This window comes from Melanerpes formicivorus, unplaced genomic scaffold, assembly GCF_026170545.1.
Source record: "Melanerpes formicivorus ecotype bairdi unplaced genomic scaffold, bMelFor1.0.p_v2 SCAF_12, whole genome shotgun sequence".
NCBI classification, from domain to species: Eukaryota; Metazoa; Chordata; class Aves; order Piciformes; family Picidae; genus Melanerpes; species Melanerpes formicivorus.
In genome coordinates, this window is record NW_027142364.1 from 16,546,683 (window position 1) to 16,689,799 (window position 143,117).

General features: G+C 45.5%; 2 protein-coding genes across 4 annotated transcripts; both read left to right on the plus strand.

The window, feature by feature from the left end:
- Positions 1 to 4,118: 4,118 nt before the first annotated feature.
- Positions 4,119 to 62,655, plus strand: ACSL3 (acyl-CoA synthetase long chain family member 3). 3 transcript variants are annotated; one of them, XM_068145491.1, is made up of 16 exons: positions 4,119 to 4,284; positions 19,589 to 19,692; positions 20,702 to 21,119; positions 27,822 to 27,999; positions 35,692 to 35,801; positions 38,124 to 38,262; positions 41,664 to 41,814; positions 42,377 to 42,500; positions 43,511 to 43,582; positions 44,895 to 45,034; positions 46,594 to 46,766; positions 48,512 to 48,586; positions 50,391 to 50,582; positions 51,863 to 51,977; positions 56,546 to 56,660; positions 58,231 to 58,316. In XM_068145491.1, the coding sequence occupies exons 3-15, from the start codon at positions 20,769 to 20,771 to the stop codon at positions 56,631 to 56,633; spliced, it is 1,908 nt and encodes a 635-aa protein (XP_068001592.1). In that variant the 5' UTR covers positions 4,119 to 4,284; positions 19,589 to 19,692; positions 20,702 to 20,768; the 3' UTR covers positions 56,634 to 56,660; positions 58,231 to 58,316. The 3 variants fall into 3 exon arrangements, with proteins under 3 accessions (XP_068001592.1, XP_068001591.1, XP_068001590.1); XM_068145490.1 differs by having other exon boundaries at positions 4,121 to 4,300; positions 56,503 to 56,660; positions 58,231 to 62,655; XM_068145489.1 differs by having other exon boundaries at positions 4,121 to 4,284; positions 56,503 to 56,660; positions 58,231 to 62,655.
- Positions 62,656 to 79,285: 16,630 nt separating this feature from the next.
- KCNE4 (potassium voltage-gated channel subfamily E regulatory subunit 4) lies at positions 79,286 to 82,539 on the plus strand. The gene is made up of 2 exons (XM_068145492.1): positions 79,286 to 79,503; positions 79,931 to 82,539. The coding sequence occupies exon 2, from the start codon at positions 79,955 to 79,957 to the stop codon at positions 80,444 to 80,446; it is 492 nt and encodes a 163-aa protein (XP_068001593.1). The 5' UTR covers positions 79,286 to 79,503; positions 79,931 to 79,954; the 3' UTR covers positions 80,447 to 82,539.
- The last annotated feature ends 60,578 nt before the right edge of the window (positions 82,540 to 143,117 follow it).

A 143,117-nucleotide genomic window follows, 5' to 3' on the forward strand; every position in this document is an offset into this window, starting at 1 on the left:
CCAGCCTTCCACGCATATTTACCCATTCACAGACTCTCCACTTTCAGTGCAGCTCGTGCTTTTGTTTTTATTAATAAGTTAGAATTGACCAAATATAACACTGGCTTTCTGTTCCCCCTCCTGATGAGTCAGCTGGCTGTACTTCATGAGCTCACTTGCCACCTTCCCTCCTACTTACTACTCGCTATTCATTTGCTGTTGCTGATCAAAACATACGGCAGTAGGGTTTTCCCCCACGACTGGGTGCCTGAACCTTTTTGGAAGGGAAAGTGAGAGCAGTTAATGAGCTTTTCCTTCTGGAAATGAAAAGAAAATACAAACCAAGCATTTGTGAACACATGAATGTGGTTAGTATCACAGAATCACAGCGTGGTGGGGGTTGGAAGGGACATATGGAGATCACCTAGTCCAACCCCCTCCTAAACAGCATCACACAGAGCAGGCTGCCCAGGGTCACAATGTCTAGGTGGGTTTGGAATCTCTCCAGAGTAGGAGACTCCACAACCTCTCTGGGCAGCATGGTCCAGTGCTCCAGCACATATAGTAGCTGATTTAGATTCTAAATTAAAAGGCTAAATTAGCACAATTAATGGCAGGAGTGAAAGCACGGTATCACCCTAGAGCATTCAGGCAGGGAAGCATTCAGGGCTCCATGCACCAGTACAGGTTAGGAAAACAGCTCTGCAAAGAAGGACCTGGGAGTGCTGGTGGGCAACAAGTTCACCAGGAGCCAGCAGAGCTGTTGGACTAGATGGTCTCCATACTGCAATTCTGTGATTGGCTTACTCCTGTCTACATTATCTTAAGATATAGAATGCTGAACAGCTTTTGGGGAGATAAACACTCTGTGATGAATACCTGATGTGCAGTCAGCACAGAGGAAAATCCTGGTGGACTTGGACAGTTTGTATTTACAGGGTAATGAAAGAAAGCCCTTCAGCTTTATTGCCTGTAAGAAGTTTGAAATAGGCATAGGGCATTAGCTTGGATAAGGAAGGTGATACCTCACTCCAGATACAGTCAGTGTAGACTAGGAGACATCACACCAAAATCTTTAAAATGTTTCAAAACCATATGCTGGAGTGGTGAGGTCATCATGAACTCCTCATTTATACTTGAAGACTATGAGTCAAGAGCTGTATCTGCTTGGAGTAAATAGAGCTAGTTATAGTTGCCTTTTGGATAGTGAATAACTCAGAAGCTTGAGGACCCTGCAAACATGCCCACTAACACACCCTGTAATAAAGTTAAGGGTGAAATACAAAGTCTACAACAAATCCCTCTTTGGAGTTAAAATTTCTTAGGAATCTTATGCTCATCAAATTTGGCAGTAGTCAGATCTAGCAGTTTCATAAAGGTCACATGTAATTTCAGGTTGTGTACTCCGTGCATTTCTCAAAGTGAGGCTTTTCCAGGGTGCTCTGCTCTGCTGCTCAGTTGCTGGTGATTATGTGGAGAACAAGGAGTTCAACACAAGATCTGGTTCAGAGCAGATGAGCTCTGCACTGCCTAGTGCTTTATCTCCCACCTTCCTCTATGAAAATGACTTTTGTGGGTTTATCCTGAATCTCCCTTGCCTTGAATGAGATGTGAAATTGCATGGCACAAATGTGGGGCTCCTTTCCTTATGCTAATGAATCCTGTGGCAGAAACACCCACTTCCCACCTTTGCAAAATTAGCTCTTCCTCTTCCCGAGTCTGCCTATCCTTTTTCACTTTTTCCTCTGTGTGTGAAGCTGCTTTAAATATAAACTCTTCCATCTCCTACCCATATTTTAGTTAGCATTGCTTTTGCTTGAGTAGCTCATGACCTTTATCACTCATTTAACTCTCCTAGGGATAATGTTTTCCTCCTTTTCAGAATTGTCACTTCCAGTTCTAAACACTCTGGAACCGCTTTGTCCAGTAGCTGAGGGACTGATTTAGCTGGTCTTTGAAATCTGTACCTTGTTAATTTTCTTTAGGTCAGGGTCTGTCTGTTCCCTGCCACCCGAGGACTCTGCAGATGACCACAGATGCACACAACACTCCTTCCTCTGAAACACCTGTAGCCGTGAGGGGAAAGGAGGAAGGACTGTGTGTGGGACACATGCCATGTATGGCAGCAGCTGTGTAGCTTAGAAATGGCACAGGGAAACTCTCTGCCTGATGATCTGTAGGTGGGATTGTGTCCAGGCTGCTGCCCTTAGCACTGCAGCCCTGCTCTCCCTGTCACCATGCTGTGCCACTCAGATGACTGAGTTGCTCAGCCCCAAGGGCTGTGTGACAGGAGAGCTGCACAAACTGAGGAAAACAAACCTAACCCTTGGGGCAACTGGCTGCCACCTCTACAGACAGAACCACACAGCCTGCTGTAATCAAATCCTTCTTCTGAGCTTTGAAACCTTCATCCCATTTGTTGCTTTTATTTTGCTTGTCTTTGGCAGGTACTTATTTATTTTGTCTTTCAGTATTGTATTACACTGGTTAAATTAAAACCTTTAGATCTGGAGGAACAGTTGCAGGATCTAGATGAGTCAACAGTGATAAAAGAGGTCTTCAGTGATTGTTAAATAGGAACCTCGCCTCAAATGGTATGAAGCAAAACTTGCTCCAAGTGATGCCAGCTGTGATGACAGTCAGTGTGTAATAAGTGGTCTTTATTCAGGTCTCCCAGCAGAAATCTACGTCACAAACATCTGCAGCAACTGCCACTAATGACACCTTCATTTAAAACCTCAAACTCAGTATCGTAACCTCAACCACTGAAGTTCTTCCAACAGCTATGGATTTTAAAATGAGGACCCAAGCAGCAAGACAGACAGAGGAGGACAGCTCTTCCAGTATGCAGGGAGAGGGACAAACTCTGTCTGGTTGCCTATGGCCTGTGTTCTCCAGCGCTGGCCACCACATGTAGTGAGAATGAGGTCCAGTTCAGGTGCACACCTCCAGCCAGCTGTGACCACTGCTATTATCATAAAATGCTTTGGATTGAATTTTGAGCATTTCAAGGTCATATGGTCCAACCCCAGGGACATCTGCAAGTAAATCAGGTTGTTCAGAGCCCAATCCAACCTAATCTGGAACATTTCCATGTATATGGCATCTACCACCTTTCTGGGCAATCTGGGCCAGTGTCTCACTGCTTTCAGTGCAGAAAATGTCGTGATTTCTTCTAGCATGAATCTCCCCTTTTAGTTTAAAACCATTACCTCATCTCCTGTCAGAAAAGACCCTGCCAAAAGTCTGTCCCTATCTTTCTTATAATCCCCTTTAAATACTGAAAGGTTGCAGGGTCTACTGGGAGCCTTCTCCAGGCTCAACAAGCTCAACTTTCTCAGTCTGCCCCCAGATCAAGAATTCCAGCCTCCAGTAATATTTGTGGCCTCCTCTGCACCCATTCCAAAGGGTCCATGTCTTCCTTGTGCTGAAATAAATGCGGACTTGGATTTGTGTGCCGTCCTGATCATCTCTGTATTGTTCCCGCTTTAGTGTATGTGCTCCCGAAGGCAAGGGCTCAGACTGACTCCTCAGGAGCTCCCAAGTTCAGCACTCTGCAAAAGCGACTTTGAGCTGAAGTCCTGTCAAAAGAATACCTTTACTATCGCGTATCAGGGCTCCTGCCAGAGGCAGGTAACAGCCGTATTCCTGCACCTAAGGCAAAATCAACACCACACTGACGCAGCTGCCCACCACAGCCGAAGCACCTGCCTATGCAATGAAATTAACTGTGCGCCAGCGCTAATTAACAGAGGTAAACAGACCCAGACTGAGGCAGGAAGAGACCGTGTGACGGCTAATTGCGGTGATCCTCGCAGCTCCCGCCCCAGCCCTCTCCGTGTCCAGCCCCGGAGACCACCCCACAGCCACGCCACGCACGCACGGCCGCCTATCACTGCGGCGAGAAACGGCCACAGAGTGAGTGCGCATGCGCGGGAAGGCTGAGGCGAAGGCGGTGACGCGTTAAAGCCGGCGACTGGCTCCGCCCTCCGCCCCGCCCCTCGCCGCAGCCCGGCCCCGCCTCCCACCGCTGTGACCTGTAGTAACCCCTCTCCGAGGCAGGCTCCGCCCCCCCGCCATTCCTCACGAGCCCGGCCCCGCGCGCCACCCTCCGCCGGCCAATCCGGAGGCGCCGGGGCGCATACGGAATGAGCGCGCCCGGCGGCGGGCTGCCGAGCCGCGGCTGAGCCCCAGCGAGTGGCGGCGGTGCGGTGGAAGGCGAGCGCTCGGGCCGCGGTGGCGGTAGCGGTAGTGGCCGCCCTGAGGAGAGTAGTGGTGGCGGCGGCTCACGGCGTGCGGAGCTCGGTGAGTGCGGAGCCCGGTGAGTTCGGAGCCGTGTGGCGGCTGGTGCGGGGGTGGCTGCGTAGCATTGTGCTGTTGAGGTGCAGGACCGCCGGAACGGGCCCCCCGGGGCGGGGCGGCGCGGCCTCCCCTTGCCTCTGCGGGAGGGAAAAAGCATGAGACCGTCAGCCGGGGGCCGATGGTGCTTAAGTATCTAGGCGGGGTGGGGAGGGGAGCGGTCCGGCTTTCGGTGAGGGGCAGTTCGGTTGCGGTCCGCCGGGTCCCGCCGTGGAGGCCTCCCCGGCGCTGTGAGAGGCTCGCCACCCGCGCAGAGAGCCTTAACCAGTAAAATAACAGGCAGCAGCGGCGCGGGTTTCTTCTGCTTTTCTTTGTGTTTTGCCTCTTAACGCATGAGGAGGTGGAGAAACATGCTGTGAGGCACCGGCGGCCGCCACGGCCCCTTCCGCCGGTGACCAGGGCAGTGAGGGCGATACGCGCCGCAAGGCTCCTGTGTGTGAATGTGCCAAACTTGGCGCTTTGGGATCGAAAATAGGGCTCTCTTCGGGCTCAGCGTGCAGCTTACGGTGTGCCTATGCGGGTAGTGTGAAAGTGCTGCCGAAATAGGTACTAATCCGGTTTGCTCGTCACATCTCTCTCTTCTCATTCGAATTTCTAGGGGTTTGGGGCTGGATTTGATGCTGAGCCACGTTCCCTTCGCGGGCTTGCTCGGGAGCGATGGAAAACATCTTCATTTGAAGTGAAGAGAGGAGCAAGCGTTACAGGATTATTTAAGATATTTCCGTAGCAGTGGGAGGTTCACTTTGGGGCCCATACAGAATCTTTGGGAAATAAGCAGGCATTAGCCATCAGAAACATGAAACAGTAGCTTGAATAAAAATAGTTATGAGAGAGTTCATGAGCGCTGCTAGGTATTTTTTTAACTTGATGAAGAAATAACCTCCACTAGATGCATATCTCAGTTGTTGGGCATGGTTATTATTTTATACCATATCAAATCTATATATATATAAAATGGGAAGTCCTGCCTTTTATTTAGAGGCACCAGATTCTGGAACGTGGGGGGATATTATTTTTTGCCTAATAATAAATGGATTTGTTAATGCCAAATGTGATACCCTTGTGTTTATAGAGTTCCTCTAACTTTAAAAGTGCTTATATGGAGACAGAATTTGTGTAAAAGAGCACAAACCAATGACAAAGAATTCTTAGTGCCTTTTAAAGGCCATTGAAAGACATGGCACTTATTTTTACTCAATAATATAGACTATTATGGATGTCTTACAGAATATTTGAGTTGACATGAAGCAGTTTTGATACATTTTTCTAAGCATCATGTAAGCAATAAGCACAAAGTGAAACCACAAAGGCTGCTCATGTCCTGTTGTAGAAATAGTTTTTCTCCAGACTGGACTTAGCAGCTCACTGTGTAAAAATTCACTCTGGCGTATGACTTTTTTCTTTCCTGGGGGTAAAGTCAGAGTCAGGAATGATAGATGCTTTATCAGGTCTTAATTATGTCCTAAGAGAAATATAAGCATCTGGGTGTACTCTTAAGGCTTTATACTGGTAACCATCTGCAGCAGTGGGAGAGGATGCATCTTGTGTTTGCTTGTCCCACGTGCTTTGAAACACTAGGGAAAGACATTGTTAAGCCTGGTAATTTTTCCCTTGTCCTGTGGATTTTTGTTTCAGGATTGGGTCAAGCTAAACAGTGTGATTGGAAAAAAATCATTTTTTTGGTAGCTTTTCAGCATGTTTGTCATTGGAAGTTCCTAGAAGCAGGAGGGTAGATCTGAACGTAGCATATAGAGTTCTGATGGCTGGCTGAAAAACATGAATGAATCTGATGGATCTGCTGAGCTATGTGGTCAAGACTTACAGAAGTGCATAGCGTGCTCAGCTGTGGATCCAGTCCCTGTGGCTGGTCAGGAAAGCAAGCTTCTTTCTAAAGGAAACAGAATCTCTGGGAGAGGAGCTAACCTACTGACTTCTAAAATGGCTTGTTGGATCCTCAGTAACCTCACTTGGTTCTGGAAGTGCCATCTCCAAGTGTGCCATTCTAACCAAAATAATCAGGAAGATGATAAACCTCAGCCTCAGTATTTTTCAGTGTACTTGTCAGATGTGTATCTACTGCACTGTGATGTTTGGAGAGAGATCTGGCTTAGAGCTGGGGCCAAATTTTGCCCATCCATACCTGTGCATCAGGAGTGCTTTGGGGTTTTGACAAAAGCGCTGTTGATGTCCTCAGGTGGGATGTCAGGGCTGTGGTGTGTTGACTCTGGTTCATCTTTTCAGAAGCATTGTGAGTGGTTCCCATCTCCCTGTTTAATCTCTCTTGCTTGGAGGAGCCTAATTATGTATGTGAAGAACTAGAGGAGATGTTTTCATGCTTGACTTGAAGCATGATGTGCTCTTGCTGAACCGGTGAGTGTTGAAGCCATGGCTTCCTTCAGCCCACATTTGGTTCTGGTGTAGGGCTTTTACTCCTGCTTTCAGTGAATGTTTTGAGCCACAATCACACTAAACCTAAGGTTTTTAGCAGATTCCTCAAGACACTGGGAATGATAGCAGCACATGAGAGAGAGCTATGGATCCAGCTGTGGATTACTTTCCCGGAAGGTTGCAGGAAGAACTGAATCCTGAATTGTTTAGAAATCCATGTTTTCTTTACAAATGTATACTCCAGCAAGAGACTAACTAAAACCTGTCCTGACAAACAAGCTGCTGCATACTGCCATGGTGACAAAACCTAAGGAACAGTGCTGCAGTATTCCCTGACCTTACAGACCAAGTTCAGGTAGTCTGCGTTCCATTCCAAGTCCCTTTTCTCAATCAATGCAGAAATCTAGGTGGGGTTGAGAGCAATTCAGAGAGTTTATGTAAGCCACTGGATGAGGAGCTGCCTGAAAGCCAGCTACTAAAGAAATAGGAGGCAGAAGGATTTGTGTGGAATTTAGGCCATCTGAATATGGCCCTAAGATGCGACTTAGTCCTGCTAAGTAAGGTGTATTAACACTAAGAAGACTTGGCTTTGATTTCTATCCATTTCATCTGCTGCTGATTACTAAGCAAATTTACCATTTGGACAGCTTGTTAAGGGTGGGGGCTTCCTGACTTTGCTTCCTGGTGTGAGTAGCTCCTTGGGACCAGCCTGGCTACAGAGCTGAGAAGGTCCTGAGGATCCTGGTGAGCATGGGGCAGCTGTGTGCTTTGTATTAACAGGAGCACAGCCAGTAGGTCAAGTGAAGTGATTATCCCCTTCCACTTGGCACTTGCTAGGCCACATCCAGAGTACAATATCCATTTGTATTCCAGGACAAGGGAAATGATGAGTTCAGTGGAGAGCTACCAAGGTTGTCTCCAGAGATTTTGCTTTGTGAGGAGAGGCAGAGGAACTGTGCCTGCTCTTCTCTGGTGAAGAGAGGACTTGGGGCAGCCCTTCCAGCACCTATAGGAAGACTCTCAAGAGGGTAAAAGCTAGGTTCTTCACAGTGGTGTGTGGTGGGAGCTCAAGAGGAGACAGCAGGTGTGAACTGAAGCCAGTGAGGTCTCTCTCTATGATGTTTTTCACCAGAAGGTCAGTCAAGCAGTTGGACCTGCTGCCTGGAGAGGATGTGCAGTCTCTGTCCATGGAGACTTTCAAAATCCAGCTGGATAAAGTCCTGAAGAAGCTGGTGCGATCTCATGGGTGACTCTGCTTTGTGCTGGAGGTTCCCTGAGGTCCTTTCTCACTTGAATTACTGTATTTTCTGCCCACAGAGCAGTTGTGGTGGAAGTTTCTGAGCCAGCTTACTTAGGACTGCATGTGGTCTGGCAGCATGGGTTTGCTTATTGTACTTGGAGGAACACAGCAAGCAGTCAAGCCAGGCTTAAGCAGCTCTCAAGTGGCAGAACTTTGTTTAATTATGCAGTTAAGATTGGAAGAAGTGCCCTTCATCCAGAGGTCCTGATCTGCATCAGGGTTTGCCATGTAGCAAGGACCAAGGGGCTCTCGCAGCTTTCAGTACTCTGCTTTGAGATGCACTGTAGGATCTAAGGGTCATGAAATGGTTAAGGTTGGAAGGGACCTCAAGGATCATCTAGTTCCAACCCCCTTGCCATGGGTGGGGACACCTCACACTAGATCAGGTTGCCCAGAGCCACATCCAGCCTGGCTTTAAAAACATTGAGGGGTGGGGCTTCCACCACCTCCCTGGGCACCTCCCAGGATGTTGAAGGAAATCACTTGGAGAAGGCTATGTCCTAATCACACCTTCTGAATGACCATCACTAAATCCAGGACTGGAAGGGGGGTGGAAAAAGTGCAGCTTTCTGGAGGAACCTGAAATCTTGCTCTCTCTTACCTTCTAAATCAGTTACCTATCTAAATGAATTCTGTATTACCTTCAAAATAGATTTAGGATGAGTCAGTTTCAAAACTGGTGGCAGTCTTTACCAGTCCTTGGCCACATGTGTGTTCCCTCATTTCTTGAAGGAGCCTGGAGCCCAAGGAAAGTCAGGGTGCTGACCTGGTGTCTGTGACCCTGTGGGAGGAGACTTTGGCAGTATGCCAGCACATGTGCATTGGGAAGTCATGTTTCCATGGGTCTCATTAATTATGAAGGTGTGCTAGTTAATTAAAATAGCTGAAATGGGCCAAGCTGGGCCAAGTTTCCTCAAGAGTGGGAAGGATGGGATTATTCCAAGTTACTGATTTACAGATGTTTTTTCACTGTTGATGGAGGAAAACAGCAAGAACAAGCTACAAGCCCTTTCCCATTTCACTTAACAATTGGAAACCTGCAGCTTTGGGGTTTTTTAGGTACTGGATAATATCATCCTCTATCCTGAATGCTTGTACTGAATAGATGAACCTAGTGTGAGATTTGGGAGGGGAAGACAGATAGATGAAGATTACAACTGACTTAGTGAAGATGAGGCAGCAGAGTAGCAGTAGCACTGCCAGATCCAGTTCACTGTTGATTTACTGTGTTATGTTACCCTCCATACAGAACATTCTCTCCTCTTCTGATAAGCATGTAAGGATACTGTGAGCTGGAAGCTAGGTAAAACCAGTTTTTCTGCCTGTAGAGGAAGGACTTTTTTGCTGTAGTGCTGTTCAGGCCAGGGTATGGAACATGCCTCATTCTGTACAGATTGATTCCTGAGACATGTGAGAAACCACCACCACCCCCAGGAGGATTTTGCATGTGGGTTCTTCACTTCATGACCAGAAGACTTCAGAGCAGTTAGAGGATGCAGTATGGGCTTGTTCTGTGAGAGTGGAGCATTTGTAGTTAGTTTTTAAGTTAGAGGTGTGTGTTATTTGCTTATTTTCTTCTAATATTCAACCTAAACCTCCTCTGGTGCAACTTGAGGCCATTTCCTCTTGTCCTATACCTTGGTACTATTTGCTTGGTAAAGAGAACATCTGTGTTTTAAGTATGTGAGTATGGGGGAGGGGAGAAGGAGGAGGATCGAAGTGGTTATTTAGAGATGAATCTGCTTTTACATACAGGCTTTGTCAGAATTTGTTTGGCAGGTGGCAAAGAGGAGAGAGGGGGTAAGGACACAGGTGTAGGAGGGAGGCAGTGGTCCTAGTGATGCTGGGGCAGGGAGCTTAGTTGTCTGTGTGGGAAAATGTGATCAGTCTGTTCCTCAGCAGTCAGTCCACAAGCTGCCTGGGCAATTCAGTCCCTAGGCTTGTCAGTCATTCACGTCTGCAATTTAATTGTTCTGATGGAGTTGCTGCACTCTGTTTTTCTAGGGAAGCTGTGAATAGAGAAATTATTTTCCTCATGGACAGCTTTGAGATACCTTCAGAATATTTTCCAGTTCTGCAGTGCTGGTAACTGTAGAGTCTATTTTTTTGTTCTCTGTCTTGATGGAGGCAAAGATCCTTGTGGAGATTTTTATTTAGTCCTCTTAGAATCTGCAGAGATGTCTTAACCTGATAATACCCAGTGTGCTCATGAAAGATACAAACCTGCATCCCCATCAAGCATAGCAGGACTGTGAGTATCCCAGCCACAAAGGCCTGACTGCCCCAGGGTGTTTGAAGGTGGTGCTGAGTGTTTTAGAATAGAATAGAATAAACCAGGTTGGAAGAGACCTTCAAGATCATCGCGTCCAACCCACCTAAACAACTAACCCATGGCACCAAGCACCCCATCAAGTCTCCTCCTGAACACCTCCAGTGATGGTGACTCCACCACCTCCACAGGCAGCCCATTCCAATGGGCAATCACTCTCTCTGTGTAGAACTTCCTAACCTCCAGCCTAAACCTCCCCTGGCACAGCCTGAGACTGTGTCCTCTTGTTCTGGTGCTGGCTGCCTTGGAGAAGAGACCAACATCTGCCTGTCTACAACCTCCCTTCAGGTAGTTGTAGAGAGCAATAAGGTCACCCCTGAGTCTCCTCTTCTCCAGGCTAAGCAGCCCCAGCTCCCTCAGCCTCTCCTCATAGGGCTTGTGTTCCAAACCCCTCACCAACTTTGTTGCCTTTCTCTGGACACCTTCCAGCAAGTCAACATCCTTCCTAAACTGAGGGGCCCAGAACTGGACACAGTACTCAAGGTGTGGCCTAACCAGTGCAGTGTACAGGGGCAGAATGACCTCCCTGCTCCTGCTGGCCACACTGTTCCTGATGCAGGCCAGGATGCCATTGGCCCTCCTGGCTGCCTGGGCACACTGCAGGCTCATGTTCAGCCTACCATCGACCAGCACCCCCAGGTCCCTCTGCCTGGCTGCTCTCCAGCCACTCTGACCCCAGCCTGTAGCACTGCATGGGGTTGTTGTGGCCAATGTGCAGAACCAACAGACATTGATTAATAAATTCTGACAGCTTTTGTTTTCAGAGATCTATCATTTACCAAGAAAATAAGTGTTATATTAAAAAAAATTCTCCTCATATTATGTGTTCTGCTTTCATGTACACAGTTATGGCAAGGCCCAGGGTGTGGAAGAACTGTGACCTGACTTTTCCTAGGTATTTGTAGGCGTGTATACATCTAAGACAACAGCCTGAGAGTGGTTGAAATGATATACCTTTCAATTAAGTGGTAGAATCCTAGAGTTGTTTCAGTTGGAGAAGACCTTTAGGATCATGAAGTCCAGCCATTACCTAATTACTAAGTCTAGTGCTAGACCATGTGCCTTAGCACCACATCTCTGGAGCTTTTAAACACCTCCAGGGATGGTGATTCAACTGTCTTCCCAGGGAGCTCTGCTGTAGTGCTTGATAACCCTTCCAGTGAAGAATTTTCTTCTAATGTTCAACCTAAACCTCCTCTGGTGCAACTTGAGGCCATTTCCTCTTGTCCTATAACTTGGTACTAGGGAGTAGAGACTACTTTCAGGTAGTTATAGAGAGTGAGGTGGTCTCCTTCAGCCTCCATTTCCCCAGGCTAAACAGCCCCAGTTACCTCAGCTATGCCTCAGAAGACTGCTCTCCAGATCTTCACCAGCGTTGTTCCCCTTCCCTGGACCCTCTCCAGCATCTCCATGTCTTCCTTGTAGTGAAAGCCCCAGAACTGAACTCAGCACTTAAGGTGTGGTCTCACCAGTGCTGAGTACAGGTGTGAAACCACCTCCCTGGTGCTGCTTGTAATGCTGTTGCCAATGGAGGCCAGGAAACTCATGGCCTTCTTGGTCACCTGGGCACATGCTGGCTTCTGTACTTTTAGCTTGTCAGCTTGCATTGATCTAATCTTACCATCTCTGTAACACAGGCAGAATGCTTCTGTGTGAGAATAGTTCCATAATTCCTGCAAGTGCTGTTGGTACTATGGCCTCTTTCCCTTTTACACAGTGTTTGTATACTGGTTTTGAGGTATGGGCTGGAATTGCTGCCTGCTATGACATAGTTGCCTCCTCAGTTTCATCCTGTCCCATCCGTACCTGTGGATGCTGGGTGTCGTACTCTGATTTCCAACATGTTTCTTTGTAAGTCTTATTTTAAAGTCCTGGGACCTGTCTTATTCAACATCTTTGTGGGTGACATGGACAGTGGCATTGAGTGCACCCTCAGCAAGTTTGCTGATGACACCAAGCTGTGTGGTGCAGCAGGCAGCTGGAGGGAAGGAAGGCCATCCAGGGGGACCTTGACAGGCTGGAGAGGTCGACACAAGCCAACCTCATGAAGTTCAATAAGAGCAAGTGCAGGGTCCTGCATCTGGGTCGAGGCAATCCCAGGCACAAATACAGGCTGGGCAGTGACTGGCTGGAAAGTAGCCCTGAGGAGAGAGACTTGGGGGTGCTGGTGGGCAAGAAGCTCAACATGAGTGCTCAGTGTGCACTTGCAGCCCGCAAAGCCAATCAGATCCTGGGCTGTGTCAGGAGAAGTGTGGCTAGCAGGGCAAGGGAGGTGATCCTCCCCCTCTACTCAGCTCTGGTGAGACCCCACCTGGAGTACTGTGTCCAGTTCTGGAGCCCCTATTACAAGAGGGATGTGGAGGTGCTGGACCATGTCCAGAGAAGGGCCACGAGGATGAACAGAGGGCTGGAGCACCTCTCCTATGAGGGCAGACTGAGGGAGTTGGGGCTGTTCAGTCTGTAGAAGAGAAGGCTCCGAGGTGACCTAATTGTGGCCTTCCAGTATCTGAAGGGGGCCTACAAGAAGGCTGGGGAAGGACTTCTCAGGATCTCAGGTAGTGATAGGAGTAGGAGGAATGGAATGAAGCTGGAGGTGGGGAGATTCAGGCTAGATGTGAGGAGGAAGTTCTTCACCATGAGAGTGGTGAAGCCCTGGAATGGGTTGTCCAGGGAGGTGGTCGAGGCCCCGGCCCTGGAGGTGTTTAAGCCCAGGCTGGATGAGGCTCTGGCCAGGCTGATCTAGTGTGGGGTGTCCCTGCCCATGGCAGGGGGGTTGGAACTAGATGATCCTTGTGGTCCCTTCCAACCCTGACTGATACTATGATACTATGATAAAGGATGACACATGAGGACTTGGAGCTGAGGACCACACTGCTTTACTGTTTCTTCAAATACAATCAAATGCTCTCTAACTTAATAAATCCTGTGTTTAACTGTTCTGCACTTGTTGGACATGTTCATGACTGCTTACAGTGTGGTGGAAGAGAGGGGTTGTCCTGATGCACTGGTACTTCTAAGGTTAGAAAATAGGGTGGTACCTCAAATGAGCAGGGTAGGAATCCTTATGCTGCACTTAAATAAATGCCAGTGGTGGATTTTGAACAAAGGAGTAATTTCCTCAGGCAGTATAGACATAAACCCTAGATCAAGTAGCTTTTTAGGAAAACAGTAAGTTTGATCTATTTTGTTTTGCCACAGAAGAACTTGCAAGGGCAGTGCTGTATAGCCATCCCTAGGATTTCAGAGGAGCCAAGAGAAATAACTGTATAAAGCTGTGTGCAGTAAACCAGCATGTTGGTCTTTCTGGAGCTTACGCTTTAGGATGACTCCCCCTTGCTCAGAGAAAGTGCCTTCTGCCCATGAAGGCATGGAGGAATGAGAGTGAAGCAGTACCAGCTGAAACCCCCTGTGGTAGCCTTCATAAAGGGCTTAGTTCTGAACCATTTTAGCCAGCTCTGACGTTGCAGAGGACAGGCCTGTGCATCTGGGTCATAGATGAACAGGTTCCTAAGTGAGTAGCTTCCAGGTGATGTTCCTCTTGGCATTTATCATAGGAAACAAATATTTGAGTCCTCTTTCTACTGTCTGTGTGTGGCCTATCCCTGAAAACATTCTAGGTCGGGCTGGACAGGGCTCTGAGCAATCTGCTCTGGCTGAAGATGTCCTTGCTCACTGTGGGGGGGGAGTTGAACTAGATGACCTTCCAAGGTTTCTTACAACCATTCTGAGATTCTATGAAGAGCAGGTATTATTGTGGGAACTTCCAAACTGTGTTGTGGGGTGGGTTTTGTTGGTTGAAAATCCCTGTAGATTACTGGAGACAATGGAGTCAAACCCTGAATCCAGTTCAGCCTTTCAGACAGGTGGTGAAACATCCAGCTTTATCCCTTTGGTAGCTTTGATCATGCTGTGGGTATCCATTTTCCCTTGGAATGCATTGCACAATTCCTTTTGAATATGTAGCAAGAGGACATCTATTTCTGTTCTGATTTTGAGAAATAAAGCAGACCTGCTCACTCCTGAGCGTTTGGGTTTCCCAGAAGTGAGAAAGCAGGTCGAATGCCATATTTTGTGGTAGAAAGTGCAACATCAGACCATTCTGGTCATTCCCTTGCATTCAGATGGAAAGCAGAGTCTGCCTCCCAGTGGAAGTACTTAGGAGGATTCTCTTAACAACTGGAGAATGATTGTAGGGATTTGCAGAGAGAAGCTGTCAGTGATGATAGCAAGGCTGTTACTCCTCTGGTAGCAACATTTGTCTCCCTATTCTCTGCCCTCACTAGATGTGATTATTTTCCCCTTGATGTAAATGGACCTCCTAGGAGGAAAAGAAAATGTTTTGCTAGCTTTTCTAGATAACCACAGAGTCACATAGAATTTCAGCCTATTGGGGATTGGAAGGGACCTCTGAAGATCATCTAGTACAACCTCCTACTAAAGCAGGGTCCCTCAGAGCAGGCTGCCCAAGGTGGCATTGTCCTGGGGGGTTTGGAATCTCTCCAGAGGAGGAGAAGATTGCACAACCTCTCTGAGCAGCCTGATGCAGTGCTCCAGTATGCTCACAGGAAGTTTTTCCTCATGTTCAGATGGCATCTCCTGGGTTCCAGTTTGTGCCTGTTGTGTTGCATTCTGTTGCTGGGCACTACTGAATAGAGTCTGTCCCCATCCTCTTGCTCTCCACCCTTTAGATATTGGTAAGCATCGATCGCCTCTCCTCTCAGCCATCTCTCCTCCAGGCTAAACAGTCCCAGGTCTCTCAGCCTCTCCTTGTGAGAGAGCTGTACCAGTCCTCTCAGCATCTTTGTAGCCTCCACTGCCAAAAAGAAATAAAACTTCCAGGTAAATAACAAATTTCCTTTGTTTCAAGATTTACAGTGGAAAGCCTCTCCTTAGGGTGGAGCATGGCTGCCTGGCTGCTTCTCTCTCCTCCTCCAGCCTGTGTTCTCTCTTTGTGGTGGCATTATGCCTGCCTATCCACGTTTACCCAGTTGGAGATAGCAGAAGAATAACTTGTTTTTGTAGTGCTAATTTTGTGTTGGTTTAGGTGCCTGCAGAGACATGCCCTGTGCTCAAGTAAATAACCAAAGTTGATACAAAGGGAAATCCACCCTTCTGCCCTGAGAAGGAGAGGGTTTAAACTGGATCAGCAAGCTAATCTGACTCATTCCTAGCCGTGCAGGCACTCGTGTGTTGGTACAGAGGAAGGAAAGAACAGGATTATGGTTTGGAGATGAACAGTCTGTTTCTATTAGCAGCCCAACTTTAAATCTGTTTGAACCAAACTGGAAAGGGACCTTCATGAGCAGCCTTGGCTGCTCCATGCTTACCTTGGAAACTGGTTTTTCCAGGTGAGGGTTCATCTTCAGTGATGGTCTTCTGGTACTTTACAGAAACACCCTTGTGCTCAGAAGCACCTCGGTTGTCAGGACTAGAGTTCAGTAGTGGATCTGTTTATGCCAAAACCTCCTGAGGGGAGTTGTGTGAACAGAAAGTGGGTATGTAGAGATGGCTCTGACAATCCACGCTTGTAATCCCCACCACAGTGACTGGAAGCATTTAAAGAGCCTCAGTACTCACCCAGGGTTGTGTAAGCGGTGGGTGACAGCTGGAGGCTCCAGGGCAATCTGAGCAAGGTAGTTCAAAATCAGCCTCAGAGGGCTTGCAAAGAGGAGTTGTTCTCCCTGCATCTAGAAAATCTGCATCCTTAATCAGTGGTGATTTTGGCCTCCCATTGTTCCTCACTCTGTGTAAACGAACAGCAGTTCACTGTGTGTAAGGGTGAAGAGGGCAAAGTCCAGGGAGAGGTGGATACTTCTTGTGCAGGGCTTGAGGTGAGAGATCAAGGACTGGAGATGATGTGGGAATTAAGTTCAGTGTGGGTCTGCCTGCTTGAAAAATCTTCATGGAGACCTTGAGCTCAGTAGTTCTGAGTGTTACAGCTATGCAGTCCTGTTCTCCTAGCGCTTTCTTTGGCAAAGGCTTTTTAATAACCATAGCAAGCCCTGCCTGGTCCAGTAGAGCTGTTGAGGAAGATCATACTGCTATGTTGGTTTCCAGTGGGGGGGTTGTAACCCAAGGATTGGTGCATGGAGCAGATATCTTTGTTGCATGCAGACACCCTTTTGGACAGAGCTGTGTATCTGCTCCCAGTCCCTTTTGGGACAGGGCTTCAGGTCTGCACGATTGAAGGGTTTTGTGGGTGTTTGAGAAGCATGTAAAAGATCTTTGCCCTGGAAGTGATCAGCCTGGTGGTGTGGAGGAGAGGAGAGCGAAGAGAGGACATGGACAGCATTTACACTTGTGTGGAAACCACTGAGCTTGGGTGAGAGGGGACCACCAGGGTGCCTGGGAGAGAGTTGGGCCCTAGGGAGGGACCATTCCTGGGGCAGCAGCTCTTTGGGGAAGTGTTGGGAGACTTGCTGCGGTGCAGCCTCGCGCTCACATTGCAGTGGCTTCAAATTCAGGAGAACTTGCTGAGCACCAGCTCTTCACTGGGGACCAAAGAACTGTTTCCACCATTCTCTAGGGCTTGTTGGAATCTCCATCCTCTCCACTTCAAGAAATGGGTGAAAACACTTCTGCTGTAACTGTGAGGAGCATCTGTTTTCAAATAGAGCTGCCTTAAATCCCCATTGTAGCTCTACCACTTTGCTGGCTGTGCAGTGAGGATTCTTTCCTTGACACTGTTCATTACCCCAGGCTCTGCTTGATGTGAAAGGGGATTTTCCTTGTGAAGCTGTTGCTTCTCTGTGTGTTTGGCTTCCATTTCTGTTTAAATAGAATAGAATAAACCAGGTTGGAAGAGACCTTCGAGATCATCGCGTCCAACCCACCTACTCAACTAAACCATGGCACCAAGCACTCCATCAAGCCTCCTCCTGAACACCTCCAGTGATGGTGACTCCACCACCTCCCTGGGCAGCCCATTCCAATGGCCAATCACTCTTTCTATGAAGAACTTTTTCCTAACACTGCACTGGTTAGGCCACACCTCGAGTACTGTGTCCAGGTCTGGGCCCCTCAGTTGAGGAAGGAGGTTGACTTGCTGGAACATGTCCAGAGAAGGGCAACAAAGTTGGTGAGGGGTTTGGAACACAGCCCTGTGAGGAGAGGCTGAGGGAGCTGGGCTTGCTTAGCCTGGAGAGGAGGAGACTCAGGGGTGACCTTATTGCTCTCTACAACTACCTGAAGGGGGGTTGTAGCCAGGCAGATGTTGGTCTCTTCTCCCAGGTAACCAGCACCAGAACAAGAGGACACAGTCTCAGGCTGCGCCAGGGGAAGTTTAGGCTGGAGGTCAGGAGGAAGTTTTACACAGAGAGAGTGATTGTCCATTGGAATGTGCTGCCCAGGGAGGTGGTGGTGTCACCATCACTGGAGGTGTTCAGGAGGAGACTTGACAGGGTGCTTGGTGCCATGGGTTAGTTGATTAGGTGGTGTTGGATGATAGGTTGGACATGATGATCTTGAAGATCTCTTCCAACCTGGTTTATTCTATTCTAACCTCCAGCCTAAACCTCCCTTGGTGCAGCTTGAGACTGTGTCCTCTTGTTCTGGTGCTGAAGATATTGGGCAGTACATAAAGTCACTCACTCTACATTGTCCAATAAATCCTAACCCCGTAACCCTTTTACCCTTCCTGTGGCTATTAATAAATTGGGGGTTTTTCAAGATTCTTTGGTAAGAGAAACTTAATGTGTGTTCCTGTGACTATAAGTGAAATGGGGTGGAGTTTTTTTGTTTGGATACCTTGTGATCTCTGGGTTTAAGTTTGATTGTAAGTAGTAGGTGTGAAATGCTGGAAGCCAGGAAACAGGGCAGTGCACACAGAGGGCACTTGACCTCCATCTGCAAACTGAAACTGTTCTCTGGAAAAGATTATCTGCCTGAGAGTTGAATAGCTGTGTAAATAATGGTGTTTGCAGACAGGTACTAGGTACAAAGTGTTTACATTTGCCACATTTTAAATGAGTTTCTGGGGGCAGGTTTTTAAGTGAGACCTATTTCCTGAAAGGGCAATAAATAGAGCCTTGCTACATAGTAAAGCCAAGTCAACACATGTAATGATAGCTGGGTTAAGTAGCCCTTTAAAAAAACACCATCCAGGAATATTGATTACTCAGGCTGAGAAGTGTTCTCACTGTAGACAGACACACAGAGACAGGTGTATTTTTCCACCCCATATGGTAGAACCAGTATTACACTGAAAGACACAGGGGAGTTGCTGACTTGTCAGGGAGCCAGGTGGTGGGAGCTGCAGGATTTAACTCATGCTATTCCACCCACCATGCTTATACTGCATTTCAGTATGACCTGTGACTGCTATGCTGTGTTATGCTGGGCTTTATCTAACTTGGATGTAGAGAGTCTAGACCCTCTGAGCTGATTCGCTGCTGGGGGTTGGAAGGCACCTCAGGAGATAACCTAGTCCCACCCTTCTGCTGAAGCAGGGTCACCCAGAACAGCTTGCTCAGGATGGAGCCCTGGTAGGTTTGGAATCTCCCCATAGAAGGAGTCTCCACAACCTCTCTGGGCAGCCTGCTCCAGTGTTCTCACAGGAAAGAGATTTCTCCTCATACTCACATGGGACCTCCTGGGTTGTATTTTGTGCCTGTTGCCCTTTGTACTGTGCCATCTGCTGTCACTGAACACCACTGAAAAGGGCTTGGCCCTATGGTCTTGCCTCCTGCCCTTCAGCTCTTGGTAAGCTCTCCTCTCAGTCATCTCTTTTCCAGGCTAAACAGCCCCAGGTCTCTCAGCCAAATTTCCTCCTCACAGAAATCTTCTGGTTCCCTCATCATCTTTGTAGCCTCTGCCAAACTGCCCAGTAGTTCCCTGCCTTTCTTGAATGGGAGAATCCAGAACTGGACACAATACTCCAGATATGGCCTCTCCCAGGTAGTGTAGAGGGGAAGGAGAACATCCCTCGACCTGCTGGTTGCACTCTTCTCAGTGTACAACATGAAACCATTGGCCACCTTGTCTGCAAAAGCATGTTGCTGGCTCATGGAGAACTTGTTGCTCTCCATAGCTCCCAGGTCCTTTTCCATGGAACTGCTTTCCAGCAGATCAACCTCTACCCTGTACTGGTACAGGGGGAGCTATTTCTGTCCGGGCACAGGACTCCTGTTGAACTTCATTAAGTCCTGAGGATGAGCAAATGGTTTATCCAGTTATGATAACAGACAAGTGAAAGAACAGATGATATTTCATAACTGCCATCTTTCCCTTTTCAGATCCCTTGCAGTGTCCTGTGAGAGCTCCTGTGGAGTGAACCAAGACAGGCACGTTGCGTGTCGGCTGCTGCTCCTCTACCCGCCGCCATGAGAAGCTGCATGAGGTGTCTTCTTGTTACTTATCATAGTATCATTCATAGTATCATAGTTTCATAGTTTCATTCAGGGTTGGAAGGGACCACAAGGATCATCTAGTTCCAACCCCCCTGCCATGGGCAGGGACACCCCACACTAGATCAGGCTGGACAGAGCCTCAGTCAGCCTGGGCTTAAACACCTCCAGGGCCGGGGCCTCGACCACCTCCCTGGACAACCCATTCCAGGGTTTCGCCACTCTCATGATGAAGAACCTCCTTCTCACATCTAGCCTGAATCTCCCCACCTCCAGCTTCATTCCATTCCCCCTAGTCCTATCACTACCTGAGATCCTGAGAAGTCCTTCCCCAGCCTTCCTGTAGGCCCCCTTCAGATACTGGAAGGCCACAATTAGGTCACCTCGGAGCCTCCTCTTCTGCAGACTTCCTGCTTCTGCTGTGGTGTAACTATTATAAGCAGGTCGATTGGTAAACACATTCCTTTAAGGATTTTCCTCCCCCCCACCTTTCTTACTTAACAGAAGTTTTTCTTCTGAAACTAAAGGGTACACAGTATTAGCATAAGTAGTACATCAGGCCAAAGCACTGATTATGTTCTAAGCAGGATCAGACCTGAAAACCTTTGGTTTACTTCTGCAACTCTTGAGTGAGTGTCCTGGGTGCTTCATCTCGTTGAAGAAGCATGTAACATTTCATCTTAGATTATGGTCCTTGGTGGCTGCTTCTGTAAACATAATCACATATAAACTGCAGAGCTATTATCTATGTATCCCTCAGGCAGTATCTTTGAGGTCTTTTCCAACCTTATTGATTCTATGGGTCTGTGTCAGGTTTTGTTATCATAGAATGGTCTAGGTTGACAGTGACCTCCAAAGGTCACCTAGTCCACCCTCCCTCTGCAGGTTAAGACTTTTATTCTCATTTCTGAATAAAAAGATCTCCTTTGATGTGAATTGTTGTAATATAATTGAATATAACCCTCTTGCCAAGCACTAACTTTTTCTCCTCTCTCTCTTCAGGTTGTTTTGGCTCCTCTACTGATCCATGCTTTCCAGCTCTCCCTTATAACCTTCACAGGCAGCCAAGATGAAGCTGAAGCATAACATCAACCCTGTCCTCCTACAGTTGATAAACTTAATAATCCTGGTGTACACCTTTGTAACCTACATTCCATGGTACATACTTTCAGGATCAAGGCAGGCTATAGAAAAAGCCAAGCAGGTTAAAGCCAGGCCTGTGAATAACAAGCCTGGGGGTGCATACAGATCTGTGAACAGCCTGCACTGCTTAGCTTCAGTTTTGTATCCTGGGTGTGATACACTCGACAAGGTTTTTAAATATGCTAAAACAAAATACAAGGACAAGAAACTCCTGGGAACACGTGAAATCCTGAAGGAGGAAGATGAAATCCAGCCATCAGGCAAGGTTTTTAAAAAGGTGAGTCTTTCTGCAGCCTGCCTTCAAGAATTCTTTCAAAGTACCTTTCTTGTGTGACACTTCCAGTCCCAGGAAAGCAAATCATAGGGGGAAAAAATAAGTTTCTCTACTTAGATCAAATAGTTGTCAAAAGAATTAAATTCTCTGCTTCCTATTCTTTCATTACTTGTCTTTTGAAACAAATCTACACCTTTTTCTTGTAGTCTTGAGTAGATACCTGTTTTCTCCCTTTATTGTTTTGGTTTCAGCTAGAGAAAACCCCCAAGTATGTTTCAGGTATTTGTAACATGTAGCTGATGCTGTCACTGAGCTCAGTGCTTCCCTTTTAAGTGAGTTTAAAAAGTCTTCCTTTGTGTTACTCTTAACTGTAATCAGATAAATAGAGGAAAAAATAGTAGATGCCTCTGCTCACATGTGGCTTTCTGGTAAACTAAAGTGTACATTAAGGACTTACAGTTCTGTGCTCTGAACTCAAGGTTGAAACAAACTCTTTGATAGGGAAAGGATTGCACAGACTTCAATTGGAAGACCTGTCTTTGTCTTGCAGTCTTCTTTAACATGAAGTAACTTCTCTGCTAAGCTGTAATCACAGTGTGGGGAGAGATGTGGTTTTAGTATAAAACTATTTCAGGGACTGATTTATTGTAGTCTTTTAAGTTCAGAATTAGGGTCAGTGTTGTCAGTTGCTGTTTTGTAATTGTTTAATGGCGTGATCCAAGGACTGGAGCATCTCTTCTATGAAGACATCCTGATAGAGTTGGGGTTGTTCATCCTGGAGAAGAGAAGACTCCAGGGAGACCTTATTGCAGCCTCCTAGTATTTGAAGGGGACCCTACAGGGTAGCTGGAGGGAGACTTGTTACACAGACATGCAGTGAGAGGACTAAGGGTAATGGCTTCAAACTGGAAGAGTAGACATTAGAAAGAAATTCTTCTCTGTGTGGGTGGTGAGGCACTGGAGCAGGTTCCCCAGAGAAGTGGAGGCTCCAAGCCTCGAAGTGTTCAAAGGCAGATTGGATGGGGCCTTGAGCAAGCTGGTCTAGTAGGAGGTGTCTCTGCCCATGGCAGAGGGTTTGGAACTACATGATCTTTAAGATCCTTCCAGCCCGAAGTGTTGTATGATACTGTGATTTGAAAATGTAGCTTTCTGGAAGAAGCATGTCAGGGATGTGCAAGTGCCTTAAAGATCTGTACTGCTCTATTAGTCATTAACTTCATGCTGTAGAGACAGTTTTTAGTACAGATTAGTTTTCCTACAGAAGAATGTATTCATACAATAAAAGATTCCTTGAATACTGCTAAGATTAGTTCTTATGTAGGAGTTTAAAGTAGAATTCAGTTAATATGGTGATACGTGAATTGCAGACTGCTTTGGGTTGGAAGTGTCCTTTGAAGGGTGGAGAGGGACTGCAAGGTGTTCAAGCAGGGATTGGACATGGCACTTGGTGCCATGGTTTAGTAGTCATGAGGTCTTGGGTGACAGGTTGGACTTGATGGTCCTTGAGGTCTCTGCCAACCTTATTGATTCTATGATAGGATGAGGTGCAGTGGCTTCAAACTAGAGAAGATTAGATGTAGATTGGATGTTAGGAACAAGTTCTTTACCTTGAGGGTAGTGGAGCGCTGGAACAGGTTGCCTGGGGAAGTAGTTGGTGCCCCATCCCTGGAGATACTGCAAGTGAGGCTCAGTGGGGATCTGGGCAACCTGATCTAGTTGAGGATGCCCCTGCTTACTGCAGGGGATGTTGGACTGGTTGACCTTTGGAAGTCCCTTCCAACCCAGACCATTCTATGATTCTCTGAGGTCATGCAGACCCTGCCGTGAGCATGGGTATCTTCAACTAGAGCAGAAGCATGCGGTGGCTCAGTTGGTAGTGTGTAAGACCCTTAATGGGAAGGTTGTGAGTTCAAGCCTGCAGTGGGCAGTAGTGTCCTCCCTACTCTAGTCATGAGGTCTGTGGTGACAGGTTGGACTCAATGATCTTTGAGGTCTCTTCCAACCTTGGTGATACTGAATACTGAAAACAAAAAAGCACCTGAAAAGAAAGGTTGCTCAGAGCTGTGTCCAACCTGACCTGGAACATTTCCAGGAATGGGCCTTCTACCACCTCTCTGGGCAACCTGGGGCAGTGTCTCACCACACTCAATGTGGGGAAAAAAAGAAATTCTTCCTTGTGTCTGGTCTAATGCTGCAAAGTTTAGTTCTGTTAAAATCTTCATAGCTGCTTTACATTTTAGAGAAACTTCCTCCCAGCTCTGGAGTTAATAGTTTGGTGTGAAGGAAATACAGGGTACATCTAATCTTGCTTGATACATGGTTTGGTTTTGTTTTGCTTTGGTTTTTTTTCCTCAGTACTCTATAAATAAGAAGTTCATGTTGTACAAAGTGAACTTCTGGGCACAGATCAGAATTTTGGCAGCTCATGATCTGTGCTCTGGTTTTCAAACGTCCTTAGTAGCATAAGGCTTAAGAATTTAGGAGTTTTAGTCTTTTTCTGTTGTGCAAGCAAAATGTTTTCAATGTTGGAAAGCTGAAGAGTGTTGGTGTTGACCCACTTAAGTTACTTGTTTCTAAGTATTTAGACTTAGAAATTACCTAACTAAGGTCATTTTGTGTAACTGTGACGCAACAGCTCGTTATGATCCGCTTCCATTCTATCCCTCAGAGTGTTTTGTTCCAAGTTGTGGCCTTATCATTTATATCTACTTCTAATTTATGGTTTGGTGGTTTTTTTCCACCTTCTTAAAGCTTTATGGCATGTTTTAACAAGTGGGTAAAATGGGAAGATTTCACGAGAGAACTTGTTGATTCCAGAGTTCTTTTCCCTTGATTTTTGTCTTTCACTTTCATCGCCTTGTTCCTTCCAAAGGCAACTTTTTGAGGTTTATTTGGTACACAGCAGTTTTAATTCTTAGCTGTAAGGTTTGTGATTCCTTTATCTTATAGGAGCTGTAAAACTCATTAATGATTTTTCTTCCTTTTAAGAATTAAGCATAATGAGAGCAAACGGTTAATGCATTTTTAGGAGGTTCTCAGCAAGCCAGGGGCAGATCTGAGTGGAAATCATGGGTCCGTGTACTGAATTGCATTACCTGTGCAAATTATGATGGGTGAGATTAACCTGATTAATTAATGGAGTTAAATATATACATATTTACTCAATAAGGCTAAATCAGAGTCAAATATTAAGCCTTTGATCCTTGGGAGAGCTAAGTGTCCCCATACTTCTAGCTAGTAGTTTTTTGAAGCTAGCTATTGATCACATTTAACATCAGATGGTATGCTCAGTTATTGAGAGCAATGCTATCACAGATAATCACAGTGTCACAGTATAACTAAAGGTTAGAAGAGACTTAGAGGATCATCAAGTCCAACCTATCAACACAGACCCCATGACTAGACCATGGCACCAAGTGCCACATCCAATCTCCTCTTGAATGCCTCCAGGGACGGTGACTCCACCACCTCCCTGGGCAGCACATTCCAATGACGAACGACTTGCTTGGTGAAGAGCTTCCTCCTCACCTCGAGTCTAAACCTCCCCTGGCGCAGTTTGAGACTGCATCCCCTTGTTCTGGTGCTGGTTGCCTGGGAGAAGAGACCAACCCCTTCCTGGCTACAACCACCTTTGAGGTAGTTGTAGAGGGCAATGAGGTCTCCCCTGAGCCTCCTCTTCTCCAGGCTAAACAATCCCAGCTCCCTCAGCCTCTCCTCATAGGGCTTGTGTTCAAGGCCTCTCCCCAGCCTTGTTGCCCTTCTCTGGACACGTTCAAGTGTTTCGATGTCCTTCTTAAACTGAGGGGCCCAGAACTGGACACAGTACTCAAAATGTGGCCTAACCAAAGCAGAGTACAGGGGCACAATGACCTCTCTGCTGCTGCTGGCCACACTATTCCTAATGCAGGCCAGGATGCCATTGGCCTTCTTGGCCTCCTGGGCACACTGCTGGCTCATATTCAGGTGGCTGTCGATCAGCACCCCCAGGTCCCTCTCTGTTTGGGAGCTCTCAGCCACTCCGACCCCAGCCTGTAGCTCTGCATGGGATTGCCGTAGCCAAAGTGCAGCACTCGGCACTTGGACTTGTTGAATGCCATCCCATTGGACTCTGCCCATCTGTCCAGTCGGTCAAGGTTCCTCTGCAGAGCCTTTCTACCTTTCTTGAATATTTATGATGCTGTGTTGTTCAGAAGATTGATTTATTCCTGTGTAGTGGCAAAGTAGCAGGAATTAAGAGATAATTAATAAAACACAAGCATTTGCTTCTACTTACTTTGCATTACATGACCTTTCATATGGAGTTAGTGCCCTTTAATACAGGGACTAGGGAAGATAATATGTGTAACTATATATTTGCATCAAGGTAAAAATACTGCTGCAGACAAAGATGTATTGGACAAAATAATTAATTAAGCAGAACTCAAATTTTGAGGCCCAAAAGATGGCCTTTATTTTGGTAGTGGTTTCCTTTTATGCCTTTTTATTGCACAGGGGCAAGCACTTGGAAATTCAGAGCTGATACCAAAACTTAGTGTAAAGTTATGGGAAGGTTCTAGGCATGAAAAGTCATGGGGCAGTAGAGAGTAGCTTATATGGTGGTAGCAAACATAGGGTGACAGTATTTTATGGTGGGGCTTCTCAGAAATGTTCAGCTGCAGTCCACATGTTCATGTAGAACACTGCCAAAAATAGACATCTCAAATAACCTCCTTTGCATTATTTTTAATGTACTTTCTACAAGGAAATGAATGTATTTAAATTGTGAGAACTGGTTTCCAAACTGTGGTCAAGGTTCTCTTAGATATCAGTGCTTATCAATATCTGAAAGGTGGGGGTCAAGAGGATGGGGCCAGACTCTTCTCTGTGGTGCTCAGTGACAGGACAAGGGGCAACAGGCACAAACTGGGACCCAGAACGTTTTACCTGAGCATGAGGAAAAATTTCTTTCCCATGAGGGTACCTGAGCCCTGGATCAGGCTGCCCAGAGAGGTTGTGGAGTCTCCTCTGGAGGTTCCAAACCCACCTGCCCATTGGGCAACTTGCTGTGGGTGACCCTGGGCAACTTGCTGTGGGTGACCCTGCTTTAGCAGAGGTGCTGGACATGATCCCCAGAGGTCCCTTCCATCCCCCACTATGCAGGGATTCAGGGATTCTTCAATCTTTAAAAGCAGCTTTTAGGAAGATTATGAAAGGTGACTGAGGTAGTTTGATGACTCTACATGTGCCTGCAGAGTTTGTGAGAACATTTTACACCACCTTCATACTGAAAATTTGAGTGTCCATGTGCACACTCTGCAGCAAGTAGTCCCTGTACTTTGCTGGATTCCCAGGTATTCATGCAGCACTGATACTTGATGTTCTACAATGCATTAAAACTGAGATCTTTGTCATCAGTTGCATTGGTCAAGTTTAAAAGTTGTTGCACTAGAGGGCAGCATTTTTCTATGGAACGTTGTATTTGGAAGTGAATGTTCTGAGGTGCTGCCTCCTGATTGAGGGTTTGGGTTTTGTGTGTCTAGTCAAATCTCTATAACTACCTTCTTGTGCCCGTCTCTTGCAAACTCTCAGACAGATAAGCTAGTTTCTACACATGTGTAAGTAGTTATCTAGCAGAAATAAGTTCTAAAAGTTGAAAAATCCTTAGAATTCTGTACTTTGAAAGAGACCTCTAAAGCTCATCTAGTCCAACCCCACCCCAGTGAGCAGGGTCATCTTCAGTAAGATCAGGTTGCTCAGAGTCCCATCCAACATGACTTGGAAAGGTTTCAGGCATGGGGCATCTACCACTTCCCTGGGCAACCTGGGCCAGTGTCTTACCACCCTCACTGTAAAAAATGTCAGGATAGATAGAAGGAAGAATCCTCCTTCTTTTAGTTTAAAACCATAACTCTGTGTTCTGTCACAACAGGCTGATGTTAATTAATCAGTGTTAATTAATAACTAGTACGGTGAGGGGGCAAGAGGATGAGGCCAGACCATTTTCAGTGGTGCCCAGCAACAGGATAAGGGGCTCAGACACAAAGCTGAACCTGAGAGGTTCTGTCTGAACACGAGGGGAAAATTACTTTCTGTGAGGGTGTGGGAGCCCCAGACCAGGCTCCCCCTCTCGAGAGGCTGTGGAGTCTCCTTCTCTGAAGAGATTCTGTGAGGGTGTGGGAGCCCCAGACCAGGCTCCCCCTCTAGAGAGGCTGTGGAGTCTCCTTCTCTGGAGAGATTCCAAATCCTTCTGGACATTGCAGTCCTAGACCACCTGCTGTGGGTGACCTTGCTTTAGCAGGGGTGTTGGACTGGGTGATCTCCAGAGTTCTCTTCCAACCCCAACCATGCTGGAATTCTGTACTAGGTAGTGCTTGAAACCTTTTGCTTAAAATAAAGCTTTGTGAAAACTGAAGGCCTGTGTCTCAGATAATCATGGCCTTTGGGAGGGCTGCTGAAGCCTTCTGAAACACAGAGGGAGTTGTGTGCTTCCATAATGTGAAAGCTGCTACAGAGGTGATAATGTGCATGGAGGAGTTGCAGTATTTGTTGGAACTTCCACAGTTCCTGTAGTCTTTTGGGCAGGAATATTATTCATTATCTTGAGCAAGCTGCTGTTATAATTCAAGCAAGTGTTAAACAACTGTGATTTCCTTGTGTGGATGAGGATGCAGTAGCCCATGTGTTAAGGATTTTAATTTCCTCACTAGAGCTCATTACTCTTCCTAGGTCATCCTTGGCAAGTACACCTGGCTGTCATATGAAGATGTGTACGTTAAAGCTGTTAACTTTGGAAATGGCTTAGCGGTGTTGGGTCAGCAGCCAAAGACCAACATTGCCATCTTCTGTGAGACCAGAGCAGAGTGGATGATTGCAGCACAGGCCTGCTTCATGTGCAACTACCAGCGTAAGTCTGCCTCTCCCCTGACATTTTTGTCCTGTGATTGTTGACAGGGCTTGGGGCTGGGCCAGTACTAGACAAGTGGCAAACTCTCGCTGTGAACCCCTCTGCCTTCCCAAAGGGGAAGAAGAAGGGAGTAAGGGTGAGAGACTGATGGGCTGGGAAAGAAACTCGACCAGCTTGAATGGAAGTAACATGGATACAAACTGATGTCAAACCCAACCACCTGGTGGCAATGGTGTCAACATCACCGTTAATGCTGTGGGTAAGCCCTGAGAAAGTCCCAGAGTGGACTCAGCAGCAGACAGGAACCTGGAGCTAAATTCAGGAGCAGTAGACAGGAACCTGGAGCTAAATTCAGGAGCTGAATTTTGGAACTGGATTCAGAGCATGCCATGAACTTCACACAGTGCTGTCACTGAGAAGAGCCTCAGCTGAGAAGTCAAACCCCTGGACAGAATTAGTCCTGTTCTAAATCAAACCAGGACAATCATGCAACAGAATCTGAAAACAAACATTTTTCTTACTTCACTTAATGCATAAAGAAAACTTCATAAAATGCAGAACACTTAAAATTACAAGTAAAAATTAATGTGTTAAGGTAGGGATGTGGGCTTTGCAGTGTTTTACTTTGAATAGAGAATCCGGAGTCTGTTGGCAGATGGTTTCTGTAAGCCGAGCTTGCTCAATGAATTTGCAGGAGGTTTATTTTCTTTCCATCTCAAATCAGTCCAGATTCCTGAGCTCCCAAAAGCAAACAAACAAAAGCCACACATGATATTCATTGACTCAGTTGCAGGAGCTGACGTCAGGACCTCATCTCTGTTTCTGAGTTCTAGCTGTGTGTTTTGTCAGTCCTTCAATTTTTGTTTTGTTGGAGTTTATTGTATTGTTATCTCTAGGTAAAAGGATTGAGCAAGTCCTGTCTTTATTTTGGCGAGCTCTGTTGAATTAAAAAGTTGCTTAGTGACTATTTTAGCAAACCAAACCATTCCCTCACTCAAACCTTAAGCAGAGCTAATGCATTTTTAAGAAAGATTTTTAATCTCTTCTTTCTTCTCTCCTCCTTTATTTTCTCATAGTCCATTGCCTGTCATTCCTTATGTCCTAACTTAACCTGCATGCTGATTTGTGAGTGTGCTCAAGAATAAGCTGGAGTCCATGTTACTGCTTCAGAAACCTTTAGGCTGTGCTTAGTCTTGGTGAGCTATCAGTCTCATTCGTAGGATCAGTTTTACTCATACACTAACTGGATCCTTAACCCTGGCAGTGGACTGGAATGGGGGTCTCTGGTGTCTTTGGGCCCTATTGTCCCATGATGCTTTTACTCCACCCTGTAACTCCTGGCTACTTATCCTTTAGTCTTCTGTTGTTTTATTGTGGAGAATGTGAACTGTTAGGGCAGAGCTGAATCTGCTTGAGGTGAAGAGGTTCTTGGCAGGATATGTATGCTGGGTAGTTGCAGGCTGTATTGGAGGTGCATTTGAGGAGTGATAGAGCAGAACAGGCTGGCTGGAGGTGTCCTTGCACAGCTTCACCCCACAGCTCAGGGCAGAGACAGAAGAGAAGCTGAGTCAGCTTCCCCCTTTCACTTCAGTCATGGAGATGGCCACGGGTACATCTCTGCCATGGCAAAACACCAGCTATATACCCTTGTCCTGTGCCTGGGCACAAGCATGTGTATAGGAGCTCCAGGCCTATTTTTCCTATTCAGAAACCTATGAATTGTGATCTAAACTTGGTATAGGAATTGTTTTCAAATGTCTTGTTTCATCATCAGTCTTTGTATGTGAGCCTAGCCTGGCTGGGTTCTGTGATTCTCAGTGCTGCTGTTCCTCACAGGCTTTGACCTCTTCTCTCCCATGACACATTTACTCTCCTTCGATACACAATGGGCTGTACAGAAACTCCTGATTCACTACCTGCCTATGCTAAAGATACATACCAGTTAGACTATTATTCAGATTTTGGAAGCAAGCTTGACAATAAAATTGTAACTCTCTGCTCTAAGCACAAGTCTGTTTCAGTTTGAGAAGCCACATGTTCATGACTATACAGCAGCTGTCAATGAAAGAAGCCTTTCCTGTAGGGTTATCTTGTGCATACCCTTACACTGTGGTTTTAAGGGTGATCAAAAGATGAACAGCCCTGGCCCATGCCATTTCAGAATCACCCTGCCTGCCTTGTAGATCCTATCTGTAGTAGGTATTTTTTGCCCAACAGAAAGAGACCTGGGGATGTTGGTTGACAGCTGGCTGAAGATGAGCCAGCATGTGCCCAAACAGCATCCTGACTTGGATCAGCAATAGTGTGGCCAGCAGGGCAAGGGCAGGGATCATCCCCCTGTACTAGGTACTGCTAGGGCTCACATGCAAATGGGGGAGCATCTGGGGTAATAGTAGCATGAATGTACCAGATAGGTCTGGGGAAGTGCTCCTTCTTCTTTTGAACAGTGGTGTATTGTGTCCACTTTGGGGCTTCCCAGTAGGAAAAAAGACATTAACATATTGGAGTGAGTCCAGTGGAGGGCTGCCAAGATGCTGAAGGGGTTGGAGAACGTGACATAGGAGGAGAGGCTGATAGAGCAGGGTCTGCTCAGCATTAAGATGAGTGAGTGGAGATCTTGTTGCTGTCTAAAACTATCTGATGGGAGCATACAGAGAGGAGGAAGCCAGATGCTGCTCAAAGGTGAGTTTAAGAAGACTGGAGGTAGTGGAAACGACTTGAAACACAGAAAAAATGGATTTGAATATTATTCTTCTTCATTGTGAGGGTGGTTAAATACCAGAACAGGAGCCCAGAATGGCTGTGAAATTTCAATCTTTGGAGGTAACACTGAAGTGCCATGGGTCTAAGCTCTCTGCTGTAATGAGCTGTTTTGTGCAGGTGATCTTCTGGGGTGCCTTCCAATCTAAATTCAGTGATATGTTTGGTCCTTTCTTCACTGAGTGACTCCTGCTGCCTTGCCTCCCAGAGAACATTAGAGAGTTGCTCTCAGATGAGGTGCCTGTGTTGCTTTTAAACTACATGTCTCTTAATGCACCATGTCAGTTCCCTTTTATCACTTTTGGGATCTCTTATATTCCTAGGGACTGTCCTGGGAATAAAAAGCAAAGGCTTGTGTCAGTTATTTTTCATTTGGAAGTAAAGGTCACTTAGAAATCCTAGAAGGATTTTGTAATGGAAGGAGGGGAAATGTATCTGAGCTAGTGGATGGCTGTTGTGTGCAGAATGGTATGCATGTAGTTTGGGTCTGGTGAGATTAATGTTTTAGATTCCCTTCCTGAGACGTGCTTCAGCACACTGCCTGACGTGGAGTTTAGCATCGAAGCTGTAGGTCGTCCTTCGTGAACTTGGCTGACTTAGCTGCTGGCAGATGATGATATCATGCAGCATTCACCATTGGTTTGCTGAGTGAATGATCAAACTGAAGTGCTGCTGAACCACTGAATAGCTTAGGCTGGAAAAGACATTTAAGATCATGAAGTCCAACCGTTAACACAACACTGCCAAGTCCTCTACTAAACCAATGTGCCTCGGTGTCACGTTTACACATCTTTTAAATCCCTCCAGGGATGGTGACTCCACCACTTCCCTGGACAGTCTGTTTCAGGTCTTGACAACTCTTTTGGGGAAAAAATTGTTTCTAATGTCCAACCTCTAAACCTCCTTGGGAGAACTTGAGTCTGTTTCCTCTTGGCCTGTCACTTGCTGTCTGGGAGAAGAGACTCATCCCCACCTTGCTCCAGCTTCCTTACAGGTAGCTGTAGAGAGCAATAAGGTCTCCCCTTGGCCTTCTTTTCACCAGGCTAAACTATCCCAGTTCCCTCAGCTGTTCCTCACAAGACTTGTGCTGTAGGCCCTTCATCATTTTTGTTCCCTTTCTCTGGACATGCTTCAGCACCTCAATGTCCTCCATAAAGTGAGTGCCCAAAACTGAACGCAGTGTTCAAGGTGAGGCCTCAGGAGTGCCAAGCACAGGGGGTTGATCTCTGCCCTAGTTCTGCTTGCCACACTATTAGAGATCCCATATGCTGTTGGCCTATTCAGACACCTGGGCACACACTGGCTCATCTTCACCTAGCATTGACAAACACCCCTGAGTCATTTTTCACTGGGCAGCTTTTCAGCCATTCTCCTCTAAGCCTGTAGCATTTCAGGGGCTTGTTGTGACCCACGTAGAGGATCTGGCACTTGTCCTTGAAGTAGTGTGGCAAGACATTGCTAATTGACTTCTATTAGTGGTTTTCAGTTTACAGGTTTCACAGTGTGGTAATGTAGAGACATTCTTTGGGAATGTGGGATGTATTCAGTCAGGTATGTGCTTAGAACTGACATCAAGAGACCAGGTTCATCTGCTTTATGCAGAGTCTTGGAGGGAGTTCCTTTAATGATGAATACAGAATTAAAATGGGGAAAGTGATTGTGTTAGGGATTACTCAGACGAGTGGTTTTATGATTAGAAATACTTGATTCTAAATGTTGTGTTGTTTGAAGTCATGTATTTGCAGGAAGTATAACAGGATTGCTAGTTCAAAGCTGAAAGCTAACATGAAAACAGATTTTCTTCTGAAGTATCTCCTCTTCATCTGTGTGAAGAGCTCTTTGCTAGTGTGGGCAGATGAAACACATGAATGTATAACCAAAGAATGCAATAGATAGGAAAGGTTGTGTTTCATTTTCCATTCATGCCTTCCTGAAGCTTGGGCAGAGAAGTGGTTCTGCCAGAACTGATCTGGCTGAAGCCTTTAAAGATACACTTTCCTTTTTATTGATGATGTAGGATGGGTACTGAAATACTCACTTTAACATTATTAGTTACATTGAAACAAGCAAAAGTCTGTGCTTGGGGTTTTTTAGGCCAAAGGTTTGTTTTTGACAAATTTAGTGATGTTGAGGCTTTTCTTCTTGTCAGATGTCTAGGGCAGTATTCCTGGCAGAAGTTCAGCTAGCAAAGGCTCACTTGTACTATTGCTTTCTCCATATGTTTTCAGGAGAGCAAGGGGAGGAAAAAAATCACCTAAACTTTCATATTTGCCTGGAAAAGTATGAAATAAGCATTTCACAGATCAGAGTCCCTTGCTCAGCTTTTTTTCCTCCATGACATCAGTACTTCATAGGAATGTTAACACCTCTCTGTGGCTTTGTTGTGCAGGTCTGTGTTGTCCTTGATGTACTTCACTTGTAGATGGGTAATGAGCTACCTAAAAAGTTGTTTCATCCCTTGAAATGTTCCACATGGGGCTCTGAGCAACCTGCTTCAGTTGAAGCTGTCCCCTGATTGCAGGGGCTTGGACTAGGTGGCCCATCATGGTCCCTTCCAACCCCACCCCGTCTGTGACTCTCTGGTTTCAGAGGTTGTCCTTCCCTTCCTGGGCGGTGCATCTCCTGGGCTGTGCTGGCTGGCTGGGGGAAGCTGGATTTCTGCTCGATGTTTATACAGCAGGGGTCAGTGCCGTGAGGAGGGAGAGCTCGTGGGAACGAGGAGAGGCACTCCTCAGGACTTTGCTCCCACCAAATTAAAGAAAACACAGCGCGTGTGCCTTTGCCCTGCAACGGTTCTGATGCACTGTTTTAACAAGGGAAAAACGAGTAGAGGTCAACTATTTACTTCTCTGCGCAGGGAAGCTGCTTTTGAGCTCTTCCTTCATGTCCTGCACTGGGGCAGTAACTCCTTGGATGTCAAATCTTTGAATACTACCCTAGTTCGATTTTTTTCATTACTTTTTTTTCCTCTGCAGTGAGCACTGTGCAGTTCCAACCCTGACATACAATGAGGTGCCTTGTTGGGATCATTATCTTTAAATATTTAGCTCAATCCAAACTAAAATACCAAAGGCATCCTGATACCTCACGGGACCAAGCTTTCAGCACCGATACTGTAATTACTAATGACTGTCTTGGTGGAGCTGAAAACTTCTTTGCCATGCCTCTGTTGGAAAAGAGGAAATCCTTTTGAAGCCAGTGCCCCTTTTCTTTTTTGAGCTGGGTTTTTTGCCTTCCTCTTGTCTTACTCAGCTCCCATTAAAATAGGAGGAAATGAACAATTTTTAAGTCAGATTTAATGGGAGCTAACTGTGGTTTAACACCCCAGGACACTAATGAGCTGACCTTAGAAACCTCATTTCCTGTGTTCAGTAGTCAGTTTCCTGAACATTATCTTTCCTTGTTAATCTGTATTCTCATGATGTCCCTTCAGTGTCTGAAGGCTTAATCATCACAGTCATCATTACGTTGTTTTAAATAGATGGGAGAGTATGATGGTTGCAGATTTATTGCTGAGTGTGAGAATGAGTCTGCTGCTGAGATGTATTATGATGTTAGGGTAATTTACTAGCAGGCAGTTATAAAAGGCTGGTAAGAGAGCATGTGAATTCTGGAAAGGGAAGTCACGTCAATGAAAGCTGTTTGTCTCCTGTGTGCAAGAGGACTGTTCAACTGTGTTTTAGACTTGCTTTTAAGCTGGTGAAATGGAAGCTGAGAAGCATCTCTCTGAGCAGGAAAGGTTGAGAGACCTGGGGCTGTTTAGCCTGGAGAAGGGAAGACTGAGGGGGGATCTTTTTGGTGCTGATCAACACCTAAAGAACTGGAGTCAAGATGAAGGAGATGGGCTCTTTCCAGTGATGCTGAGTGACAGGACAAGTGGCAGTGGGCACAAACTGGAACACAGGAAGTTCCACCTAAAATTCAGGGGAAAAAAATCTTTCCTGTGAGGGTGCTGGAGCTCTGGACCAGGTTGCCCAGAGAGGCTGTGGAGTCTCCTCTGGAGAGATTCCAAACCTGTCCAGACTTTGAGACCCTGGGCAACTTGCTATGGGTGACCCTGCTTTAGCAGGGGGGTCTCCAGAGCTCCCTTCCAACATCTGCTGTACTGAGATTCTATAAAAATTCACAGAGGTATAAGAGGAGATTTACCAAAGAATTACATGGAGTAATGGAGTGTTTGGTACCTCCAGTGAGACCTTGAGAAACAGTAAATAACTCCATAGCCAGTAGTTCCTTTTTATTCCTTCTGGGAGTAACTGAAATTCAGGCTATATTGAAATGAACATGTAGTTTCTAAAGCACAAAACTGTGGCAATGCCAGGGACGAGCAGTGTGAGCAATCTGGCAGTGCAGGCCTAGAGCCTGCCATGGTGGTAGGCCATGCTCAGCACAAGTGCAGAGCCAGGCTAGCAGTGTAGCAAAACAGTGCTGTGCCTGCAGCATGTAACTAAAGCAGGACACTGGTAGCTATAAACATAGAAAGTTATCTTGGGACAACAGGACATGCACCTGCATCAACAAACCTCGTGTGTTGTTAGTAGTTGGACCAATAAACTATAATAGTGGGATGTGTGGTCACTCATAGGGAACCAATGAGTGCCAACAAGGCTCTCCGAGTTTATATCACTTGTACAAGTTCCCTTGCTACACACTTCTGCCTTTCCTTTCTCTTCTTCTTCTATGCTTTACTTTACTGTGCTATACTCACACCATAGGCCTGCAATACTGGAACAATAAAGGAACAATACTTGATCATATTGGTCAGCTGTATTGACTCCAATCTCCATCCCATTACAAAACCATACCACCTTTTATATTGGTTGACTTTTGTGTGTTACTGTCTTGCCTAGCTTGGAATAGGTTCATGTCATAAACCTTACTTAAAAGATTAATGTAGAGATTCACCATTTTCTCCCCCATTTTCTCTTGCAGTTGTAACTCTGTATGCTACTTTGGGAGGCCCAGCAATAGTACATGGGCTAAACGAAACAGAGGTGACCACCATCATTACAAGCAAAGAATTGATGCAAACAAAACTGAAGGTCAGAAAACTTGTCTTTGTCTTTTTTTTTTTTCCCATTGTGGCTATTTGTTAATGTGAAGAGAGCTTGTTCCATTGTACAGAGCAATGATTTATTGTCTGTCTCTAGGGCAGACACTTTTTAGAGTAAGACTTATGCCTCTGTCTTCATGAACAGCAAAGATGATTGTTAGCCTTCAGTGGAACTGAGGCTCCTCAGTGATTCTGGAGAACAGAATGAGCAGTTTGCACTGTTGAAGAGATACAGTGCTGCCTGGAACAACACCTTTACAGAAAAACCTGCTGTGATTACTGGATGGATTTAATGCCTAGAAATGTAGCAGTAGTAATGAATGGGAGGAATAGAGAAGCGTGTAAACTGTGTATCTAGTGGAACGTGTCCCTCCCTGTGGTGAGGGGGTTGGAACTAGATGGTCTTTAATGTCCTCTCCAATCCAGACCATTCTGTGATTCTGTATGAACAGCTAAACATCATCACTCTCCTGATTTATTGTTGGATGTTTTCCCAGCAGATAATGGCCCTTCAATGTAGAGATGGTCCTGGAAGAATTAGAGCAGTGTTCCACTGCAGGGGAAAGCTTATTAAACACTAGAGCAGTCAAAAAAAGTTTGACTTAATGACCCAGATGGGATACATAAGTGGAACAATGAATCTGCACAAGTTTCATCATCAGCTGGTTTGGGGAAACCAGACCTCTTGCATAAGGGATTTTTTTAATTACAGCCTGTGTGCTGTTGCTGACTTTTGAATGAGAATTTCCCAAAGCTTTTGTTACTGAGTGACTGGAATGACAGGATATGTACACTGCACGTGATGACAGTGTGCATGCAATGCACATTTATTTCAGTTTGCAACAGGAGAATGATTTTTTTTGTCTGCTAGAGGTGATAATCTGGCACCTACACTAGGTGATCCTGCACTGGCAGTGGTTTGGACTTGGATATCTTTAAAGGTCCCTTCCAACCCCTGATATTCTGTGAACATCAATAAGTATTTTAGGACTCACAGTTTGCTTACCTAGTGCTTAACTGGTAATTCTCTGCATTATTTTTTTCCTACCTGTTGCTTAGGCTGGACAGATGGGCAGAATCCAATGGTATAAGATTTAACACATCCAAGTGCTGGGTTCTGCACATTGGCCACAGCAACCCCTTGCAGTGCTACAGGCTGGGGTCAGAGTGGCTGGAGAGTGGCCAGGTGGAGAGGGACCTGGGGGTGCTGGTTGATAGTAGGCTGAACATGAGCCTGCAGTGTGCCCAGGCAGCCAAGAGGGCCAATGGCATCCTGGCCTGCATCAGGAACAGTGTGGCCAGCAGGAGCAGGGAGGTCATTCTCCCCCCTGTATGCTGCACTGGTTAGGCCACACCTCAAGTACTGTGTCTAGTTCTGGGCCCCTCAGTTTAGGAAGGATGTTGACTTGCTGGAGCGTGTCCAGAGAAGAGCAACAAAGTTGGTGAGGGGCTTGGAACACAAACCCTATGAGGAGAGGCTGAGGGAGCTGGGGTTGCTCAGCCTGGAGAAGAGGAGACTCAGGGGTGACCTTATCACTCTCTACAACTACCTGAAGGGAGGTTGTAGACAGGCGGATGTTGGTCTCTTCTCCCAGGCACCCAGTACCAGAACAAGAGGACACAGTCTCAAGCTGTGCCAGGGGAGGTTCAGGCTAGAGGTTAGGAAGAAGTTCTATACAGAGAGAGTGATTGCCCATTGGAATGGGCTGCCTGGGGAGGTGGTGGAGTCGCCATCATTGGGGGTGTTCAGGAGGAGACTTGATGGGGTGCTTGGTGCCATGGGTTAGTTGTTTAGGTGGGTTGGATTGGTTGATGGGTTGGACACGATGATCTTGAAGGTCTCTTCCAACCTGGTTTATTCTATTCTATTTTAAATATGCAAATTTTAATTACATACATTTAAATGAATAAATCCTTTAGTCAAGGAGCAACTTCACTGTAGTGAATGCAGTTTCTCTTGGTGTTCTCCAAGAGTGGAAAGTCAGTTATCCCTTGAGTTATTGTGGCCTTCTTTGTGAGCTTTGCGTGAAGTAAGACCCAGCTCAGTAAATGGCTGCAAAAGGTTTTGGACTTGTAGGTGGAAAATTCAACCAGTTCTGCAAAGGTAAATGTGGAAGGTTTAAAGCTTTGCAGCTATTTGAGCTAGACAGGTTTGTCTTGTGATATTTTAAATGCTTGGGTATTTTTATAGCAATGTTTGGATGTTTTCATATAGATGAGATGAGTAGAGAGGTTTAGTTGCTGTGGGTGGGTTGGTTGGTTGTTTTTTCTTGGCATAGACCTTGTGTTTGATTTCTGTTTGTGTCCACAGGAAATAGTTTCTCAAGTTCCCCTCCTGCGACACATTATTACAGTGGACGGCAAGCCAACGACCTGGTCTGAGTTCCCCAAGGGGGTCATTGTTCACACCATGGCTTCTGTGCAAGCCATGGGGGCTAAGGCAGATCCTGGTAGGTTCACTTCCTTCTCTCTGCATCATCTCATTTGGTGTCCTACTTTGACCCTGGTGAGCAAACTTGGAGGAATAGTAGATCTCTGAAAATTATGCAGTGATTAACCTTTTATCAATCTGCCTTTTCTTTAAAGCCAATCTGTTGGGTTTTTAGTTCGGTTGCAGTTAGATTTTTGGGGTGTGCTTTGCAACAGGGTTAAGATGCTTTTAGTAAAATCTGTCTTCTCCACAACAAAGTGTCACGTGTTGAGGAATAATTTTTAGGATTGGCCTGCCAGGATAGAAACTCAGAAGGATTTCTATGGTAACATATATTTCTATGGTAACATATGTCCAGAGAAGGGCCACGAGGATGATCAGAGGGCTGGAGCACCTCTCCTATGAGGACAGACTGAAGGAGTTGGGGCTGTTCAGTCTGCAGAAGAGAAGGCTCCGAGGTGACCTCATTGTGGCCTTCCAGTATCTGAAGGGGGCCTACAGAAAGGCTGGGGAGGGACTTCTCAGGATGTCAGGTAGTGATAGGACTAGGGGGAATGGAATGAAGCTGGAGGTGGGGAGATTCAGGCTGGATGTGAGGAGGTTCTTCACCATGAGAGTGGTGAAGCCCTGGAATGGGTTGTCCAGGGAGGTGGTTGAGGCCCCGTCCCTGGAGGTGTTTAAGCCCAGGCTGGATGAGGCTGTGGCCAGCCTGATCTAGTGTGGGGTGTCCCTGCCCATGGCAGGGGGGTTGGAACTAGATGATCCGTGCGGTCCCTTCCAACCCTGAATGAAACTATGAAACTATAATATGCTGTGACATTGGCCTTAGCAACCCCATGCGGTACTACAGGCTGGGGTCAGAGTGGCTGGAGAGCAGCCAGGTGGAGAGGGACCTGGGGGTACTGGTCGATAGTAGGCTGAACATGAGCCTGCAGTGTGCCCAGGCATCCAAGAGGGCCAATGGCATCCTGGCCTGTATCAGGAACAGTGTGGCCAGCAGGAGCAGGGAGGTCATTCTGCCCCTGTACACTGCACTGGTTAGGCCACACCTCGAGCACTGTGTCCAGTTCTGGGCCCCACTGTTTAGGAAGGAGGTTGACTTGCTGGAGCGTGTCCAGAGAAGGGCAACAAAGTTGGTGAGGGGCTTGGAACACAAGACCTATGAGGAGAGACTGAGGAAGCTGGGGTTGCTTAGCCTGGAGAAGAGGAGACTCAGGGGTGACCTTACTGCTCTCTACAACTACCTGAAGGGAGGTTGTAGACAGGTGGATGTTGGTCTCTTCTTCCAGGCAGCCAGCACCAGAACAAGAGGACACAGTCTCAGGCTGTGCCAGGGGAGGTTTAGGCTGGAGATTAGGAAGAAGTTCTATACAGAGAGAGTGATTGCCCATTGGAATGGGCTGCCTGGGGAGGTGGTGGAGTCGCCATCATTGGGGGGTGTTCAGGAGGAGACTTGACAGGGTGCTTGGTGCCATGGGTTAGTTGTTTAGGTGGGCTGGATTGGTTGATGGGTTGGACGTGATGATCTTGAAGATCTCTTCCAACCTGGTTTATCCTATGTATTCTAAAACCCAGTTATTAGTAGCAGGCAGAGAAAATTGTGGGCTTTACAGCAAACGACATCAGTAATTCGCTACTGTTAAGGTCACAAATAACAAAACACAAATATCTCTTAGAACTTGATCACTTCCGTTGCATTTCTGAAAGTATACATCTACTCAATCTAATAATCTGCTGTAAACTTAATGTATTTGCAATCCAGATAACATATTTAGGATGAGAATTCAGAATTTTAGAGGGTGTTTTAACTGTTGTCATCAAAAATCTTTATTCTTGGCTCCGAAGAGCCGCTGCAGCCAGTATCTAAAATTTCCTAGTACTCAAGAATTGCTTGCTGCTTGTTCTTTGTGTTTTCACAAAGGCACATGAACATTGGGTTGAATCTTGGTTTAGGAGTAGGGTGGGTGGGTAATCCATCTGCTGTTGATGTTCAGAGTGATGGCAGGTTTGCTCCCAACTTCTTGATGTCTCTAAAAGATGATTTTCCCGTTCTGATGCACCGGTTTCATGTACTGTGACAACTGTTTCAGACAACACCAACAGAAAGAAAATATGGCTATAACTCATCAGCTCCTTGAGATTTGTTAATCTATATACTATATTAAAAAGTGTTCAGGGGGAGACTTGATGGGGTGCTTGGTGCCATGGGTTAGTTGTTTAGGTGGGTTGGATTGGTTGATGGGTTGGACGTGATGATCTTGAAGGTCTCTTCCAACCTGGTCCAGTCTGTCCTATACTCTGTCCTATACTCTGTCCTATACTCTGTCCTATACTCTGTCCTATACTCTGTCCTATACTCTGTCCTATACTCTGTCCTATACTCTGTCCTATACTCTGTCCTATTCCTGTTTTTCTCCAATGTTTTAAATGCCACACACTACATGGGTGTCCCTGCCCATCTCAGGGGAGCTGGAACTAAGTGATCTTCAAGGTCCCTTCCAATCCAAGCTGCTCCATGATTCTCTGAACGTTGTTTTTTAAGTTAGCAATTCATAAATCATGGAATACTGCAATGAATTATTTATGGTCAAGCATGTTCAATTAATATTGTATTAAGTACATGACCTGCTACTTATGTGCTTTTTGACATCCTGTGTTGTGCAGTATGGAGAAGATTGAGTGAGTGGGAAACTATTAAACATGTCTCACTCTTCATTGAGCAGGTTTTCTGCTGAACAAACATAACTCTTTTCCTCTTTTCCTCTCTCAGTGCCTTTAAATATTTATAGAAATTTGACTTGATGTTGGCTCAAAATTCCTTGCTGCAGGTTTGGGACCACATGAGGAAATAGGTTGTTAATGGGGACTGACACTGTGGCGGCGTGGAGCTGCTGCCACGTACCTTCAGTGGCATTCTGGAGAAGCTCTACCTATTTTTCTTTCCTCTGCAGGAATATGGGAAACATGATAGAGGAGGTGGTGGTGTGGTAGATGAGGACAATCACTTAAAGTATTGCACAACTAATTCAAAAGAGATTCCCTCTCTTAGTGAGGACATTTAAGGGTTTTTTTTGCACCTTTAGGTTGATCATTAGGAACAGTTCCTTTCCTGACAGGGTTGTCAAGCCCTGGAATAGGCTACCCAGGGTGGTGCTGGAGTCACCATCTTTGGAGGGATTTAAAAACCATGTAGTTGTGGTGCTGAGGGTCATGGTTTAGCAGCAGCCTGGTAGTGCTGTGTTAACAGTTGGACTTCATCTTAAAAGGTCTTTTCCAACCTAACCAATGCTATGGTTCTATGAAAGCAAAATGTAATAACAGTGATCATGAAGAGCTGCATCAGAATTGTTGCTGATATATCTGTAGCCTGATGGGCTCTCCACACATAATGCACTCCTTTTTTTCCAATACAAATTACAGGAAACAAGCAGCAGGCTAGGCCTGTGCCCTCTGATGTTGCAGTGATCATGTACACGAGTGGATCCACAGGAATTCCCAAAGGAGTGATGATCTCCCACTGCAACTTAATCGCTGGGATAACTGGAATGGCTGAGAGGATTCCAAATCTGGGGTATGTACCACAGCTGCTTCCCAGCAAGTAAACACATAGTTGTGTGTAATTTTAGATGAATCACTATGTAAACTCTTACCTGTTGTATACTGCTTTGTCTGTGACCCCATACTGTGCGCTGAGGTCTGAGCATCACCCAGTACTGCGTTAAATAACGTGACTGCTTCGTGTGCTGTTTGTTTTCTCATCTTCTCTATGTGGGCCAGACCAGGACACAAAAGCCTGTGTGACCACCTTGCACTAGAGGGGCTGAAAGCTTCCCTAAGCACTGCTTCCTTTGGTTAGTGTCAAATTCTGTGGTTGGGTGCAGTTTTTCATCTTGTCTACAGAGTTGCCTGTGCAGCCTCCTTGTCTGTGCAGCTGTCTTGGGATGAGTAAGCCTCATGCTTTGTGTTGAGCCTAAAGTGTGTAGCACATGACTTCTGAAGCAAAACCCATCTTATCTGAAATATCTCCTCCAGCACAAAGGCATTTTTTTACTTTCTCTGTGTAAATTTAACTTAATGACTCACCTGAGGACTCTAATGGTACACAAAAACCCAATCCTTTAAATTCTTTACAGGGAAAAAGACATCTATATTGGCTATCTGCCTCTTGCCCATGTTCTGGAGCTGAGTGCTGAGTTGGTGTGTCTGTCCCACGGCTGCCCCATTGGTTACTCTTCACCTCAGACATTAGCTGACCAGGTATGTTATAGGTGTTAGCTCAGATGTAGAAAAATATTGTTACTTACAGGTTGGACTTGATGATCTTTGAGGTCTTTTCCAACCTTATTGATTCCCTGAGGAGACAGACTTGGGGGTGCTGGTGGACTAAAAGCTCAACATGAGCTCTGTGTGCACTTGCAGCCCACAAAGCCAATCGGATCCTGGGCTGCATCAGGAGAAGTGTGGCCAGCAGGTCGAGGGAGGTGATCCTCCCCCTCTACTCAGCTCTGGTGAGACCCCACCTGGAGTACTGCCTCCAGTTCTGGAGCCCCTATTACAAGAGGGATATGGAGGTGCTGGAAGGTGTCCAGAGAAGGGCCAGGAGGATGATCAGAGGGCTGGAGCACCTCTCCTATGAGGACAGACTGAAGGAGTTGGGGCTGTTCAGTCTGCAGAAGAGAAGGCTCCAAGGTGACCTAATTGTGGCCTTCCAGCATCTGAAGGGTGCCTACAGGAAGGCAGGGGAGGGACTTCTCAGGATCTCAGGTGTGATAGGACTAGGGGGAATGGAATGAAGCTGGAGTTGGGGAGATTCAGGCTGGATGTGAGGAGGAGGTTCTTCACCATGAGAGTAGTGAAGCCCTGGAATGGGTTGTCCAGGGAGGTGGTTGAAGCCCCATCCCTGGGGGTGTTTAAGCCCAGGCTGGATGAGGCTCTGGGTAGCCTGATCTAGTGTGGGGTGTCCCTGCCCATGGCAGGGGGGTTGGAACTAGATGATCCGTGTGGTCCCTTCCAACCCTGACTGATACTGTGATACTACTATGGTTCTATGACATCAGATCCTCTTGAAATACTGTAACAAATCTGCTTTTCTACCATCGACAAGACAGGCTGCTGGTGCATATGACTCTGAACTAGTTTTAACTGTTGGCAATTTAAATGAAACTGATGATTTGTAGAGATGGGCTGTGTCATTTTGTTTCTCATGTTAAAAATTGTGAATCTGTATGCTAGCAGGCTTTTTTTTGTTTGTTTTGTTTTTGCTCTAGTCCTCTAAAATAAAGAAAGGAAGCAAAGGTGATGTTACCACCCTGAAGCCGACCCTCATGGCAGCTGTGCCGGTAAGTAACTGAAGGACCTTAAAAATTGGCTTTTAAAAATATAAGTCATAATTCACGTTTTTGATAGCTAAATGAATGCAATTGGCATTTATTGTACAATCATAGAATGGTTTGGGCTGGAAGGCACCTTTAAAGTTTGTCTAGTTCAACCACTGCAGGAGCTGGGGGACATCCTCAACCTAGATCCTGTCCACCCTAACCTAGAATGGTCCAAGGATGAGGCATCTCCCATCTCTGGGTAATCTGGGCCACTGTTTCACCAGCCTCAGCATAAAAATGTTTTCCTTCTGTCTAGCCTGACTCTCCCTTCTTTTAGTTTAAAACCATCACCTCTTCTCCTGACACAGCAGGCCCTAAACAGTCCTAACACCTTTAACTACTGTGAGGCCACAATAAGGTCTCCCTTTTACTTAAACAAAACAGGTAGAGCCTTTGTTGTTAAGCTAGCACAAAACACTTGTGTGTTGGGGGTAAACACTCATCATCATGTGAGTATCAACACTTTTCAAAGTTTAAGTAGCTATTGGGATTAGATTGCCATTTCAATTAGTCATCTGTAGATCATTACTCAGCTCTGGTGAGACCCCACCTGGAGTACTGTGTCCAGTTCTGGAGCCCCTGTTACAAGAGGGATATAGACATGCTGGGACGTGTCCAGAGAAGGGCCATGAGGATGATCAGAGGGCTGGAGCACCTCTCCTGTGAGCACAGACTGAGGCAGTTGGGCCTGTTCAGTCTGAAGAAGGCTCCGAGATGACCTTATTGTGGCCTTCCAGTACCTGAAGGGGGCCTACAAGAAGGCTGGGGAGGGACTTCTTAGGATATCAGGTAATGATAGGACTAGGGGGAATGGAAGGAAGCTGGAGGTGGGGAGATTTGGACTGGACGTGAGGAGGAAGTTCTTCACCATGAGAGTGGTGAAGCCCTGGAATGGGTTGTCCAGGCAGGTGGTTGAGGCCCCGTCCCTGGAGGTGTTTAAGAGCAGGCTGAATGAGGCTCTGTCCAGCCTGATCTAGTGTGAGGTGTCTTTGCCCATGGCAGGGAGGTTTGGAACTAGATGATCCTTGTGGTCCCTTCCAACCCTGACTGATTCTATGATCATAGTATATGAATGGAGAAAAGCTAGCTGGCAGCTTTGGGTTAACTTGTGCTCCTGCTCGGATGTTTGCTTGCTGGCTCGTAGCAGTGGAAGAGGAAGAATCCCAGGAGTGGGTCATCATCTGAAATACATTAGAGTTGCTAGGTGATAATTTCCCTCTTGTACAGAATTTAGGAACTGTTTCTCTGAAGTGAAATCTTGTTATGTAACTAGGAAATCATGGATCGGATCTACAAAAACGTCATGAATAAAGTGAATGAAATGACCACTTTCCAGCGCAACCTCTTCATACTGGCCTACAACTACAAAATGGAGCAGATTTCCAAAGGTTACACTACCCCACTCTGTGACAGGTAATGTTACCACATAAGCACTATCTGATGTTGGAGGGCTATTTTTGTGGGGAGGGTGTGGTACTCTCACCTGTTTTTATGTTGACACTTTGCACATCAACAGGTCTGTGATTACATGTAAAGCAAAACAGCAAATCAGATTTTGTGATGATTTTATTTTGAACATATATTAGAATAGAATAAACCAGGTTGGAAAAGACCTTTGAGATCGAGTCCAACCTATTATCCAACACTATCAAATCAACTAAACCATGGGACCAAGCTCCCCCATCCAGTCTCTTCCTAAACACCTCCAGTGATGGTGGCTCCACCACCTCCCTGGGCAGCCCATTCCAATGGCAATGTATTGATACACTTTTGACTGTTAACTCCCATTTACAGTATCACAATGTCACTAAGGTGGAAAGAGACCTCAAGGATCATTGAGTCCAACCTATCAACACAGACCTCATGACTAGACCATGGCACCAAGTGCCACATCCAATCATCTCTTGAACACCTCCAGGGATGATGACTCCACCACCTCCCTGGGCAGCACATTCCAATGACAAATGACTCTCTCAGTGAAGAACTTTCTCCTCACCTCGAGCTTAAACTTCCCCTGGCACAGCTTGAGACTGTGTCCCCTTGTTCTGGTGCTGGTTGCCTGGGAGAAGAGACCAACCCCCTCCTGGCTACAACCACCTTTCAGGTAGTTGTAGAGAGCAATGAGGTCACTCCTGAGCCTCCTCTTCTCCAGGCTAAACAATCCCAGCTCCCTCAGCCTCTCCTCACAGGGCTGTGCTCAAGGCCTCTCCCCAGCCTCCTTGCCCTTCTCTGGACATGTTCAAGTGTCTCAATGTCCTTCCTAAACTGAGGGGCCCAGAACTGGACACAGTACTCAAGGTGTGGCCTAACCAGTGCAGAGTACAGGGGCACAATGCCTTCCCTGCTCCTGCTGGCCACACTATTCCTATTGAACTGATGGGAGTTTTATAGCCATTGCATTATTTTCATTAGGACTCTAAGAATGGATTTCTACAAATCCTTGGTAAAATGGGGAGTCTGTTTCTCTGGAGACCTGTAGATTTGATGTTTTCACAGAGGTGTATCACAGAATATCTCAAGTTGGAAAGAACCCATAAGTATCAGCGAGTCCAGCTCCCAGAGACAAAGAATAATTGAACTGCAAAATTTATTTAGAATAGAATAGAATAAACCAAACCAGGTTGGAAGAGACCTTCAAGATCATCGCGTCCAACCCCTCAACCAATCCAACCCACCCAAACAGCTAACCCATGGCACCAAGCACCCCATCAAGTCTCCTCCTTATTAAAATCCCTGTGGAGGAGAAAATTGCAGAACTTCACTGTCTTATTAAATGTAACAGAAACTCTTCACCCATCTCCAAACTGAAATGCAGAAACAAGCTTAGCAACCTTAGAGACTCAATTAGGCTTTTTAGAACTTCTTCCTTGAATGCTGTAAAAGTTGGGTGGAAACTTTCAGTTCAGATACAAATTAGGTACTCTGATTTTCTCTGTAAGCCTCAAATACACACTCTTATCTTTGTGTTTTAGCCTTATTTTCCGGAAGGTCCGAATGCTGCTGGGAGGAAAAATCCGCATCCTGCTCTGTGGGGGAGCTCCACTCTCGGCAGCAACCCAGCGGTTCATGAACATTTGCTTCTGCTGCCCTGTAGGGCAAGGATATGGACTAACAGAGTCAGCTGGAGCTGGAACCATCACAGAAAGTTGGTATTGGTCTATGCTGAGTGCTCTGTGTGTATCATTTCTGACAGCCCGTTCCTTTGGCAGAGCCAAAGCCATGAGTGAATCCTGGGAGCTACTGGGAATTACCCATGTAGAAAAGGGCAGGAGTAATGTTGATGCAGTGTGCTAAAGCTGGGCACCTACATACAAAATGTTCTCATTTGTGATAGAGAGACCTGCAGTAGTGTGGATGGGATTGAATTTGGCATTATTGCACTGAAGCAGTTGAGCTGCATTTAGCATCTGAAATTTTGGTGGCTCTATTAAGGCATTAGGAAAATAAAGAATGGAATGAAAAAGCCTGCACCAGATTTTAATTTCATGTAACAGAATCTAATGATTTTAGTTGCCTGTAGTCCTAACACTTCCTTCATATTCAGTGGTGGCAGAAACAATGCTGCTATTTTTTGGCAGTGGTGCAGAACCACATGGGAATGATCTGGGGAGTATCTAAGACTCATTGCTAGATGATGCTGGATTGTAGAACATGTTGTTGGTGATCCACTGTAGAGGGTTAGGGCTGGGCTGGCCACTAGATGAGTGACAGGCACTGTATGAATTCCTCACCCTTCCCAGAGAGAAGAGAAAGGGAATAAGAGAGAGAGAGAGAAAGAAAATAAACCAGCTTGAATGGAAATAACAATAAAATGAAATAAATAGAAATAGATACAAACCAATGTGTCTATTGATACAACCAGTAATGGCAATGACATTGCTGTCACAACTGATGTTCTAGGCAGGCACTGGGAAAGTCCCAGATTGGACTCAGTGGCAGACAGGAGTTGGATTCTGGGCAGAGAGAATCTTCCTTGGACACCAGCCATTGAAGAAGGGGCTTGACCCTGGTGATCCCTCAGCTTTATACTAACTCTGATGTCCATGAAATGGAATCCCTTCTTGGTCAGTTTAGGGTCACCTGTCCTGTCCACTCCTCCCTGAAGGTGTCATCTTGTACTTCCTGACCTCAATGCAGGGCACAGGATTTAGCAGTGACCTTGTTCTGCACAGGAGCAATGATAAGCAAAAGCTTTTCTGCACCCCAACCTTTGGCAGCAACTCTAACCATCAGCGTTCTCACTGCTAGAAGCAGGCACTGTCTGTGAGAACGTGCTGTGAACTTCAGAAAGTGCCATCACTGAAAAGAGTCTGAGCTGAGAAGTCAAATCCCTCAACAGAATTAGTTCTCTTCTGGCTCATACTGGGATGGACACAAATTGTTCTGATGTGTTGTTATTCCAAGAGGTCTTTGGAAATGGCTTCTTTGATGGCTTGGAAAACAAAATGATAGTGGGGCAGCAACACAAATGATGTAGTCTTCAGTGATGCTCTTCTGGGAAGTTGCCCAGATGCAGAAGTGTTTGTGATTGGGTGAATCAAAGTCCCACATCCCTGAATTGTTAGGAAATACTGCTATTTATTCCAGAGTCCAGCAAACACTGAGGTTCTTGTGCCACTTCTGAAGCATAGCCCACATGGATAACTTACTGTGAAAGCTGTGTTGGTATCACTGGAGGTACCTTTAAACGCAGCAGTCTTTTCTCCTTGCAGAATAAGGATTTTATCCCTATTACTCTGGTAGATCCATTGGGTTATCTTCAGAAGTTCTGTTCTATGAATTCAAGTTCAGAAATCAGGAACAGTTAACTTTCACTAAATAAGATGCATGAAAAGAAAGCCTTTTCTAACTATTTCTTCTGAAAAAAAATGCTCTTTTTTTATATTCCAGTTTGGGACTACACTACAGGGAGAGTGGGAGCACCTTTGGTCTGTTGTGAAATCAAGTTGAGGAATTGGGAAGAAGGTGAGAATTTCTGTGTGGTTAAAAGACAGTGTGCTTAAGAGCTTCACGTGGCTGTTTTTCTACTGGGCTTTGCTCAGGAATACTAATAAGACTTCCTTGGGTTTTTTAAATTTTAAATGCTACTTTTACACATAAAAGTTTGATCTTAGGGAGAATACAGGCTGATGGGTGGTAGGATTTAAAGCAGCCTTGCAGAGGACATTTGGGAGTACTGGGTGATGAAAAGCTGGACGTGAGAGAAATGCGCTCTCCCAGGCCAGAAATGAGATTTATCCTGGGATGCATCCCCAGCAGTGTGGGCAACAGGTTGAGGGAGAGGATTCTGGCCCTCTGCTCTGGTGAGACCTCACCTGCAATACTGTCCCCTGTTCTGTAGTCCTCAGCACAGGAGAGATGTGGACCTGTTGGAGCAGGGCCAGTGGAAGCCACAGAAGTGATCACAGGGCTGGTTTGAGTTCTTTAGCCTGGAGAAGGGAAGAGTCCTGAAGGGAGTGCTTGCACTTCAGCTGAGTACATCTAAGACACAGCATACATGTGCACTACTTTCTGGTGCCATTAAGAAATGGCTTTAAAATAGTCCTCATAATGCTATTAATAATTTTATTTTTAAAGTGACATGTGGGATGGAAGCTTAATGGATGCTAAATCAAATATACTTTAGATATACATAATGAAGTTTGAAATGTATTTAGGTGATTCCCTGTTGCCATATTACAGGACAGAAGACTATAACACTTCAAGGTGTTTTGGGCTAAGGTGAAACATTATAACATTGGGGTTTTTTTCTTTCCTAAAATATGAAGTGCAATTTGTGGGGTTTAGTTTTGTTTTGTGGTGGGTTTGTTGGTTATTTTTGTTGTTGTTGTTGTTTTGGTTTTGTTTGGTGTTTGCTTTTTCCTGTTGGGGCTGGTATGAAATTGATGGAGTCTGTAAGTCCTGGCAGAAAGACTGCAGAGAGGTGGCTTTTGCCCTCTGCATGTGTGTGAATGTTTGCAAACACACCTGTTAAATAGCTGTTTATGTGCTGACAAGAATTGAAACCCCTGGGAGGAGTTCCCCCTGAGCTGGCAACATGCCTTCATAGCCAGTGGTACTCTGGGGGGCATTGAGAAGTGTGTGGCCAGCAGGTTGAGGGAGGTTCTTCTCCCCCCTCTATTGTCTGCCCTAGTAAAACATCATATGAAATATTGTGTCCAATTCTGGCCTCCCCAGTTCAAGAGAGACAGGGAACTGGTGGAGAGAGTCCAGTGGATGTTACAAAGTTCATGAAGGGACTGGAGCATCTCTCTGACAAGGAAAGGCTGAGAGGCCTGGGGCTGTTTAGCCTGCAGAACAGAAGACTGAGAAAGGGATTTTTCTCAGTGCTGATCAATATCTAGAGGGTGTGGGGTCAGACTCTTTCCAGTGGAGCTCAGTGACAGGACAAGGGGCAATGGGCACAGTCTGGAACCCAGGAGGTTCCATCTGATTGTAAGGGAGAGCTTCTTTCTTATGAGTGTGGTAGAGCACTGGACCAGGCTGAGGTTGTGGATTCTCCTTCTATGGAGAGATTCCAAGCCCATCTGGACACTGTGATCCTGGACAAGCTGCTGTGGGTTATGCTGGTTCAGCAGGGCAATTTGGCTTAGGTGATCTCCAGAGGTTCCTTCCAACCCTCACCTGTGATTCTGTGAACCATCCCTTCTCCTATTTAACTTTGGTAAGGGACTTAACCTGAAGTGTTTATATTTAAATGGTAGAAGTTATAGGAACTCTTGCTTTGGAATAAATTTTTAGCTTTTATTAATAAATCCTGTACTTTTAGGTGGATATTACAACACTGATAAACCATATCCTAGAGGTGAGATTCTTATTGGAGGGCCAAATGTGACAGTGGGCTACTACAAGAATGAAGTTCGAACCAAACAGGATTTCACTGTTGATGAGAATGGGCAGAGGTGGCTCCACACTGGAGACATTGGAGAGTTTCAGCATGATGGATGTCTGAAAATTATTGGTGAGTTAATAAATTCAGGTCAACATACAATTAATTTTGTCAGGACTGCTGAATACTGTAATTAACTGAAATCTTGGCATGGAGTCAAAAGCCTTCCATGGATCCCAGGGAAATTCTGATGTGTTCACATAAGCTTGATTATGTGTTTTGAAAGCTAATTTTTAAACTGCATTGTCTTAACATTTACATTTTAGCATTTAAAAGCAGTGTTAAGGTCATTAGGTGAGTCAGGGTGCTCTTCAATCCTGAAAACTAAGTTTAGTTGGTTTATTGTATGAGAAGAATTTTAGGTCCCACTGCAGTTGAGCCAGCAGGTCAGATAGCTACAAAAACACCTTGCCTGGTTGCACAAAGCATCATGAAGATGTACAGCAAAGGAGAGGGAGTCCTGGCTTTGCAGCTGGGTGGGAAGGGCACCTCTGCATATAATAACCTCAAGTGATTTGGGTTTAATTTCTGGTTCCTGTTGTTTCCACATAACAGATGGACAGTTGCTCTTCAAATAAGGGTTTAGCCTGGGAATAAGTAATAAAATGTCACCAAATGCTGTGTTTCCTGCCTTAGATTTGGATCAGACAGCACAAAATGTGTGCTTGTAGCCACACTCAGGCTTTTTATAACTCCTGATGGTCTCCTATTCCCTCAGCAGTGCAGTTGTGTAGGAGAGGCTGTTCTAAAGGCAGAAAACACACAGGGTTGAAATGTGTCTTGTGTTGATGTGAGGGGCAGAGTGATAAAATGCAGTATCTGGGGTTTTTCACCCTTGAGAAGAGAAGGCTTAGGGGAGACCTCATAACCATGTGCAAATACATGAAGGGCAGCTATCAAAGAGGAGGAGTCTTCCTCTTTACAAAGAGTCCCATGGTAAAGGCAAGTGGTAATGGGCACGAGTTGCTACTGGGGAGATTCAGACTGGATGCCAGAAAATTTTTTTCACTGTTCAAACTATTGGACATTGGAATAAACTCCCAAGGGAGGTGGTGGATTCCCCTACATTAGACAGTTTCAAAGGCCAGCTTGATGGGGTGCTAGGCCATCTTACTTGAAGTACATTCTTACCCTGAACAGTTGGACTAGATGATTCTTGAGGTCCCTTCCAATCCAGCATTCTATGCATCTATGAATCTGCAAACCTGTTACTAAATGGTTCCCAGAAGCACCAAAGAGGACTCAGCTTAGCTTTTGGAGTTCATGCACACACATTTCAGAGAAATGTGAGGTCAGTGTCTGTAGTGTTGTCTTCTGCAGTTCATGTTTAATTCCTGCTTTTGCCTCAATAGATCGTAAAAAAGATCTTGTAAAACTTCAGGCAGGAGAATACGTTTCTCTGGGCAAAGTGGAAGCAGCTCTGAAGAATCTTCCTCTGGTAGATAACATTTGTGCATATGCAAGCAGGTAAGAGGCAGCTGACACTTGGTTATGGCTTTGTTCTCTCTGTCCTACTGAAGCTGCGAGCAGAAGCTTTTTGCTGCTCAATGTGTGAGATTTTAAAAGGCTTTTACTTAGAATACAATGGATTAACTTTTTCTGGCAAAACTAAACCATCTGAAAAGAGTGGATTTAGTTTTCTTTTCCTATTGCTGTAAGTCATTCATTGGAAAATGCCAAGAATGAGTCTCTCTCATTCCCTTTTCCCCAATCTGAAGAGCAGCTAAGTTCTGCCTGCATTCGTAACAGACATCACTCAAGCATTTTAGTCACTATTACCTGTAGACTCCCCAGGACACCTTGTTCCTTGCCATATTTAGCTGTAGTCTGTTCTTCTGAAGAAGTGCTGCTGTACTTCAGAGGAAGATTAGGAGGAAAAAAAATACCAGCCCAGAAACTGGCTTGTGCATTAAGAATACTTCAAGCCCTTTAACCAGCAGACCCCTTGAAGATTGAGTGAAAACTAAAAACTCTGCAACCCTCCGATTAATAAATGATGGTCCAATGTCCTTTCTGTTTGCTTTCTACATGTACTACTGAATTGGGCATCTGAAGGCTAAAACATGTCTTAAGTTTCTACCTGTGCATTATGGAAGCTTGGAGATGTACATATACTTCAGGGTGTTTCCTGGTGTCATTTTGATGCTTGGAAAGGAGTTTTGGAGCTTCTGAATAAACAGAAATGTTCCCCACTTGATAACTGGTTGAAAGAGGCCAGGACAAGCATACCAGAGAATTGCTCAGTGGTAATACCAAGAAAATTAACTTTTGGTTTGTTCACCTGGTTCTCTGTGTTATTTTTTTTGATGTTAGCTAATGGTAGTAGTCCTCTAAGTTTGATTTTGACATTTTTGGATCATTGGGGTACCATGCATTGGGCTTATCACTGCTGAGAAGTGGTTTTGACCTGTTGAGTGAATCTCATGTTCACTTGCTTTGCCTGCCTGCTGTTATGTGCCTGTTCTGAACATGCTCTATATCATCTGTGGAGAAAGTGGCTCCTGCAGTTGGTGCTTTTGCTGCTCTGGGTTTGAAGTTCAATACTGGAACTGTAGCATCAGATTCTACATTCATTTCAACCAAGTCAAGGTAGCATTGGAGGCTGAAGTGCCTATCAGCCAGGCATTTGGCTGTTAGACTTTGTCTTGTCTGTTACTGAAAAACAGGTCATTTAAAGGTAATTTATAAACAGAGCCCAAGTACCTTCTAAACTGTGTTGCTTCTTTTTCTTTTCTTCCCCCCCCCCCAGCTGCTATATTTCTTCATAATACTTTTATGTGTAATTTGGCATAAGCAGCCATGCAATACAGATTCTCTGAATGGTTGTCCATATGCACATTTCATTGTGGGTATGCACTTACCTCAGTAATGAGAGCTCAAAAGCTTCTTGTTAGTAGTGCCTCTAACTTCTCTTAGATCCTGTCTCTCCTTATCCTTTGCCTGGTTGATCTCATATGCAAGATGAATCCTTCATTTGTAGTTGTTCTGTCTCTGCTTGGGTAGAATCTCCAGCACAGCAAGGGAATGAGAATGTTTGGTGTGGAGAGATGTTTCAGCAAAATCTCTTGGCATGAAGGAGATGACTAAGGAGGTCCTGAGGACCACATTCTGGAAATTGCATCCTTTGTGCTGTGGTTGTGGCCTCCAAGCTTGAAGAGCTGGCAAATTTAAAAGATCTGCAGAAGGAGCAGTAGTGAACAGGCAAGCAGCTGCTCCAGAGAGATGATGTGTAGTCTTCAGGATACTGCTCAAGACAAATGGTGCTTTAGTGTTTGAACTGCAACAAGTGAAGATTTGACTTAGTGGTACAGAATGAAAAGTTAAGTGTTCCATGAGCTGTGAACTCCAAGGTGCTCTTTCCAGGCAAAAGCATAGTTGGTAAATCCTTTGTCTGGTGGGAAGTATGCTTCTACTCAAGAGGCTGAATTTTAGATGAACTGCAAGTCTGAGGCTCACCCACCCAACTGATCACTTCTGTATGTTGTTTGTTCCTGGAGACATCAGAGATGTTGCTAGACATGACCTTAAACAGGTCAGAAGACTACAGGAACCAGGGATGAAAGTGCCAAAGGAACTTTGTGTTCTGGATGCCTTCATACATAACACATACAAGTAAGAGAGCTTACAAGGGTTCAGCAGAGTTTAGCTTGAGTGTAAAATAATCAGAGAGGCAAAGATGGAAGATGAGGTCCAAGCAGTGAATAATACTGAGGTTCATCTAAAGTGTTTCTGTAAGTACAGCCTTAGAGAAAAATGAGAACAACTGTGAGTCAGCCAGCAGGCCTGTGTTTGCAGTGGACTTTTGTGCAGGCTTCAGAGCTTCTGCCAGATGCCTATGATAGTTCTAAAGGAGAAAATGGCAATGTACAGTAACCAAAAGGGCATTTAGAGTTAGTATTTTTAAATTCTCTTGGAGACCTTTTAAAGCATAACTTAAAGTAATCTCCATTCCAGGCTCAAGGTTCTTTATTTTGCTTTAATAATTTGGCTGGTGAAAGAAAGCAGCGAAAGTTGGAACACGACATTAGAATTCAGAGCAAGCTTTTACCTAGATGGAGATTTGCCTGAAAACAGCAGCAATTTAAAGAAGGGAAATGGAAATTATGCTTACACCTTGGTAACTGCAGAAATCCAGGATGAGGACCTCCAGCTAGTAGTTCTGTAGGAACTGACACGAGTCAACAAGTGCTGTGCCATTACAGGAGGCTAAATATCAGATATATAATCAGGTATACAGCCTGCAATGTGTACAGTGATCTTGTTGCTCTACCAAGGATTAAAGCATGAGTTCCACATGCAGTGCTTCAGGGAAGCTGGACATCTTGAAAAGAGTTCAGGAGGAAAACAGAAATGTCTGAGCAGAGATCTGTGATGCATGACTTAGAAGGAAAGTACATTGCTTAAATTCCTAGAGAAACTGAAGGAAGGAAGAGTAGTAGAAAGGTGAAAAGGGGCAGGGCAAAATTAGTCTGTGAATGAGTGTAATAGCTTGTGTGAAAAGGAGAGATCCATCTAACTGTTGAAAATACCATCAACTGTATGAAAATACATCTGATATAAATTGCAGAGAGGAAGAGTCAGGGACAGCCATCTGGAACGCTTAAGATGTTAAGAATATTGAAGCAGGTCAAAGGATATTCTCCTCCCCCTCTGTTCTGTGCCTTAGTGAGACAACATCTGGAGTATTGTATCCAGTTCTGGGCTTCCCAGTTCAAGCGAGACAGGGAGCTACTGGACAGAGTCCAGCAGAGGCTACAAAGATGAGGAGGGAATTGGAACATCTCTCTGAGGAGAAAATGTTGCTGAGAGACCTAGGGCTGTTTAGCCTGAAGAAGAGAAGACTGAGGAGATGATCTTATCAATGCTTATCAATAGCTAAAGGGCAGGGGGCAAGAGGATGGGGCCAGACTTTTCAGTGGTGCCTGGTAACAGGCAGAAACTGGACCTCAGAAAGTTTCATTTCATCATGAGGAAGACTTTCCTGTGAGGGTGTTGAGGCACTGGAGCAGGCTACCCACGGAGGCTGTGGAGTCTCCTTCTCTGGAGAGATTGCAAACCAGCCTGGACAGTGGAACTTGGGCAACCTGCTCTAAAGCACCCTGCTTTAGATGATTGCCAGAAGTCACTTCCAACCCCTACTATGCTGGGATTCTGTGACTAGTGTCTGTGTGACGTTTAAGAGCATGTTAGACAGACATCTGTTAGATGCAGCTGACCCTGCTTCAGGGCAGGGGAATGAATCAGATGATCTTCAGAGATGGCTTTTAGCACTCCAGTTCTGTGAAACGCTTTGTTAGAACATGGAAGGTCTGTTCTCATTCTTCCTTTACACCATCTGAAAAGTCTTGAATACCAGTTTCAGGGCAAATCACAATCCAGTGTTTTCCAAAGACTTTGAGGTCAGAGTTTCATGTGTTCTTGGCATACCAGGAGCAGACAAACGTTGCCAACAGTAGAGTGAGCGTATGGACAATCACTTGAAAGAAAAGAGAAGTCACTTCCCTTACAGAAGCAGGCGTTCTTTGAGATGTGTTGTGCATATGCTCATTCCACAACCTGCTCTCCAACCCCTCTTCACTGCAGTCCTCTACTCCTCTACAGTATAACTGGATTCTGCAGTTGAGAGGAATCTGAGGTAGGGAAGCCACACACCAGCCTTCATACCGGGATGCAAAAGATGAGGAGAGGCAGGGCGAATTGACATCGTATGGGTGCTGCTTCCCCAAAGCTTTGAGCTTGAGACACAGTGGAATATGCATATGGACAGCACACCTTGAAGCAATCCCCTTGCTGTGTAAGGTAAGTTGCTTCTCTTTCTACTTACTTCTAAGCAGGCAAAAAAAGGTAATTTGTGTCCTGTTGCAGAGAGATGATCAGGTGAACAAAAGCCAATTGTTAAGAGCAATATCTCTGTATGTGACCCAAAATGAAATGTTGTTTTTGGAAGCTTGAACTGTACAGAATTCATACTAAAGTACACTGTGCTTCTCAGTTTCCATTCTTATGTCATTGGATTTGTTGTGCCAAATCAAAAGGAGCTTGCAGAACTGGCTCGAAAGAAAGGATTTAAAGGAACTTGGGAAGAGATCTGTAACAGTCCTGAGATGGAGAAAGAGGTACTGAAGGTGCTGGCTGAGGCTGCCATGGCAGGTGAGTAGCTGGGTGGGTAGACTAAACCTTGTGGACTGTAATAGGTGTGAAACAGATAAGCACAGGCCCTAAAAGTGTGTTCCTGAGCACGCGTATGTCGTGCAACATGAAGTGAAACTTCCATACAAAAACACTCCAACACCAAACGTCAGTTGGGTCAGTCCTTTTGGTTCATGTAACTTCTTTCTTTGGTTGGTTTTTACTGTGCCCAGTATCTGAGGAAAGAATACAGAATCATGGAATGGTTTGGGTTGGAAGGAACCTTTAAAGGTCATCTAGTCCAACCCCTGCAGTCAGCAGGGACCTCTTCAGCCAGAGCAGGCTGCTCAGGGCCCTTAACAACCTGACCTGCAGTGTTTTGAGGGATGGGGCATCTACCATTTCTCTGGGCAAGATGAGTCAGTGTCTCATCACCCTCAGTGTAAAATATTTCTTGGTTCTCTCTAGTTTAGAACTATCAGCCCTTGTCATGTCACAACAAGCCTTGTTTCAAAGATTGTCCTCAACTTTCCTATAGGCCCCCTGTAAGTAGTGAAAGCTCTCCCAGAGCCTTCTCTTCTCCAGGCTGAACAACCTTGGTTCTCTGTCCTCACAGCAGAGAGATTCCAGTCCTCAGAGCATTTTTGTGGCCCTGTATATGTGTGTGTGTTTGTCAGATGCTCTTTATCATGTCCTGATTATATCTTACTGGCCTTCACTGCTGGTTCAGAAGAACGTGGGTCATCTGTAGGTACATTTTGGGTATTGCATGGTCTCACCTGCATGGCTGCAATAAGAGTTTGGTGCTAGAGGCTCTCCCAACTCACGATGACCTGCATCTGAATGACTGCATTTTTCAGTGTCTATTACACTTCCCTTCAGATGTAATTCTAATCTTCTTCATGCCAATTGCTCATAGCTTATTCAGCAGTTCTGGTGCAGAGTTACAGTGGCACAGTGGTATTTTTATTGGTCTTTCATAATAATGTCTGCCCTCTTCTTGTGCCATCTGCTCTGCATGACCCTGCTTTAGCAGGGAGGTTGGACTGGGAGATCCTTAGAGGCCCCTTCAATCCCTGCCATGCTGGGATTCTCTGATTCTGCTACTGTCACTGAGGCTTTTCCTCGCAGAAAGGGGGATTGGGCATTAGAATGGGCTGCCCAGGGAGCTGGTGGAATCACTATCACTGGAAGTGTTTAAAAAGAGATTGGTTGAGGAACTTAGTGCCATGGTTTAGTTGATGAGATGGTGTTGGGTGGTAGGTTGGACTTGATGAGCTCAAAGGTCTTTTCCAACCTGGTTAATGCTGTGTAATTTCTGTATAATTTTCCCAAGTTAGGGATCAGCACTGGTGCCTGAACAACTGAAGTGTATTTCAGTATTTCTGGGGGAACTGGGGAGCTGGTGGCTGCTGTCACTCTCCTGCTGACAACGCTGCTTTTCAGAGCTGGCCACGGGGGGAGTTGGAGGAGCACTTCTGCATGCACGTACCATGTTCCTCAGTGAGGGGAATATGGTTCCTCCTGTTGTGCTTAACCGCAGAGGAACGGTTCTGTTGCCGTTGTGTGCTGACGATGTTTCTTTCCACAGCTAACCTGGAGAAGTTTGAGATACCGGTAAAGATCCGTTTGAGCCCGGATCCGTGGACCCCTGAGACTGGTCTGGTGACGGACGCGTTCAAGCTGAAGCGCAAAGAGCTGACGGCGTACTATCAGACGGACATTGACCGCATGTACGGCAAAACCGTCAAATAGTCCCCTGCTGGCTGCTGGGTTTCCTCCCGCACCACTTGGCTACAGTGAGCTTGGATCAACTAGGAAATACTTGAATTGCCTGTCTCAACACTTGGGAGCCACACACACATCCCACCCTTTCTCATTTGCAGCTCCAGCTCTTCTTTCGGCCGACATCACCACGACCACCGGCGAGTTTAGTAAAACCTGGCAGCAAATTTGTCTTTTGTCTCCTTTTTCCCACCCCCCACTCCACTCCTTCCTCCCCCCTCCCAGTTTTCTCTGCTGCCTTCTCAGCCTGTGGACTTTCCCTGAGTCTTTTTGGAAAAACCACAACTCTGAAGCCTCAAGTTTTTCAACATTTATAAATCCTGTACAACGTTTTCATTTGTATCTCTGAACATTTGGATGTACAGAGAGAGAGAACTCGGCTATGTCAGAAGTGGTTATACTGGGGGCCTTTTTTTTAAACCTAATTATTTAATGGTAAGAAGGTATTGATGTGATGACATTCTGAAAACACTTGTAAGGAGATCCTTGTGGATCAGAGGACCAGGATTTTTGCTGCTGTGCTGTTTCTCTGTGTGAATCCAAGGGACAACGTTTGGCGTTACAGCTTGTGTGATCCGCTGTCAGTTTGTGCCTAATGCTTGCTTTGATGTGGGATGTGGGAACAGAAAGCCAGTTGTGGCACAGCTCTGCATAAAGACAGGTGCTCTTGAAGGTGTTAGTTAAAGCTTAATACAAAGGATACCATTAACACAGCAGATGTGGAACCTAAAAATCATTGCTCAAACTTTAACTAGCTCACAACCGTTTCATCCAGTAGTTGAGTTGCCTAGAGCTGATGCGAACACTCAGCATTGATTTCACTTAACACTTTTAAGTCTGACAGCGCCCTTTTGGCAGAGGGACTCCAACAACTTTGGGTTTTTCTCATTGAATTTGGATGTTCCACCAGGTTTGCTCTTTTGGTGGTGGTGAGAGTCTGGCAAGACCCCTGTTCTGCCCTAGCTGCAACCCAAATTGTACTGGGGGGGGATTTTTAAAGTCATAATGACAGTTATGTTCTCAGCTCACACAGTGCCTAGCTGCCCTTTGTGCCATTAAAAATCTCCCTTTCATGCTTTCCTTTAGAACTGTTTTGCTTTAAAAGCAAAGAGATTTGAGGCATTTCTCAGCCAGAGTTATTTATGTTGCTTGGTTTGTTGCACCCAGCTCTTGCCTGGGGATGGAGTGTGAGTCTCTAGTTTGTGATAGGAACACGAATGTCGTCTGAAGAGCTCTGGGGAATCTTTTCTCCCTCGGTGAGAAGATTTAGATTGCAGATAAAAACTTTATTTTCAGAAGAATTCTAGAAAGAATATTTTAATCAGGGTTACAGGAGAATGTGAAAAGGCATACACTAGTCAACATTGTGATGATGGAGCACATATTAAAATGGCTTTAATCTGGGGATTTCTCTTTCCTGTGTCATTTACTTGCAGTAGTAAAAATCAAGGTCTTGATGTGAGCAGAACTTACTCTGCTGTGGCAGCAGTTGGTGGTTCTGAAGGAGGAGCTTTGTCCGGGGAGGGAGTTCCTTCTGCTTCCCCTCCTGACGTGGGAGTTTGGGGAGATGTGGGGCAAATTCTCATTTAAAGAAGAAAAACTGGAATGCTATTTTATTTAACTCTTCCCATTGATTATAGAAGCCAGTTTCATGGGGGTTGCAAGTTACCATGTAGGTTCTCTGGACTTTAGTGTTGACGTGCTGGACAGGTTTGGTCTGTGTGTTCTGTTACGTTACTGTCTCTCCCACAACTCCTGGATTTCTCCTCCTGCTGTCTGTGACAAACTGGTACTGTTTGGTGACTTTTTGGTGTAACTAGTCCAGTGGAAATACAAGCAGCAGAAAGAAAACGATGAGGTTAACGCCTTCAGATGCCTAATTCTGAAATGAAAGCTTTCTGGCAAATAATGGTAAGATTAATGTCGGAAAATGAGGGAAGAATGTGAAAATTGCCAGGTCTGTGGGGAGGTGTTACACCCTCTGGCAGATGTTATTGATCATTAAATGTATCTACACTCCATCAACAGGTTCTTAAACAGTCAGCACTCAGCACAGGGTGTGCATGGTTCAGCTATTTTTTGGTGATTTTTTTCATGCAAAGTTAATGAATTGCTGACATACTTTGTGTATCAGTTGTGCAGCAGATTGAAGGCAATAAATCTGCTTTTGCTTAATTTGGAGGGAATCCGAAGCTTGTAATTTTTTTCCACTGAGGGCTTAAATCCTCTTGGCTAGGTGGCAGAAATTAAGCTTTGAAAAAATGCATTTGGAAATGGTAGTTTTCATTTTTTCTTCTGATCCAGTCGCCAGATTGGGTTGCAGAAGCAAACTGTGCATTCGATTTTTGCAGTTCAGGCTTTTTTTATATGGGAAGTGGGCATCCTTCTGTACAGTTCCTCCTCCTTTAGGCATCAAATTCCTTGTGGACATTTATTTCTTCTACAGAATGTGAATATAAAGCAGTTTGTTCGTTTTTTAGTCTCAGTGCTGGAGACAGAAAGACTTTTAAAACACTTGTGTGAGTTTCGAACACTTGTGACGAGTCTGGGGTTTCTTTTGGCTTATCACGAAAGGCAGACTTTAATGATGGTAGGTTTTGAGTACTTCCATGTCCTCTTGAGGCCACTGCTTCCATGGGTGCCCACATTTCTTACTGACCTCATTAATCGAGGCTGTGATGGGACAGTGAGTCCCAGCTGCTGTTCAGAGGTTGGGTTTCCTTGCTCTAGGAATCTGCCTGGCAGATCCTTTCGGTTGCCTCCATGTTCTCCCTCTGCGCTCTTGCAGTGCTGAGAAGAAAGACAAAGCTTAGGGGAGTCTGAAACCCTGCATAGATGCACTACAGTCCAGCCAGGAATTTATTACCTGGTCTCTCCCCTTGCTTTGTGTGTCTTCCCATGCCTAGTGAAACAAGGAGGACAGAAGTCCCTGCTGGGAAGCGTTGGTTGTGTCGCAGAGGCTGTGGACAGGTGTAAATCAGGAGTGCGTGTAGCATCACCTGGGGAATTTTGTGATGGAAAGAGACATGAGTTTTTTAAGAGTCTTTCTAGGTGCATACTAAGGAGCAAATACCTCACCCAAAAGGGAGGGTTTTTAAGAGAATAGATACAGGACAAAAGTCACTGCTGGGATGTGTTGGTTGTGCCCCAAAAGCTGGGGACAGCTGTAAGTGCGAAGTGTGTGGTTGGGGGTAATACTCATCATGTGGGGAATTCTGTGATGGGAAGAGCTGTAACTTTCCAAAAGGGTCCTTCTGGGCTCACATAAAGAACAAGAAGCAGATACCTCACCCAAAAGGGGGGGGGGGATTTGTGACAAAGCTTTTGTAAATACAGATTTCCCAGGACCCTGAATCATTGGAAATAGAACTGCTGATTCTGTTGTGAGAACTTGCTCATTACAATAAAGGACTGACCAAGACATTCCAAGGCAGCTGTTGAGTCTCCTTTTAAAACAAACCTTCCTACACATATTCCAGGGCTTCAGACTCAATTCCATCAAGATGTTGTAAGTGTTCTTTGCGGAGAACAGCACTTCTGGAGTAGGTTAGGAGATGGAAAAATACCTGTCAGAAAAGATTGGGCTAATTTAGTGATGCTGCTCATGCATGAACTGCTGTAGCAGGACCATACCTCAGGGGGAAGCCACATCTTGGAAGGGAAATACTTTGCTGAAATGAAAGCAGAAAGCAATGTGCAACTGAAATGAAGAGCATCATGCTTCCCTACATCTTCCTGGGTGTACAGGTAGGATGCAGAAGAGGGTATGGAGTCTAAGCCACGCATTAAAAACATCTTGCAAAGCTTGTAAGTTCAGGCAGAAGTCGCTGTAGGATGAAGACTCCTTCACAATAACCTTTTTCCTGCTCAGATTTCATGAGCTTTTATTCCCTGCTAAAAACTACATTTAGCTGACTCCAGGCAGCTTTTTGAAATGTTTATTCATGTGATGTTTGAACACCTTTGGACTCGGTACAAAGCATCTCTCTACCAGGAAGTGGAACAGTCTTGGGTACACCTTGGACCAGGCCCAAACAGCAACTGGAAGGACCGGTTGCGTGTTGGTGTCATGGGGTATTTAACCTAAACTCCTTGTCAGTGTGCTCTTGGTCGTCACTATGAACTGCCTGAACATTTGTATATCCTCAGTTGACTTCTGTTGTATGGATTATTTATTTGTAATTGGATATCATGTTTCAAAAAAAAATAAAGTTAATTTCACACATTTGTATCTGAGCCTCGATCATTTGTGGTTGTAAACGAGATTTGAACTGCCACTCACTGAGCATCTGGCTGTTTCAGAAGGGCCTCTAGTGTTCAAAATGTCCTTTTAGCAGCAAAACCTATTTAGGGGTGCACCTACCCTTTCACTTTGCTCTCTTCCTCACGGTGCTGGGAGCCTTTGGTGTTAGAATAGAATAAACCAGGTTGGAAGAGACCTTCAAGATCATCATGTCCAACCTATCATCCAACACCACCTAACCAACTAAACCATGCAACCAAGCACCCTATCAAGTCTCAAACACCTCCAGGGATGGTGACTCCACCACCTCCCCAGGCAGCCCATTCCAATGGGCAATCACTCTCTATGAAGAATTTCTTCCTAACATCCAGCCTAAACCTCTCCTGGTGCAGCTTGAGACTGTGTCCTCTTGTTCCAGCCCTGGTTGCCTGGGAGAAGAGACCAGCCCCCACCTGTCTACAACCTCCCTTCAGGTAGTTGTAGAGAGCAGTAAGGTCACCCCTGAGTCTCCTCTTCTCCAGGCTAAGCAACCCCAGCTCCCTCAGCCTCTCCTCATAGGGCTTGTGTTCCAAACTCCTCACCAACTTCGTTGCCCTTTTCTGGACACGCTCCAGCAAGTCAACCTCCTTCCTAAACTGAGGGCCCCAGAACTGGACACAGTACTCAAGGTGTGGCCTAACCAGTGCAGTGTACAGGGGCAGAAAGGTTCTGTCCCTGCACTGCTTGTGTTCAGCATCATGAGAATATTTCTGTACTAATGTGCTTTGTAGGTAGGGAAAGCTCTGGCTGACTGCTTGCTCAGCTTTTGGTGCTCTACAGATACCCAAGGAACCCCAATATGATGGGGGTCACAAGTCATCTAGTCCAACCCCCCTGCTCAAGCAGGGTCACCCAGAGCAGGTTGCCCTGGATGACATCCAGGTGGGTTTGCAATCTCTTAAGAGAAGGAAACTCCACAACCTTTCTGGGCAGCGTGGTCCAGGGCTCCAACACTCTCACAGCAAGTAAGTTTTTCTCCTTGTGTTTAGGTGGAAGTTGGTGGGGGGGGGGTGTGTGTAGTTTTCCATATGTTAGTATTGTGAGTAGTGAGTTTATCTATCTGAAATGGTTCATAGCCACCCTGATGGGTGAGGCTGGCCAGTTCAGGAGTAAGAGAGATACCTGGTAGTCGCAGGAATTGAGCCAGCCTGGGTCTTTGAAGCTATAATTTCAAAAGGTGATGGTTTCTGGATGAATGTAGGGACACTGGTCATCTGGTTTTCCGCTACAGGAAACACCTCTGCTGCGCTTCCATGACTGTACCTGTTCTACTTTTTGGGTATGAAAGTGTTGAGTAGTTTTCACCTGTCTTCTGAGGTGCCAGTGACAACTGGGACATCAATGAATGTTCCCAGAACGTTTTCATCTGGGGATAGTAGATGCTGAACTTTAGGGCCTGGGCTGATGCTGATGGGCATGTGCCCATGCCTGTCTGGGTGGGATGAAGATGCAGGGGCTGGAGGCAGCAGGCAGCTTGCACTTTGCAGAACACTGGGAAATATTTTCTCTGCTGAAGTGAAGGAGTAGTTTCAGACACTTGTCACTGAAGGTCTTGCACATCTTTGCAGAGTAAAGAACCAGCCTGTCTTTTTTTACCCGTGACTTGCTCACCCCCTTGCCCTGTGTCTGGCTGGCTGGGGTGGGGAGTGGGACCAAAGGAATGCCATGATACTCTGCATGTTCTTTTCCACTTTATTTTCTTTGTAATATGTGAACTGGGGCACAGCAAGTAGAGGGCAGCCTGGCTTTATCACTTCCCTGGTTGAAATGTGGTGTTCAGCAGGAGCAGACAGGGATAGAGAACTCTGGCTTGGCTGGGTAGAGGCTTGTCCTGCTCCTGGGCCAGCATGCCAAGGTGTGATGATGCCAGCTCTGCTCTCTTTATCCAGGTCCCTGCTAAGCAAGCTGAAGGACTGCCACATGCTCAAATGCTGTGGTGGGAAATGAATGCTCAGCAAGAAATTAATGTTCCTGCTGCAACAGGTCAAGGAGTGATGGTTTTAAACTAAAAGACATTTTTTACACAGAGTAGTGAGACACTGGCCCAGGTTGCCCAGAGAGGTGGCAGGTTCCCCATCCCTGGAAACTTTCCAGGCCAGATCAGCTGAGGCTCTGAGCAACTTGATCTAGTTGAAGGTGTCCCTGCTGACTGCAAGGGAGTTGGACTGGATGAACTTTAAAGGGACCTTCTGACTCAAACCATTCCATGGTTCTAAGAAACATATTTTATCTCAGTTCTTTTCCTTAGGGAACAAGCTGAGATACTTTGAATACTAGAGAAGTCTGTCTGCTTTCATCTGCTGGGCATGTGCTTTGGGACCCCTGGCGTGTCTCTGTCCCTGCTCAAGGACTTGTGTGGTGACCTGGTTGTGGCGTGGGGCAGGGCTATCTCTGGCAAGTGCAGGGAGATGCCTGGATGGGGGGATGCTGAGCCTGGGCTGAGTTTCATGGGTACTCAAAAATGTGGTTCTCCTCAGAGCTGGTGGCACCGCTGGCTTCAGGTATGAATGTGGACCTGGAGCAGAACAGCTGTGCTTTATTGTGGGGAAAAAACCCCAACCACCCCAAGAGCAATCACCACAAGCTCTGAGCCATCAAGTCTGTGTCTGGTTCTCTCTGTGTTTCAGATCCTCATCACCTGACAGCAGCTCTGACTTTGTGGAAGTGCTGTACACAACCACTCATGTCTCAGGTGATTGTTTGGGACTGGTGTCATTAGTGACAGCAGCCACAGTGATGGGCAGCATGGTCTGACTGCTTTGGATGAGAAACCGGCAACATGGGATTTTTCTCCTTGAATTTTCATGGTGTTCTTTGAAAACTCTTGTTGTTAGCTGTTTAATTTTGGGTGCAGCTGAAGGTAGATGACTTCTTGCTGCTGTTCCAGGTATGACCAGCAGGTAGGAGCAGGAGGGGCATAGCTCTGAGGACCCCCCAGCTCCCCAAGAACTTTTGTGATACCTGCTAGAGCCCCCCAGGTTTGGCTTTACCCCTGTGCAGGGAGCAAGGTATGCTCTGGGAGATCAGCCTTACCTCAGAGGCCCTGCTGGGGGTTGAGAGCCCAGGAGCCTCCCACCTGCTTACGCCAGGAGTGAATTTACTTCCTTTTTGTAGCTTTAGGTTCTTAGAGCCCAGGTCAATCTGGGACAATTGCAAACCACACTCCAACAATCCCAGGCATTCAGATCATAATTATTTCCATCTGCCTGTCTTTGTTTATTTACTTTTTTCAAGAAAGCTCCAGCAGTACTCAGAACAGCTTTGTCCTGCTAGAAATTTCTAGCCCACTGTGATATGCAGATTCCTGTACAGACTTAACCCAGCAAGCCCTCCTTAAAAGGTTGGTTTGAGCCCACAGACTTGACACTGTTTCATGTTCCCTTTCCCACCTCACACTGAGGCTACACTTTACTCCCCAACTTCTTAATTTTGTTCAATTGAGACTTCTTTTTAAAAGCCTATAGTGTTTTCTCTTCCATGTCCCCATTTTTCTCCTCATATCTGGCTGTACCTCCAGGTTTCCTGTGATGTATCCCTTTCACCTTCAGGGTCTTACCAGAGCCAGCTGTGTTGGTGACGCCATGAGGAACACCAGTGATGGATGCACCCTCAATCCTCTCTTCTCTAGGATTTTGCCCACTCCTTTGCCCTCTGCCATGGTTATGTGCAGTGATAGTGGCTTTCTGGCAAGGATCACAGAACCTTGCTGTGCTTTCTCATCCAAAGCAGTGTGGCCCAGGGAGGTGGTGGACTCACCGTCCCTGGAGGCGTTCAAGAGGGGATTGGACGTGGCACTTGGTGCCATGGTCTAGTCATGGGGTCTGTGTTGATAGGTTGGACTTAATCCTCGAGGTCATTTCCAACCTTAGTTATACTGTGATACTGTCCATGTCACCATGTGCAGCCAGCTGCTGAGTCAGGACTTGTGCCAAAGCCCAGTAAGGCAAATTGTGCTTTTCCCTCTGACGTAAGGGAGCCTTTAGGTTATGTTCTGTGGGCTCCTTACTCATGAACAGTGACTTCATCCAGTGATGGATGCTGCTGTGGTAACCTTCAGCAGAGGCTTCAAAAAAGTACGCCCACTGTATAGTCCAGCTTTGGTTTTCATCCCAGCTCTGCTTGAGAAACATTTCAGTATCTTGTTCCCCTCCCTCCACTCCTTTTTCTTCCCCTCCCAACCCCCCCCTTCAAACCTCTCAACCCTCCCCCCTTCAAACCTCTCAACCCCCCCCCCCCCCCCCCTTCACTCCTCTCCCCTTACTTTTTGATTTTGTTGCCAAGACCTTTCTCATAGTGTTTGGAGGCATGTGTCTTTAAAGACTGGTACATCTCAAATACTTGTAGCATCTTCTCAGTGGTGCCCAGTGACAAGAAAAGAGGTAGTGGGCACAAACTGAACCCAGGAAAAACTTCTTCCCTGTGAGTGTGCTGGAGCACTGGAGCAGGCTGCCCAGAGAGGTTGTGGAGTCTCCTTTTCTAGAGAGGTTCCTAACCTGCCTGGACATTGTGATTCTGGGCCACCTGCTGTGGGTGACCCAGCTGTAGCAGGGGGGTTGGGCTGGGTGATCTCCAGAGGTCCCTTCCAATGCTCACCATGCTGAGATTCTGTGAGTCAGTACCAGAGCTGACTCAGTGCTTCCCAGACATGAGAGAACTCTGAAAAAACAACTTGGAGGCTTAGTAAATTGTGGCAGGTATTTGTGATTTAGCAATGACTTGGTTACAGTCTCTCATGTGTGCAGCAGGGACCTTGGTGAACAGCAGTGATGGTTGTTTTCCTCTGAATTTTGAGAAGCTTGTACAAGAGCCAAGTCCTGGTTCCCTTGCATGTGGGCTCTAGAGAAAAGCAAGGGCTCAAGGTATTGTGAAGGATTCGTCTCCCCAGCTGTGCTTCACTTAACTGCAAAGCATTTGGAGTGCATTCATGATAGCAAACCCCTCAGTCTAATTAATCCACCCCTTGTAGTTTTCCTGCTGTTGGGAGGAACTCCTGACCTTACAGAGGCCATCTCCCTCCCGAACAGTGACCCAGCCACATTCTGCCTCTCACTCCTGAAGCCAGGGACTTGCCCAGAGACGGAACTGAATGCTGTGAACTGGAAGTCTCCATTTCTCAAGCCTGGGTCTCTTCACATGAACCTCAGAACAAAGCATATTGGCTGGGGGATCCCCAATGTCTTTCATTTGCCTGCAATGTTGTTTTCACAGTATCACTTAGGTTGGAAAGGACCTCGAGGATCATCGAGTCCAACCTATCAACACAGACCCCATGACTAGACCATGGCACCAAGTGCCACGTCCAATCTCCTCTTGAACGCCTCCAGGGTCGATGACTCCACCACCTCCCTGGGCAACCCGTTCCAATGATGAACGACTCGCTCGGTGAAGAACTTCCTCCTCACCTCCGAGTCTAAACCTCCCCTGGCACAGCTTGAGACTGTGTCCCCTTGTTCTGGTGCTGGTTGCCTGGTTGCTGGTTGTTTTCATAGATGTAGGGACTTTAAAAAGCTCTTTTAAATGCTGATGTCAAATTAAGCTGAAATAAGATTGTAAGGCAATCTCTACCTGAGGGTAAGGATCATCTTGTTGCTCCAGTAGAGACTGGGCAGGTGGACATAGTGTCATTTGCTTTTGGCTGGCCTTGGTGTTGACCTGCCACCATTAGGGTCCTCACCAAGTGAAGACCACAGATACTGAGTAGAACAGCAATGCAAAGCCCAGGCTACCTGGGGACTGTGTATAATCCTGGTGATCACTCAGTGTGTTTAGCTTTTGCTCCAGCTCTGAGATCTATGCAACCCATTTCCCTACTCTGGACTTACTGTTGCAGAAGCAGCAGCATCATTTCAGAAATGCTCTGATGGCATCCTCTAAGGAGAGTGAGGCCTAAGACAACTGCTTCTGTTTCAGAGTATAAATGATGGGCTGAGATCAGGGGGGATGGAATGTTGCAGTGTCTCTGAGCTTGCTCTGCCAGCCCCACAGCAATGCCAGTGGCCTCTGCCACAGGGCTTCCCTCAGTCCCAGGATGTTGTGCTCTGAAGCTGTGCCCAGGATGAATAATTTCCTTGCCCTTGTCTGAACCTTTGTGTTTTGAACAATGTGGGAAAGCAGCTGAGAAAAGTAGGGGCTGTGTTGTGGGCTTCCAGAGGAGAAAGAAGGACCCAGAAGAGGATGCAAGCAAGCTGAAGGCTTGAGGGCAAGGAGGGTGGAGGCTTGTGGTCATGTCTGCATTGTTGAAGTTCTATTGTTCTTGCATACTCAAAGCTACTTGCAATTCAAAAATCACAACTCTGATGCCCAAATTAGTGAAGTAAGAGACTTGGGGATTTATTGTCTGGTTTTCTGTTACCTGAGGCATGCAAAAGCCAATGGCTGAACTTCTACATTTGCCTTATGAGGAAAGACTGAGAGACCTGGGACTATTTAGCCTGAAGAAGAGAAGACCGAGAGGGGATCTTCTCAATGCTTGTCAATATCCAAAGGGTGGGAGACAAGAGGATGGGGCCAGACTCTTTTTGGTGGTACACATCACTAGGACAAGCAGCAATGGGCACAAACTAGAAACCAGGAGGTTCCATCTGAAGGTGAGGAGAAGCTTCTTTCCTGTGTACATGCCAGAGCACCAGACCAGGCTGCCCAGAGAGGTTGTGGAGTCTCCCTATGTGGGGAGATTCTAGACCCAACTGGACATTGTGATCCTGGGCAAGCTGCTGTGGGTGACCCTGCTTTAGCAGAGAGGGGGAGTTGGGCTAGGCGATCTCCAGAGGTCCTTTCCAATCCCCCCCATGCTGTGCTTCTGTGACTACAAGAACAAGCAGCTTTGCTGTCTTGACTCATTCTCTTTTTGGAGCAGCCTTGACAACCTTCTGGAGCTCCTTGACAACCAGCTAGCAGAAGATTATTAGCTGATGCTAATGGAGAATCAGAAGTGTGAGTGGAGTCTTGGCAACAACTGAACAGCACGAGGCATCTCAGCATCACAAGGTGCTTTGTTAAATGGGGAGGTGGGGTGTGCTAATATGGGTCCTCTTAAGGGTCCCAGACAAATCTCCAGAGGAGTTTGCTTCTTGCTTGGTTTCTCTCACTCTGTGATTGACTCCTGGGAAGCCTTTAACCTTCATCTTTAGAATGGCAGTACTATGTTTTCAGTATGGATGTAAGGAACCCTTCTTTGCCTTTTATTTATCTTGGTGTGTGTTTGTTTCCATTTAATTGTTATCATGGTAGAAACCCAAAATACTTTGCTTGTTATTGGTTTTGTTCACAAAATATTGCATTTTTGCCATTTTAAAGCTAGATTAAAGCCTCTCCTAAGTTTAATTGATCAGAAACACTGCTGAAGTTCAGCATTACCTACTTGTGAGGAGCTACATTGTATTCCCTTAACTAAATTGATGATACCTAGCATTTGGAGGGTGTTACCTGCCCTGCTTTCCTCAGAGCCATGGCAATCCTGTCTCTGTGGCAGCCTGGGTTTCTGAGCATCATTTGTAGCCACGGCAACGTAGGCTGACAGGGAAGCCCAAGCCGGCCAGTGCTGGGAATATGGCAGCTCCCTCCTGCTGCAGTCGTGATACTTGTCTTTTTTTTCAGTCTGTTATTTTTGTGTGCAGACTAGAGCAGTAGCCCAGCACATGTCTCTCCATGTGATAATGAGCCTGCTGGTTGAAACTTAAGCTGTTCTAAAATCAAGGGTTCAGTAAGAGAAAGAAAATGAAAGTGCTAAGAAATGAGGGGGCAAAGCTCATAAGGCTTCTAAAATCTTTAATTGAGGAAACTGGCTGCTTCCTGAAGCTGCATTACAGAGAGGGGCTGGGCAATTTGAAGTGGCTTTCCCACTTGTCTAAGAGTTCCCTTGCAGTTTCTCTCATGCAGAAGTTATGGAAGGACGTGGGGGCTGCTGCATCAATCAGCAATACAAAAATACAGGAACTGATCTCAGCTCATTTTCAGGAATCATCTCAACTTCACACCCCAAAGGGTTGTCAAGCCCTCAGATGGGCTGTTCAGGGAGCTGATGGATCCTGCAGGGATTTAAAAGCCATGTAGATGTGGTGCTGAGTGATGTGGCTTAGTGGTGACCAGACAGTTCTGGCTTAATGGATGGACATGATAATCTTGAAAGTCTCTTCTGAGCAATATTTCTTGTGTCCAGGTATTAAAGAGGAAATGCAGACCTTACGGGAACCAAAAGCAAACTGCAAATGGCTTCATCATTAAGAGCAACAAAGTTGGTGAAAGAGCAACAAAGTTGGTGAGGGGTTTGGAACACAAGCCCTATGAGGAGAGGCTGAGGGAGCTGGGGCTGCTTAGCCTGGAGAAGAGGAGACTCAGGGGTGACCTTATCACTCTCTATAACTACCTGAAGGGAGGTTGTAGACAGGCTGATGATGGTCTCTTCTCCCAGGCACCCAGTACCAGAACAAGAGGACACAGTCTCAGGCTGCACCAGGGGAGGTTCAGGTTGGATGTTAGGAAGAAGTTCTATACAGAAAGAGTGATTGCCCATTGGAATGGGCTGCCTGGGGAGGTGGTGGAGTCGCTGTCATTGAAGGTGTTCAGGAGGAGACTTGATGGGGTGCTTGGTGCCATGGGTTAGCTGTTTGGGTGGGTTGGATTGGTTGATGGGTTGGACACGATGATCTTGAAGCTCTCTTCCAACCTGGTTTGGTTTATTCTAATAAAGGTTTATTCTAATCATTTGAGACTGGGAGTTTGTCCTTGGGTTTCAGGAGTCACAGCTCCATTCTTTTCCCCCTTTGCCCTGCAGAATCCCTCCTTTTGGAGAGGATGTCAATGCTTCCTTTCTGTCCTCTTTGCTGTGCACCTGAGGTTCATGCAGTTGATGCTGTTTACACTCCATGTTGCTCTTGTGTGACTTGTGTTGCATTTTCCAAAGCAGGCTTTTGGACTAAGAACATAAATTGCTGGTCTATTTATGCTCTAAAAGTGACTACAGTCAGCAGATGCCAAGATGCAGTAAATCAAACTGAAGTGCTGCTTTAGCTGCTTCAGCTTGGAAGGGGACTGCTGTAGAGCAAGGCAGTGATGAAATCTAAGCTGTATTTGCAATCCTCTGAAGGTTCAGGTCAATGGGGCTGAGAGCAGAAATTAACAAGAGTGGGATGTTTGTTGCAAGAGCTACAGCAAATGTAGAGGTTTCACAACAAAAACTCCGAGGGAGCGTTACAGATATGTGTGATGCTGAGTGCCTGATGCTGTGCAAAAGCCCAAGGGCCTTGAACACCAGAGTGAGAGCATGCTCAACATCTGGTGTCCATGTGAAAGGGAACAATCCTGTCCATGCTGGAGGTCACCATGACCTGGGATGCTGTGCTGACACGGCTGTGAGACATCATGGGCTACTTTTTACTTTGCAAACTGATTCTCCAGGACTGGAAAAAGTACTAATGAAGAGAAAAGTGGTTTGTTCCTCCAGGGAAGGACGTTCTCTTCAGCTGGGCTGGATGTGTGTCACTGCCAAAGGACCATCTGTCCTTTCATCTCTGCCCCACACTTATTTCTGGGAGATGAGAGTGAATGTACCTCTGCACATGTCCTCTCTTTTCTTGAGGATGGAAGATCACCACAGCACTTGTGTCGTATTCTTCACTGCATGCTGTTTCCAGTTCCTCAAGGGGCAGAATCGCTTTTAGGGGCAATGGCTGATGGTTTCTGTCCCTTTTTCCAATCTCTTTTCAACACTCTATTCATTCCTCAGAAACACCCCTTATGTACTGGAAGCTACTTTAATCTCAAGGCATAAAATCAGACATGGTAGGGGTTGAAAGGGACCTCTGGAGAGCAGCTTAACTTTTGCTTCCCTGTGAGGGTTGTCAAGCTTCACTCAGGAAGCCAGGCTGGTACCTTGCTCTGTACTAGCTGTTGTATTCTTTACCCTCACCAAGATCCTGATGGATTCAGGGGCAGTTCTGGGCATATATTTGAAGCAGAACTTACCTGGGGTCTTCACTATTTCTCAATGTGTGGAAATTTAAACTAAAGAGCTGCAGTTTAGTGAGACTAAGCAACAACTGTCTCCTTGGCTGCAGAGCCTGTGGTTTCCTCAGTGGTTACATTTTTGTCTGTTTGGTTCTCTTCTACATTTTTCAAACTGTGGTGGACTTTGAGAAGTGTTATACCTCTGTGCCTAAGCAAGTGGAGTCACTGGCTGGGTGAACCTTCTTGAGAGCATCCTGTGCCTCTGTTTTCCAAACATTGTCTATCAAGAAAGCCCAGAGCAACATCACAGTATCACAGTATAACTAAGGTTGGAAGAGACCTCGAGGATCATTGAGTCCAACCTATCAACACAGACCTCATGACTAGACCATGGCACCAAGTGCCACGTCCAATTTCCTCTTGAACACCTCCAGGGAGTGTGACTTCACCATCTCCTTGGGCAGCCCATTCCATGACCAAAGTTAAAGCAAACTAGAACCTAGAAGCTGGAGAGAAGGTTGATACTTGCATCTTCTGGACTTAACACTTCCATGTTTTCACTAGTGAGGCCCATAAGGATGCAAGGCAGGGCTGTAGTATTTTACTAAGGTTTCCCCAGTAAATAACTGGGCAGAGCATTGCTGCCATTTGGTATCCAGATGGTAACACAGGATATTGTGGATGACACTGAGAAAATCGTCATCTTCTGCTAGAAATTGCTCATGTGCAGTGTGTGTGTGTTTTATATATATATATATGTAAGTCATTTGCCTCTTCAGTATGAAAAGTAAGGAAGGCTGATGGAAAATGGCACTGAGCTGTGTGAGAATTGCTCAGCTGCCAGCCCAGCCATGGGGTGATGCTTTCACGCAGGTGAACACAATGATTATGACCTGTCCAGGTAGTCATCTGCAAGTGCATTACCATGCTGTACCTTCACAGCATGTGTAATTTGTGGCTGTGATTAGATTCATTTCATGTGAGAGTGAACTGAGGCATAGAAGTGTTAAGAGCATATAGTGAAGCCCATAAATTTTGTACTGGGAGGAAGCTTGTTAGCAAGGAGGCATGTGGCTTGTGCCAGGCTGCTACTCCTCCCCTACTCCAGGACCAAAAGTCATAACATAAATGGAGGGTAGAGGTTAAGAGGATGGGGCTAGACTCTTTGCAGTGGTGCCCAGTGACACGACAAGGGGCAATGGGCACCAACTGGAACTCAGGAGGTTCCATCTAAACAGGAGGAAAAAAATCTTGCCTGCAAGAGCACTGGGCCAGGCTGTCCAGAGAGGTGGTGCAGTCTCCTTTTCTAGAGAGCTTGTGATCCTGGGCAAGCTGCTGTGGGTGACCCTCAAGGGGATTGGACTAAATGGCCACACCTTGTGTACTGTGTCCAGTTCTGGGCCCCTCAGTTTAGGAAGGAGATTGACTTGCTGGAGCGTGTCCAGAGAAGGGCAACGAAGTTGGTGAGGGGCTTGGAACACAAGCCCTATGAGGAGAGACTGAGGGAGCTGGGGCTGCTTAGCCTGGAGAGGAGGAGACTCAGGGGTGACCTTATTGCAGACAGGCAGAGGTTGGTCTCTTCTCCCAGGCAGCCAGCACCAGAACAAGAGGACACAGTCTCAGGCTGCACCAGGGGAAGTTCAGGCTGGAGGTCAGGAGGAAGTTTTACATAGAGTGATTGCCCATTGGAATGGGCTGCCCGGGGAGGTGGTGGAGTGGTCATCACTGGAGGTGTTCAGGAGGAGACTTGACAGGGTGCTTGGTGCCATGGGTTAGTTGATTAGGTGGTGTTGGGTGATAGGTTGGACGCGATGATCTTGAAGGTCTCTTCCAACCTGGTTTATTCTATTCTATCTCCAGAGTTCCATTCCAATCCCCACCATGCTGGGATTCTGTGATCTCAGATTTGCAGGCCTTTAAACACAAGACCAAATCAAGGGCACGAACATCCCCTTCATTGTGTCTTCCTTTGTGGTGTCAAAACCCACCTCTTTATCTCTAATCTTTGCTGTCCTATCCCAGCTGCAGTTTCTGGAAGGTCTGAATCATAACTAAGCCAATATTTGCACAGTAAAATTCTCTGTCCTTTTTCTCTCCAAATGTTACTTAAAGGTCTGTGTGTAAGAAGAAGCACCTTAGACCCTGTCTTCTTTCCATTTCTTTTTTCTTTTTCTGTTTTGCTTTTCAGATTTTGAACTGTTTGCTCCCAAAATGCATGTGCTCAGACACTTCTGAGTGACACTGTTGGCATACACTCATTAAACAGGCTCAGCTTCCTGTAGGAGCTAGCCCTTTAACAGCTCTGTCCTGTATTTTAGTCTTCTTAACTCAGTCAATGGAAAAAGGAAGAGAAATGCATCAGACCATGGATCATGCCCATAATGAAGGGTTAGACATGTATTTTCCATGGCAGCCTGCAGAGAGTCATCTGAGTCTCTAAGGATGTTTCATGTGGTCTCCACAATAGTTTCTGTCCTTGTTGAGTTTTCTGACGATCCTCACAGTCTTATTTGGAGAAAGGGTTCATGTTATACTCTCCCTTAAGCCATGTTATGAGGAATTCCTGCCCCGTGGGATGCCTCAAGCCTCCACTTTTGCGTCCTTTAGTGACGGAGGTTGCTGCCACAAAAGCTCTCTAGGAGACAGGGACCTTGAGAAAAAAAGTCTGGTATCAGCAATTCCAGTGACCTTTTCATTGTTGGAGTGCCTGGCTTTTGGTCTTCTTTACTGCTCTGAATGTTTTCCATAGGAAGGATCTGGAAGATGAGAGCAACTGCATGAGGATTCTTCTTAACAATTATAGCCTAGGTTGGGATTGATGCAAAGAACTACAGAATACCAGCATGGCAGGGATTGGAAGTGACCTCTGGAGATCTAGTCCAACCCCGTGATAAAGCAGGGTTACCCAGTGCAGGATCACAATGTCCAGGTGCCTCTTCCCCCTTGTCATGGCACTGGGCACCACTGGAAAGAGTCTGGCCACATCCTCTTGCCCTCTGCCCTTTAGACACAGACAATCATTGATCAGATCCTCTCCATCTTCTCCTGGTGAAACAGTCCCAGGTCTCTCAGCCCTTCCTCCTCAAAGAGAATCTCCACTCCTCTCCTTGTATTTGTAGCCTCCACTGGACTCTTTCCAGTAGCTCCCTGTCTCTCTTAAACTGAGGAGCTCAGAACTGGGCACAATACTCCAGATGTTACTGGGGCAACAGGCAAACCTCCCTCAATCTCTTGGCCACACTTCTTCATGCACCTCAGGATGCCATAGGTGGTCTTGGGCACAATAGCATGTTGCTGGCTCTCGGGGAACTTGATGTCTGTCATCAGTCCCAGCTCCTTCTTTTCAGAGCTGCTTTCCAGCAGATCAGGCCCTAACTCGTACTGGTGCAGGGAGTTATTTCTTCCCAGATGCAGGACTTTACTCTTGCCCTGGTTGAACTTCATGAGGCTTCCCAAAGATTGTAAAGAAAGTGAAGAGGAACACATGAGAGTCAGTTGCTGAAAGTGTGAGAGATCTGTTGAGTGAAATTTCAGGGAAATCCTGTGAAATCTGAAGGGAAAAAACCCTGATCTGAAAGGAAGGAAGAAACAAGCTTCAGAAAGAAACAACTAGCAACGACTCCAAATCATACATTACTTCAAATTAAACAAGGATTTTCCCTGTGAGCAATAATTTTACAATATAATTTGCAACAAAAGTAATTTTGAAACACACAACTAAAAGGCTCAAATTTCCTGTTTTCTGGGTCTTGTTTTTTGCAGCAAAATACAGTTTCTGCCGGGTACAGCTTGAGAAAGCTGAATTATGGCACCAGCAAGCAAGTGGCATATGTTTTTCAGGTGGTTATTCCTCAATATCTTCCCCTCCCTCCTCTTCATGTCTATAGAAGGCTCAGGGATTTCTTCCAGGCCCTTTTAAAAGGAATCTGTTTTTCAGAATCATGGGTGAGCAGATGGAGAAGGGCTGTCATCAGCTAGCCAAGGTAAACAGAGTTGCAAATAGTTTTCAGTAATAGTTATGCAATTCAACTCTGGGGAACTTTGTGGGATTGCATAAATCCATGGGAGGTACCTGAGCACTCTTCCCCTACTCCTTTGGGTGCTGCAGTTCAGCTTGGTGCTTTGGTGCAGAGCTCCATCTATGTGGAGAATATGAGGGTTTGGAGCAGATATGAATCATAGAATCCTTTTGATTGGAAGAGAACTTTCAGATCATCAGCCCTCTCCTTCATCACCCCATCTATGCGGCTTTTAAACTGCTTTGGGGATGGTGACTCCTGGGCAGCCTGTTCCAGGGCTTGCCAACCCTATCAGGGAAGAAGTTGTTCCTAATGTCCAACCCAGTCCCACCCAGCACAACGTGATGCTGTTTCCTCTTGTTACTGGGAAGAAGTGATTGACCCTAATCTGACTCCAGCCTCCTTTCAGGGAGCTGTAGAGAGTGAGAAGGTCTCCCCTCAGCTTCCTTTTCTCCAGGTTAAACAATTCCATTTCCCTCAGCTGCTGCTCACAAGACTTGTGCCCTAGTCCCTTCACCAGCCTATAGTGAGTGGCCCAAAACTCATCCCAAGTGGCCTCACCAGCATCAAGTATGGGAAGATAAATGTTTTTCTGGTCCTGCTGCCCACACTGTTGCCGACACAGTCCAGGATCTCTTGGTCTTCTTGGCCACTAAAGAGACTCTCTTAAAACCTGCAGAACAGCTTGTCTGCCTCTGCTCTGTGGGCTCACCGGTGGGAGTTGTGTGTTGTGTACGTCTGAGAATGCTCTTTGTGTTGAAGTGAGTGATGACCTGCATGTTGCATAGACAGCAGGCAAAAGGACAAGCTTTAGAAGGTCTTTCTCTAGGAGCAAGCTGGTTTCATAGTGTCATGGACACAGAGAAACAATTTTGTCTTGTACTGAGCCAGTTTCTACTGACCTGACAACACTGGTGATTTGGGTCCCCATTCTGAGAAGGCTGGTGGTAAAACTTAACATCAAATTCCAAACTGCTTGAGTTGAATAGTGGAGCAAATACCACGTGGAGCTGAGAAAGATGCAAACTAGATTTTCCCCCCAAATTTAGCTAGAGAAGCCAGAGACTTGCTCTGGGTTATGCTTGAGCCTAGCAGTTAACATGTTCTCACTGCCGGCTCAGGAATTTGTCGGGAACAGGGATGAAGAATCCAGACTTGGCAAGCGGGTGCTGCAGACAGATTTTGTCAGATGAAATCCCAGCAGACCTCGGTCCAACATCAACAGCTCCTGAGCTATCACATGGGAATGCACAAGGAGATAAAGCCAGCAGCCTAAAGAGTGGATCCTCTGTTTTAAGGGGCAAAGAAGGGAAGGAGGCTAAGGTAATTTTTTTCCTTTTACCATGGAGTCATTCAGAGGAACAATGGGAAAGGCCAGTTCCAAACACAGATACAATTCTGTTTTGTCATGTATTCTTCTTTTTAAGTTGCTTAACTCCTCTCTCTCTTTCCTCTTCCTACATGTGAAGAGTGGTTAATCTTATCTGCCATTACCTCAGAGGGATCGTGAGGGCAGGGTTTGAAGAAGAATTTGCCGTCTATGCAAAGAATCCTCAACTGACTGCAGGGGCATAAAAACCCCAGACCTACCGTTGGGAAACTCCAGCACCAGTCGACTACTTTCTGGAAGTGGAGTGTTCTGTTACATAAACATCCTTGAGGCTTTGCAGAAGGGGGTGACATTCACATGTGGGGCCTGACTAATTAGTCTTTGTGCGTGAAGAATGGGGATAGAAAGGATAAGGAAATGAAATCCCCAAGGTGCAAGCTGGGCCTCCTTCTTCCCATGGCCTGTGCTGTTGCCTACGTGTTGAAAAGGGGTCTTGGAGCCTCCTGTACCACGGAGCTGACGACTGGGAACTCTGTGGGCTCTGCGACCCAGCCTGCATCCCTCCCCAGCAGACTGGGAGGCATCTGCTCAGCCCAGCCGCCAGCTGCAGCAGCCTCCATCCGTCACTTGCAACATCCCTCTGCCCAGGAGCTGTTAACATCCCTTTGTACTAAATTCTGTCTTAACTTGGTGGTCCTGGACTATTTATCCATAAATAGCACTCAGACCATGTAGCTCTTGAATGCTTCCACAGTGGGAGAAGGAGGCTGCAAAGTTCAGGAGCTCTTAGTTGCTCCCTGCAGGAGTCTGCACCCTTCTACTGCTTATGTGAGGAACCAAAATCCTATCACTGCTGGTTTAATGGCCAAAATTAGGGGGCACCAGCAGCCCTCTGTCCAAAACTCACTAGAGACCCAGGGCTCAGCTTTCCACAGTCCTACAGCTTGAGTCAGAAGTCATCACTTTGTTCTGTGTAGATTTTTAAAGCTTTGTCTCTAGTCCCAGGCACAGAAAATAACCTGATTCCTCCTTCATCTCTTCAGGTATGCATATAGCAGGCATATAGATAATGTGGTAGTATCCACTGTGAGAGTCACATTAGCTGTGTTTTATGACAAACACAGCATAATGGTCTGCAGGTTTTCCTCTCTGTACAGCAGCTCTCCGGGGTACAGGTCAGATTTAGCAGCTGGGATGGCAGTGAAAGGAACGAGTTGAAAGAGCCAGTGCTGAACTGGTTAGGAAAGAGTAAAGCCTGAATTCCCAACTCTTTTTCTTTTCACAGCTGTTAAGAGTTCAGTGGGTTGAACTGCAATCCTTCAAGTTCATCTGTTGACTCCAACACAAAACTATTATAAACTGTGCCTCTAAAACACGTGATGAAACATTTCTTGAGAGCTATTTATTCCAACGGCAGCAGAGGAAAGTTTTCAGAGCACCCAGCATTTGGTGGAGGAAAGGTCTCTTGAGTTTTGCAAGAGGAGGAATTTCTTGCATGCCAACGTAAGTTGATTTTTGATTACTTTTTTCCCCCCCACACACATCACTGTATAAAATAGAACTTCTAACTTTTTCAACCTTCTATGGAAACATGGTTAAGCAGCACAAAACTGTGCCTACCAGGGAGTTTCTATGTAATTTTCTTTCCTTAATCAGGGGGATTTGTGATTCAGCCTAAACTTGGCATGATTTAACGTTGCATATTTTCCTTCCTCTAACGCTTTCTGTGTCCGCGTAGCAGTTCATTCACAGTCTTAACGCAGAGGTATGATGGGCTGCAAGCTTCAGTCAGGTGTGGCTTTTGCAGGCTTAGAAATCACATTCAGCAAGGAATAGCCTGAGGCTATCTTATTTTGTTTTAAGTGGGGGTATTGTTTTGCATCTGTGATCTGAAGTCTCGTCTTACATCTGCACACGCATTCTCCTCCAGGCTGTAGCTGCGGTAAAACGCTCCATGCTGAAGATGGACCATGCAAACGTGACCCAAGCCATGCTGCATGACAGCTCCCGCCTGACGGAGAAGAGCAACGGCAATGAGTATTTCTACATCCTGATCGTCATGTCCTTCTATGGGGTGTTCCTCATTGGCATAATGCTCGGCTACATGAAATCCAAGAGAAAAGAGAAGAAGTCCAGCTTGCTTCTGCTCTACAAAGATGAGGAGAGAGAATGGGGGGAAGCTGTGAAGCCTCTACCAACCATATCGGGGCTGAAGTCTGTCCAGATCCCCATGATGCTGAACATGCTGCAGGAGAGCATGGTGCCGTCCCTGTCCTGCGCCATCTGCTCCATGGAAGGCAGCAGCGTGAGTTCTGAATCCTCCTCCCCGGACGTCCACTTCACCATCCAAGAGGAAGTGATGGATGCTGAACTGGGGGAAGTGTCAGAAATGCTCCTCAACGAGAGTAGCGAGGGATCTGCAGAAAACCTCCACAAGAACTCCTAGCACTTGCAGAGCTACCTTGAACAGCTGCCAACACAGGAATGGAGCTCCCACTAAGAACTTGTGGTTCTGCTTTCCTGCTCTCCAACGAACTCTGAACAGGGACCTGTGCCCCTAGGCCTGAGGCATTCCCCAGAGCTGGCAGGACAAGGAAGCAGTGATACTCAACTTCAACATGTAACTTGCACATCATTGGGATGCTTAACTTTCATGTTTCCATTATTATTTCTTACCTTAGGAGCAAAGAAGAAGGAGAATGTATTGTCTGATGAGGTAACTGTTATTGACATGTCTCTGCATATTTTGGAATTCTGCAAATATGTGGGAAATAGGTAGGGAAGTTACCCTGACATGAGTGCCTGGTTGTTAAAGATTATGGGTCATGCTCATTGACACACAACTGTGACAGACCAGAAGTACTTTCTCTGTGGTGTTGTTGTTTGGTGTTTTTTTATTCCTAACAAACCACATTCAGCAGCAAATTTGCTCAATGAGGCCTCCAAAGCTGAGAATCTGTTGATGCTGTAGGTGCAGAGAGGTTGCAGTATGGCTGGAGACTGACTTTAGGCACAGAGAGAATGAGATTAAGAGAAAAAAAGGAGGTCTTCAGAGCCCAGTTTCAGAGCCTGCCACTCTATCTGTCTTTGCTTCACTTGTAGCCATACTGACTGGGTCAGGTTCACCAATTTCTGCTGCAATCCACCCTTTGGCTGAGTTACCAGTAGGAAAAGTGTGGTTTCATTTGGGGCTTTTTTGTATTTTTTTTAAAGATATATACATTTGATCACTAAGGGCCAAGATCTGTACAGTAAAGACGACACAAAAAGATCTTTGCCACAAGGTGTAAGATATAGGAAGGCTTGAACAAATGCTGCTCTGTTACACCCCCTTGAAAAACAGCTGGAATTCAGGGTGGGTTTTAACCTACAAGGGTGAAATCCTTGCCCAGTGGAAGTCATCAGCCGAGTTCTCCTGGCTTCAGGAGATGTGCACAAGATTTTGTGCGTCTCTGTTGGGGTTAAACTGTCCATTTGGGGTCAGTACAACTGCACCCATGTGCATCCTTAAAGAAGCTAGACTTCCTGCTCTATTTAAGGTTGATAAACATTGCATTACCTTCCCCTCCCCCTTCTGTCAGCTTGCATGTGACACATGCATTTCTATACAGTCATTAGTAACTAGCTTTAAAAACCACCACAAACTTCCCCCTTCCCCTAATTTAATGGTACTGTGATTGTTTTAAACGCTTAGGAAGTTAGCTACTAAGTTATTGCACTGTTAAAAGAAGTAAGGACAAATAAACTATAAGAGTGACTATTTCAATCATGCTTTATATTTTATAGTAACTTAATAAGTTATTGATGTTTGGGTTAGTTCTGAAGCATGAGGGCTGAAGAGCCGGAATCTAAAGCGCTGCGCAGCAAAAACGTTTGCAAGAGGTCTCCACATATTTCCTGCACTTAAAAAGCTCTCTGATTTATCCACTGGCGTGAGAGCTTGAGAGACAGCTTGAAAACCACGGCTGCTGAGCTGCAGATACCAGTCCCTTCTGCCTCTGAGGAGGGAGAGCTCTGCTTTTCGCTTGGAGGGTTAACATGCTGCAGCCTGCAGAGGTATCGCTGTCTGTCTCACTAAACGCAGAACAAAAGCTCCTTTGTTGCTCAGAAAGGGTCTGATCCAGTTCAGACTGAAGGCAGTGGGAGTTTTTCCATTGACTTCAGTGAACTTTGGATCAGACCATAAAAAGCTTTTTGGTAGATTTACTCCAAAAAGGGGCTGTTTTAAGTTTGAAAGAAGCCAAACTAAGTTTGGCGCTTTGCCTGGAATCACTTGAATCCTGAAACTTTCCAAATGAGACTGACATAGGCAAGTTGTCACATTTTCCATTGCTTTCTCCTTCATCCTTTTACTTTTGGTATAAATGTATTTGTATCTGTAAAAAAAAGGGGTGGGGGGGGGTTGTGAAGAAAAAGGCCAAAAAAAAAAGAGAGAGATGTATATAATTCCTGACATTGAGTTGTATATAATTGTCTCATGTATTTAAAGTTTATTGTTTCTACTGGCACTAATTTTTATTTAAATAAAGAAACACATTTCCTGGAAAAGTTCCCATGTTTCTTCACTGCATCAAATAGATTTCCAGTAACAGGGCTTGGGTAAAATTTCTACAAGATCTTTTTCTTTGCCTCTTCTTGAAACGATTCCTTTTGTTTGACAGTGCTGCAACGCTGCAGGCTGAGCCGGGGGCTCCAGATTTGCCTTGGGACTGTGCTGGCCCTTTGGGCCATTGGCTGACCCCCTGGGGCTCAGCTCCTACACAGTGTAGGCAGGACCACAGAGACACCGAGGGCTGGGGCTGCTGTTGAGGAGCCTGGCAAAGCCAACAAGCTGCTATCGAAGCTTTTATTGTCACTTATTCAGCCTGTTGAAACATCTGTATTTGGAGTTATGGGGTTAAGTCTGTGTTGTAGCAAATTGGGTGGGCTAAGGTGGAGGTGAAACATCTGTATTTGGAGTTTTGGGGTTAAGTCTGTGTTGTAGCAAATTGGGTGGGCTAAGGTGGAGGTGAAACATCTGTATTTGGAGTTTTGGGGTTAAGTCTGTGTTGTAGCAAATTGGGTGGGCTAAGGTGGAGGTGAAACATCTGTATTTGGAGTTTTGGGGTTAAGTCTGTGCTGTAGCAAACTGGGTGGGCTAAGGTGGAGGTTATAGGCAGGTGTCTGACGCAGGTCTCTGGTCCCACTGGATTGTTGGTACTTGACCCTTGAGCTTTGACCATAGGTCTCATTGTTGCACTTTCCAGCATTAGGAACAGAGGTATTTTGGGATTTTGTCTCCCAACACAGTGTAGAATTGTTTAGAGGCAACTTTGCACTTCCATATATCCTTTAAGATGTGATAGCACGTACAGGCTGGGACCTACCATGGGGTGATTTGAGGTTGTTTCAAACACCAGGATGCTATGAAGTTATAACTGCTCCCTTTCCCCCCAAACATGTTCCCCTCTGCTCTGCTCTCTTCACTCACTCCCTCTTCACAAGTTTCTGTGGACCTAAAGCTACCTGTCCTCACAGCTGTGTTTCCTTCTGGCAGTGGAATCTCCAAGGACACCCACAGTGTCCTGGAATGGCAGGTCAGTGTTGTTGCATCTTCCAGGTTTACCCATGTCACTGTCTCGGTGCTTCAGTGTTTCCATTGCTACAATAATGAATCAAGAGCCTTCTGACAGCACTGGTGATAAGAAGGAAAACCAGAGCAAAATGTAAATTACAGCTCTGCTTTACAGATTAAGAAGATGTCTTAGTCCAGTGTTAAACTGATCTGCTGCAAAGAGAAATACTGTGGGCCGTGGGGGCTACTTACATTGAATTGAGCTAGGAAGCACACAAATGTGGCCACCCTGGAACTGCAGAATTGTTTTGGTTGGAAAAGACCTTTAAGATCATCAAGTCCAACTGTTATTTAACTCTACCAAGCCTGGTGCTAAACTGCCCTTCAGCACCACATCTCCATCTTTTAAACACCTCCAGGGATGGAGATTCAACGGCTTCCCTGGAGAGCATATTCCAATGTTTGATAACCCTCTGAGTGAACAAGTTTCTCATAATATCCAAACTAAACCTCCTCTGGTGCAACTTGAGGCCATTTCCTCTTGTCCTGTTAGTTGTTACTGAAGAGAAATGACCAACCACCTCCTGACTACAACCTTCTTTCAGGTAATTGTAGAGAGTAAGAAGGTCTTCTCTGAGCCTCCTTTTATCCAGGCTAAACAACCCCAGCTCTGTCATCTAGTCCTCACAGGACTTGCTCTCCAGACCCTTCACCAGCTCCATTGCCCTTCTTTTGACCCACTCCAGCACTTCAATATCCTTGTAGTGAGGGGCCCAAAACTGAATCCAGTATTCAGGGTGTGGCCTTACTAGTGCTGAGTACAACAAGGCAATCCCCTGGTCTTGTTGCCTACACTATTCTTGCCTGATACAGACCAGGATGATGTTAGCCTTCCTGGGCACCTGAGAAAATGTTTGCTTGTGTTCAGCTAGTTTTCCATCAACACCATCTCCAAGTCTTTACTGGGCAGCTTTCCAGGCACTCTTCCCCAAATCTGTAGCATTGCTGGGGTTGTTATGACCTCCTTGCAGACTGTGATGAATCTATCTTTGAGTTTGAGAAAGCACAGGTGGTAGCTTGGTATGCATTTGTCTTAGTCCTAGGGCATTTCTCTTTGTCCAAATTAGTTTTCTGATGGCACCAGGGGAAAAAAAAAACAATTAGCTGTAAAAGTTAATTGAATATGCAGCTGAATGCAGTGATGCCTTGAAGACAGCCCAGTGACCCAAGACCAGGTAGCTATTATTAAAGAAAAACAAAAAGGCAGCAGCAATTTTAACCTTGAAAAGCTACAGATGAAAGGAAGAAAATTGCCCCCATTAAGTCAAAATCCTTTTGACTAGTGTGAAGTAAAAGGTGATAATTCCATACACACCCCCCAATGTCAGATTTTTTCCAGCGTGCTTCAGTACCTGAGTTAAATCAGATTCAGAGCTACTACATCGTAGCTTGAGGGCCATGAAAATTGACTGTAATTTGACAGCATGGAGATGATGTTATTTTTAGAGATGCATTCTTTCTCAAAAGAACACAGCAATTAGGTTCTCATTTCTTGGCAGTGCTGTAGCCCATTCATTTGCTGGAAGAGATAGTATCTCACCTCTGATAGAACAGGAAAAGATGGCCACATTTGGCATGTGTGCATTGTCTGGCCCCAGGACCTACTGTGAACGCAAGGTCCAGCTCTCAAGATTGCCACATCAGGATCTGTGGTAGTAGCTGATGTATAATTCTAAACCTTCCCAGTGGGTTACATGCAATGGCAGTGAGGGGCAAGAAAGATGGTGAAGGGTCTAGAGCATGAGTCTTGTGAGGAGTGGCTAAGGGAACTGGAGTTGTTCAGCCTGGAAAAAAGGAGGCTGAGGGGGGACCTTCTCACTTTCTACAACTCCCTGAAAGGAGGTGGGGTTGGTCTCTTCCTCCCAGGTAACAAGCCACAGGACAAGAGGAAGCAGCCACAAGTTGTGCCAGAGGAGGTTTAGGTTGGACATTGGAGAAAATGTCTTAAATATCCTGAAGGTATTTAAAAGCTGTGTGTAGATGTGCTGCTGAGGGACATGGTTTAGTGACAACCTGGCACTGTAGATGCTGTGTGTAGATGTGCTGCTGAGGGACATGGTTTAGTGACAACCTGACACTGTAGATGCTGTGTGTAGATGTGCTGCTGAGGGACATGGTTTAGTGACAACCTGGCACTGTAGATGCTGTGTGTAGATGTGTTGCTGAGGGGCATGGTTTAGGGATAACCTGGCGCTGTAGATGCTGTGTGTAGATGTGTTGCTGAGGGACATGGTTTAGTGACAACCTGGCACTGTAGATGCTGTGTGTAGATGTGCTGCTGAGGGACATGGTTTAGTGACAACCTGACACTGTAGATGCTGTGTGTAGATGTGCTGCTGAGGGACATGGTTTAGTGACAACCTGGCACTGTAGATGCTGTGTGTAGATGTGTTGCTGAGGGGCATGGTTTAGGGATAACCTGGCGCTGTAGATGCTGTGTGTAGATGTGTTGCTGAGGGACATGGTTTAGTGACAACCTGGCACTGTAGATGCTGTGTGTAGATGTGCTGCTGAGGGACATGGTTTAGTGATAACCTGGCGCTGTAGATGCTGTGTGTAGATGTGCTGCTGAGGGACATGGTTTAGTGATAACCTGGCGCTGTAGATGCTGTGTGTAGATGTGCTGCTGAGGGACATGGTTTAGTGATAACCTGGCACTGTAGATGCTGTGTGTAGATGTGTTGCTGAGGGGCATGGTTTAGTGACAACCTGGCACTGTAGATGCTGTGTGTAGATGTGCTGCTGAGGGACATGGTTTAGTGATAACCTGGCGCTGTAGATGCTGTGTGTAGATGTGCTGCTGAGGGACATGGTTTAGTGATAACCTGGCACTGTAGATGCTGTGTGTAGATGTGCTGCTGAGGGGCATGGTTTAGTGACAACCTGGCACTGTAGATGCTGTGTGTAGATGTGCTGCTGAGGGACATGGTTTAGTGATAACCTGGCACTGTAGATGCTGTGTGTAGATGTGCTGCTGAGGGACATAGTTTAGTGATAATCTGACACTGCTCAGTCAATGGTGGAACTTTATGATCTGAAAGGTCTCTTCAAGCCAAAACAATTCTCTCATTCTGTGATGCTGTTACTCGTGCAACAGACTGAACCTGCTGAAGAATCCAAGAATTTCTCTTCCTCAGGCACAGGATCTCCCAGGAAAGGATTAACCAGGATGGGAAGGTTAACGAATACAGGAGTCCCCTTTCCCAGGACCAGAGCACTGTTCACAGATCATGGTAAGTAAGGTCAAAAGCCTCATGTCTTACAACTCATTGTAAAGCTTCTCTCCCCATCATGGCCCTATCACACTGGGTTCCCCTGGACCTGTCCCTTTCTCCTACAATTTCCCACATCTACCCAAATAATCACATCAGTTCTCACAGGGCTAGAAAGGAAGGAAACAGATAAACTCCAACAATCATTTGGAAGTCTTCAGTGCATGACAAAGTTCTCTGCACATGAGGGATGAGCATTCTCAGGGATGCTCAAAGCAGGGGGTGCAGGACAGTATAGCAGATGCAGTTGTGCCAAAGCTGGGACATGCTCTCCTCTGGTGGCCAAGCTACTGTGTTAACATTGTCATCTCTTTGGACCTTGCTGTTCAAGTGGAAAGATGATTTCTCCCTTAGCTGCATTTTAGATTTACAACAAAAGGTTTGGATTTAAGAGGCCAGGCTGTTGGTTTTTAAGCACTGATCACATTTGCCTCTGTGTATGGGGTTGATTTGCTTTTGTATCCTTTCCATTTTCAGGCGTCTCTGCAGTTCCTACTGCATGCAGCCAAAAATAGCTGGGAGATGAGCCACCTTCTTAGTGTATTGACACTTGGGTATCTATCTCAGCTAGGGGGAAAATGGAAAATAGCACAAAATCAGTGAGCACCAGAATTTGTCAAAGCTTTTCTCTTTTAGCTTTGGTTTGAGTAGGCTTCCAGTTTGTATTAGGCCAGGCTAAAAGAAGAATAATAAAGACTATTGAATGGTGCAGTACAGGCTGTGTTCCCATCTCTCTCTCCTTGGGTAATGTTTAAATGTCCTGGCCTTCACTTGCTTATCAGGTGATGCTACTTGTATTCTTGTCTGTCAGAGTATGATGTGTGCTTGATAGACAGGAAACACTCATAATTCCAGACAAAATATAAGACATAAAGACATTTGCACACCTAAGAACAACGAACTGGCCTCCTTAGTACTAGAGTAGCCACTGGCAACACATGACAATTGCTAGTGTCTTTGACTAGCTGGAAGAATGTAGCTCATTCCACTGGACCTCCTCAAGTTGGTGAAGCCATTTAACAAGCCATGGTTAGTATGAGGGAGAAGGTGCTGGTGAGCAGGGCAGGACCCCTGGGATGTGGGAGACTAAATTCAGTTCCTCCTTCTGCTCCAGGTTCACTGGAAAATTACTTACTTCAGTTAAAACTCTCATTTGGACACCACGAGGAGAACATCTTCACTGCCTTAAGCAGATGTGAGAATAACTCCAACTAGAATTTCAGGGTGTCAAACTCCTAAGGAAAGTGAGAAAAACCAGATGACTTGTTACTCTTTGTAACCACAAAATTAAAGGATTTCCTCTGGTGTCAACTCCAGCTGTTTAGCTGGGGCCAGCACGTGATGCCTCCATCACCTGCAGCTCACCTATGAGTGCTGGGCCTGGTGCTGGTCCCCATCTTAGCCCTCCTTGGGACAGCTGTGTCTCATCCCAGCAGTGAAAATGTTAGCTGAACAGTGCCAACAAGAGGATGTGAGACACACAATGTTCAGAAGAAGTTTTGAGTTCTGTCCTAGAGAATATACAAAGGACCCATCTCCCCTTCTCTTCAGGAAGAGATGTAAGCTGTGTGCTTAGAAGGGTGTAAATCCTCCTTCTCCTGATAAACTGATCAAGCAAGGTTTCCTGTCTCTGACAGATGGACAGGAAAAGTGTTGCTGCTCTGATTTTTGGAGCTACGCAGTAGCAGACAGACTGACCTTGAACATTACACAGATAAGCCCCAGTAGCACCTCTTGCAAGGCCTTAATGAAACCTGATGCTACAAAGTGACTTATTGCTATGGTTGATGCTGTCACCAAGAGCAGGCTAACAAGTGTCCATAATTGCTTTCAGGCGTGTTAGCACTGTGCTTCTGCTGCCCTGGGAGCCAGGGAACACTTTCCACGCTTTAAGGAGCATGTTGAAGTGCTGGGACTGCTGCAAACCCAAGCACCCCTGGCACTTTTCTTCAGATGTGATTTTGCACATGCAGCACTGTGGAGAGCTTGGAATTGTGCATGCATCTGTGTCAGTTTTCATTAGAAGGGACCTCAAAGATCTTCTAGTTCAAATCCTCCTGCCTTGGGCAGAGACAAGTCTTACTAGACCAGGTTGATCAAGGCCACATCCAACCTTCCTTTGAACAGTTCCAGGCTTGGAGCCTTCACCACTTCTCTGAGCAACCTGTTCCAGTGCTTCACCACCCTCATTCTCCCTAATGCCTAACCTAAATCAATCTTCTTCCAGTTTGAGGCCATTATCCCTAGTCCTGTCACTGCATGCCTTTGTAACAAGTTTTTCTACAGCTATCCTGTATGCCTTGTTTAAGTAACAGAAGGGTGCTGCAATTGCTGGAGGGCTGCTCCCTGGAGCCTTCTCTTCTCCAGGCTGAACAATGCCAACTCTCTCAGCCTGTCTTCATGGGAGAGGTGCTCCAGCCCTCTGGTTTTGTGTCCCTCCTCTGCACTTCCTCTAGCTGATGGTTCCTGTGCAATTTTGACCAGTTAGGAATTGTACCTCAAAGTATTCTGTTGACTTTGACTATAAGGGTGAGTGGTAGCTAAGAAATCACAGAGGGGCACATGGGTGGCATGTTGGTAGCGTCTACCCTTATTTACCTAGGAAGTGTTCATTTTGCCTTCACAGCAGCAGCAGATCCATCACACTCCGTTGCTCAGGGTGTGAAACCTAATTAACTTCAGTCACATCTAATTAGCTGCTCTTTAACCGGGATACATATCTCAGACAGCTTGTCACTGTAAATTTTATTTCTCCTCTATTCATCAATGATGAAACCCATGGCAGCAGGATGAAGCTAGATGATCTTTAGGGTCCCTTCCAACTCCAACCATTTTATGATGGTACAGATGGCCTCTGCAGGGAGCCATCATTAGGGAGGTGCAGATGGCTGGTGGCAGAGCCAGCTATCATTAGTTGGTCATCATGCTGCAGTGGCCAGCCAAAGTGTGGGTTTAGGGCTCACTGCTCAAGGATTTTACTGCTCCAGGTGAGCTGTAGATACTGTCCTTAATGTTTGGGTGGATATTGGCATACTCAGTTATGCATTACTGTTACAATAAACCTCATAAAGCACACACAAAATATCACAGGATTCTTTTTGTTAATGAGAAGAATTTTTTCACACCTTCTTTTCCATGACCTTTAGTTTGCCTGGTGAAGTAGTCATCAGGAATGATGAGAGCAGTCCATTCATATGGAAAGGAGGAGAACATTTGGAATAGAATAGGCAGAGCTTTGGGATTGCAAGTGTCCTGCACAGGAATATTTGTGAGATACTTGTGTGCCAGGGAAGGATCACATACCCAGGAGTTTAGAGTAGCCCCTTTGGGTCTTTGTATTCATGTCTAGACAGAGAGTGAATTTCTCCTCATTTTTCTATGGACAGCTGTGCCAGTTTGAACTGAGAGAGTCCAACAAGTGGGATTCTATCTGCATGTATGTTCCTGGTGTGCCTAATTTTTTTCACTTCACTGTCATTCTTCCGCAGCACTGTAGCCCAAGAAATTTACTTTGTCAGGCTTCTCCTTGCCATCTTATTCTTTTCTGCATAAAAGGCATAGCTTAGGACATTTAAGTCTGGTTGAACATGACTTTTTCTATCCCTTGACAATTTCTAAGGCTGACTGCTCCCATCTCTTCTGAGTAGCTTAGTACGTGCTTTCCTAACAGCTACGCACAATTCACACACACTGACATATGGTTATCATCAGTTTTAGAGGGGCCTGGAAGTGCAAGGGATTGTGTTAATTTTTTTTCCCTCTTATAAAATGGGGCAAAGGATTTGTTTTGCTGGGGGTCACCAGTTCAAATGCAAATCCAGGACAGGACTAGCCAAGCTTGCTGTGGGGACTTGATGGCTTTTGTATCGTCGGTCCTGTGAGACTGGAACCTTTTGCACACTGCAAGAAAGGTTGAATGCAAAGAGGAGATGTTTGATGTTTCAGCCTGCAAAACCAGCAGCTAGCCAGCAAACTTGGTAATGTGAGTTAGACTCTGAAATCACCAGCTTAGGAGGAACTGCTGGAGACCACTCCCTGCTGACCAGCAGGCCAGGCTTGTTCAGTGATTATCCACTCTCCAAAATGCAGTCATAGAATCACAGAATCATAGAATCATTCTGATGGAAGAGGCCTTTAAAATGATCAAGTCCAACCGTTAACCCACCACTGCCTGGTCATGATGCCTGGTCAGGGTGCCAGTCCCACTTGGCACCACTCACTAAAGACTCCTGGGCCATGAAGGTGGAAGATACAGGGTGTGACCAGCCCTATTCTTAGGCTGACCCTAATTTTGGAGAGGTGGACCATCTTCTCATAAATGTTACAGACAAAGCAGCATCCGAGTTTGAGGAGGGGCAGGCTCCAGGTGGGATTTGGTGAGATAACATTCCTTGCCCCCTAACTCCTCCAAGCCAGGAAGTTGTCTTTCAGAAACAATGTCACTCCCTTTCACTTTTTTTCTTTTCTTTTTTTCTCCCCCCTTTTCATTCTTTTTGTTCCCTCTGGGCTCTGGAAACATGCACTTTATTGCTACACAGCAACTTCCCTGAACTCTATCTGGAAGATTAATGGCTCATTGAAGAACAGGCAGGATTTAGATTGTCATCAAGAGACCCATAAAAGCAAGCATGTAAAAAGTGTTATGGAAACAGAGCATGGCCCCTTGGAGTTTTCAAGGGTGGAAGCTAGGCTATGCATCCAGCTCCTGCACCCCTTTGCTGGGAGCACACGTGGAAGGGCAGTGGGAGTCATTCTTTGTCTTGAAAATTAATGAGTCCCTGACTATATAATTGGCTTTAAATGCACCTCTGCAGTTGACTCTCCCTCCCCACCCCCACCCCTCCCCAATCAGCTTTGTGTGTGTGCATCTTGTACGTCACTGGGAACACATGAGTCGCCATCAGGAACATTTCTTTTGGAATCCTCACAGATATCCCTAGTGATCCAATTTGAAGCACTGCCTGGAAAATGATTAACTCCTCTCTTTGGTCTATAAGGGATAGGATTACACAAATCTGCTCCACCACTTCGGGCCACAGCCAGCTCATTCCTGTAGACATCCTCATGTTCCTCTCCAGGGACCCATGCTTTCAGGGAGTCCTGCACGTAAGCTATTGTTGAATCTGGAGGCCAAGCTGCTCTGTTTCAGCACGGGCCCATAAAAATGGGTGAGCTACAGAGCCTGGGGAAGGACTGGGCTGCAAACAGCTGTTTGAGCCGTGACACAGTGAAAACAGCGCCCTGCTCTAGCCTCAGCTACCCCCTCTGCCTTTTTTCCAACCTACTTTCCTGATCCTTTTAATGAGATTTGTTATTGGTGGTATTTTGTGTGTGTGGAAATAATGGCTTCGTTTATATCCCAAGCGTTGTGAGGTCAGCTACGCAGCGAACGTGCGCAGTTACTGTCATTGTTCCCTTAATCACTGAAAATTGGCTGAAGTTCACCCTTTTCCCATGCAGTTTGCACGTTAAAGCCCAGACAGAGCTGAAAAATGAACCCTGGAGTTGTAATGCCACCACTTAGGAATGGGTTTCTTTGGTTAAGGGTTTAAAATAGAAGCTCTGAAGATTTGTTAGGACAGCTCATCCTCCCACACGTAACTGTTCACTCTGCTACCTTCGATCCAGCATCGTGCCCCCAGTACTCCGGTTTCCATGAGTTCCCCTGCTCCCTCTAGCACCCAGAAAGGGTCTCTTTCTGTATATGATAGTAGAAATAAAAGTCAAATAGTCTCATCAAACCTATTTCTTTAGCTTTGTGTATTTGTCAACCTGGTAAAGGAGCAGTTTGCTTTCAGCTTGTCTCATTGGAGGAAGTTTCTCTATGAACAGTTCCAGTGGCCCTGAATCCCCCCCCTTCAAATATTTCAGGCATGCCTGTGGGGTATCCTTACACAGCCCGGGGTTATTTGTCCAGCTCACTTCAGTGTCTTTGCCTTCAGTCATACATGTCCCTGAGAGTGGGTTAAGGGGCAGCTTGCCTTTCACAGAGGCACTTTTCTCCTCACTTGTGCCATGGTTCAGTAGGACAGGTGTAGGACCATGCCAGCACCAGACCCCTGCCCCATGCAGAGTGGGCTGGGGGCCCTGGCATGGCCCAACATCCCTTTCCACCCACCATGGGGGAAGAATCTGTCAGGGATGAAGAAAACCATTACAGAGAGAAGACAGACGTGTCATAGGCACGCAGCTGCCTTTGCACAGGGTTTTGATGCAGCCCAAAGGCTGTTTTGTTTACATGTGTGGTTCGACTGGAATTTATTGGAAAACTCTCTTTCAATTATGGCAACAGACTCCCAGACAAAACCATGAGGTGACAAGAGCCATAAAATGAGAATTACTGCCTCTGAGACAGGGTAGTGTGTGGCGAGCAGCCTGATGAGGCTCTGTGCAGGACACAGAGGGCTCACTCCCCCCCCAGGGGTGTCTTTGAGAGGTTTTCATGGTGGGGAGCCTGAGCTAATGATTTTTCAGTCCCACAGCAGCCTAGTGTCTCCACTCAAGTCCATTTCTTTTGGAGGTCCTGTGAAGAGCAGCAGGCCCAAGGACCCTGCAAGCACCAGCAGCAGAGGCTTTCCCATAGGGCTGACGAAAGGTCCCACCAGGGTGGAGGGCACTGTGTCTACCCAACAGCCCCCATGCTTGCAAGAATGATGACAAACTCTGTGATTTTCTCTGTAATTGCACCTCTCAGGTGCTCTTGCTCACAGCATTATGCTTTTTCATAACCCCCAAGGCACGTTATTACTCCCCAGCAGCCACAGCATGGTACACTTTATTGCTTAATTACATCTCCCTGGCCTGAGCAACATCTCCAGTTGCTAGGCTTGTCAAGCCCTATTAACTGATTACATTTGCCTTCCAGCTCTGAAAAGCCTGCTGGAAGATGCACTGAGTTTATCCAATGGATGTTTTGTCTTTGCTGCATCTTCAACACAAACAGCTCTGAAGCTGACTTGTCCTTTACAAAGCTTCTTTCTGAAGAATGAAAATAAGTGAGAAGTTTGGTGAATGCCACCCTGGTTACTGGGGTCAAATTGCCTGTACTGGTAGCCATGGAATAGAATAGAATAGAATAGAATAGAATAGAATAGACCAGACCAGACCAGGTTGGAAGAGACCTTCAAGATCATCGCCTCCAACCTATCATCCAACACCACCCAACCAACTAACCCATGGCACCAAGCACCCTGTCAAGTCTCCTCCTGAACACCTCCAGCGATGGTGACTCCACCACCTCCCCAGGCAGCCCATTCCAGTGGGCAATCACTCTCTCTGTGTAAAACTTCCTCCTGACCTCCAGCCTGAACCTCCCCTGGTGCAGCCTGAGACTGTGTCCTCTTGTTCTGATGCTGGCTGCCTGGGAGAAGAGACCAACCTCTGCCTGGCTACAACCCCCCCTCAGGTAGTTGTAGACAGCAATAAGGTCACCCCTGAGTCTCCTCCTCTCCAGGCTGAGCAGCCCCAGCTCCCTCAGCCTCTCCTCATAGGGCTTGTGTTCCAAGCCCCTCACCAACTTTGTTGCCCTTCTCTGGACACGCTCCAGCAAGTCAAGGAGAAGGAGGACAAAGGATGTGGCTAGTCTGTGGTGGTGATGGTGGCCATCACAGAGCCTCAGTCCCAGGGTTATTGAAAAGCAATCCCTTCCCACAGACTGAGGTCTGCCTCAGCTTTGCCTTGTTGATATTTGTGAGACATCTAATTAGACACCTTTTCAAATTGCTTTCAGTCTGGGGGTGATAGAGTGTCATCCTCTTCTCTCAGGACTTGCAATGTTTCCAGTAAGTATTGAAAAGGGCAATCCTGTCAAGCATTTTGTGACCTTTAATTTAGGAGAATGTAATTCCTGAGGATGGCTGTGGTCATTTTGTCTGCTGCATTCCTCACAGTGATAATTTGGTGATTATGGCCATTCTAGAAATGACTACGTCTGAGTCTGTACCAAGCCCACAGGGAGTTCCTTTCTAACCAAAGAAGATTTTACTTTCTTCAGCTGACTGATACAGTTTACCTGATCTAGTTGAGAATGCCCTTGCTCTCTGCAAGGAGGTTGGACTAGATGACGTTAAAAGGCCCCTTCCAACCAAACCATTCTATGACTGTTGTTTATCGTCTCTGGTAAGGTACCCACAGTGAGTCAACTGGCCTGCAAGACCAGAAGGAAAAGACTCTAATGAATGTAAGCTTGTTGGGAAAATTGTATTTAGGTCATCCCCAAATTATTTATTAATTCAGGTCAAATTCTCTAAGTCATTACTCCTGGGACTTCCTTTTATTCTGGGAGTGGAATTTTCTTCAGAATCATTCTCCCCTTTTACTTAACTCAGGGGTTAATGCACTTGGCGAGAAACTGGGAATCCCTCTGTCAGTTCCAGTCTGCACTTGGGTGGGGCTAGTCAGTCCCACTGAATTACCAGCACTTGTGAGTATCTGAGGCAGAAAGGACAGTGCACCCACCGTTTTTTTCCATGGTGCCTGTGTCCCTGCAGTATAAAATACGTATTTCTTGAGCCAGAGAAAATGAGGTGACAGATAGGAAGGAGGTTGACTTGCTGGAACGAGTCCAGAGAAGAGCAACAAAGTTGGTGAGGGGTTTGGAACACAAGCCCTATGAGGTGAGGCTGAGGGAGCTGGGGTTGCTCAGCCTGGAGAAGAGGAGACTCAGGGGTGACCTTATCACTCTCTACAACTACCTGAAGGGAGGTTGTAGACAGGCTGATGATGGTCTCTTCTCCCAGGCACCCAGTACCAGAACAAGAGGACACAGCCTCAGGCTGCGCCAGGGGAGGTTCAGGTTGGATGTTAGGAAGAAGTTCTATACAGAAAGAGTGATTGCCCATTGGAATGGGCTGCCCGGGGAGGTGGTGGAGTCGCTGTCATTGAAGGTGTTCAGGAGGAGACTTGATGGGGTGCTTGGTGCCATGGGTTAGCTGTTTGGGTGGGTTGGATTGGTTGATGGGTTGGACACGATGATCTTGAAGGTCTCTTCCAACCTGGTTTGGTTTATTCTAATAAAGGTTTATTCTAATTCTAATACCCCAGTGGTTAAGAAATACACAGAGGCAAGAATATACTTGATTTCAGCTCCAGTGACTCCAACTTGCATGAAACTGTACAAAAATATGATGACCCAACATCCTTTGGCTCTCCTGTTAGCCTAGCAGCCACAGTGCTGTCACATAAGATGTGTGCACCTTCAGGGCCCAGGAAGAAAGCAGCCTGCATCCTTTGCTTCTTGGATTTAATCAGCAAATTAAATACTCTTTCCTTTATTATTTTTCTTAATCTTTTACCATTTATAAAAAGAAACAATTGCATTTCAAGTCAAAGACATGTTGGTTATGCTTACTTAGGTGAAGACACAGCCATGCTTTTCAACTTTTACCTCCTCTTTTTGACTAAAAGCAGGTATTCTCATGAATCTGTCATCTTCCTGCTGCTAAAAGGAAGGGATAATAAAACAGCTCACTTCACAGAGCCTGCAAGTCTAGGAGAGGAGATGTACTGCAGGTGATGGACTGTAGGCAGGTATTAGTTATTTGGCAACGGTGTTAATCTTTAAAACCAGCCTGAAGGCAAGAATTGGATGTGATTCACTGCTCCAATGTACTTGCCAAAGGTGCTGCTACCTACTACAAACTCTTCATAAGGGAAATTTTCAGCCCATGGGACAGAAAGAACCATTTGACCTCTTTTCTTCTCAGTCTGTTCCACGTGTGGCAGTTGCAAACCCGCACCCCTCAGCTCAGGAAAGCTCCTGAGGAGCTAATCTTTATCAGCTTGTTGTCTCTGATGCCCCTCAGCCTAAGGTCCTTTTGTTTGCCTGGAGAAACCAACCAATTGAGCAATTGACCGCAGCCGAAGTGATGGGGGTTTAAATAGAGTTCCGCTATGGAGAGGAGCTCTCTCTACTTTTGCTTCTCAGCAGCAGCCTTTGCAGCTCGGGGCTTCTTCCTTTCAGAACGGAAGCTAAGGAACCTAAAGAACCTCACTCACCCATCTTTGTGAGTACAGATGCATACATGTATGTATGTGTGTGTGTATATACATATCTATATGTTTCTCCTGGGTATCAGTGGGAGAGTTTTCTTTTACGAATGAGTTGTGTGCAGGTTTTGGCTCCTCTCTCCAAATAATTTAAATAGTTTAATGGTTTGATTAGTTGTGCAACAGTATTTTGCCAACCAACCTCCCAACCTGTAATTATGTTGTGACAGAGACAGACAGAACAGGAGGCAAACATCTGCTGATTTGTCACAGTTAAATCTGCTTTCCTTCCACTACCATGTACAGAAGAAAAGGTGGGGCTAGGCTGATATATCTTTTTCTGAGAAGAAGCTGGCCTGTCTTTAAATTGCTCTCTGGGTTTTTCCATCTGATCTGATAAATTGCATGTTATTTTACTGCACCCTTAACTGGAGAGAGACCTAAGAGTTTTGAGGAGACTATGTCCTGTCTTTTTCTTAGTATCTGCTAGTACCAGGAAAGGGGGAGAGTGAAAAACCATTAAGCACAGGCTTTTGGACCAGTTATGGGAAGAGAGATTGTTTCAAATGGTCTCTGCAGTTTTGCTCATTTCCTTGTCCATCTGTTTTTACTGGGAAAAATGAATTCCCTTTCAAAATCAGGAAGGATGAGAACACTGTCTATAAGCTATAAAAGGTTTCAATTTCAGGTGCACTGTCATACTGGGAAGAAGAGGCAGAGCATGGTGGCAAAGAAAACAGGACACTGTGTTGTGGGTTATATACTCTGCAGCCCTCTATGAAGGACAAACGCGTGCAGCCTCAACCTAAGAGAGGAAGGCAGATGTTGGTCTGAGCTGCCAGATCATAGAACCATAGAATAGTTTGGATCAGAAGGGACGTCTAATGGTCATCTAGTCCAAAACTCTGTAGTAAGCAGAGGCATCTTTAACTAGAGCAGGTTACTCAGAGCCCTGCTGACCTGACCTGGAGTGTTTCCAGGGATAGGGCATCTACCATCTCGCTGGGCAACCTGGGCCAGAGTTCCACTGCTCTCATCATAAAACATTTCTTCCTTCTATCTAGTCTAAATTTTCCCTCTTTTAGTTCAAAAAGAAATTGGGGACCCATAACCTGTGAGGAGGTGGACCCCAGGGCTGTGAATTGGCAGTGGAGCACAACACAAATGCAGAAGTATGAGAGTAGTTAAGAAATTTATTGTCATTTTGCAACGTGTTGCTTTATTTTGAGGTCTCCCACTCAAGTGCTGACCTCTTCCAGGTTTCTCTTTCTCATTGATTAGGACAATGAACCTGTAGCACATTATTTTTTATCTTCTGTGGGTGGGAATGTCTTGTTGCAGTAAGAAAGAAGTGAGGCTGAGATGAGTGTGGTGAGATATATTGTGGTGTCTTGGCAGGTACCAGCCCACCTCTGTGAGATAAGGGCTGTGCAGATTCTCAATCCTGCTTAGCTTTAGGGATGTTTGTCTGGAGATGCCTGTGACCCATCAGGGAAATTGTGCCTTCCATCTCATGGGCTGCTCAGAGCAGGTGGAAGGAGTCACTGTGGTATCTTGTGTAAGGTAGTAGCATGCTTAAGGTGGGTCAAGACTACACTGTGGAACTTGAACTTTCTTCCTGCTTGAGCTGGGGTGGCTGGGAAGTTTCTACTGTTTGGCATGTCAATATGTGCTGCAAACCCATGGATTGAAAACTGTGATGTGACTCACCACATTCAAATGTTGTGTCCAGTTGCTTGTCCCACGTATTTGCCGAGTGACCTATGGAGCAGTGTGTGGGCGTGCCACAGGATGTGTATCCCCAGCTGTGCCCAGTTCACAGGGGATGTGTGCATATGGGATGCATTTGCTTGAGAGCCTGGTGTCTTAGCAGGAAGAGCTTATATATTTGAGCTTTGTGGGTTGCTGCTTCGGTCCTTGATGTGACAAAAACGTGCCATGGTGGTGCGCTCAAAGCTCTTGCTTCAGCAGAGGAGTGAAGTGCAGTGAAAGAGGGAGCAAGAGGCAGGCTTGCAGATACATGGACAAAATAACCCTGCTCCCACAAATGCACTTCTTTAAGTATAAAGAAGGACAGTGTCTTTATAGATAAATCACAGAATCCCAGCATGGTAAGGCAGAAGGGATTTTTTGAAGATCACCTAGTTCAACAACCCAGAGCAGGTTGTCTAGGTAGGTTTACAATTAATCCAGAGGAGGAGATTCCACAACTGGATGGTCAGCCTTGTCCCGGGCTCTGGGACCCTTGTAGCAAGGAAGGTTCTCCTCCTGACTGGACAGACCCTTCTGTGCTCCAGTTTGTGCTTGTTGACCCTTGTCCTGTACCTTGGCACCACTGACAAGAGTATGGTTCCATCTTCTTGCCCCCTCTGCCCCTTAGATATTGATGAGCACTGTTAAGATCTCCTCTCAGTCTTCTCAAGGCTTAACAGCCTCAAGGGTCTCAGACTAATTTCCTTCTCAGATGCTTCATATCCCTCATTATGTTTGCAGCCTTTCCTGGGCTCTCTCCAGTAATATTGTCTCTCTTAATGTGGGGAGTCTAGAGCTGGGCAGAGTACACAAGATGTGGCCTTGTTAGGGCATAGTAGAGATTAAGCAGAATATCCCTCAGTCTGGTGGTCGAACTCTTCTTAATGCACCCCAGGATACCATACTTACTGCCCTGTTTTTTAAAAGGACATTGAATGTTCTAAGCTTAAACATCAGTAAAAGATGTTACCATTGGCTTCCAGATACTTTTTGGCTCACATGTGTTTGTACCTGTGAGTCTGTGCACTCATCAATACATACACGTGGTTTATGTGGCTTGTTGTCTCAGGGCAGCAGCCACTACCTGAACTGAGAGAAGGTAGAAAAAAGAGTCAATATTAGTAGATTGGCCTTTGAACACTGTTTTTGTAAAAGATAATGAAAAGTTTCCTGGGGGGGAAAAGAAACAACCCAACCAAACAAAAACTGCTGAAGCAGCATTATTACCTGGGCAATTGCCTGTGAAAAGTGACGTGTAGGCAGAGACCAAGTCTCCAGATCTATTGACTTACCAGCCAAAGAGGCTCAAGGAAATGTAGAACTCCACTAAGAATTTCCCCAAGCTGTTTTGCTTCAGAAGTTATGGAAATTGCAAATTCTGCTCAAAGTTCATATTGTCTTGCTTCTTGTTTGTTGCTCCTGTTGCCATAGCACTGCAGCAGTATGTAAAGGTGAAAGGAATATGCTGTGCTGCCCTTGCGGGTGCCACCACATTCCTCCTAAGTCCCTGCAGACAGGAAAGCTGTGGATTCATTTTGTCCCTGTCTGAAGCAGGAGATGCAGTCTGGGAATCACAGAATAATAGAATGATTTGGGTTGAAAGTGACCTTTAAAGGTCATCTTGCACACCCCCTCTGCAGTGAGCAGGGACATCTTCAGGTAGATCAGGTGGCTCAGTGCCCCATCCAATCTGACCTGGAATGTCTCCAGGGATGGAGTAGCTACCACCTCTGTACACAATTAGTGCCAGGAAATCACTGCTTCTCACAGAGGCTATGAAGGTCCTGGTGCTCTTCCTGGCTTGTGTTCATAGTTCTCTCACTTTTGAACACTGCATGGCTTTTGGGAACCATAATCATAGCTGAAATCCCACTTTGTTAGGGGCACGTTCCTTGTTTTAATTGTAATGTATTTGGTTTGAGGTTATTAAACTGAGCACTGGGCTCTCTGGTTGAGAAAGGTGTTGAACAACAAACATCAGCATGCCAAGGGGCTGGTTTGGGCAAGTATTATTCTGTACTTGCCTTGCTTATGTTCTTTTTTAATGCACCTGTTATTGTTTTCGCAACAATATTATGCCTGATGCATTTTTCTGGCCTATCAGGAAATAGCCATTTTTATCTTCCTGAGCTTTACAGCCATGCCTTGTCTAGGGGAGGCAAAAAATACTTGCACAGAACAAGCTTATTAAAATATCTGCAATAATGGACCAAACTGTTGTGTTGCTGATGTTGTAAACTGCTACAGTTTCTTGGAGAGCAGCATTTATGGTAGTACACTCAGACTTGAAAGGGATTATTCTCTGCTAATGCAGTTTGCATCCTCCTATTCTGCAGATGTGGAAGGAAACGTTTACTCTTCATTTTACACTGTTAAGCTGAGCTGAAATTCTTGAGCTGGTGTGATGGAAGTGCAGAACAATGACCTTCTGAGTAACTCGCTAAAGGCTTAGCACATGTGAGGCAGTAAAATCATATCTCCATGAGAAGAAAGCAGCTCTTGTAAGCACTGCTGTGCGTGAGCCAGAGACAGGCAAGCTGTTGCTGACTTTGCAGATGGATGCTCATGTGAGTTCCCCATGACTTTCAACCAGTTCAGCCTCTTGCAGGTGTACAGAAATGCAGATGCAACAAAAAACAAGTCATGGGGAGGGAAAAAAAAAAAGTTAGTCATGCTTGTCTTGAACTTCCTGCTTTGACCACATTGCTGGAGTTTAGTCTGCTGGTAGCCCTGTGGATAAAGCTCTTCATCCAACATACCTTTAGAGATGGGGGAAAAAATGCTGACTGAATTTATCCTGCCTGTGTTCTGAAGATTGCCTAAGCCATTCCTCTTTAGTCACTTCTTTCCAAAAGGGATGCAGCTCCTAGATGTGTGTAACAAAAAGAGTAGCTGAAGCTTATTTGCCTCAGTGAGACAGAAATCATTGCTTGAAAGTGGAGAAGGATTGTTTGGCTTTGTGCATCATGTGTGCATATAAACAAGGGACCTAGCTATCTATCTTTCTATAAAAGGGGCTTAAATCACTACAGTCAAAACCTTCAGGTTTGCCTAAGGACAGGATTTAAGGAGCTTTGCCTCCACAAAGGCTCTGAAATAGCTGATCAGGTTATTATTAGAAGGTCTTGGCTTGCTCAAACTACCATAGTCCTGCTACAACCTGCCCTCTGGCACAACTTTCATCTTGTCTGGGTGTGTTTGCCAAGTGCTTGGTGTGTCCTGGCACTACTGCAAACCATGGCGTGCTGAGAGAGGTTCTAGTTCTCTAAGAAGGCTCTTGGGTGAGCAAGGAGGATGGATTTACATAACCATAACCTCTCCCCTTAATCTGAAGGTATAAATGCTGGCAAACAAACAAGGTACAGCATGTAAGCACAAGGCAGAACTGGGGAAGGGCTGATATGCTTATGTACTGGTGTAGTACTTCTAAAATTGTCCCAAAGCCAGTGTTAGTGAAACTGCTCTGCTCATGTGCAGCAGTCCTGAAGAGCTGAATTTGCTGAGCCTGATGAGAGTGGCTCTGGTTTGTACATGCATCAGACAAAGACCAAGTCTCCCTGTTCTTGTGGAGCGGGGTCGCTGTGCGTGAGCAGTGAAACAGTTCAGTGATTATGGAAAGCAATTGGGCATGCTGCACACACTATGGAAAGGACCTCTCTGACTTAGAACCACAGAATTACAGAGTAGTTTCAGTTGGAAGTGACCTTTACAGGTCATTTAGTCCAAACCCCCTGCAGTCAACAGGGGCATCTTCAACTCAATCAGGTTGCTGAGAGCCCTGTCAATCCTGACTGGCAGTGTTTCCAGAGACAGGGAATCTACCACCTCTCTGGGCCAAGGATTGCCTGGATTGATAGTTCTTTCTGCCTTTTAAAATTGAACTGTCTCTGCAAATGTGTGGCTATCCTTATTGTTACTCAGTGACTTGGCTAAAAACCTAAAGAATATCTATGGTCACCTAAATCAAGACTGGACTGTAGGTATTTAAATGCATGTTCTGTGAAGAATTCAACAGGAAGCAAGCACAATTGCATATTTGGAGGTCTTAATCTTAGTGTGAATGGAAAGAGCTGGATGATGCTTTTCTTAATCTCCAGATTGGGAGAGAAAAAGGCTTTGAGATTTCCTTTGTTCCTTTTCTGACATAACTGCTGATTTCTGAAGGAAGCAGCACATTGTGTATGTTATAGGAATGCACATTGTTGAAATGACAGCCTGGTCACCCCTCAACTGCCAACTAGTCGCTGTCTAGATGTAAGACAGAAGCTCTTCAGGTCATCATAATGCTCACAGGGCTCAGCTGGAGCCTTCTGCTCACCAGGCATGGGATGTGAGCACAGAGATGGACTGGCTGGCTGGTTTACTGCACTCTCTACTCCTTGGTGGTTGTCTTTTACAATCTCTCTGATAAAGGGGGTGGATTATGTTTGGGAATAGGATGTTGGTTAGTATTGAGTTGCTGTAGTTTTAGCTATGGGTTTTGTGAACCCTCATAGGGAGGATTTTGTGTGGAGCTCTAGGTTTCAGAAACCAACCAGTGAAGACAATGAGGGACAGTGAAGACAATGAGGGACAGTGAAGACAATGAGGGACAGTGAAGACAATGAGGGACAGTGAAGACAATGAGGGACAGTGAAGACAATGAGGGTGCTCTTTAAGCAACAGTGACTTAGAAGAAGCTACATCAGGCTGAGGATGGTCAATACCTTTAGCATACCTACATGCCTCATAGGATAGCATATTTGGTGGTATTCACGTTTAAAATATCCTTTTTCTCCTCATGAACTGCCTGGCTCCCTTTTCCTTGGAGCTCTTGGTGTTCGCTGTCTGAATCGATGATGTGGCTAAGATCAAATTCAACCTGACAAAAGAAGTCAGAGGATGTGAAATCCTCTCTTTTCCTGGCCTCCCCTGGGGGCAAACAAATGCCAGTTCACCTTAGTGAAATTTTTTAAGGACTGAAACTTCTGGGTTTAGTGAGATGCTGCTGCTTTGTGGAGAGAGAGTTTGGGAGTTTATGGGGGAGGGGTGCTGTTTCTTTGTTTTGCTTTTCTTGCATGGCTCTACATGTGATCCTGAAGGTAATGTACTAAGAAGGGATTGTTCAGTGCTGGCATTTCATTATTTCCTGCCCTTTCTGGCAGTCATCTTCCTTTAAAGACTAAGGCATCACAGGCCATGGGATCAGGAGCAGGGCAGTGATTTTGCTTCATGCAGAAGTGCTATGACATTTGGAGAACAAGCATGTTCTCTGCTGTTCCTTTTGCTTTTAGATCCTTAACTATTACTTGTTAGCTAGGCTGTCATCCTCGTTTATTTTCTTGGTCTTCTACAAGTAGAGGTAAGAGCAATGCCTGTCCAGGAGGAGCCACGGTGGCTACCAGAGTGATTAAAACATCAGCTTTAGTGACTGAAAACATCAGTTAAATGACAGCAACTGGAAGGTCTCCTGGGAACACAGGAACTCTAACAGGAGGTGTTCCATTAATTAAAGCTCTGTAATGAGAATAGTCATTGTTCTGGTTCTTTCTCTCCAAACCCTGTGACTAAGCATCTGGAGATGTGTCTGTAAGCAGAAGGAAATTGAATGGAAAAGAGGAGAGGGTGGAAAGAATGGGGATGAAGGGAAAAAAAGGATGCATGTGGGAACAGAGCTCAATTTTTCTTCTTCTGCCTGAAATGACCTTCATAACATGAAAGCAAAGTTTCTTAAGGTTATATAATTAAGATATTTAAGTTACAACATAAGCTTAGACCCCAAAATGTATGGTCTCTGGCTTTGCTGTATTGTTTTAGGTTAAAAATAAATAAGAACCTTTTAAGAGCACAAACTAATAATAATAATAATAAAAACCCCTCAAGGACAAACTGGTTTGTTGTTTGCTTACCTTTGGGAAGGCATTGCATCCAACTCTGATGTTTCATACCTTCCCTAGACACAAGCAATGTGACTAAAGTCACAGTAGATGTGCCTTATACCTGGGTGTGATGGTTTGTTAGTGCTATGTGTTTGAAAACTTGAGGGTTTACCAGCCAGCTTGGCAATGTCCTCTATTTCGTTACAAATGGTGTCAGCATTAACACTTACGTGGGTCAAGGGCAAGCTCTTTGGCACTTTCCAAATCTGGCAGTTACACTTTGAAGGTTAATGTTGTGTTTTAATTGCAAAACACATCATGATGGCCCCAAGCCCTCTGCATGTCCCAGCATCCCCAGATCTCAGCATGCTGGAGATCAGAAGCGACCTCTAGAGACCATCTGGTTCTTTTTTTTTTAAAGTTATTAGAATAAACCAAACCAGGTTGGAAGAGACCTTCAAGATCATCGTGTCCAACCCATCAACCAATCCAACCCACTCAAACAACTAACCCATGGCACCAAGCACCCCAGCAAGTCTGCTCCTGAACACCTCCAATGACGGCGACTCCACCACCTCCCCAGGCAGCACATCCCAATGGGCAATCACTCTCTCTGTATAGAACTTCTTCCTAACAGCCAACCTGAACCTCCCCTGGTGCAGCCTGAGACTGTGTCCTCTTGTTCTGGTACTGGGTGCCTGGGAGAAGAGACCATCATCTGCCTGTCTACAACCTCCCTTCAGGTAGTTGTAGAGAGCAATAAGGTCACCCCTGAGTCTCCTCTTCTCCAGGCTGAGCAACCCCAGCTCCCTCAGTCTTTCCTCATAGGGCTTGTGTTCCAAACCCCTCACCAACTTTGTTGCCCTTCTCTGGACTCGTTCCAGCAAGTCAACCTCCTTCCTAAACTGAGGGGCCCAGAACTGGACACAGTACTCGAGGTGTGGCCTAACCAGTGCAGTATACAGGGGCAGAATGACCTCCCTGCTCCTGCTGGCCACACTGTTCCTGATGCAGGCAACACCCCTGCTAAAGCAGGGCTACCCAAACCAAGTTACCCAGGATTGCAATATCCAGATAGGTGTGGAATTTCTCCAGAGAAGGAGACTCCATAACCTATGGGCAGTCTGTTCCAGTGCTTTGGCACTCACAGGAAAGAATTTGTTCCTTGTGCTCAGAGGGAACCTCCTGTTCTGCTGTTTCTTTGGCACCGAGGCTAATTTAAATAATTTATTAATCAACAACTCAGTGATTTCTTGGTTTAATTCACTCAAAATAAATGAGTAAGACCATTTGGCCTTGACAGTTTGTTTCTACTCATTTCTGTGCATCAATGCTCCAAAAACTTCTGCTGACTTCAGAATTTGAAAGCATTACAAATCCTCTGCGAGAAAGAGTTGAAGTCAGTCAGTCCGTGTTACACCAGCACATGCACTGCAATGAATGGACCCTGATAAAGACAAAGACTGAGATGGTGAATGGCAGGAGGATGGGTTCAGATTCTTTCTATTAGTGCCAGAACAAGGGGTAATGAGTACCAGTTGGAACCCATAAAGTTCCAGCTGAACATAAGGAAAGACTTCTTCCCTGGGAGGGTGCTAGAGCACTGGACCAGGTTGCCCAGAGAAGTTGTGGAGTCTACTCTGGACAGATTCCAAACCTGCCTGGACACTGCAGTCCTGTTCTGTGCAACCTGTTCTGTGTGACTCTGCTTTAGCAGGAGGGTTGGAGTAGGTAATCTCCAGAGGTCCCTTCCAACCCCTACCATGCTGGGATTCCGTGAGTTAGATTGTGGGAAAGGCAGATCATGGCAGTTCATTACAACTGGAGGAGGTATGGAAAAGGTGAGTAATGAAGGCATAGTCAATATTTCTCATGACACAAGGTCTATAAGTACATAATGAAACAATCAGCTGAGAAGTTTAAAACAAACACCACCCCCACCCCCCCCCTTACATCTGCCATAGGTCCATAATTAACTGATGGCATCCCTTGCTGCAGGATGTTTTGAAGGCCAAATGATTCAACCCATGATTGCACAAATCAGTGGAAGCAAAAAATGTATGAAGGGCTCTTGAACAGTAGATTTAGCCTCTGCCTGAGGAAGTTTAGAGCTGGGAGGATACACTAGGGAAATATTGTTGTATCCTTGAGCTACTTTCTCTAGACATCCTAGCTGCTGCGAGGGACAATCAGCAGGTCAGATCTTTGACCTGATCCTGTACGTCCAGCATTGCTGGGGAATCTCTCTGGTATACTCCAGTGAAGCCTCTCCCCTCCTCCACATTTCTGTCTTGTGGAAGTCTCTGGATGTATGTACAGATGAGAGAGTGAAAGCATTTTTATTTCTTGCAAGAGATTTTTGGTGTCCTCTACCAGATCTCTTTCCACAAAAGAAGGCAGCTGATCTCACCTCTTGGTTTATTAATCCAACTTGGAAAAAGTAGACTAAACCTGATGGAACTTCCTTTACCCTTAGTCCCATAGCATCACAGCCTGCCTGTTTGCTTCCCAGTTTGCTCCTGCACCATGTTTGCTTCCCAACATATGCTGTGAAGAGAGAATGTGCTGCCATTTGATTTTTCAACTTATTTATCCCCAGACTCTAGATTCTCTGTGATAGATAGCCTAGGAGTGAGGCCCAGCCCAGCACACATGCCAAAAGCTCATCTGTCTTAATAATGAAATTAAATGAAATGGAATTCAAACATTAACTGAGGGATAAGCAAGATACTTCAGTAGTTTCTGATGCTGCTGTTGTGTCAGCATTATGTTGAAAGGGTATTTATGTAGGCAGTGGAGTGTGGGGGGGTGGTTGTTTGGTTGGGGTTGGGTTTTTGGGGGGGGTATTTTGGGGGTGTGTGTGTGATATTTCTGAAACAGCTGAGTTTTCTCAGGCTTCCCAGGAAAAGTTCTGCCTCAATATCCAAACATGGAAAATGTCAGGGGGAGGGGGGGGGAAGGCTGCTTGAACAGAAGGAGTTTGCAATTTTCATACAGAAATGGTATCTTTATATAGAGGATACCAGCATGCAGCACAGTGGGGAATTCCAAGAGTCTATTAGTTTTAATGTTTTCATGCACACTAGAGATAATTAGTGATGTAGATTTGTTGAGGCAGGTGACTAATTAGGCTTTGGAGGGAATTAGCCTTTGTTTCCTATGTGCTACTCCTAAAAAGTCCTAAGAACATTTGAATGTTCCAGCCCCAGATAAAAGAATCCAGGCTGTGTAGTTGGGTATCATATGGAAAATGCTTAAGGTGGTAGCTTAAAATTAATCTGTGCTCTGGTTGGAAACTTGTTGAACAGCTGTGGAAATGAAAACAGATGAGTGATTTGCCCTGCTGTCTTTGGGAACAGAACCCAATACTCTTCTTTAATTTACTATACATACACTGCTCAGCGTGATGTTGATGGGAACACAGCTAAGATGATGATCAGGAGTTCTAATGAGTCTGATGCTTGTGCTGCTTTTCCAGGCTGGTGGCAGACTTCCCAGGTAGTCTTTGATGCTTTGGTTGGAGCTGGGATGAGGAAATCCCTTTTGCCACTGTTCTTTCTCGAGTTCCCCTGGGCAAACACCCCAAATCTCCAGTGAAGATTACCCATTGGGAAAAGAGTGTCTCTCTCTTTATGTGCAGTAGCTCAGAATGTGGCTGTGCCTTCAGAGGGCAGCTTTTGGGTGCTGCTGCCTGGAAGACAATGGTGTTTCTGCAAGGGACTGGTTCTGTGGCTGGCATCTTGAGCTGGAATGGGCAAGCTTGGCCATATATGCTCTGACTACCTTTCAGCTGGGAAGCTGTGGACACTGGGCAGGTAGAAACTAGCAACAAAGTTGGTGAGGGGTTTGGAACACGAGCCCTATGAAGAGAGGCTGAGGGAGCTGGGGTTGTTCAGCCTGGAGAAGAGGAGACTCAGGGGTGACCTTATTGCTCTCTACAACTACCTGAAGGGAGATTGTAGACAGGCAGGGGCTGGTCTCTTCTCCCAGGCAACCAGCACCAGAGCAAGAGGACACAGTCTCAAGCTGCACCAGGAGAGGTTCAGGCTGGATGTTAGGAAGAAGTTCTATACAGAAAGAGTGATTGCGCTATGGAATGGGCTGCCCAGGGAGGTGGTGGAGTCACCATCACTGGAGGTGTTCAAGAGGAGAACTGACAGGGTGCTAGGTTGCACGGTTTAGTTGATTAGGTGTTGGATGATAGGTTGGACGCGATGATCTTGAAGGTCTTCTCCAACCTGGTTTATTCTATTCTATATCACCACTGGACTGTGACAGGCTCTGCTTGTTGGTTTCTAACTGACATTATAAATATTGCTGCTTTGGAGGCTCATGGGAAATGAATGGAGCAGAGCAGAGTTTTCTTTGGAAACAAAACAAACTTTAAATGTTTTTACTTTGCGTAGTTTTTATTTACACAGCATCTGCAGGTGATATTTTCTCACTGGTTATTCAACAGGGTTTGGTACAGAGTGATGCTTATTGAAGAAGATATCTACATTGCAGATTGTTTCCCCTAGTGCAGTGTATTTATCTCATGAACCTTCTGCTGTACCCTGAGATATGGTCTGCATATGAAGTGTGCCTCGAGGTGAAACAGGCAGCTTCACTGTCACCCTCCTAGCTGCATGCTGAGAAAGATATTGGTCTCCCTTGTAATAGAATCCTAGGCTGGTTTGGGTTGGAAAGGACCTTTAAAGGTCATCTAGCCCAACCTTGCTGCAATCAGCAGGCATATTTTCAACTAGATGAGGTTGCTCTGAGCCCTATCCAACCTGACCTGGAAGGTTTCCAGCGACCTACCAATTTTCTGGGACAGTGTTTTTCCACCCTTGTTGTCAAAATTTTACTCCTTATGCCTAGTCTGAGTCTCCTATCTTTTAGTTTGAGCATCACCCTTTGTCCTGTCACGACATGCTCTGAAGAAAGTACTGAAAGGCCACAGTAAGGTCTCCCTGGAGGCATTTTGTTTTCTCCAGGCTGAGAAACCCCAACTGTAAGCCTGTCCTCACAGCAGAGGGGTTCCAGCACTCATCATTTTTGTGGACCCACTCCAAGAGGTCCATCTCTTAGTTGTGCACTCCCATTTTATACTTGTCTTGAATTCAAGAGCTGTGCCTCCTAGCTTATTGCTGCTGCTTTATAGTTCACCATCCTACGTTTAGCTGGGAGAAATAATAACAATAGACCAGGTTGGAAGAGACCTTCAAGATCATCGCGTCCAACCCATCAACCAATCCAACCCACCTAAACAACTAAACCGTGGCACCAAGACCCCATCAAGTACCTCTGCAAAGGGTATGGAGATGGCTGATCTCTAGTTCCATATTTTCAGTCCTCCAGATCTAGGAATTGCATGGACAGTGAACAGAAGTTTCCTAGCAAAACCACCTGTTGTGTGTTGCTCTCTCTCCATCCATCTCATGTGCTGTTATACCAAACCCTTGATGAGATGCCTCATCCTGGCTCTGAGTGCTCTGAAGTGTATCTTAGCCTTCTCATGTGTGCCTTCTCTTTTGCTCTTGGTTTTTAATGTGCAGTGAGAGGGAGCTAAGCTACATGTATTCTGTACCTTTGTGTTATTAGTATTCACACATTAAATCAAAACAGTCTTGGCAGAAGCATTTACTTGATAAGCTCCAGCATGCTTTGACTTGTTTCAGTGCTGTGGTGGAAAAGTGATGCTTTACAGAGCATCACTTGAAGAGGGGCTGTCACTCAGAGTTGTTGTACCTGTGCTGTGACTCACACCTGGCTGACCTGGAGGTTTACTGGGAAACTTCAGAGAAGAAAGTGAGTTGTCTACAAGAACTTGAGATGGTGCTCAATCTTCTGAGTGCTTCTGGCTCCAGTAAGAGAGCTCAGAGGGCAGGAAAGCAGCTGTAACTGTCTCTGATGACCACAATAAACCTGGCCTTTATTTTATTTATATATATATTTAAATTAAAATGGTATCCTCAGCTATGTTTAGTAGTGTTCAAACAGCTGTCTTGGGGCTGAGAAGGACTGTGGGCATTAGAACTTCTTGGAGTGGGATTTGGTGGGGCTGTGATATGTGGCTCAGTATTCTCTTTTCATTCTCTCTCAAAAAGGAGACAGAAGAATTGGGAAAGGAATTGGAGAGCATTTCAGGTGGAGGATCCCAGGATACATGCTTTGCAGGGGGTTGCTTTAGCTTTAGTGAACAGCTAGAAGGCCTGTAGCCAAGTTATTCGAGGAAAAAGCAAGCTCTTTGTGCAGCTGCTGTGCTGCTGAGGCTTTCCAAAATCACGGCTGCGTCCCCTTTCCCCTACTTAAACCCTCTGTGTTTCTTCCTCATCCAAAGATGCTTATGGACTAGAAATGCTGAGTTTCTTCAGGGAACTAGAGGTTTTGTGGGCAGTGCTCATGTCACTGCCAAGATTTTGTTGGCTAGTTATCTTGCACTGCTTGCTTTTGTTTACCCCAAAATGCTCCAGAGGTTGGTTGGTTTGGAGATGGTGGTGACTGCTGCCACGGAGATGACAGTAACTGCTTTTGCTCTCCGCTGCGTGAGTTGTGGGTTTTGTATGACAGATGGTAATTTCATCTCTGATGGAATGCCCTTATTTTGATATTGCTGAAGGCCTCTCAGAAAAGCTGTCTTTATATATGCCAGACATCCATCCCCCCCTTCCCCCCCAAAAAAAAATCTGTGAGTCCCAGTGAAGCCAACAGTACAGCAAGATGTTAATGGATGTTTTCACAAGGCCACAGATTCTGGCTGGCTGCCCCGGTCATAATTACATTTTGGTATGGTGAAAAAAGACTTTTAGAGCCTGTCAAAACTTAATATATGATGAGAGAATTTTTCTCTTGCCCTTTTTCTTTGAGAAATAATCAAATTCCCAGATTCTATCAAAGAGCAGTGAGTACCCACTTAAACGTGGTGCAAGTGGAGTCTGTTCATCTCACAGCAGATGAGGCTCAGAAGTGCATTGAGTCAGAGGAAGGCCTTGCACTGAACTCTCATTTTGGTTTGCTCAGTCATCCTTTTAAAGTAAGGTTCTGATAACAAAAATGCATCAATAAAAAGAAAAAAGGAAGATATGTTTTTCTTGAAACTTCATCCCTCTCCCTCTGCATGACGCGCTTGGCCAAACCAGGACTGTGGACCTGCCACACCTTAGTACAGGATCCAGAAAACTAAACATGGGTTGTAGGAACTGCTGTAAAGAACTGGTCTCCTTTGCCAAGTATCCTCTGACTGAGGGGAATGAAAAGAAAAGAGAATACTGAATCAAATGTCCAGCATGTGAACAGTGGATGTGGACTAGAATACATTTTCTGCCTCTTTATACCCAAGGAAGTCCTGACTCTTGGCTGGGCAGTTTACCTACTTCTTGGCCATCTACTTGTTGGTTTAGCTGTAACCTTTAGCAAAACTTGAATAATGGATGTGAATGCTAGCAGTAAAATCAGATCATCACTGCACAGGGGCAGTTAAGGCTGTTTCCCCCCACCCCCATGTGCATGACTTTCTTTTCCTTCACTATTCTGTTTTGTTTAATGTTCCAGTTCTGGGCCCCTCAGTTTAAGAAGGACATCAAAACACTTGAACGTGTCCAGAGAAGGGCAACAAGGCTGGGGAGAGGCCTTGAGCACAAGCCCTGTGAGGAGAGGCTGAGGGAGCTGGGATTATTTAGCCTGGAGAAGAGGAGGCTCAGGGGTGACCTCATTGCCCTCTACAACTACCTGAAAGGTGGTTGTAGCCAGGAAGGGGTTGGTCTCTTCTCCCAGGCAACCAGCACCAGAACAAGGGGACACAGTCTCAAGCTGTGCCAGGGGAGGTTTAGACTCCAACCTAAGTTATACTGTGATACTGTAATGACCTGATTAGATAACACTGGGAAATCTTCTAGCCTTCACAGTTAGACTTAGATTTCAAACACCCAGAATGAGGATTTCTTGCTCTCCTTCTTGGTCACAATCTCTTCTACTCTGTTTCTCCCCATTTCACCTTTTCAGACTGTTCAAGTGTGTTGAGTATCACAGTCCCAGTATAAATTCTTGAAGGACCTCTTTTATAACTTCTTTCAACCTACAAACTAAATCTTCTGTGGTTTAACAGCTTATTAACTCTGGGGGAAAAACATTCTTTAGCAAAGTCAAGGAGCCCAAAGAAAGGTAGTGAATATCAAAGCCGTTCAGAAACTTAAGTTAGCACCTTTAGGGGTACAATCCTGGTACTCCCTCTACTTTCAGCTCCCTTTATTAACACACTGGTGAATTCTTCAAAGCATTCCAAGAGATTTACAAGGAATCGCTTTGTTTGGAAAGGTCATTGACTGCCTCCATTTAGCCAAGTATCTATTAACTCTGACCTTTACTATCTGTTTTACTGACCTACAGAAGTTAAAACCCTTTTGTTTCCAAGCACACCCTTGAGCTGTTGTAGAAGATTTGTGAGACAGTTGCCCACTGCACTGCTTTGCAAAGGAAGGAGATTTACGTGGCACGTTACACACACTAGTAGCTCGGCAAAGTTTCGTATTAGAGTTCCCTTGGAGCTGCTGGGTTGAACGCTCTCTGGTTTGGCAATTTATGGCTGTTCATTTAACAGAGCTGGGAAAAAGCCACCTCTTTATCGCTTGGATTTGAGGCAGTTCCTTAGAGTCATTCCACAGGCAGCCTGGCTTAGTGGATGAACCTGCTTGACCCCCACTGTTTTGCACACAAATGGAAAGAATTTGTTAGCTTTTCTGGGCTTATCTGCTTCAGTGTTTATATCTTTATGATCTGTAGGTTTCAGAAACTTTCTGGCTGGCTTCTGGCTTCCAGTGTGTTTGAAAAGGGGTTTATTAGTAGCTTCTTTATACCTATTTCAAGTTGTACTTTATGCCTAGCAGGAAAAAAAAAATGCTTTTGCTTTTTACTTGACAGAACATATTCATTTTCTGTGTCCTCCATCTGGCTGGATCTTCCACATTTTGAAATGTCTTTCTTTACTTTTAATAGCAGTTCTTGCTCAGATGGTTAACCACACCATCTTTCATCTTACTGCTACTTTTGGACTCTTTTTTTCCCCCTGCTAGATGACAGCCTTTATGTACCACCTTTGAAGAGCCTCTCTGCATGCAATCTCCCTGCTCTTGTAGCTGCTCTTTTGAAATTTTTTTTGAGCTATTATTTCCAATTTTTGGTAATATCCTTAAAAACTTTAATATTCCTGGGCTAGAATTCTGAAGCCTTAACCCTCTTAGGTTAATAGAATTCACAACATTGTGGTGATTAAACAGCAGGTATTCTGTGATTTGGCTTGGACTGATTCAAGAGACAGGAGCATACTGGAGAGGGACCATCAGAGGCTACAAAGATGCTGAGGGGACTGGAACGTCTCTCTGATGAGGAAAAGCTGAGAGACCTGGGGCTGTTTACCCTGGAGAAGAGCAAACTGAGGAGATCTTATCAATATCTAAAGAGTGGGGGTAAGGAGGATGGGGCCAGACTCTTTTCAGTGGTGCCCAGTGACAGAACAAGGGGCAATAGGCACAAACTGGAACACAGGAGGTTCCATCCCTAGAAGGAATGTTCCTGTGAGGGTGCTGGAGCCCTGGACCAGGCTGCCTGAAGAGGCTGTGGAGTCTCCTTCTCTGGAGAGATTCCAAATCCTTCTAGACATCGTGATCCTGGGCAGCTTGTTCTGTGGGTGACCCTGCTTTAGCAGGAGGGTTGGACTAGATGGTCTCCAGAAATCTCTTTCAGTTGTTACCATGCTGGGATTCTGTGATGACACCAGATGAGTTTTAACCAGTCATTATGGAGTTAGCCAACTATTCCCAGTCTTCTCCATCTTTGAGGCCTCTCTCTAATCCTCAGCACTATTCTATGGTCACCTTGGCCACCTTGATTGGGCTTGACCTTCACCTCAGACTTTGCCCACAGTACCTAGCTATCTAGCAATAGTGTTTAATACAAGAAACTCCCTGTGGCAGGGATGGAGACATTCATTTTCTTTGATTTCTGTTGAAAATATGCAGTGACCCCCTCCACTAGGAAGATTTGTTATCATGCTTAGAGAACATGTCACTTAATATTATAGTATCCCCAAATGCTTCTTAAATAGCATGATTTGCTTTAAAGAGGATGAATTATTCCATATCAAAATTGAAGTCTTGAAGCTGACTTGAATATCTGCAAAGGAATAAGGATCCAATATCTCAGAGTCCAAAATGCCTGAGCTTTTGAGAAAGCTCAGAACAGTGCATTGAGCTCACCCCATTTCCATGGGAATAGTTCTTCTTGTGTTTATCAGTTAAATAAAGCAGAAATAGAACTTCTGTAGTTGAGAAAATGAAGGCATTTTAAAAAGCCACAATTAGCTGCTCATCTTATGATCTCTGGCAAATGGCTCCTGCTGGAGAGGCCATGGCAAGCAAAGGCCAATTTGCTCCTGACTTTCCAGTGCAGAATAGCCAATTTACATCACTAAGCAGAGCTGAAAGCAGCTGTTATTAGGAAGAAGGAGAAATAAACAATTGTTGTGAAATGAATCAAGCAGTCCCTATTGCCAGGGATAACTAGGCTGAACTTCACCACTTCTCTGACAGAATTGCAAGGATAGTAATGAAAACTCCATAATGAACTGAAGTACTGTGCAGAACACAAAGCACATCGAGCTTTTATGGTAGGCATTATGAGGCTGAAGTGTTCATGATGAGCTAGCTCAATTTTCTGCAGTCTTGGAAGGGAACATGCACAATTTTTGCATTGTTTGAAGTAGGGTCCAGGAATAACAGCTGTAGACACTGCTCTTCATAATTTCCTGATCAGAACTTGTGTGTAGCTCTATAAAATAGTTTGAATAGGAGAATTCTTTAGGTTGGAAAGGACCTTGAAAGGTTATTTCATCCAGACCCCATGCTGTGAGTAAGGACATCTTCAATTAGATCAGGCTGCTCAGAGCCCTGTCCAACCTGACCTGGAATGGTTTCAGGGACATTCTGCCACCTCTCTGGGCAACCCAGGCCAGTGTCTCACCAGTCTCAGTGTCAAAAATGTCATCCTTCTATCTATCTATCTCCCCTGATTTTCATTTTAAGATCACTCCTTGTCCATATCACAGTATAACTAAGGTTGGAAGAGACCTCGAGGATCATCGAGTCCAACCTATCAACACAGACCCCATGACTAGACCATGGCACCAAGTGCCACGTCCAATCCCCTCTTGAGCACCTCCAGGGACGGTGACTCCACCACCTCCCTGGGCAGCACATTCCAATGACAAATGACTCGCTCGGTGAAGAACTTCCTCCTCACCTCGAGTCTAAACCTCCCCTGGTGCAGCTTGAGACTGTGTCCCCTTGTTCTGGTGCTTTTGAAACAGCCCCCACAAAAAAGTCTGGCCCATCTTTCCCATAAACTCCTTTGAGTACTGAAAGGACATGATAAGCTCTCCCTGAAGCCTTATCTTCTCCAGGATGAATAACCCCAACTCTCTTAGCCTGTTCCTCACAGTAGAGAATTTGTTGTGAAATAAACTGTTCAGCATGAGTAAGTCAGGTAGCCTTTCCTTCAGCTTCACATGAAAACTGAGTTTCTTATTCTCTTTACTTGGCCTACATGATCAATAATTTTGTCTTCCATGACCAGGACTTGAGCATTCTGGGAACGCATCTAGGGAAGTTCATAAATGGAGTTTAGCTTGTTCAACCCTGCTGAAGATTTGATCCTTGCTCTGCATATTTAATTTGAATTCAGTTTAGGTGGTGAAGGCTGAGGAATTTTGAGTGCAGCAAAAATGCCTGCTGCAATTTTAAACTGAGGAGTTACAATTTGGTGCATTATTGATTCATTGCCCCCTAAAATTTAATAACTATCTCAGCTTTTGGCATGGTACTTTTCAACCTGCTCACACTAAGTGACTCCATTGGTTTTTACACCTTTTGGCAGCAGATAGCATTTTCCTTGTTGAGATAAGTTTGACAAAGCAGGCTTCTCCTCTTTACCTTTCATTAAGGAGTTGTAGGTAACAAACTGCAGTGCAAGCCTTTAGATAAATCAAGAGAAAGGGTCAGAATTTTGACACTAAGAATAGAATCAACCAGGTTGGAAGAGACCTTCAAGGTCACCCTGTCCACCCCATCATCCAACACCATCTAATCGTAGAATCATTATAGAATCAACCAGGTTGGAAAAGACCTCAAAGATCATCAAGTCCAACCTATCACCCAACATCTCCTGACAACTAAACCATGGCACCAAGCACCCCATCCAGTCTCCTCCTAAACACCTCCAGTGATGGTGACTCCACCACCTCCCTGGGCAGCCCATTCCAATGGGCAATCACTCTCTCTATGAAGAATTTCTTCCTGACATCCAGCCTAAACTTCTCCTGATGCAGCTTGAGACTGTGTCCTCTTGTTCTGGTGCTGGTTGCCTGGGAGAAGAGACCAACATCTGCCTGTCTACAATCTCCCTTCAGGTAGTTATAAACATCAATAAGGTCTCCCCTGAGCCTCCTCTTCTCCAGGCTGAGCAACCCCAGATCCCTTAGCCTTTCCTCATAGGACTTGTGTTCCAAACCCCTCCCCAGCTTTGTTGCCCTTCTCTGGACACCTTCCAGCAGGTCAACATCTTTCCTAAGCTGAGGGGCCCAGAACTGGGCACAGTAAATGGGGTCACTCTTGCTCAGTGAAAACCTTTCATGCAAGAACCAATAGTAAAATAATAAACTACAGCCAGGAAATCAAATATTAAGCCCTGCTGGTAGTCAATTTTATGTGGTTTTGCTGAAAAAGCCCAGACACTAGCTCTACTTATTTAATTCCACTTAAAAAATATATTAGCATGCTAAATAAAAAGGGAAGCTGAAGATGGCTGCTCACTGCAGAAGGGTTGGACTGGATGACCTTGAAAGGTCCCTTCCAACCCAAACCATTCAGCAGTTCTATGACTGAATGCATGACTGAGCTAGTCCAGTTAGCAGGACCATCTCAGATGGATGAAAGAAGTTCTTGCCTGTGTTAAACAGCCATTGAAATTTGCCAACTGGGAAGAATTCTTACTCAGATGAAATGAAATTTAAAATATCTTAATTTTTGTCAAAATGATTTTGTTCCTTCTGTACTTAAAGGCCTCAAATGAAGCCACTTCTGAAATAAGGAGTAAGTTATGAAAATTGTCTCCTATTGATGGTTGTGGAGATCTTAAAGGGATCTTTATCTTCCCTTTTTTTGTTCAACTTATCCCAGCTTGCAACTCTCCTGAAGGAGATAAGCTCCAGCTGACCACCAAGAGAGTTACACTCAGTTATACAAAGCAGCATGGCTCCTACAGGAAGGGTTGAAGAAGGTGCAGAATATTTTGTAATGTCTGGGAAACTTTTTTTGGCAGTTCAGATACCCTCAGTCAGCTGAAGAAGTCAAACATAGGTTCCTTGTAGGGTGACAGAATGGTCCAGCTAATCCCTGAACTCCCAGGATCTCTGATGTGGGGGGGGGGGGGGGGGGGGGGGGGGGAAAGGCAAGTTCAGCATTCCACTTTCTCCAAACATTTTTCTAGTCAAAACTGTTCTGTAAGTGACCTGCAGATAACACAGCATCTTCTATCTGATAAAAGAGATGTCAGACCAATGGTTGTACCTTGCTACTGCAACTGATACCTGCCAAAAAAAAACCCACTCTGCTTTTGAGGGTTTTCTTTATCAGAAATTGAGATACTCTTTGACTGTTTCCAGATACTTTTGTCTTTGCAATAAAGATAGAAAGTTCATCTCCCAGAGCAGGAGCCTGCATTTAAAACAGTTCAGCAAGGAAGAACCAAGTATGTGTGGTCAGAACTTTGTGTATCAGTCATAAAATAAGATACATTTTTGTTCCCTGGGAATAGCAAAAATGCATATTGCAACCTCTGAGTCCTTTAATCTTCTTCCTTGCAAGCTGTTTCCCTTTAAGAAGATCAAGCAGCATTGACTGTACAGTAAACACATCTCATCCATTGGTAAACAATTTGTAGGGATTATTTCTAAATGCATGTGTAGCTTCAGAAATGCTCCTCCTATCCACAAGTCACTCATCCCTGATCAGAGAAGGTCAAACTATTTGAGGCAATAGTGATGTCATCTTATTGAGGCCACACCTCAAAAACTGCATTCAGTTTTGAGCTCCCCACTAAAAGAAGGACATTGTTGCCCTTCTTTGGGCATGCTAGAGCACCTCAAAGTTGGTGAAGGGTCTACAGTTCAAGTCTTGTGAGCAGTGTCTGAGGGAACTGGGCTTGTTTAGCCTGGAGAGGAGGAGGCTGAGGGAGACGTTCTCACCCTCTACAACTCCCTGGAGGGAGGTTGGAGTGAGGTAGGGATCAGACTCTCTTCCCAAGAAGTAAGCAAGAGGACAAGAGGAAATCACAGTATCACTTAGGTTGGAAAGGACCTCGAGGATCATCGAGTCCAACCTATCAACACAGACCCCATGACTAGACCATGGCACCAAGTGCCACGTCCAATCTCCCCTTGAATGCCTCCAGGGTTGATGACTCAACCACCTCCCTGGGCAACAGAATGACTCGCTCGGTGAAGAACTTCCTCCTCACCTCGAGTCTAAACCTCCCCTGGTGCAGCTTGAGACTGTGTCCTCTAATGGCCTCAAGTTGTGCCATGGAAGGTTTATGCTGGACATTAGGAACAGTTTCTTCTCTGAAAGGGTTGTCAAGCCCTGGAACAGGCTGCCCAGAGAAGTGGTGGAGTTCAATAATATGACTGCCACATCAAACTGTCTCTGCTATCATAGAATTGTTAGAGTTGGAAGGGACCTCAAGGATTATTTAGTTCCAACCCCCCTGCCATGGGCAGGGACACCTCACACAAGATCAGGTTGCCCAGAGCCACATCCAGCCTGCCCTTAAAAACCTCCAGGGATGAGGCTCCCACCACTTCCCTGGACATTGTATATAAATATATAATATTATTGCACATGTTCAGTATTATCAGGTGGTATGTTATTGGTTCACTTATGTGCTGCAACATGTATTCAATACCAGTTTCCTAAATATTCTTTAGTCAAGCTGAGGTTGCCTTGGAGATTAGAACCAGTAAATTTAGAGGTGCTAGCTCATTGTGCTTGTTACTGGTGCAGAATTCAGTTTTGATGGCAATTTCCAAACATTTGAAAGTGGATTTCCAGGGTCTGATTTATTTCCTCCAACAAAAGTGGCCTTTTGTAATATGGAGGGGGATTGATCTGAGGCAGCATTTGCAGGAGACAGCTCTACCCAGTCTCCTGCTTCAAGCTCTTTACCTTATTGTTTATTTGTTGTGGAAATTCTTAGATAAAGGTTGGCTTGTTTGCTGTGTGGCTTTTGGTTTGCTCTGAAATCTTTAGTCGTACAGTAGGACCTATTTTTGAGGTAAATGAAGTGACAATTATCACTTAGTAACTCCCTTCATGCTGCAGGCCATGTAAAGAAAGCAGAGGTTGCAGGAGCCATGCTTTCCTGCCCTGGGTTGAACTCTGAGCCAACACTTTCCTATATGATGCAATAAGACAACTTTTCCTGATGCTGCGAAAGTAATGCAGCACTCTCCCCCTTCCAGCCTCCTATGCTTGCCATTCATGCTTGTATCTAGTTGCTCAATCTTTCTTGTCTGTAAATAAAAGTGAGTAGATGCACCATGTGAGAACTTGTCTGTGGCCCTTTGATGTGAACAAAAGGCTGCTTTCCCATGCCTAGTCATCTGTCTCCTATGTAAATAGCTCCCATTGCCAAAACGTTTCTGTTGGGTTTTATAAGTCATTTGTGAGCAGAGGGGGGAATGCAAACTTATTGCAGAATGTTTTCCCATCATCTTCATTTGACATGACTTTTAAAGGAACTATGAAAAAGTATGCCTTAAAGAAATATGAATGACATAGGAACAATGGAAATGAAATTAAAATAATCTCTCACAGACTTTCTTCTAGGTGACAATATGGTACACATTAAACTCAGAGGGGAAAAATCTTGGCGTAGCCAGAACTTTCCTTTCTTTGGCCCAGTGTTTAAGATGGGATCCTGGTGCAGCTCTTGGAGAGTGCTGGGCTGGATGAACTGCATGATTTGTTGTGCCAAGCTCTGTCCAGGATTCTTGGGTCAAATTTCTGTGGAAGGTGTGCAGGAGCCCAGGCATCATTCAAACTGAACATCTCCCTCCCAGTCACTACAGCTTGGCTGTAATGTCACTCTGCTGAGAAGGCAGAAAATGGGGCCAGAATACAGCACACATGACTCTTCAGGAGCTAACATCTCCATGGGATGATGAGCTGCTGTTATAATTTGTGTGCAGAATCCTTACCATACAAAGCAAGGACCTGAATAAATTTCCTCTTCTTGGATTCACCCATTGAGCTTATTTGGAGTAATGGCTTCACCTATCCCTCTTGTCAGTAGCTTTTCAATCCAAACTGAAAATACTCCCAGAATACTTTGAGATGTGGATCCAGACTTGCAGTTTCAGTATTCAGGCTGGTTGGGGGACAGTGGGGTGGGTTGCTTGCTTTACAGTCATATGGCTATCTAGATCTTCTTCCATCCTGAGAGAAGCCCCCATGATCTTGTAGATTTGGAGTCAAAACAGGTTCCAGGAAGCCCTGAGCATTAAATTCAGACCTCTAATATTCTAACTATAGTAAGGAAATTCTGGACACTTGAACTGGTGGTAGTGTTAAAAGTGATCCACTTCACATAGCTGTTGTGTGGCTTTGGATCTTGTGTGGGTATATGACCATGCAGGACTATTCTATCCATTTCTTTAAGTTACCTGTGGAGCAGCACATCTCAGTGCTGAGGGTCTCTGCTTCTCTCTCAAGTGGATACTTCAAAGTATTGTGCAAGGGCCCTTCTCTCAGCTGCCACCCCACCCCTAGACTTTCTTGTTGAAGAAGCAGGCAGTTTCTGAGTCCCCTCCCCTGGTATCCACTCCCATAATGAGCTGTGTCAAAATAATTTATTTATTCTACACAGATAAGGTCTGACTGCAGCACCAGGATGTTTTAGCCTTGCCCTGCTTTCTATCCAGTTTTATATCTGAATTGACTAAGGCATACAGAAATCAGATTAAGTGACTTCCTTCAAGTCACGCAGCGAGCAGCTCGTTTTGGATAGGATCCCAAGAGGATACTTGTGGTTCCCAGCCCTCTTCTGTAACCTCCAGACCACACTGTCTCCCCAATGTGCAGTGCCATGAATCCAGTCTGAACATTAAATTACAGTTTTGGCAATCCATTAAGTGTTCCCTGGGCTCCCATATTTGCTGTAACTTGAACTTTCCAGAAGAGTTTCTCATTGTGGTTTCTGCAGCCTTCCCTGTTGACCATGGCCATCACAGAGGGGCCCAGTATGTCTAGAAAGGGTTTCAAGGGCCACTGCAAGTTCTCATGTTAGCTATCCAACAACATAAAACCTCTGGGCCTTTGTTACTGAGAAAGGGTGGCAAGTCATCATACTGACTTACTCATTTTTTCCTACTTCTGTCAGTCATTAGAGTCACTCAGGGAAGTTCATGGCAGATTGTAGGACCCAGAACAAATTTTCATATGAGACCCTCTAGTAATCTTGCTGTGGAGGAGGAGGTGAAAAGAAGGAAACAAGACCAGAGAAAGGTCTCTCTTGAGGGAGGCTTTGCAAATAAATGCAAAATGCCTTCTGTGGGCTTGTAATCTCTGTTAGTTGTAACAAGCATTAGATGGGAAGATGCCTCTCTATGATGAATACATAGAATAAACCAGGTTGGAAGAGACCTTCAAGATCATCATGTCCAACCCATCACCAATCCAACACCACCTAAACAACTAACCCATGGCACCAAGCACCCCATCAAGTCTCCTCCTGAACACCTCCAATGATCACCTGGAGTCAGCATTTCACTTGATATCCATACAGGCCCCTGAGGGAGGCTTCCTTTGTTGCATCATGCTCCTCGTGAAGCGGCAAGGGATGGGAAAACCAACACTTATGTGTTCTCTATACTGACTAGTTCTTGCAACCTACTCTTAGAACCAGAACAGAAACACTGTGATTGATATTTCCAAGTGTTCTTTGAGTTTTTCATAGGTTGAAGACAACTGAAAAGGGTCACAGTGTGGTAAGAATGAGATTCAGACCTCAATGTGATGCATAAGCAGGGCAGATTCAAACATGCTTATGAGAAAAACTTGAGCTGTTTTGTTATAACTGGGAAGATGCACCAGCTATGTTTTGTCTATGGGAAAGTCTTGAAAGCAGTTTGTCACTTCTGAAATAAAATTAGTAGAAAGTTACTGAGAAGGATGGCAAAGCCAATCAGGACAGGTTTTGCTCTCAGTTGTACTGGAGAAAACATTTTGCAGCTTCACTGATTTCCTATAGGGATTTGTGGACTAGAATACAAATGGCTCACCACGCAGGGCCATGTTGCAAAAAGCTCCCCTTTCCTCAGCATGAAGTCATTGAAGTCACTCCACTTTGGCCTTAGAGTACTAGATCTGTCTTCATGTTACTTTACTTAGTGCATTATACATCTTAGATAATGAAATTTGCTAAACAGCTACGATTCATTTTTGTTTCCATGCCTGAAGAGAATTGGTTTTCTTACTTTTGCTGTGCCTCAAAAATTATGTTGATCTGCCCTGGAATAATCAACTAAAACATAGGTCAGCTCTTTTATGCAGAACTTGGAGGAAAATTATCTTCAAGTTCAATGTGAATAATTTATTCTGTCAGATGAAGACAAACCATTCTCCTGATGCAGCACCATTTTATACTCTTAGTCTAATGCTGGTGCTTCCCTTTCCTTGCTGGTGCTTCCCTTTCCTTGCTGGTGCTTCCCTTTCCTTGCTGGTGCTTCCCTTTCCTTGCTGGTGCTTCCCTTTCCTTGCTGGTGCTTCCCTTCACATCATCCAATACACACTGTAAGGATGCACCAGATTTTAAAACCCAATCCAACTCCCTCAAAACTGCAGCTAATAACATCCACAAATGCTCCTAATGGGTGAACCAGGAGCCAGGACTAATCCTTAGTGCAAAGACAAGAAGTTCCCATACTGAGTGTTAAGGATCATTTCTTTGTCTCTGATGTCACACCACAAACATCTGGTTTTTGGCTAGCCTGTATAGTTAACACATGGTTTTATTCACTGTCATTTTCCCCCATCTAATATGTTAACCCAGGACTGGCCCTGAGGCAGAGATGAGTTTACCAGCTCTTCTGCCTGCTGTGGTCTTCTGTTTGCCAGCTTGTTTTGGGCATAGGGCACAACAGGATTGCAGGACCCTCTCATCCAGATAATACTGAACTCTTACAATCCAACAAGATTTAGTGAATCCTGCCTAAGGTGGACGAGCCCTCCCATAGCTGAACAGATCATCCTTACATTTGATCTCTGTTAATCCATAGTCTACAGTGCTATAATATGACCATATTGAGTGCTAGAAATGATACTGTGTGAAGTGTGACCAGCAGGTCTATCCTAGGGAGACCACATCTGGAGTGCTGTGCCCAGTGCAAGGCTCCTCAGTTAAAGAGAGACAGGAAATTGCTGGGGAGAGTCCAGTGAAGGTTACAAAGAGGATGAGGGGAGTGAAGCTTCTCTCTGGTGAGGAAAGGCTGAGAGACCTGGGGCTGTTTAGCCTGGAGAAGAGCAGGATGAGAGGGGATCTCATCAATGCTCATCAACAGCTAAAGGGTGGCAGTTGAGGATGGGGTCAGACGCTTCTGAATGGTGCCCAGTGATGTGACAAGGGTCAATGTGCATAAACTGGAACCCAGAAGGTTTCATATGAGCAGAAGGAAAATCTTTGTTCTTATAAGGATGCTGGAGCACTGGACCAGCCTGCACAGAGGGGTTGTGGACCCTCCTCTAGAGAGATTCCAAACCCACCTGGACACTGTGGTCCCAGGCAACCTTCTCTGGGTAACCCTGCTTTATCTGAGGAGTGGGACAAGATGATGTCCAGAGATCCCTTACAGCCACATGCTTGGATTCTGTGATTCCTTAAATAAGGAACTAATGCTTTACCAAGCATTTTGCTACAAACATCACTTTCTTGAACCTCTGGTTTTGGTTTTTGCTTTGTTGATTTTTTTTTTGTTGTTGTTTTGGGTGTTTTGTTGTTGTTCGTTTCCCCCCCCCCCCCCCCCCCCCCACTCAAGACTATTAATGTATGTCCAAAGGAGACAGGAATCACACCATGTAGTCTCAGTAAGTACAGCAGGAGCTTGTCTTTTAGCTAGTTTCCAGAATGGGAAGGAGTTGCCTCTATCTTTCTCTCTCTTGTTAATTCACAGAACATAGTTTAACTTTTTTGAATGCTAAAGTGCAGGAGCAGAATCCATATTTATTTGTTCCTAAACAATTATGCATTGAAATCATGGATCAGAGACGCTTGTCTCCTCAGTGCCAGCCTGAAGGATAGATTCAGGATGGATGTGAGGAGGAGGTTCTTCACCATGAGAGTGGTGAAACCCTGGAATGGGTTGTCCAGGGAGGTGGTTTGGGCTCTGTCCCTGGAGGTGTTTAAGAGCAGGCTGGATGAGGCTCTGGCCAGCCTGATGTAGTGTGGGGTGTCCATGCCCATGGCAGGGGGGTTGGAGCTAGATGATCCTTGTGGTCCCTTCCAACCCTGACAGATACTATGATACTATGATGCTAGATTAAGCAGCATTAATGGAAACGTTTTCAAGGCTGAGCAGCCCAAAGCATGGCACAGAAATGGTTTCTGTCAAGCTGGGAGCAGAGAGTTTTGGAAGCAGAACAACAACTTAGTGGTAGCCCTGGCGATTCTTTGTGTACATAGAGATGTGTGGGATCTTGAGGGCAGGCATGAATCTGTCTACTGTTTCAGCTCCATCTCCAGATTGAATCCCAAGTGGAGCATTATCATAACTTGAATGGTTATTTTCTGGAGGGTGCACGTTTCACACACTGTCCTGCTGTGGCCAGGAATGTGAGAGGCTTGCGTCACCACCGAGCCTGTGCTGTTATATAAGTGATATCCTAAGGAAAGGCCATGGCAACAGCACATCCCTCTTGGGGAGGATGTCTGTGAAAGCCTGACAGTGACCTAGAAAAGCTGTGGAGAAGAGGAATTGTTTACAACAAGCCTTCATTGAATTAGGAATCTGGCTACTGGTGAGGTTTTACAAAAGAACTAAGCCTGGAGCAAAGGTGGTCCTGGGATCTTGTGTGTCCCTTGGTGAGCTCCAAATGGTACTAATGATTCTTAACTAAACAAAGCCCCTTCAGCTCTCATAGAATCATTTTGGTTGGAAAGAACCTTTAAGGTCATTGGGTCTGACCATTATCTAACTTTACCAACTCTGGTGCTAAGCTGTGTCCCTCAGCACCACATCCATGCATCAACACCTCCAGGCATGGTGATTCAACCACCTTCCTGGGGAGCTTATTCCAGTGTTTGATAACCCTTCTTCTAATATCTAATCTAAACCTTCCCTGGTGCAACTTAAGGCCATTTCCTTTCATCCTATCATTTGCTACTAGGGAAAAGACATTGCCCCCCACCTCCTACATCTTTTCAGTGAATCATACAAAGTGAGAAGGCCTCCTCTGTTCTCTGGACCAAACAATTCCAGTTCCCTCAGCCACTCTTCAGAAGACCTGTTCTCCAGACCCTTCCCCAGCTTTGCTGCCCTTAATAAAAACAATAGGTTACTTTTCTTGCCACCAGTTCTAGGCCAGTAATTCAAAGAGACTCATGTCTTGACTTACTCTGTATGTTCATGATCCCATCTCTGTGGCTCATTCCATCGGTTTTTCAAGTCTCAAATGCGTTGTTAGTGCCCTCTGATGATAATTGGGCCTAAAAAACAAGAAAGCAACATTCAGATCTTTTCTCAGCTAAAGTTTTCTGCAGATCTAGCAGCTGTTGAGCATCTGCATCACACCAGTCCCAGATAGCTAGATGCAAGCATCCCTATGCATGTTGTTTTGAGATACAAAATGTAGAGGTCTTCTAACACAGAGCAAACAACTTACTTGATTTTTTCTTTCTGCTGTTTGCAACTCCTTTTTTGGCACAGTGTACACATAATTCTTTTGACCACATAGCAATGCAGCTGAAAAAATTGTCACAAAGTTCAACAAAGGGAAAGTGAGAGCCAGGGCTGAGTCACTGTGTGGACAAGAGCTGGGAAGAGGAAGCACTGCACTGTACTGACAGAGATGCAGAAAATGCTGAGGAGTAATCTATCCCAGAAGACCCTGGCAAGCTGTCAAGAAGCAAAACAAGAAACAAAATAAACCACAGTTCCACAAAGGGATGGAAACCACCCCCCACAAAGTCAGCCAAAGAACTTTCCATCACAATGTGAACATCAGTCCAGCTCTCTGTAGTTTTCCCAAGATGAGGCAATCACAGCATTGATGCTTAGCAGCTCATCCGAAATATCGATCCACAGCAGATGTTTGGTGCTGGGTTGTCCATGTCAGCTGGTACACAGGCTCTGTTCAGGAGACACTTAAAGTGGCTATGGTGAATGTCAGGGGTCAGGGAGGTGAGTGCTGGAAAGGGAAGCAAAGCCAGGGGTGACAATGAGGCAGGGAACCTCTCTGATAAGAGTCCAGTCATGTAGCACCTGAAGGCACAGCGGATCCAGTGAGGATAGCCAGACCTAGATCAGAGTCCACTGATCCCCAGATGAGTCTGGTGACAAGGCAGCTCTAAGGTCAAATGAAGAAGTCAAGGAAAATTGGAAGTTCAGCAAGGTCCACATCGAGGCAGTGTGTAGTTCAGAGGACCAAATGCATCTCTCAATCCAATGGGCAGAGGGTGTCTGAGTGAAAAGCTGATATGGGACTGCTCAGTCCTGCTTCACACACCTTCTCCCTTCTCACAGCACTCTGAGATTACACAGCTGTGTGTAGTACCAGAGCAGGCTTTTGGCATAAGCAAATGAACTTTTAAAAGTGGAGAGAGGTTGTACCAGAGAACTCTAGAGGAAGGTTGTTATGGAGGTATCTCAAGACAGCATATCTTATACTCAACACAAAGAGGTGCTCTGCAGCCTTGAGAAATGTAATTAGCTCCTTGTCTCAAATGGTATGACCATCTGAGTGTCTTCAAAAGAAGACAGAAGGAACCCTCTAGTAGATGGCTATAATACAGAAACTGGAGTATCACTCTTACAAGGAAAAGCTGAAAGACCTGGGGCTGAAGAAGACAGAGGGGATCTTATTAATGCTTATCAATATCTAAGGGCTGGGGGCAAGAAGATGGGGCCAGACTCTTTTCAGTGGTGCTCAGTGCCAAAACAAGGGGCAACAGGCACAAAGTGGAGCCCAGGAGGTTCCACCTGATGAAGAGGAAAACCCTCTTTCCTGTGAGGGTGCTGGAACACTGGACAAGGCTACCACAGAGTGGTTGTGGAGTCTGCTCTGGAGAGATGCCAAACCTGCCTCAATTGTGATTCTGTGCTCTCTGTTCTGGGTGACCCTGTTTTAGCTGGGTAGTCTCCAGAGGTCTCTTACAACCATGCTGGGATTCTGTCATTTACTGAGCAGGTTCTTGTCTTCTCTGGTACTTTCTGAGTAAGTTTTACATTGCTTTAGAAAATAAACTCTTTTCTTATATGTCAGACTATATCTTTTGAAGTTGTATGCCTGAGAGTCAGGTCTATAAGCTTATTGGTAAATGTCTTATTTTTATCTCCTTTACAAGTTCACATATGTCTCAAAGGATCTGTAAGACCAGTCTTGGCAATGTCAGTATACAACTGGTAAAACTCTGGTCCACCTGATCCCACCCTGGACAGCTGAGCTGAGCAAGGGGACATTAACTTTCTGGACTTTACAGGATTAGAGGGAACTTCATTTAATACTGAAGTTTTATGATAATCATGTTTCACTGGATCACTGCCCAGCAGTTGTGTGGAACACTTTGGCCTGAATTGCCTCTCAATTGATTTCTTATTTCTGGTTTACTTAAGGTCACTGTGCAGCTGGGGTGGGACTTCTCATCTCTAATGAGGAGATTTGTGCCTCAACCAAATCAAGAGCAAGCTCTTTGTGAAGTGCCTCAGTGTGTGCATTCATGCTTCAGGGTGTCTTCAGCAAAATTAAGTGTTGATAAAACTCCTCTTTCTAGAGTTTACTGTTGCTCTGGTAGGCTGAATGGCCCTTTGATATATTTTACCCTGCTGGTTGCTTCCTCAAGGATGCTGCATCTGGTTACATGGTGGTAAATGTTCCTTAGCTCGAGCTGTGCCAATACAGGCTTATGTGTCTTCGGGAGGCAAAGGCCAGAACATCCTCTCCCCTGTGTGCTCCAGAACAAGATGTTCCAAGAAGCAGTCCTCCAAAGGTCAAACTTTCTGACAGAATACAACTTTAGAAGAGAGCAGTGGAAATCCTACATTATGATTTCAAGAGATTCTGCTCTCCCTTTCATCTCCTAGCATTTGGGGCTCAGTCCTGCTTGTAGTAGAGATTGGTGTCAAGTAACTCTCATGGCTCCAGCTGCACAATATTCTGATAAGAGTCTCTGAATCTCTGAGATGTTCCTTAACTCTGTAATTCTGATTATGCTTTTGGATCCCATTGAGGACTTTCACCAAGAATAGCAACATCATCTGTGTGAGTTATAGAACCATAGAAACTTTCTGGCTGGAAGAGACCTTTAAGATGAAGTCTATTGAGGGTCCCTTTATTCTCTGGGCAAATGAGAAAAAGAGAGAAGGTTTTTGTCAGTAGGAAACTGCATAGTTAAGAGGGGGAAAAGGAAGATTTGGCCACAGAGTCTAGTGTTGAATTGGAGGAATTCATACCATTGCTGTGGTGCTTTTGTTTGTTACAGTCATATATAATGCCCTAGGGCAGAGTAGCTGTGGAGAAGAATCTCCCCCAGCCTGCTGGCCACACTATTAATGCTCCACTGGAACCCACTGGCCGCCTTGACCACCAAAGCACATCATTGGCTCATGGGGTACATGTTGCCCACCATCACTCCCAGATCATGTTCCACAGAGCTGCTTTCCAGCAGGTCAGCCCTTAACCTGGGCTGGTGCAGGGGTTGTTCCTCCCCACGTGAATGACTTGCCCTTGTCACACTTCTTATTTTTAGTTTCTGGACGATGTGGTTTCCCATCTGTACAGCACAGAGCTTTAAGGAAGCTGGCAGCAGCCTGGGCAGGACTCCAGCAGAAGATAGGTTTCCATTGTAGTTGGCTTTCACAATTGCAGAATGCTTTGGTTTTGATGAATCAGCATTTTCCAATGGAAAAACATTCCTTTGGAGAATTGCCAGGCAGAATGAAACCGAGTTTTAACATATTGCAAAATCTCTCCAGAACAGGATTTATTCTGTGTAGCTGAGCTTATAAGCAATATTACTCTTCTTTGCTTTCTCTCTGGAGTGAAAAGAATTGAGCAGGTGCCAGTGTCATTGCTATTGGTGTTCATACTGTGGGTGCCTATTTTGGCCTGTGGAAAAATTATGAGGGGTGAAGACATTTAAATGTAGCACCTGGAAAGGAGGTGGAGTTCTTTCAGATTCTGATGTGGTTGAAAGGGTGAATGTTGAGACCTTAGTTTGCAGTGCAGTGGTGTCAGAGTTCATGGAAAATAAAAATAGATTAAACAAGTCAGTATTTGCTTTGCAGTTTCCCTCTAGAGCAGACTTAAAACTAAGCACATCTTGAAGAAAATCATAAACTTGATCAGACATTTGTGAACTTTTGTTTACATGGAGCTTTGGTTGATTCTGGTGTTGTGTTTCTTCTGGCTATCCATCCCAGACCAAAACATAGCTGAAGTTGTTGGAAGAAATCTAACCATAAATCAGTGTGTGCATGAGCAGCGGCCAGAGGGATAAACACAGCCCTTCTCTTGTGCTTCTGTGATCACAGGGGGTGTGATCCCAGCCATTAGCTTGGCTTTTAACCATGGGATGGCAGCTAGGCATGCAAATTCACATCCTTACTTCCCCAAGTCAGTCATTCCCTTAAAATGAGCATAGTTAATAAGCATGATTGCACATATAACTAATGTAGCTCCTTCCTCTTGATTGGATTAATAGTTTAATGCTTCTGAAAGCCCCTGCTCCTGCAGGGTTTTCATGGGGTCTCTTCCAGTCCATGTCAGCTGCCCACCTAGTATTTGGTTAAGCCATAGCTAATCCTTTTGCCTTAAGCCTTTTGCCTGGCTCTGGCCAGCCTGATCTAGTGTGGGGTGTCCCTGCCCATGGCAGGGGGGTTGGAACTAGATGATCCTTATGGTCCCTTCCAACCCTGACAGATACTATGATACTAAGATGAGGTAGCAAGGTAAGGCTGACTTGGGAGCTTTGGCGTCTCTTTTGGAGCAGCAGGTAGATGAGGTCCATGCACATCCTCATCTAGGAAGATTCTCTCTTTTAATAAAACTGAGGAGGGAAAGCTTTATCACTGTTGTTGCAATTCAGGGACCAGCTCTTTCTTGTGTCATTAGTGCAGCAAAGGAGGCCGTGCAATTTGAACAGTTTCTGTGAAGAGAGATCCTCAAGTTGAGCCTGCAATAGAGATGTCCCAATGGAGATGTCCCTACGAGAGGCATGATCTGCATTGGAGGAGCATGGGATGAGCTGACCTACGAGTGCACAGGCTCTGCCACTCAGAAATAGAGGTCTTTCAGCAGCAGCATGGGTAATGGGTAGCTGCAAGACTGCTGGGTGCATCTTCTGCACATGCAAGACAATTTCATTCCACCTCCAGCCAGAGGTCCCTTGAGAGAAGTCTTTTGTAGCGTGCAAGACTTTATCCCTTCACATGCTTAAAATAGCCTGTTGTTTGACACTGTTTTATCCCTCCACTTGGGCCTGCCCTATGGTTTACGCTGTGTGGAGACAGAAGAGGAACACTGTGGTTAATTGTGGTGGGATCAGGGATGTGTTGAAAAATGAGCAGCAGCAACACCGAGATAAAATCCCTTTATTTAATATGTGCTGAACAGAGAGGGGGAAAAAAACCCTGAAAACTGGGGGGGAGAATAATCTACATTATACATTTATGGTTCTGAGCAATCAAAAGCAGACCACAGCTACTTGGAATGGCTTAGAGTAGCTGTTTGCTATACTCTACACAGATGTGGAAAGAACAACCACAGGGAGCTGTGCAGTTTAATTAGCCTGGCAATAAATTGGAGGTGTTAAATTCCAAAGAGAGTTAGTCAAATTCCAAGCATGTTTACATTCAAAATTAATGATTCATATCTTTCTTTAATTGGAGACTCCTCTATTTGGAGGGTTGTAAAAGAGTAAAAACAAACTCCTGGTCAATAACTTTTTGTTAATAGAGGTCCTCCTCCACCTTTGCTCTGCCCTAGTGAGGCCACATCTGGAGTATTGTGCCCAGTGCTGAACTCTTTAGTTCAAGAAAACTATCAGAGAGTGTCCAAAGGATGAAAGGCTGAGAGACCTGGGACTGTTTAGCCTGGAGAAGACTGAGAGGAGATCTTATAAATGCTTATCAATATCTAACCATTGAAGAACAAGATGATGGGGTCACTCTTTTCAGTGCTCAGGTATGGGGCAAGGGGCAGCAGGCACAAATTGGAGCCCAGGAGGGTGCCACGAACCTGGACTAGGCTGCCAAGAGAGGTTGTGGAGTCTCCTGCTCTGGAGAGATTCCAAACCTGCCTGGCTGACATCTTGGGAAAGCTGTTCTTTAGCAGTAGGTGATCTCTAGAGATCCCTTTCAACCCTGCTGTGATGGGATTCTGTGGTTTTGTTGATAGTAACAGAAGATCCAAGTTATTTGTTGGCTGGTTGGGCTTTTTTAACAAAGAATGGATACTCATGTAAAAAACTTGTTAATTGTGTTGAACCTGGATCAGTTGGGTTGGATCAGATGATTTAGTGCTGACTTCTGATGTTGCCATGATTCCAGCCTGTGACCAGCTGGCAGCATTTTCCTGTCTTGTTAAAAAAAAGTTATGCTACTTAGGGAGAGAGCTAAACAGGGAGGAATTTTCCCCTCTCCTGTATACACGGCTGCTAAATGAATATTTTAGAAAGTGTCTTGGTTCCTGAAGCTAACGAAACTCTTAATAATAGAAACAGTTTAAACTCATCTCGTTATTCCAGCAATGCATGCAGAAGCTTTGGAAAATGTTCTACAATCTATTCTTTCTATTTTTTTTCCCCTGTGGAAAAACAAATGTTGTAGGAAGCCAGCTCTTGCTTCCAGCAGAGTTTTAGGCCAAACTCCTCTGAACTGGTCCCCACAACCAGCTGTCTTTGTCACTTCAGATCAGAATGGACAAAGACTGAGAGGTGAAGAGTAGCTTGAGGTTTTTCAGCTGTGCTTGTGACTGCTTCAGTTTCGTGTTTAAATCACTGATGGTGAGGTGATGGTTACCGTTCTATGAGTGCTCAATGTCCCAGTGTGAATTGACTAATAGAATAGAATAGAATAAACCAAGTTGGAAGAGACCTTCAAGATCATCACATACAACCTATCATCCAACACCACCTAATCAATTAAGCTATGCAACCAAGCACCCTGTCAAGTCTCCTCCTGAACACCTCCAGTGATGGCAACTCCACCACCTCCCTGGGCAGCCCATTTCAATGGGCAATCACTCTCTCTGTGTAAAACTTCCTCCTGACCTCCAGCCTGAACCTCCCCTGGTGCAGCCTGAGACTGTGTCCTCTTGTTCTGGTGCTGGCTGCCTGGGAGAAGAGACCAACCTCTGCCTGTCTACAACCCCCCTTCAGGTAGTTGTAGAGAGCAATAAGGTCTCCCCTGAGCCTCCTTTTCTCCAGGCTTAGCAACCCCAGCTCCCTCAGTCTCTCCTCATAGGGCTTGTGTTCCAAGCCCCTCACCAACTTCGTTGCCCTTCTCTGGACACACTCCAGCAAGTCAACATCCTTCCTAAACTGAGGGGCCCAGAACTGGACACAGTTATGGAGCAGCAGCAAAGTAATCACAGACTTAATTCTCTGCTCTGTCACTGACTCAGTGAAAAAAAATAAGGAGGAGATGAACATGCTCACACTACTTTTTGCCTGGGTTTTGGAATAGATTTGTGTTTATTAGCTTAGTTTCTACTAAGAATGTTGACCTATAACATAACAAAATCTGTCAGTGCACTCAAAGGGTAGTCCTGGAAGTGGAATGGAGCAGCCGCAATTTATCCTCATCTTGAGCATTGCATTGTGCTAGCAAAACATTTACAGCCTGAGAGATGTATGAGGCAAAGCATTGCACTAACAGCTTAAACTCAAGACAGGCCAAATTTTCCCTGTGGTGTGCTCTGATGTCTGCATAATGGAGTGAAAACCTGAGAAGACATTTGAATGCTGTAAAGCAAACTGTTGCTCAACAGCCCTGTCAGTAATGAGGACAAGGTTTACAGAGCTGCCTCTCAGCAACTGCTTACCATAAAGTGTATTTCTACCTTCCTGTCCCCAACAGTGGTGTTTTCACCTGGGTGACAAGCAGGACTTGTCTGTCAATGTGTCTGAAAATTTCATATGCCTTTATCATTATTATTTCTGAGTAAGGATTTTATTGTGTTCTTCTACTTGATTTTGAGGTTATCTTCACTGTATAAAGTGGAGGCTATAAGAAAGATGGGGTCAGACATTTTAGCAAGGCCTGTTGTGACAGGACAAGGGGTGATGGTTTTAAAGTAAAACAGGGGAGATTCAAACTGAATCTGAAGATGAGTTTGTGGGGGGTTTTTGACACTGAGTGTGGTAAGGTATCATAGTATCATTCAGGGTTGGAAGGGACCACAAGGATCATCTAGTTCCAACCCCCCTGCCATGGGCAGGGACACAAAGAGGTGGTTGATGAACTATTCCAGGTCAGAACAACCTGATCTAGTTGGAGATGTCTCTGCTGACTGCAGAGGGCTTGGACTAAATGAGCTTTAAAGGTCCCTTCCAATACACATCATACTATGATTTTTTGCTTGCTTGAGGTGTGTGTCGAGGTCTTCACCCTATGGCTGCCCTGCACCTGCCAAGGAACTGCAGACCTCCTTCTGTGGTGGAAAAGATGACACTGTGGAGTGGCTGGTGTGACAGTAGGTGGCTGGTAGGACAGTAGGTCTTGACCCATCATGGAATCAAGATGCTGCTGGTTGAGCACTAATACGCAGAGACTCAGAGCATTCTTGGGGTGCGAGGTCTAGACTGGATGTCCAAAGAACAAGGTAGGATTGATGCCCAGCTTTGTCATGGGTCTTTTGGGTTACTACAGACAAGTATTTTTATTGCTTTGTTTCTCAGTTCCCCCACAATAAAATGGACTGATGCTATTTCCCCTCTCTGAAAAGTGTGACTAGTTATACAAGTAGGAAGTAGAATGAAATACTAAATATTGGTATTTATTTCTTGAATCCTCTCCACAGCTTCTGAATCCTCTCATTTCTTATGACTAGAACTTTCTGCAACCTCATATCACCTCCCTGTGCTGATGCCTTTAGATGCTCCATTCCAGGGCTGCCATGGGGATTTCTGCAGGCTCTGGTATCACTCTGCACAGAAGACAGCCAGGCTTTGAGATAAGTGGTTTGTGCAGAGAGCTGGCTCTCTGGTTTGTCTGAAAGAGCAGCAGCAGAGCAAGTGAGAGGTGGAGGAAGAGAAAGCACAGGCATTTTGGAGAAACAGGGCCATGTCTTTGCCACAGAGCTCTCAGGTTATGCCAGTCTGATCACTTATGGCAAAACACTGGTGTGCTGTATTCTGGTTTAGTTGCTCAGTCTCAAGCAGGGATGTACAGAGACTTGACTGTGCACTGCAGAATTCTCTTCCCCTTCCCAGCATCCCACCTCCATTATCCCGCTGTGTGTAGAGAGAGACCACTGCTTTGTGCCATAAGATGCCTTGTTAGGTGACAAGTACTGCTTTCCACACTGCTATGTGGCCATTTAAACTGGTCAGTCATCCTGAGGCCAGCCCTGTACAGAACACTGTGCTGGGAATCAGTTGCTGCAGAAGTCCCTGTGATGCTGCTGCTTGGAGTATGTCCAGCACCTGGTTTAGAAACTCCAAGCTTCTTTCTTTAATCACCAAAGATGCTTCAATGTATTTAGAAGGGGTCTTATCATGGTTAATAAAAGTATCTGGAGCCTTTGTGATAGCAGCTCTAGTTTTCTTTGTACAGGAGGGAGCTGAGGGTCTTAGTACTACATCTCATGCTCTGCTGTACAGGGCTCTTCACCCCATCTTGTACTCAGGGCAAAGGATACATGCTATCAAATAAAGGATCTGTTAATGGTGATGTCTGTCCACACTGCTTCATGCAGTGTTGAATGTTTCTACCTACAGGGTCCCTTAGCAGAAAAGTTTAAGGGGTTAAAAATCTTGTATTTTGTTTCCTTGGATGCCTTTGGGGTCTGCATAATGTAAAGTAAATTATCCAGGCTAGAGCTCTGCACCAACAGAGCTGCAGTGAAGTTGTGTCTGAGCAGACTCTCAACAAATTTGAGTATCTCTGCCTGTGGGGAAGAATAATAAACCTCAGCTGGCTTCAAGGAGATACTAAAGTTGGGAGCAGATATTCTTGGGTTCCAGACACAGTTAATGGAGAAAGCAAGTGGCTGCAGACTGTGAGTCAGGTCTGCATTGCTCTGCACAGCTGCCATCTCTGCCCATTGACTAAGAGACTGCTTCTGACTGTGGCACACAGTGTGCAACTATCATCTCTGTGACACAGCCAGAGAGCAGATCTTTGGCACATGGAATCGCTGAATGGCTTGGGTTGGAAAGGATCTTAAAGACCATTTAGTCCAGCCTCCCTGCAACAAGCAGGGACATCTTCAGCTAGCTTTGCAGAGCACTGATTACACTTGCTCTGTGGCCACTGAGGAGAAGTCCCCTTGATGAGGACCAAAAGATAATAATCCTGGTGAGATGGAAAACTATTTATCCAGCCAAAGTGAGTGCAGAGATAGAACAGGCATTAAATCTTCCACACCATTGTAAAAAAAAATCATTTAATTGTTTTAACTTCGTATTTTCTCTTTTTAAATAAGTCAACAGCTTATGACAAGTCAAAGACAAGAATCAGTGTTGCTTCCAAATGCAGTGCAGCACTCACCCATATCCTTTTTAAGCTTTAAAAACCATAGTATCATACACTTTCCTGTGTTCTCTTCTGCTTGTTGCTTAATCTTTTGTAATGAGAGTAAATTAATTCACTGCACACTTGTGTTCATGCACCTGAGTTAGCCTGCTTTCATTGTGGAGGGTGGCTGGGATTCACTGAGCTGCTGACAAGATGGAAGATTCCTCTGAGCTCTGCACTACATGCTGCTGCCTTGGAAAACCAAATGAAAACCAAGTGGTGGGGATGAAGGTGTCTGAGTGTATAGCATTTTTTCACAGGGAAGTACACTTAGGCTCTGGTGCTTAGTTCTTCATGACTTTGAGAGTAGGAATTTTGTCCAAACAAACTGGAGTGTTGCATCATCCAATCTATGCAAAATAGTCTGAATAGAATGGAATAAACCAGGTTGGAAGAGACCCTCAAGATCATTGCATCCAACCCATCATCCAACACCTCCTAATCAACTAACCCATAGCACCAAGCACCCCATCAAGTCTCCTCCTAAACACCTCCAATGAATGCAGTCTTGAATGCTCTGTCTCTTATGAGAAAAGTCTGAGACCTGGGGATGTTTAGCCCAGAGAAAAGAAGATCAAAAGGTGACCTTATCAATGCTTATCAATATCTAAAGGGCAAGGCACAAGAGGATGTCAGAATCTTTTCAAGGGTGACTGGGCAACAGGCACAAAGTGGAACCCAGGAGGTTCCATCCAAACATGAGGGGAAAAATTCTCTTCTGTGAGGGTGGCAAAGCCCTGGAACAGACTACCCAAAGTGGTTGTAGAGTCACCTTATCTGGAGAGATTCCAAACCCTCCTGGGGTGGGGGGAGTGGTGTTCATAATAGATAAGCTGCAGAGGTGCCTCCACAACACTGGGATGCTTTGGAAAATCCCATCTGCACGTCTTGAATAAAAGTGATACCCAAAGCTGCCCTCACCCCATGTTAAATAGCAAAACTGGAAAAATCATTTTGATAACAAGTCAGTCTGAAGTCAGAAATGGCCTAGTGGCAGCCTGGTTTGCAGGGGAAGGTCTTCACTCCCTGTTTTTATCTCTGGGCTGCTTGCCTTTTTGTTCCCTGGGATGGACATGCGGTGCATTGGCAGGAGCTGGTATTGTGTGCTACCAGGAAGGCTGAGCTCCAGAGCCAGCCCTCACTGACCTAGGGCTGCAAATACTAAAAGTGAGAATCTGTATTCCCAAATGTGTAAAAATTTTCACAGACCTGTAGAAGTTTGTTCCTATTTTAGAAGCAATTACAAAACCCAGGTGTAGTGGTAGAGGAAGCTCAAAGCCCCTGTACTAAGGAGCAAATACTGGTGGACGTCCAATCCCTCTTGCCATACAAAAAGCTTTTGAGGCATCCTTTGGGTGTTGATGGAGTAAGCTTGGCTGGTGGGAGTAGTACAGCAAGCATAGAGTCTGTAACCCTGGAATCTCATCTCACACCTTCTCTTGCTGTTTAATTGTATGTCATTTGGCTGGGGTCAGAGTGGCTGGAGAGCGGCCAGGCAGAGAAGGACCTGGGGGTGCTGGTTGATGGTAGGATGAACATGAGCCTGCAGTGTGCCCAGGTGGCCAGGAGGGCCAATGGCATCCTGGCCTGCATTAAGAACAGTGTGGCCAGCAGGAGCAGGGAGGTCATTCTGCCTCTGTACACTGCACTGGTTAGGCCACACCTCGAGTACTGTGTCCAGTTCTGGGCCCCTCAGTTTAGGAAGGAGGTTGACTTGCTGGAACGAGTCCAGAGAAGGGCAACAAAGTTAGTGAGGGGTTTGGAACACAAGCCCTATGAGGAGAGGCTGAGGGAGCTGGGGCTGCTTAGCCTGGAGAGGAGGAGACTCAGGGGTGACCTTATTGCTCTCTACAACTACCTGAAGGGGGGTTGTAAACAGGCAGATGTTGGTCTCTTCTCCCAGGCAGCCAGCACCAGAACAAGAGGACACAGTCTCAGGCTGCGCCAGGGGAGGTTCAGGCTAGAGGTCAGGAGGAAGTTTTACACAGAGAGAGTGATTGCCCACTGGAATGTGCTGCCCGGGAGGTGGTGGAGTCGCCGTCACTGGAGGTGTTCAGGAGGAGACTTGGCAGGGTGCTTGGTGCCATGGGTTAGTTGATTAGGCAGTGTTGGATGATAGGTTGGACGTGATGATCTTGAAGGTCTCTTCCAACCTGGTTTATTCTATTCTATTTCCCTTACATCTCTCTTCTTTTTTTCCCAAGCGATTCAGAGCTGCCATCACCATCCAGAAGATTTCTGCTATACTGCACTGTTAATTTGTCCTGTACAGCTGTTTTTCCTCCCTCTGCTTCTGCCCTTTAGCTTCACAGTGTCATGTGAGGACTCTAATCTCTTCCAAACCCGTGCAGGAGTGTCTGGAGTTTGGTTGTACTTTCCTCCTTCATCCTCTTAAAATGAAAGTTTAATCACAGTGTAGGTTCCCTTCTGAAGTCACCAAACCACAGGAACTGTGCTGTAGCTGGGCTGTTATGCCAGCTTTCAGTGACTCTTTGATGAAGTCACTTCCCTCATTGAAAGTTATTATCTCTAGAGCCAGATAAAGTACTAAATTAGTCTCTTTTGAGATGGAGCTCGAACAAGTAATTTGATATGGTGAAAGGAAACAATTGATTCTGATCATTCTTGACCTCCAGAGCTTTGATTTAATGGTGTATCCATTGCCCATTAAACCTGCATTTGTCCCATCACCCATCAGATTGGTTACTGTGGATTAAAACAGTGTTGTTGTAGAGACTTGGCTGGATGTTGATGTTAGAGATTAGGAGAGTATAGTAAAATTGCCTAGGTGCATGAAAAAAGGGCTTCACTTGCTTAGCTCTGTTCCTACAGGATGGACAGCTGGGATTAGTATTTCATTGTAGTTGCTCATGAGCTTGGTTAATGGTCACATGCCTCCTCCATGTAACTGCTGGTAGGAACAAACAGCTAATCTCTTGTGCAGCAGCCAGATATGGAACAGTTGATGAAGAAAAATGAAATTCTACTGTTTTTATGTGTGTGTAAGCAATGACAGCCTAAAAAAAGCAACAAGCAAAGAACCAAACAACCACCCACCCAAATCCCAAACAAAAGGAGTTTCCTATAGCCCATTTATGTTGCCATGCTCACATGCACATCTAGAAAGGGATGTGGTCTACCTGTCATCACTGGAGGTGTTCAGGAGGAGACTTGACAGGGTGCTTGGTGCCATGGGTTAGTTGATTAGGTGGTGTTGGATGATAGGTTGGATGCGATGATCTTGAAGGTCTCTTCCAACCTGGTCTGGTCTGGTCTATTCTATTCTATTCTATTCTATTCTTACAGTTCATCCTGAGGACTTCTGTAATGGGACTTGCTTTACTGGTGCCTTTCCCTACACTTGAAGCTCAAGCTTCCTCCTGACTCAGTATGGAGCTGAAACAGGGTGCAAGTTGTCTCTAGATGAGGGGAAATAAAAGAGATTTTGGTGCCCATTACTGAGAGATAGGGACAAGTTTCTTCTGCTCTCCAGATTTACTGCACAGCCTTGTCTAATACTCATTAGCTGAAAAAAGAAAGCAAATGATCTTCAGAAGCACTTTGGAGGTAGTTTTAGCAGTGTCTGGATTACTGAGGTTTCTGTGGGCAAGATGTGCAGTAGAAACTCATTAATTCATACTAACTGGGGGAAGAACTAATGGAACTTGAACACTCTCTCCCAAGAACATTCATTTTAAGCACTGTCTTAGCTTTGTCAGATGCAAATTTTGATCTCCAAAACCTATGAATCCTCAAGTCCCTGTGCTATTTGATCCTGAGCGCTTGCTGGTGTTACTGTGTGTCCATGGGAAACCACCAGAAGAGGGATTTGAGCTGGCTGGTTGGACCAGCTGGAGACCCACAACTTTCTCATCTAATAGAGAAATCCTACTCTTCTTTTAGAGAAACATGTGGAAAGCAATGCCATGGAAGTGACAGGAAGGACACGGGGCAGAAATATTCTATCAGGTGTGGGCAGACAAGATGCTGTGCTTTAGAAAACAAAGGAAGAGAAAATGACAATGCAGCAGCGCTAAGTCCAACCTTAAGTCTGGCAGCAAGATGTCTGGATCCATCACCAAGTAGCCTGCATAGAAGCCCAGCAACCTTTAGCTCCTTAGCAATACAAAGCATTCTTTTGCTAGGACATCTTTGTTAAGCTACATGGAAGAAGGTTGGTTTGTGTTACAGGGTACACGATGAGCAGAGCTCATCTGCAGTCGAGGAGGTATGGTAACACACCACTGAAGTAATTGTTCAGGACTCAACCAGCCTTGTTGATTTTTCCCTGGGGATTGCACCAACAAAACTTCTAAAGAGCCTAATGAGAAACACCAGGCAGCCTCCACAATGCTGTTGGGAACTTCCCAGCCTCCTGAGAGGATGCAGTGTGGGAGTACACAGTACCCTTTTAGGAGCAGAGCCGCATTTGTGCTCCTTCCTCTGAGAAGCCTTTTGTTAGAAAAAGCAGCAGCAGTTTTAATTGTGCTCAGGACCTGCTTTCTCTTTCCCCCTTCCCTTTGAGTTGTATCAAGAACTATTGAGACTGTTTGCTGTTTTCTTTGTTCCCTTCTTGCCTGGGAACAGTTCCCTGGAAATTTCCCAATACAGAAGATAGGAAACCATTACCTAGAGAGGATATGGTTTCAGATGAAGCTGCTTTGCCTTTCCTATATCTTTCTTTGTCATTAATTGTTGTCCACATCTACTGAACCCCATTGGGTTTAGAGATTCCTAGTGTGATCAGTAGTCAGCTTTGCTTAAACTCTCTTCTTTGCCCATTTCAGCCATGTGATGGCATCTAGCATGGGCTTTAGAGTGAGGTTTGAACTAAGTAGGCTGTTTTTGGAAAGCATGCACGGACTCCCATGTTGGTGAGGCAGGAATCATTTATTGGTACAGAACAAGCAGCTTATATAGGAAAAATCGAGCAGGGTAAGCAATTCCCTGACATTCTTGCACCACTGCTGCTAATCAGGTTTTCTCCTTTGATATGCAGCTGTCCATTGTTATCTTCATCCCATATCAGGTTGGTCTTCTCCAGCATGGAGGCAAGCGTCCTCTTGTCTGGCATGTCAGGTTGTTTACCACAGTCAGCTCTTCTTTATCATCAAACCATTCTTCCAGTATCAGTGGCCTGTTGTTCTTTCTTGTCCTGAAACCTTCCATAGATACTTTCTGCTTTCCTACAGACTGTAACAAAACCATGTTGGACTGACTTAGCTTTGTCTCTAGACTGGATAGGGATACAGCAGGCACATCCTCTGCACTGCCATGTGTTTAGGCCTTAGCTCTTGCCAAGATACACCTGGCAGCCTCAGTTAGGAAGCAAGAGTCTCTCTGCAGTGACTGTGAAATTTCCCTTTGGTTGAGGACAATGAGGTGATGCTCAGATGCAGTCAGTTTGGTTTCCTTTATTCTGGTATTGCACCAAAAAGAGGCTTTTTTTTAGTAGCTTTTACTTGGTGGCTTCCATGTGACTTTAAAATGCAACTAAACCTGCTGTGAGGGGACGTCAGCTGTAATTTTTACAGAGTTTTTTTTCTGATAAATTCAAACAAATTCAGAAGATGCAGCATCTCATTTATCAATCCTTCAGTCTTTTACCCCATTACTTTTGTCCCTTTGGCCTTCAGCACACAAGCATTCGCTTCAGGGATGATGACATCCCACAACCACCATTGCTCTCACAACAGCAGCAAAGTTCCTGCACCTCTGCAGCACTTTGCCACTTCCAAAAGTGCTGTGTTTTTCCTGTGCAGTACCTCACAACTCTCTTTGCTTTTGACAGAGGTAGTTGTGATAACTATGCCTCAAATAACTGCACAGATGGGTACTTACAGTAACAATAAAAAGGTCCAGTATTGTGTATATGAGAGATGTGGAAATGTCTACTGTGACATTTCACTTTCAGCCTGGTGGTCCTGGAGAAGATGTTTATGGTGAAGTGGTAACTTCTCCAAGTACTATACTGAGCAGTATGCACAAAAGTTCCTTGAGTTAGATTTAGTTTATACATCAGGAAGAATTTCTTCCCCATGAGGATGGTGAGGTACTGGAACAGGTTGGCTGGCAAAGTTGCTCATGCTCTGAGCCTGGAAATGTTCAAAGCCAGGATGGATGGAGCCTTGAGCAACCTATTATATTAGAAGGTGTCTGTGGCCCAGGGCAGGGGGCGTGGAACCCCCTTCAAGGTCTCTTTCAACCCAAACTGTTTTATGACATAGGATTTGTTGCATCAGGTAGAACCAGGCACATGATGGTTAGCTTAGGAGCTAACACTAGGGTTTTCCTGAGACAGCAGATGAAGTGCAGCTTGTAACATACCCTCTCAGACAAGACTGCTTTCATGTTTGCTTTCATCTTCCACTGAAAATCAATTACAATGAATTGCCTACTTAAGCCCCTTTTGCTGTTCAATTAGTTGCTATATTTTCCTGACAGCTATTCCTCAAGCATGACTCTGTGCTTTCTTCAACAGCTGTCATGTTTCAGTTCAGACCAATCTCTTTTGCTTGGTGAGGAGTGCAAGTGTGATTGCTCTGTACATGGTTTTTTATGATCACAACAGCTAGCAAACTGCATTCAGTTCTGTG

Coding starts and splice junctions, on each gene's coding strand:
- ACSL3 (XM_068145490.1), top strand. CDS start 20,769: ATGAAGCTGAAGCATAACATCAACCCTGTCCTCCTACAGTTGATAAAC. Junction 41,815..42,376: donor GAGAGGATTCCAAATCTGGG/GTATGTACCACA, acceptor AATTCTTTACAG/GGAAAAAGACATCTATATTG. Junction 56,661..58,230: donor GGCTGAGGCTGCCATGGCAG/GTGAGTAGCTGG, acceptor TTCTTTCCACAG/CTAACCTGGAGAAGTTTGAG.
- KCNE4 (XM_068145492.1), top strand. CDS start 79,955: ATGCTGAAGATGGACCATGCAAACGTGACCCAAGCCATGCTGCATGAC.